This window comes from Schistocerca gregaria, chromosome 6 (genome assembly GCF_023897955.1).
Source record: "Schistocerca gregaria isolate iqSchGreg1 chromosome 6, iqSchGreg1.2, whole genome shotgun sequence".
In the NCBI taxonomy this organism is placed as follows: domain Eukaryota; kingdom Metazoa; phylum Arthropoda; class Insecta; order Orthoptera; family Acrididae; genus Schistocerca; species Schistocerca gregaria.
This window is the reverse complement of record NC_064925.1, coordinates 142,275,757-142,419,935: the sequence shown is the minus strand read 5'-3', so window position 1 is coordinate 142,419,935 and position 144,179 is coordinate 142,275,757. Positions and strand designations below refer to the sequence as shown.

Sequence of the window (144,179 nt, the reverse complement as noted above, 5' to 3'; positions counted from 1 at the left end):
TTACTAAATGAGTATGTTGGGTTGGGCTGACTTGAGGGAAGAGACCAAACTGCGAGGTCATCGGTCTCATCAGATAGGGGAGGATGGGGAAGGAAGTCGGCGGTGCCTTTTCGAAGGAATTGAATTGCAGGCATTTGCCTGAAGCGATCTAGGGAAATCATGGAAAACCTAAATCAGGACGGCCGGATGCGGAATTGAACCGTCGTCCTATCGAATGCGAGTCCAGTGTGATAAACACTGCGCCACCTTGCACGGTGATTATGTTGGGTCTGGGCGTTCATGAAGAGGAACTGCAGGCTGCAGAAGAAGGAAATATTGATGCTGAATTGCCAGCAGTTGAAGGTGACAGCGGAGTTGCCTCTCGAGTGGAAGACGTTGTTGAATTTTTTTCCATGTTCTGATGTTGAACATAGACTATCATTCGTCATTCACAAATGCCGAAAAGAAGTGTGGTATCGTCGCCTTAGCCTAATAATCAAAATGTTATCGGTCCCAGCTTAGAACCCCGCAACAGCTTGAATTTTGATGAAAAACATAAGCAGTGACGGCTGAAGATTTCGGGCATAATAAGTCAGCCACATTCTGCCAACGGCTTTGTCGCGGCGGGAGGAGAGGATAGAGGCTCAGGGCAATCTCTTACCTTTAAAGTGGGGAACTACCCCTAAAAGGTGGAAGAATCAGCAATGATCAACGGCGTGAAGAAGAGGAAGGCATTGCAAACCAGTGCAGTAACGACATAACGTGTATACACATGACATGTGGCCCGGTAATGGAGAAAGTGTCATGATGTTCTCTCCACTGGTAAGAGATTGCGGACTAGTCCGATGTTTGAAGGTACCAAGGGAGCTAGAAAATATAATGGGGATGAGTGAAGCGAACTGGAAAGAATACAAGGCTTTATGGCCATACGAGTATATCGGAAGTATCAACAACAGCATAAAACGCTACAACGGGAGTGAATTGGTTATGAACGGGAGGGTATGGTACAACGCGACTTTGTGAACACTTCATTGATAGGGTTCCTCTCATCACTGTGTCAGAGCAAATCAACAATAACGACAGTAGTAGGTTACACATGTAAACGTTATAAGCAGAAAATCAAGACATCGAGAAAGCATACGAGAACATTGGATGGGTAATTCAGTACGTAAAGAGACAATTATCTGAACGTCATAGGAGATGAGTCTGTGGTTGTAAGAGAAGGAGTCGAAGAAAGGCTTACGGGAGAATATGGGCTTGGTAGTACGAATGAGAGAGGAGGTAGACGAAATCGCTTATGCAATAATATACCAACTAGTAATAGCGAATATTGTGACATGAATCACAAGAGGAAAAGGTGTACTTGGCAAAGTCCGGGACATACGGGAAGATATCAGTTACATTACATCTTGATCAGGCAGAAATTTCGAAATCGTATATTGTATTGTAAGGGATACCCAGCAGCAGATATAGGCTCAGATCACAACTGGATAATGAGAGCTAGTCAGAAAGAAACAATATTAAAACCAGGCGCACACGGAATTACTAACGGAACATCTCTGAGACTGTAAATACTGTGATAATTTATAGTTCAGTAGATATATCAGTAGGTAGGTCAGTTGAAGAGGAATGAACATCTCTAAAAAGACCAATCACAGAAGTTGTAAGGAAAACATGGTCTCAAGGAAGGCAACTGCGAGGGAACGATCCCTAACAGAAGAAATACTTCAGTGACGACGATAGAATCAAGTACAAAAATGTCCAGGGAAATTCGGGAATACAGAAATACAAATCACTCGGGAATGAAATATACAAGTCGTGCAGGGACGCTAAGGGCAAATGGTTGCATTGGAAGTGTGAAGAAATCAGAAATGAAACGACTAGTAGAAGAACTGAATCAGCATATATAAAAGTCAAAATAGCCTTCCGTGAAATTAAAAGCAGGGGCGGTAAACATTAAGAGTAAGGTGGAAAGTCCACTGTTAAATGCAGAGGACAGAACGGATAGGTGGAGGGAGTACACTGAGGGCCACTGAGAGGGGAGAACTTACCCGATCACAGGACAAAAGAAGACAAAGGAGTCGATAGGGAAAAGACAGGGCGTCCACTACTAAAATCTGAATATAAAAGAGCTTTGGAAGACTTAAGATCAAATAAGGTAGAAGAGATAGATAACGTTTTATCATAATTTCTAAAATCATTGGGGAAAGTGGCAACAAAGTGACTATTCATGTTGTTGTGTAGAATGTATGAGACTGGCGATATACAATCTGACTTTTGGAAAAAAACACCGTTCACACAATCCCGAAGATTGCAAGAGCCAAGAAGGGCGATAATTACCGCACAGTCAGCTCATGAATCCAAGTTACTGACAAGATTAACATACAGAAGAAAAGAATATGGAGGATCTGTAAAGCGATGATCAATTTGGCGTTACAAAACGATAAAGGCGCCCGAGAGGCAGTTATGACGTTGCGATTGATAATAAAAGGAAGACTGAAGAAAAATGAAGACACGTTCATAGGATTTGGCCACCTGGAAAAAGATTTAGCCAGTGTAAAATTGTGCAAGATATCCGAAATTCTGAGGAAAACAGCTGTAACCTATAGCGAATGACTGGTAATATACAATATATACAAAACCAGGGAGAGCACTTTAAGGTTGGGGGGGGGGGGGGGGGGGCTGCATGATCCATGTGCACATGTGTACATATTAGGAAGAATGTAAGACAGGGATGTAGTTTTTTCACGCCTACTGTTCAATCTGTATACCGAAGAAGCAATGACGGATATTTCAGAATGATTCAAGAATGGGATTAAAATTCAAGGTGAAAGAGTATCAGAAATAAAATTCGCTCTTGACATTGCTATAGTCAGTGAATGAGAAGAATAATTACAGGATGTGTTGAATGTAAGGAACAGTCTAATGAGTACAGATTACTGATTCAGTGTAAATCGTAGAAAGGCGAAGGTACTGAAAAGTAGCAGAAAAGTGAATACCGGAAGCGTATTTTCAGAACGGAAAAAGGAGGATATCAAAAGCAGACTAGCACAGTGGGGCTACAGGAGAACGTTGAAAGTTGCTTGGACTTACATAGTAAGAGACGGGGATGTTCTCCGCAGAATCGGCGAGGAGAGACTGGCTAGAAGAAGCGACAGCGTAATAGGAAATGTATTGATACATCAGGGAATAACATCCACGTTACTAGAGGGACATGTAGAGAGAGAAACTGTAGAGAAAGCTACTGGAATACACTTAGGAAACAACTGAGGACACACGTTGCAAGTGCTACTCTGAGATTTTGGCACAGTTCTAGTTCATTGCAGGAGAGTATCGAGTCGTTGATGTGAAGTAATTGAAGCCCCTTGAGGTACACCATTGTCCGGCGATAACTGCGTGCATTTCGTAACGGTCGAGATGGCTGGATGACAGCCGTACAGTTGTTTGTGATAATGATTTGTGGGCCGGAAACCACTCATTTTTTAAATAAACCATCTTCTGCAGCTTTTCTGCAGACTTATTGTAGCAGCAAGCAGGATAGTAATCAAATATCACGATATGGGAAACCCATCTAATAATGAACTGTATCATCGTTTCTCGTTCCAAGTCATTCACATGTTGATATCGTGGTCTTGGATTTCAAGTCCTACTGTGATTTATTTTGATACCTTTTGTTAGTTTGAGTGATCTTCACTGTATGGGGTTATCATTTTTCCCCTCATTTTGGTCAAATACGAGAGGACACTGGGAATATTAGGAAGTCAACAATGGAGAGCTTACATGACAAATTTCTCATACTCTGTTCAGTCCAACCGCCATGAGAGGACTCGTTACGTTTCATTCTTACTGTGTTAGCCAATGCTCTAAAATATCAGTACGTGGATGGCACAAATGAAATCGACACGCATATGAAATGGTTTGAATGCGTTGAGTTGTCTGTGGGAATGGAAAGTCATCCTGAACGCATGTCGTTCGAGAGCGTCCCCGTGCAGGTCATTTCTTGAGCAACTTTCGTTCCCCTCACATGTTAATGACAGCTCGTCGGTTCTGTCTTTCTGTAAATATCGTTCCTCAAACGTTCCTCTGCTCATGACCAAATTAGAAAGTGCCAAATCTAAGAATGTCAACAGCACCATCGTGCAGATAGATTACCTTCTATCTTCTGAGTCCACACGAACCTAAACTAAATGCTGAAATGTCCTAAGTAATTCTAGTTAGTCTTGAATTACGTGAGGCGTTACTGCGTATTCTTCTTGATGGTATATCAGTGTCATAGCATAAAATTTGTTGATCACCTCAGCTATCAATAAATATTGTAGCCACGTGCACGAAGACTTCCCCTTCGCTCTATGCCCACGAACAGTTTTGGAACATATATCCGCAAATATAAACTTATCCAATATTCATTCTACCAGTGCTGCACTACTGCGATGTAATCTGCCACGTCTCTAGTAGCACTAACTCTAACACTCCAGAGGCCCAGTGACATGTAAGGGAAGATCAACGTCGCACAGCGGAAAAAAACATCTTAGTTTCGCACAGTTATACTCAAGAAGCAAAACAAGAATCTGCCATGTTAGCCCTATCATCGAAGTACGTCACTCGCCTTCAGTGGTAAGACTACCCCTACGATAACTAGTGGTCATAAACTTCTCTACTGGAAAAACAGTCTGTCCATATTACAGCTTAGAGACTTTTATTAGGATGTTGAAATTCCATCTACACAGCCCACGCTACATACCACTAAGACGATGTTGTGCTTACATAACTGATGGACTAATGGTGGCTACCGAAATATAATAATAATGATATTAATAACGCATGTATCAAAAGATCTAAAACGTTCCTTCGAATAATTACCACCAAAGACGATCTCAGCTTCAATGAAAGATGCTACGCATTATAAGTTGGACAGAAAATCAGATACTCGATCTCACCACTCAGAGACATAAATTAAGTCTTCCTGTGTGCAAGTCTACCACAGACAACGCACCTCGGTAAGCAACAGCGTCACAGAAATGTTCAACTCTTGTATTTAAAAAAAAAGCGAGCTGTCTTGCTGGATAACACCGTATAAATATCTATCCACTTCAAAACTACAAACAAACTGCGGAGAACCAGCCAACTGGAGTGTGCCTGTCTGCATTTTTAGATAATATTTATTTTACGTCCCACGTTCAGAGGTATAATTAACTGTCTTGCTCAACTGACGGTATTATTCACAGACCACTTCCGTACGTAGCAACCAAGCTACAATATCGTTTTAAAATTCTCACTCTCTCATCAATAAATAAATTATCTTTCTTTCGTGAATTAATCATCTTTCCCTTTAAACATAATCCCGGAGACAATCTCTCCTTTTCAACTTAAGAAATATGAAATAATTTCTCTCTTTGGAAATTAACATATCTCAACTAATATTCCTTCCTTTTTTTGGGAATAAATATCTTTGCTTTGAATAATGTTGCAGACTTTTTTTATCTAATCTTTGACTTTCCTTTACCACTTTGTGATATTTGCAGATTATTCATTTGTAATAAAATTTAACTTTATTTTTAAATTATCCTTGAATACGAGGGTTGGAACTTAAATAGCGGCAACTATTTATTCACAACCGCTACAAAAGAGTTACATGTTTGCACCTGTTACTGTCCTTGAACGTAGTTACGAGCGTTATGCAGAAATAGTTGCCAGCGATGTCGAAGGCGTAGTATACTGTTAACAGAGCCTGTGGTCCTTTGATGGTGCGAATGGGGCGGTCTACTATCTGTCGAATCTCTGGAACAGTTCTGAAGCAAAAGCCACGAAGTGGTTCCTTCATCTTTGGAATCAAATCAAACTAACAAGTACTTAAATCAGAGGGGAGGTTGATGGTGGATGATACAGTACTTCCCAGTCCCATCGACCGAACAGAGCAGCCAATACTTGCGCTGTATACGGCAGCGCGTTGTCGTGCTGAATGATGGGTGGGTTGCGTATAAAGTGTTGCCGCTTCTTTCGCAAAGCTGGTCGCTGGTGATGCTCCAAAATCGAACAGTAATACTGTTCAATGACGGTCTGCCATAGAGGAACGTAATGCGGTAAGATAAGACCATCACAGTCGTACACGAGAATCACTATAGCTTTCACCATACTGTGTGTCTGACGCACTTTCGACTTTCGCGGCGACCCATAATGACACCATTCGTTGGATTGGCGTTTCAGTTTTGGCTCGTACGATGTGGCCCACGTCTCATCTAGTGTTACGATACAGCATAAGAAAGCCAATCCTTCTCGCTCATAGAGCTCCAAGTGCGTCTGAGCAGCGTCGCAACGCCTCCATTTCTGCATTTCCGTCAAGTCATGCGGAACTCATCGTGATGCAGATTTTCGCATGCCAAAGCGTTCCTTCAGTGTGCGAAGCACAGTCGCATGCGCTAATCAGATTTCGTGGGCGAGCTCACGAATCGTATGGCGTCGATCACTGTCCACTAACGCGGCAACAGCATGCACTTCTTCAGAGACTCTAGGACGACCTGCCCGATGCATGTCTGCCACAGTTTGCCGACCTTCATTGAAGGCTTTCAGCCAACATGCCACTGTACGGCAATGCCAATTCCGCGCACGCCTCTTGAAGACCTTGATGATACTGTCGTGCTGTACGACCTCTGGCACATTCAATCTTGATCCAACTCCGTTGTTCCTGTTTGGAAAACATAGTGACACCGTTGCGTTAGACCTCGCGCTCACAAGTGACGGTGTTTCCCTCGATTGTGCGAACGCAATTGACGTGGGACGCGCGAGTCCATTTGCTCGGAAGTAAGATAGGCCCGTCGACAACGTGTGCTATCAGCGACAATAATACACTCCTGGAAATTGAAATAAGAACACTGTGAATTCATTGTCCCAGGAAGGGGAAACTTTATTGACACATTCCTGGGGTCAGATACATCACATGATCACACTGACAGAACCACAGGCACATAGACACAGGCAACAGAGCATGCACAATGTCGGCACTAGTACAGTGTATATCCACCTTTCGCAGCAATGCAGGCTGCTATTCTCCCATGGACACGATCGTAGAGATGCTGGATGTAGTCCTGTGGAACGGCTTGCATGCCATTTCCACCTGGTGCCTCAGTTGGACCAGCGTTCGTGCTGGACGTGCAGATCGCGTGAGACGACGCTTCATCCAGTCCCAAACATGCTCAATGGCGGACAGATCCGGAGTTCTTGCTGGCCGGGGTAGTTGACTTACACATTCTAGAGCACGTTGGGTGGCACGGGATACATGTGGACGTGCATTGTCCTGTTGGAACAGCAAGTTCCCTTGCCGCTCTAGGAATGGTAGAACGATGGGTTCGATGACGGTTTGGATGTACCGTGCACTATTCAGTGTCCCATCAACGATCACCAGAGGTGTACGGTCAGTGAGGAGATCGCTCCCCACACCATGATGCCGGGAGTTGGCCCTGTGTGCCTCGGTCGTATGCAGTCCTGATTGTGGCGTTCACCTGCACGGCGCCAACCACGCATACGACCATCATTGGCACCAAGGCAGAAGCTACTCTCATCGCTGAAGACGACACGTCTCCATTCGTCCCTCCATTCACGCCTGTCGCGACACCACTGGAGGCGGGCTGCACGATGTTGGGGCGTGAGCGGAAGACAGCCTAACGGTGTGCGGGACCGTAGCCCAGCTTCATGGGGACGGTTGCGAATGGTCCTCGCCGATACCCCAGAAGCAACAGTGTCCCTAATTTGCTGGGAAGTGGCGGTGCGGTCCCCTACGGCACTGCGTAGAATCCTACGGTCTTGGCGTGCATCCGTGCGTCGCTGCGGTCCGGTCCCAGGTCGAAGGGTACGTGCACCTTCCGCCGACCACTGGCGACAACATCGATGTACTGTGGAGACCTCACGCCCCACGTGTTAAGCAATTCGGCGGTACGTCCACCCGGCCTCCCGCATGCCCACTATATGCCTTCGCTCAAAGTCCGTCAACTGCACATACGGTTCACGTCCACGCTGTCACGGCATGCTACCAGTGTTAAAGACTGCGATGGAGCTCCGTATGCCACAGCAAACTGGCTAACACTGACGGCGGCGGTGCACAAATGCTGCGCAGCTAGCGCCATTCGACGGCCAACACCGCGGTTCCTGGTGTGTCCGCTGTGCCGTGCGTGTGATCATTGCTTGTACAGCCCTCTCGCAGTGTCCGGAGCAAGTATGGTGGGTCTGACACACCGGTGTCAATGTGTTCTATTTTCAATTTCCAGGAGTGTAGATTCCATTGCATGGTGTCTCCACAGCAGTGTTGCCACTATTTAAGTTCCAACCTACGTACTAAATATGCGGAATTGAAACTGGGGGGGGGGGGGGGGGGGTTCTAGGCACTGGAGTCTGGAACCGCGCGACTGCTACGGTCGCAGGTTCGAATCCTGCCTCAGGCATGGATGTGTGTGATGTCCTTAGGTTAGTTAGGTTTAAGTAGTTCTAGGGGACTGATGACCTCAGAAGTTAATTCCCATATTGCTCAGAGTCATTTTTTTGAAACTGGGGACACTATTTTTATTTTTTAAATACAGTTATGTATTTATTGCCTGTTTTCTTTCATATACAGGTACAAGTTAGCTTTGATTTTCCGAGTGCTGACCGACCAAACAAACCCCTCTAAGCGAAAAAGTAAAAAAAAAAAAAAAAAAATACAGAAAACCGCCACGCCAGTTTTAACTCTTTGAACCTTAAGGTAGACACAAAACTAAACCCACTTCAGGCGTTAACTTTCCGCGGACACCACTACTAATGAAATTATTTAAAACACAGCACTCGCACGATCAGAGTGACAATTTGCGTGTCCTTAATAACAACCGTTCTTGCCGCGAGTCATAGCTCTGCTGCCATCCGCGCATAGAAAACTCACAGACTTCGCTAGGAATCTGCTGCTCAGACATTTTCAGGCAACAACCTCTACGACATTTAGCAAAACTATACATAACAGCACTTTGATAATAAGACGAGGCGACACTTGCTGGTAATGCCGATTTAACGCAACAAATACACCACGACTGCTTTGGCGTGTTATATGTGATACATCAGTCTACCTGTTAATAAAGAAAATAAATTTGCTTTGTCAATCCACGATCACTGTACATATTTCACAAACAAAGCAATCTAGATCGGTAAGTAAATCTATAATGCACCGTTTCAAACAATTCCGTTATCAGATGTAAAAACACTTAGAACTTGCCAAACAAGTTCCAGTGCATTTTGTTTACTACTGAGACCTTCAAGTTCTAAACTGTTGATATCTGTTGATTTTAGTAGCGGCAATGGCATAGCAAAGGAGTTAATTGAGCAATCTAGAGGGGTTAATTCACAAAATATTCATCTATTTGACCACATCAGTATCTGGTACACCCTGTTAGAGTGATTGCGGCCAGACAAGTCACATGACCACCAATGCAATTCTACTTCTTGGCCTCTTCAAACCTGTGCCAGTCCCTGAAAGAAAAACTTGTGCAAGATTGTTACAATTAGCTGTCGTCAGGCTCTGGAACAAGCTACTTTGCGAACAATGGAACACCCTGTTGCATTTTAAAAAAGCTGAGACAAATATCAACATGTCTTGCTAGCTCGCTCTGTTAAACAGGAAACAAAACACCTTCATGTGCTTCCAGGTTCACCTCTTTCTGTTTTGGTTTCTCAGTTAGGCACGCCATCTTCCCTCCTAGCCTTAGCACACGTATTCTATCACGTTTTCTTTACTTCCTTCTCACACCGGTTCTATCACGTCAGTTGATAATAAAGTTCAATTCTTTTATCTTGGCGGTACGCGCATGCCCGCCCACAGGCGGGAGATTGCTGCGTTGCCAGTTGCACGCGCCAAGCAAACTTACGTTTAGGGGGGAGCGCGTAGTTTATGAAGTTTTCGCTGCTACAGAGGTGTGCTCCCCGCGTTCCGCGCTGTGTGCGATTTTGTCATCACTGCACTGCTCGCCTGTGCAGACACATGGTGTTCCGACTGCTTTGACACACTTATCATTCTATTTCACAAAGACTATTTGGCCCAAAAATTCGATTTTTACTCATCTTCTTGACTGATACCTTTCCCCGATAAATGACTTAATTTTGTTGCGATGTTCAACGCAGTTATTGTGCAGCATTAAATGTAGTAAACCACTGCAAGTAATGTTGAAGACTTTTCAGTTGCCACGAGAAATTTCAACATCGACTTACAGTTAAAATCTCCCTCTGCCGAAAAACTAAGGCGACTGTTCCACTCCAATGATATGAGTTTAACACCGCTGGAGCCAACTCATCACACGCCACACAGCCACACAATCATAGATATAATAGCAACAAAGCGACCAGATAAAATAATCCGCTCCAATCAGATATCCGCTCCGGGACTCTCTGCTCATGACGTGATATTCTTAAATTACTCAATGCATACTACCAAAGAAAAATCTCACCTGGTAACCTACAGAAACTTAAAAAATATTAACCATGACGCTCTTCAAAAGGATTGCTCAGACATCCCTTGGCATGATATAAGCAATGAACCGACTTTAGACAGAAAAATTCGGCAATTATGTCGCAAAATTATTGCACTGTATGATAAACATGCTCCTCAACGCACTGTCAAGGTAAAGAGAGCTCCCGCTCCGTGGCACACCACTGCATTACTCCAGTTAATGAATAAACGTGATGCTGCGCATAGGGCCTTCATGCGTAACCCAACTCCCGAGGCGTACGAAGCGTATAGGAAACTCCGAAACAGAACCAAGCAAAGCGTGAGGAATGCCAAAATCAGACATGCCCGCTCTGTCGTATGAGGCATATCAAAACCTGTTGCACTGTGGAAAAAGCTGCGCAGTTTCGGTATAGGAAAGCGAAGATCTGACGCTGTTTATCAAGCGTCTGCAGAAGAATTAAACGATTTCTTCTCAACAGCTGTAAACTGCCACGCAGCGACAAATTACCAGCCCGAAGATATCAATCTCTCGAGAGACAAGTTATTCCTAAAACATGTCGCTACAGGCACAGTACACAAGGCAATTATGAGAATCTCTTCCGAGGCAGTAGGAAATGATGAAGTGAGCATTGGCATGATTAAGAACGTCGTAGACACTATTATTCCAGTTATCACTGACATCTTCAACCTGTCTCTTGTCAGTAGTACATATCCTACTGAGTGGAAGCAAAGTTTAATTCAGCCTATACCCAAGACTGACAACCCTAAGTCTCCAGGTGACTACAGGCCGATCAGCATACTACCTGCAATTTCTAAAGCCCTAGAGTACAACGTCCATGAACAGCTGACAGATTACCTCAAAACTCATAACATCCATGACGAATATCAGTCAGGCTTTCGAAAGCACCATAGTACAGCAACCGCATTAATCAAAGTAACTGATGACATTAAATATGCTATGGACAGACGTGAAGCTACTATCCTAACACTGCTTGACGTTAGCAAGGCTTTTGACACAGTTGACTTCGATATATTACTAATTAAAACAAGTCATTTGTGGGTCGGAAAAGTCATCATGGAAAAGCGTGCGCTCTGGAGTTCCCCAAGGCTCCGTCCTTGGTCCACTACTCTTCTCACTGTACATTAATGATATTTCTTCAGTGATTCACTCCTGCAACTACCATCTTTATGCCGACGACATCCAACTGTACATAAGTGCAAGCCCCAAAAACATTGCTGGTGCAGTAGCGAGTATGAAGGCAGATCTTTGCTCTGTTTCCCGATGGGCACAGAACCTAGGTCTGAAACTAAACCCCAAGAAATCCCAGGTCATACTTATATCTCATCCAAAGTTAATCAGCCGGTACTTTCGCGAAACAGTCCCTAAAATACTCCTCAGTGGTACCCTACTACCATACCAAAAAACAGTAAAAGACCTTGGAATAATCTTGGATGAACACCTAAACTGGGAAGAACAAACAGTCACAGCTTGTCGGAAATCGCTCTCCTCCCTACATGCAATTCAAAAATTTAGAATAATATTTCCAACCCATGTAAAACAAAAATTAGTCCAAACACTAGTCTTGCCTAATCTTTACTACTGCGAAGTAGTTCAACACGGCACAAATAGTGAAAATTCTAGATGCCTCGAGCTAGTGATGAATGCTTGCGTCAGATACGTGTGCAATATTCGGTTGTATGATCATATCAGTCCTTCATACTCCCAGCTAGGTTGGATACTCCCACATAAGGCACGCGATCTCCACACGATGTGCTTACTTCATCGATTTCTTAGCCACTGGTGCCCCCAATACTTATCTTCTCACATTAAACACCTATCATCATTCCACAATCGCAACACCAGATCGGATACGTCTATCATCTTGGCTGTACCTTTACATAACACAAAATCTTTCTCCGTGTCATTCTCCATCTCAGCCATACGACTATGGAACGCGCTCCCCTGTGATCTTCGTCTTATCCAGAACTACTCAACATTCAAGAGGGAACTCAAGACTTACATATTAGGGACGGTATAGCCACCATTTTTGTGCCCCTCCATCTCTTTCTTTCTCCTCTCCATCTCAGCTTCGAATTTCACCGTTCTATTTCTCTTCCTCTAACCTATCTACCTCTTATATATCTCTTTCACCCCATTCTATCGTCTTATGTCTCTGCTCGATGAGAATAACTCACAAGCTGCAAGAACATAACGAGAAAATTCCCAACTAACAATGGGACTGACATTCAGAAAAGAAAAGTATGTTTACTTTCATATATATAGTTATTATTATTATTATTATTATTATTATTATTATTATTATTATTATTGTACTACTGTTATAATATCTATTTTTTCTTCTTTAACATCAATACTGCATAATAGGCTATATTTCCTTAATGTTATGTAGAAACTGTAACTCGTTCAATCTGAGTATGCCTGGTTAGGTCTAAGAGAGGGCCTGAAGGCCCTAATCTTGCCAGGTAAAATAAATGCATAAATAAATAAAATAAAATAAAATAAAATAAATTTCAAAAAATTGCATTTAAACGAGTAAAGTTTTTGAAGTAAGACACTTTGATATTGTTTTTAAATAAAGAAAATATTTAGCATAGAAACTGCTTTGAACTCGTAATCTTTCGCTTTGCAGCCAAACACTATAATCATTTTCTATTTTATTTTATTTTCTATTTTTTTTGTTTGTAATCTCATTTTGTTCGTTTTCGTTCATTGTACCTGCTCAGGGCGGACGTCGCAAGACACTCTTGTCAGTTCGTCATTGATCCATTAACTTTTGTTGTGATCTTCAGTCCTGAGACTGGTTTGATGCAGCTCTCCATGCTACTCTTCCCTGCGCAAGCTTCTTCATCTCCCTGTACCTACTGCGACCTACATCCTTCTGAATCTGCTTGGTGTATTCATCTCTTGGTCTCCCTTTATGATTTTTACCCTGTACGCTGCCCTTCAATACCTAATACCCATTAACTAAGTTTTCTTTTATTACAGAGGGCAGCTAACCCTCTGACCAAACACACTGAAAATATTAAGCACTATCATTGGGCTAACGCAGCTCGTCATTCAATATGGTTCCTAGATGACATATGGTTCCTAGATGACTTTAAATTAGGACGCAAAATACCGACAAACACTGTTGGTATGACTATGAATTACTCACATTTCGTGGAAGTTGAATAGGAAATAAACAATTACAGCTGTTTTTATTGCAAAAAAGCGGTTAGTGAGAATGATAAAAACAGCCTTTCTTGCTATCGCCTGAATTAGGAGGCTTATTGCTCGTTTAGTTTAATTAATTAATAGAATATGAAGCAATTCGTAAAAAGAATGCTTTTTCCAAACTTTCTGTAAAAGAAATTCTACTATCAAGACATCGCTTTCGTTCAGTTAATTTATTTATGACTGAACATTTCTAAAACTGAAGACACTCGCCCGTGCGATGTGCTGCAGTCGAGCTCTGGCAACATCGTTCTCTGTTCATTGGCTGACCGTGTTTTGTGACGTCAGATGCGCAGAACGAACCTAAACTAGGCCGCCGTCATAAATGACGCGCACTTTAGTCCCCACACGTTAAATACGTATGTCCGTAATTTATCTTTGTACTTGTTCATGGAAAGCAGAATAAAGCACAGAGTTATTTTCGTCATTTTTTTCTGTTTCTTGTCGTTCCCTAGTTGCTTCAAAATTCGTATAGGTATGTTCCATCTGTACAGCTAACCGAAGCCAGTTTGTTTATTTCCATACGCGTATTGGTTCTCTTACTTGTGAAGCATCTTCAGCGGCGATTTTCAGCACTGTTAGCCCACTGATGTGGTTCTGGAGATATGTTCATTAGTGTCCATGCTCCAGTTGGCCGATTTTCGGCATTCTTTCACCACCATTTGATTCAACACACCACATATACCACTTTTCTTTTTTCTTTTTTTGTCGAATCCATTCCTTCTGTAGCATATTAGAAACATTGTCTCCAATTTTCGGCTACAAATATTGTGTAAGTGATTAAGTTTCAACCAATGCACAGTGCCACATTCCCGTTTCTAAATGACTCTGTTCTTGTTTGCGATATTTCATTTCATTATTTCGTGCCATAAGAGAACACATCTGTAGAATATGGAAAACTGTGATCCCATTTACGATGGGATTAATTACAATTTATAAAGGAATGCACACATGGTGGAACACAAAACCCAAATGAAAGCTTCAATAATCTCATTTAGAAGAGACTCCCAGAGTCAACATTTTCCTCGTCTACTGTTTTTAAAATTTTCTCATATGATTCTTGTCTCGTGTTGAATTATGGTAACAATGGAAGAATCGGAACCCTTATGAAGCTAGAATTTGATGCAGGTTGCTTCGCCTGAAACTTTTTTAAGATGACTGATGATATGCGTATTGCTAGTTCTGAAATGTCAGTGAAGGTTATTGCCAAAAGGGCATGTCAGAAGGATCAGACTGGAAGAAAAGGACTACGTGAAAACCAAAGAGACCATATACATGCCTATGGCCAGTAGCAAGGTACATATTTGTGGCAATGATGGTTATAAAATCTTGTTTCTGTATTTCCCGCGACTTTCATATGAAAGTATACAGGAATATTTTCTGCTGAACCAGATAAGAAGATGAAATCGGCTGTGGACTTTGTAGATACAATAACACAATTTCCTGTGATACAACGTTTTTCAAAGTACATTACTGTCAAATGTTTTCAAATTTTTTTTTAATAAAAAAAGAGCTTCGTATCAAACATAAATTTGCACAATTGTTGCGAGAGTTCTAAGACTGATATTAAAAAAAACTGTTAGACGGATTTGTTTATCTAATTACTGAGAACAACCTACCATATTTTGAAAGTGACAAATGAATTAAGATTTGAGTGAATGTTCCTCACGTGATAGTAAGTGTTCTAAAACTACTCATAAGCACGCTGATCAAATTATTATAAAGAAATTGAAAAAAAGTCAGATTATGTCCAATAACATAATGACAGTAGGTGCAAAATTTGGTTTAATTACCTGTTAATTTCTCACCTACTTTGAATTTAATACAAGAGTCATATGCCTCGTAACTCAAATTGTACCAGACTGCGCATAAGTCGAGTTAGCATTCAATAGGGCAAAACTTTTCGCCAGTTTTCTGTTGCATCTACTAACGTTTTGTCATTTTTTCAAAACTGTCCATCTGTAACAACATATGTCCTGCAATAGAGCCTGTGAATGGAGTGCCTCCAAACGTTAGAGATAACTTTCTTTTTTCTTCTGGCGAAATCTGTTATCCATATGCGGTTTCACTGCGACATTGCCTGTGGCCAGTACTGTCAAATGCCGCTCGCTTACGTAACGGAGAGACTCAGTTACCGCGAACAGAGGTTTTATTGGCGCAAACTGATAGTCTTTGTTGTTATACGCTCGGTTTATGTGTCACAACAGCCGTTTGACGTAAACGTGCACACACACAGCAGTAAAGTTCTGCCTTTCGTTAACTGTATTTTTCCTCTTTTTTCTCATTTGATTAGTTTCCGATATGGGGGGTGGGGGGGGGGGGGTAGCACAGGGTTATTGAACTCTCAGCCCTTTTATTCGAACTGCAGCGATCTGGTAATTGCGAAACGGAAACTCGATTGGGAAAGTTTGAGCACCAATTTCCAGTTCCACATGTTGCCTTAACGACCAAGTGACATTTCCGAGAATCTCCATTGGCACTGCGTGCTTCGACATTATTTTTTTTTTTATTGTATGGATAAACTCATCTCACTCTATAGAGTGGATGTATAATGTGTGTTCAGTCCGAAACCGCGATACTGCTACGGTCGCAGGTTCGAATCCTGCCTCGGGCATGGATGTGTGTGACGTCCTTAGGTTAGTTAGGTTTAAGCAGTTCTAAGTTCTAGGGGACTTATGATCACAGATGTTAAGTCCCATAGTGCTCAGAGCCATTTTTTTTTTAATAATGTGTGTTCATATGCGTTTAATGACATTAAAACTCCAGGCTAGATACACTCAGTCGCAAAAGTATTCGGACAGTGGAAAGTTTCACAAAGAGAGCTCCAGCAACACTGACTATGGAACCCAAACATATTTATTAGCAATATATATGCGTAACAACATTAATTATAATAGAATTATTGTATTATTCCGTTTCCAAAACATAAATAACAGAAAAATTAGCAACAGAACTGAAACATCCTGCACACTCTGCTGCTACAAAAGTATTCGACACTGACCAATAAATGTTCATAAGTTGTTGTTGTTGTTGTTGTTGTTGTTGTCTTCAGTCCTGAGACTGGTTTGATGCAGCTCTCCATGCTACTCTATCCTGTGCAAGCTGCTTCATCTCCCAGTACCTACTGCAACCTACATCCTTCTGAATCTGCTTAGTGTACTCATCTCTCGGTCTCCCTCTACGATTTTTACCCTCCACGCTGCCCTCCAACGCTAAATTTGTGATCCCTTGATGCCTCAAAACATGTCCTACCAACCGATCCCTTCTTCTAGTCAAGTTGTGCCACAAACTTCTCTTCTCCCCAATCCTATTCAATACCTCCACATTAGTTACGTGATCTATCCACCTTATCTTCAGTATTCTTCTGTAGCACCACATTTCGGAACCTTCTATTCTCTTCTTGTCCAAACTATTTATCGTCCATGTTTCACTTCCATACATGGCTACACTCCAAACAAATACTTTCATAAACGACTTCCTGATACATAAATCTATATTCGATGTTAACAAATTTCTCTTCTTGAGAAACACTTTCCTTGCCATTGTCAGTCTACATTTTATATCCTCTCTACTTCGACCATCATCAGTTATTTTACTTCCTAAATAGCAAAACTCCTTTACTACTTTAAGTGTCTCATTTCCTAATCTAATTCCCTCAGCATCACCCGATTTAATTTGACTACATTCCATTATCGTCGTTTTGCTTTTGTTAATGTTCATCTTATATCCTCCTTTCAGGACACTGTCCATTCCGTTCAACTGCTCTTCTAAGTCCTATGCCGTCTCTGACAGAATTACAATGTCATCGGCGAACCTCAAAGTTTTTACTTCGTCTCCATGAATTTTAATACCTACTGCAAATTTTTCTTTTGTTTCCTTTACTGCTTGCTCAATACACAGATTGAATAACATCGGGGAGAGGCTACAACCCTGTCTCACTCCTTTCCCAACCACTGCTTCCCTTTCATGCCCCTTGACTCTTATTACTGCCATCTGGTTTCTGTACAAATTATAAATAGCCTTTCGCTCCCTGTATTTTACCCCTGCCACCTTTAGAGTTTGAAAAAGAGTATTCCAGTCAACATTGTCAAAAGCTTTCTCTAAGTCTACAAATGCTAGAAACGTAGGTTTGCCTTTTCTTAATCTTTCTTCTAAGATAAGTCGTAAGGTCAGTATTGCCTCACGTGTTCCAACATTTCGACGGAATCCAAACTCATCCTCCCCGAGGTCTGCATCTACCAGTTTTTCCATTCGTCTGTAAAGAATTCGCGTTAGTATTTTGCAGCCGTGGCTTATTAAACTGATAGTTCGGTAATTTTCACATCTGTCAGCACCTGCTTTCTTTGGGATTGGAATTATTATATTCTTCTTGAAGTCTGAGGGTATTTCGCCTGTCTCATACATCTTGCTCACCAGCTGGTAGAGTTTTGTCATGACTGGCTCTCCCAAGGCCGTCAGTAGTTCTAATGGAATGTTGTCTACTCCGGGGGCCTTGTTTCGACTCAGGTCTTTCAGTGCTCTGTCAAACTCTTCACGCAGTATCGTATCTCCCATTTCGTCTTCATCTACATCCTCTTCTATTTCCATAATATTGTCCTCAAGTACATCGCCCTTGTATAAACCTATATACTGCTTCCACCTTTCTGCCTTCCCTTCTTTGCTTAGAACTGGGCTGCCATCTGAGCTCTTGATATTCATACACGTGGTTCTCTTCTCTCCAAAGGTCTCTAATTTTCCTGTAGGCAGTATCTATCTTACCCCTAGTGAGATAAGCTTCTACATCCTTACATTTGTCCTCTAGCCATCCCTGTTTAGCCATTTTGCACTTCCTGTCGATCTCATTTTTGAGACGTTTGTATTCCTTTTTGCCTGCTTCATTTACTGCATTTTTATATTTTCTCCTTTCATCAATTAAATTCAATATTTAATCTGTTACCGAAGGATTTCTAGCAGCCCTCGTCTTTGTACCTACTTTATCCTCTGCTGCCTTCACTACTACATCCCTCAGAGCTACCCATTCTTCTTCTACTGTATTTCTTTCCCCTATTCCTGTCAATTGTTCCCTTATGCTCTTCCTGAAACTCTGTACAACCTCTGATTCTTTCAGTTTATCCAGGTCCCATTTCCTTAATTTCCCACATTTTTGCAGTTTCTTCAGTTTTAATCTACAGGTCATAACCAATAGATTGTGGTCAGAGTCCACATCTGCCCCTGGAAATGTCTTACAACTTAAAACCTGGTTCCTAAATCTCTGTCTTACCATTATATAATCTATCTGATACCTTTTAGTATCTCCAGGGTTCTTCCACGTATACAACCTTCTTTCATGATTCTTAAACCAAGTGTTAGCTATGATTAAGTTGTGCTCTGTGCAAAAAACTACTAGGCGGCTTCCTCTTTCATTTCTTAGCCCCAATCCATATTCACCTACTATGTTTCCTTCTCTCCCTTTTCCTACACTCGAATTCCAGTCACCCATTACTATTAAATTTTCGTCTCCCTTCACTATCTGAATAATTTCTTTTATTTCATCGTACATTTCTTCAATTTCTTCATCATCTGCAGAGCTAGTTGGCATATAAACTTGTACTACTGTAGTAGGTGTGGGCTTCGTATCTATCTTGGCCACAATAATGCGTTCACTATGCTGTTTGTAGTAGCTTACCCGCATTCCTATTTTCCTATTCATTATTAAACCTACTCCTGCATTACCCCTATTTGATTTTGTGTTTATAACCCTGTAGTCACCTGACCAGAAGTCTTGTTCCTCCTGCCACCGAACTTCACTAATTCCCACTATATCTAACTTTAACCTATCCATTTCCCTTTTTAAATTTTCTAACCTACCTGCCCGATTAAGGGATCTGACATTCCACGCTCCGATCCGTAGAACGCCAGTTTTCTTTCTCGTGATAACGACATCCTCCTGAGTAGTCCCCGCCCGGAGATCCGAATGGGGGACTATGTTACCTCCGGAATATTTTACCCAAGAGGATGCCATCATCATTTAATCATACAGTAAAGCTGCATGTCCTCGGGAAAAATTACGGCTGTAGTTTCTCGTTGCTTTCAGCCGTTCGCAGTACCAGCACAGCAAGGCCGTTTTGGTTAATGTTGCAAGGCCAGATCAGTCAATCATCCAAATAAATGTTCGTGAGTTGTACTACGAAAATGTCATTACCTTGTGGGTCCTCCTTTCATTTTCGATACCTCCTACAATCTATGAGGCATACTTTCCACGAGTTTTGTCGTGAAATCTGGGCCTATATTTGCCCATTCTTGGCGCAGTTTCTCTTTCGAGGGCTCCTTCGTAAAGATGTTGTCCACGCGTAGGGTCCGTTTCAATTTATCCCACAAATGTTCGATTGGGTTAAGGTCTGGTAATTGGGGAGGGGGGTGCAATACTTTAGGGAAATTGAAGAGCAACCACGTCTGTACAATATGCGCGCTATGCTTGGGATCATTATCCTGATAAAAATGAAAGTTGTCCGCAATACCTAGATGTCGTGCACTCTGCTTCAAATGTCCTCGCAATATATTCAAATACGCTTCCTTGTTCATCGTATCATCAATGAACACTAAATTACCCACACCATTGCCGGACATGCATCCCCACACCATTATGATCCCACCTCCAAACTTTGAGGTTCCTGGGATTCAGCTCTACATTGGTCTTCCGCCACACGTTTGCCTTTCCGTCGCTTTGCCATAATGTAAATTTACATTCGTCGCAAAATATCACCCGATTCCACCAAGCCTGATCGTATTCGGCGTATTCCCTTGCAAACTGCATAAATGTTCCTTCTGGTTCATTGCATTTATGAATGGTTTTCGCCGTGCCAGTCCACCATGGTACTGCGATCGTCGTAGTACTCTCCGCACGGTTTCGGGATGACCTTTTATACCAAGGTCTCCCTCCATCTCACTTGCAATTCGTGTGGCAGATATTTTCGGATTCTGTTCTACCTTCCGCACAATCAGACGTTCATCTCTCTGTGAAAATATACGTGACTGTCCTGTACTGCAACGGAATTCCAATCGGTCTTCTTTCTCGAACCGTTTAATAATATCGTGAACTGTGCTTTTCTTCATGTTCACTATTGCGGCAATTTCCGTGCAGGTTTTCCCCTTCTCGCGATGATAAACGACAAGTTGCCTTTGCTCTAACGTAGAACACTTCCCTCTGCTTTCCATCGTCGACCTGCACAGGCTCGCTATACGTGTTCACTAATCTTCGCTATCGTCTCGAGTAATTGCCGGACACACTGCAGTCGCTTCACCCTCTGTGCGTGTCGGAATGAACTATTCTCTCACGTTTTCCGCCTTTGTCCGTTTATTTTTGTTGCACCTTCCCATGCCGTTTTCAGGAAATATTACGTAACAGACACATGTCCAACAACAATTCTTCGTATTTGACGCGTGTTTCACGTTGCAACATCGTACCCAGAGTCCCAAATACATTACAAAGTGCAATTTCTGTATTTGTTCATGCGGCAAACTGCAAAATTATGCGCCGTAATGTGCTGTCCGAATACTTTTGCGACTGAGTGTACATGTTGCTGGTAGAAGTTTTATATTCTGTGTATCAATACGATCCGATAACAGCTAGTGCGGGACGGTAAACTGGTCATTATTCAAGAGAAAACTCTCTTCCCGGAAACAGCTCTTTGGAGCGGTGCAATTTAAAAACAGTAGCTTCAAAGTGTTTTTGGATGGTATCTGTAGCCGTAATTAGTTTATAATGCATATTATCAATCAGCGTAGTAGTTTCTCGCGCTGCACCTAATCGCATATAAACTTCTTGCCATATCTGCTTGTTCTCTTCACAGTGGGGTAAATGTGTTTACCACCAGAGGAAGTATGCTTTTACCATTATTACGACACGCTGTAGTACTTATCTCACATAACATTACCAATAAGCAGCTTCCAGACAGTAAAGCTAATGCAAAGGCAACTGTATGATGAAAATGTTTCCCAGCAGAAATAGTTTACATTACCAGACATTTTTAACGACTGATGGAGGACTACGAAAATCGGAAAGTGCCACATAGGTAGCGATTTCTTTAGCAGCAGTATTTCCAAAATTCTTGTGTGCACAGGGGATAACCTAAAGTTTCGACATATCTTAATTCGTGAAATGTTCAGAATATCGAAAGATTTGATCCGGCCAATGATAGTAGCCCGGAGGACCATAATTTTGCTGTGTGTGTAACGTTGCTAGCACTTGTTTCAATCGAAATATTTCAGCAGGTTATTTTCCTTTAAATTATTTATTTACTATTATTTATCGTATTGTAATACATACACATAAGAAAAAAATAGACAAATCACTAATATAGCAAACGTTAATAATTGCAAACAAACATTACTAATATAACAAAGTTTAAGGACTACAAACAAACATCAAGTCTATTAATATAATATATCGACTCTGGATTTGAGAGGAAGAAGTCGTTGGGGTAAGCACATCTGCCATGGCGAGTTCTAATCCTATTTAGAGTACACCGCGTTTTGCGTAGTAGGTCAATACCAGGCGGTTTTTGTGTGATGCAAGTCGTGTTGTGATTTTGCCATGTGTTCCATTTTTCAGACCATGCGTTTTTGATACTGAAACCTTCTTGTACACAGTTCCTTGCTGTTCTTGTTGCCGGGTTCCTAGGTTGAAGCCTATTAGTATTTGCGGCCTCAATGTCTTGGTGCATTGGCAGGCTTCGATTTCCCATAATGTTTTTGTATTCACGTGCAAGGGCGTCAGTACGTCGCAAGTGTGACGGCGGGATGTGGCTTAATATTGGGAGCCATTGCGTTGGAGTGGGTTTAATTACTCCAGAAATAATCCTTAGAGTGAAACTTCCTGGCAGATTAAAACTGTGTGCCCGACCGAGACTCGAACTCGGGACCTTTGCCTTTCGCGGGCAAGTGCTCTACCATCTGAGCTACCGAAGCACGACTCACGCCCGGTACTCACAGCTTTACTTCTGCCAGTATCTCGTCTCCTACCTTCCAAACTTTACAGAAGCTCTTCTGCGAAACTTGCAGAACTAGCACTCCTGAAAGAATAGCGGAGACATGGCTTAGCCACAGCCTGGGGGATGTTTCCAGAATGAGATTTTCACTCTGCAGCGGAGTGTGCGCTGATATGAAACTTCCTGGCAGATTAAAACTGTGTGCCCGACCGAGACTCGAACTCGGGATCTTTGCCTTTCGCGGGCAAGTGCTCTACCATCTGAGCTACCGAAGCACGACTCACGCCCGGTACTCACAGCTTTACTTCTGCCAGTATCTCGTCTCCTACCTTCCAAACTTTACAGAAGCTCTTCTGCGAAACTTGCAGAACTAGCACTCCTGAAAGAAAGGATATAGCGGAGTCATGGCTTAGCCACAGCCTGGGGGATGTTTCCAGAATGAGATTTTCACTCTGCAGCGGAGTGTGCGCTGATATGAAACTTCCTGGCAGATTAAAACTGTGTGCCCGACCGAGACTCGAACTCGGGACCTTTGCCTTTCGCGGGCAAGTGCTCTACCATCTTTTTTTTTTTTTAATTGTATTTTAACATCCATGCCCGAGGCAGGATTCGAACCTGCGACCGTAACAGTCGCACGGTTCCGGACTGCGCGCCCTTTTTTTTCATCTACGGTCATCAGTCCCCCTTTTTTTCTATAAAGTAATTTCCCTTAAAAGCCCCTTAGGAAAATGGAACTAAAAGAACCCCTAAGTGCCACCGCCACTTTTCATCCTATAACAAAAAATCTGATCCACTTCAGGCGTTGGCTCCTGAGTAAACCCACCCCAGAGAGCTGCCTATATATCAGGGGAAATATGGGAAATCAAGGTTAGGTTTATCCTTTGCTACTTTTTTTTGTTACATGTGAATTCTAGTAACTAAGTGTTACAAGTAAGTGTTACAACAACAAAGGTGGCATAAAAGAGTAATCCAGAAATAAAAACATAAATCACTGATGTAATTCCAACTAAAAGGTTCTTCAATAATGTAACTGGTTCCACTTGGAGCCTCGTCATCGTTATCTGATATCTCCAATTGCGCCTTTGAAGGGCATCTGCAACGGAGGCATTCAGCTTCGCTAGTGCCTCAAGGAAAACAGCATCCTTGCAGCAGCTTGTCTCTTCCTTCGCTCATGGCTGACAAGGCAGAACGTTCAGCCGTTTGTGTGATGCGGCACAGAACATTAACCGCAGCTCGGCACTCCCCAGCTCAGTGGGGGGTTAACGAAAACGCTGCGTAAATAATTTGCGAAGAGCGTACGGTATTTCGGTGTGCGTTCGAGGGCATTGTGAGCATTTTGCAGGAACCACCAGTAATCAAGCTGCTCTTTCTCTCCGTCGCTAAAGATGTAGGCGACGGTAAGTCCTTTGAACCATGTAAGCGGATGATATTTTGCAGCCGGAAAGTAAGTTCCATCGGGACAGAGTAGGGTCTGAGGGTCAATCATATCAGGTGTGACCCGGAGGTAACAAGCCAATATCTTCTGTGTTAGTCGCCAAACTCCGGACGATGATGCGCAAGTAAAACGATGTTCATCAGTATCCAAAAGGTGACAATCTGGGCAATAAGGGGAGTCTGCCAGTCCAATAGTGTGAAGTCGCTGTAGTGTGGCATATTTTTTGTTGGCGATCTGATACCACTTCGGACGCACCGTGGAGGACAGAAAGTTGTGGTGTATCGTTTTCCACACTCTTGGCCAGTGAACCGTAGGGTACTTGTTTTCCACCACGTTATGGGGAACAGCACGCAGAAGGTTGGTGTAAAAATCTTTCGCCTTTGGTGGACGCGTGGCGGAGAGGTTCGAGCTGACATAGCTGTAATCAAGAATGAAGGTCGACACATGGGAGAGCTGTGGTGCGACGTGCGCAACCGACACCGGCGGTACGTTAGAGACTGGCATCAGAACCTGTAGTAAACGACCCGTGAGAGAGGTATATTGACTTTTCCATCGTTTCCTCATGTTGCTCATGTAAAGGCTAGCTGCTCTCGCCCTGACGTTGACCAATCCCAGCCCTCCTTTGTGCACTGGGAGGGTAAGAGTGTCGTATCGTACTTTAAAGATATGACCTGCGGAAACGTAGTAACTGAAGGCCGCTTGAAGCCGGTGACCTATCTGCAGCGGTAGTGGGAGGACTTGTGCCACGTGATTGAGTTTTGATGCCACGTAGAGGTTCAGGTATTCAACACGTTGTAGCTGGTTCAAGTCCCGGAGCAGGTTCTGTCGCACCATTGCGCGTATGATCTGTAATAAGCGTCGGTAGTTTGCTGCAGCTGTTTTACGTACATCTTTCTTGAACGTGATTCCCAAATATCGCAGATCAGAAACTGGTGGGAGGGGAGCGAGGGCTTCCGGTCCGAGACCTCGCCCAATATCCAACGCCGCCGACTTGTTGATGTTCAGAAGACTGCCGGCGGCCTGTCCGTATCGCTCAATCCAGGTTAGTACGCTTTGAACTTCGTCATTGGAACGAACCAGCAGTAGCAGGTCGTCAGCGTATGTCCTATAGCGAAAGGTGACGTCCCGCAGCGTGATGCCAGATAGGCGGTGGTTAAGGCCCCCTAGGAGTGGCTCGAGTGCGATGGCATAAAGGTAGGTAGAAAGGGGACAACCCTGTTGTAGAGACCTCTTAATGGGTACTGGTCCTACCGTCCTTCCATTGATCTGGACGTGTGAGCTGGCTGCGGTCCAAAGACGCCTTAGGGTGTCGATGAGGCCCTGGGGGAATCCCATACAGTCCATCACTCGTAGGAGGAAGTTGTGGTGCACTCTATCAAAGGCGCGGTTGAAATCTACGGAGACGATCGCCGCTCTCAGACGGCACGCAGAAGCGATTGCTATTAAATCCCTGCAGTCACCGGTGGCCATGTGTATGTTGGCTTCTCCCCCCTGCGACGTCTGTTCAGGAGCCAGGATCATCGGCAAAGTCGTCTTAATACGGCTCGCCATAATCCTGGTGAAAATCTTGTAATCGGCGTTCAGCATTGTAAGCGGCCGATAGTCGTTAATCGATAGCCCTCCACCTGGCTTGTGTACCGGTATGAGAAGTCCTTCTACAAACGCTGGCGGCACAACACAGTCTGGAGACGTAAGTTCGCGGAACATTATAACCCAGCGAGGCATCATGATGTCACGGAAAGTCCGGTAGAATTCGATGGGCAATCCATCAGGTCCAGGAGACTTATTGGCCGCACCTTTGTCCACGGCGTCTTCGACTTCTTCGAGTGAGATTTCCTCTGTTAGTGCATTCACGGTAGCCTCGTCGATAGTACGTGTTACCTGCTGTAACACTTCAGTAGTGGCCTCGTCATCGACGATTCTTTCCTTGTAAAGATGACGAAAATGATCCTCCACCGCCTTTACTATGGTTGCTTGGGTCGTACATAAGCGACCGTCGTGTGTCCTGAGTTGTGTGATTAAGTGTTGGCGTTGTCTGCGCTTATCCGCCACAACGTGGTGCATAGTGGGTTCCTCCGCAAACGTTCGGTCGTGCCGTCGCGAGCGGACGACTGCACCTTCTAGTCGGCGCTTCGTCAATGATAGTATGTGAGCCTTGATTCTGCTTTGATGATGTTGTCTCTCCGGGGAAGGGGGTAAGGCGTCGAGGTCCCTGAGAGTGGCGTAGTAAAAATCGAGGGTCTGTCGATGCCACGCAGTCACGTCCTTGCCATATTGCATAAGTGTCCTACGGATTGCTGGTTTGGCACAGAGGAGCCACCACTCCAGGGTCGAGGCGTATCGAGGGTGGCGGCGTTCACAGTCGGTCCACGTTGCTGCAACTTGCCGACGGCAATCCAGGTCCTGGAGATAAGTTATGTTGAGCTTCCAAAAGCCATTGCTGCGCCAGACTTGTTGGGGGCGTAGGTGTATAGTGCAGATATAGGCACTGTGATCAGAATAGGCTTGAGGCCATAGTTCGGCGTCCACCACACCTTGTGTGAGATCTTGTGACACATATATACGGTCGAGTCGGCTGGCCGAATGACTGGTAAGATGAGTGTGGCCAGAGCGCTTACGGTGGACTTTTTCCCACGTGTCGCACAAGTGAAGTTCCTGGATCATCGCACCCAGTTCCGGACAAGGCGTGTAATGTGGGATTTTGTCCTTGGGGTGAAGTACGCAGTTAAAATCGCCAGCGAAGACGCTGTGGTCGTATCATCCTAGAAAAAGGGGAGCGACATCTGTGGAGTAGAATCTGGCGCGGTCGTGACGTCTTGTGGTACCCGACGGCGCGTAAACATTAATGAATCGGGTGTTGAGTGCCGTAAATGCTATTCCTCGAGCGGAGGGAAGAAACGTGACGTCGGTAACTTCAATACCTTCACGCACTAATATTGCCACTCCGGTATCTGCAGGGCTACCGGGCGTCACATGTGTGGTGTACCCGTAAAAGTGCGGGAGTGCCGTCGTTTTCGCTTCTTGTAGGAAAGCAAAGTCAACCCCCATGGCTCGTATGGTTTCTTTCAAAAGTTGGATCTTGACAGGAGAACTGATCATGTTGATATTCATTGTCGCCAGGCGGTAAGCCTGGCAATGAGTTGTTTGGGCGAGGTTATCCATGGTGAAGGTGGAGAGGAGCGAACATCGGAAGTGATGTCACCCCCCGCCGAACGCGGTCCTCCTTGTGCTGCTTATGCTGCATGATCCGGCGGCGCCTCAGCTGGCCGCGGGTCGTGATCTTGTGTCTCAACGTCCTCGGCCCATGAAGCGGGCGCGGAGGTCTGTTCCTGGTCCATAGCCTCAGAATGTTTGATAGTAAGGGACCGGGCGACTTCGCTACCTGCACTGGTACCTTCCCGCTGCTCACTGTTTCTGTCAATGGGCCGATGGTCGAAATCTGCACGTTTTTCTGTCTGTTCTGCAAGGTTGGAGTCAGTTCAGCTTCAGCATCGCGGCTGGCTTCTTGAGTGGTCAGTCGTTCTTCCCCGGCCGAATGCGAACCGGTGTGTTCCGACACGGTCCGACGACGCCGCTTTCGGCGTTTCGGTGATCGCTGTTTCCGTACGTGGCCTTCATTGTCAGAAGACGGCACTGACTCATGCTCCGCCGGAACAAACGCTTCGGTCGGTACAATAAGGGAATCAATTGCCATCTTACTGGCGTCAATGTCTGTCGCGTTCGGTAGCTCCAAAGTCGTAGTACTATTTTCCACCACTGGCCAGGTCGGCGGATCATCCAGGTCTTTTTCCGTGGAAAGTGATTCTTGTACCGCTGAAGCGGTCGGCCGTGTCTGTTGTGTGGAGAACGTCGTGAGCGCCGCCGCGTAAGTAACGGGTAGAATAGTCTTCGCCGCTGGTGGTGCAACGTCCTTCGGTGGGAGTTGTGTGATCCGACGCTGGAGGCACTCGGAACGAAGGTGACCTTCCTTACCGCATCCGGAGCACGTCTTCGGTTGGCCGTAATAAATAACTATGGCCCGGCATCCACCTATCTGTAGATAGGATGGCACGTGTCGTTGGAGATCTATGCGCACTTGGCGTACTCCATTGAGTACTGGATACGTCTTAAACTGGGTCCATTTTTCAGCCACGTGTTCGTGTACCGTGCCGTAGGGGCGGAGCGCCGCTACAACTTCTGCCGCCGGGAGTTCAAATGGAAGTTCGAAGATGCGTATTGTCCGCAGTCCCATTGCGGCATGGCCGACCTCGACGTTGCCAACATTTCCATCTGCGTGGCAGAAGCGGAGTTCTTGTTTCATCTCTCGAAGCACCTTGTCGCAAGTAGTTTCGTTTATGAGCTTTACATAGACCGTGCTACTGACGATCGAAAAGTGAATGCCGACAATGTCGGCAGCCGGGATCTTGGCTTCCTCTTTTAAAAAACGTTCGACTTCGAGCGCCTTTGGTCGGGTAAAGTCGTTTCGAAATGTGAATTTCAAGGTTGATCTTCTGTACTGGTTTGCCATGGTCTTGGAGCGCTACGGCGTCACGTTAGTGTCGGCCGAAGAAAGTAAACAAGGCGCGCGGGCCCTCTCTGCCAGCGGAGAGCACACACCGCACGTCCGCTTCGCTTTGCTGAGAGAGCCGCACTGACCATCTGAGCTACCGAAGCACGACTCACGCCCGGTACTCACAGCTTTACTTCTGCCAGTATCTCGTCTCCTACCTTCCAAACTTTACAGAAGCTCTTCTGCGAAACTTGCAGAACTAGCACTCCTGAAAGAAAGGATATAGCGGAGACATGGCTTAGCCACAGCCTGGGGTGCTAGTTCTGTGCTAGTTCTGCAAGTTTCGCAGAAGAGCTTCTGTAAAGTTTGGAAGGTAGGAGACGAGATACTGGCAGAATTAAAGCTGTGAGTACTGGCCGTGAGTCGTGCTTCGGTAGCTCAGATGGTAGAGCACTTGCCCGCGAAAGGCAAAGGTCCCGAGTTCGAGTCTCGGTCGGGCACACAGTTTTAATCTGCCAGGAAGTTTCATATCAGCGCACACTCCGCTGCAGAGTGAAAATCTCTTTCTGAATCCTTAGAGTGTTATGCAACTGGACATCCACCTTTCCTACATGCGGGCTGTTTAGCCAAATCGGAGCACAGTATTCGGCAGCCGAGAATACAATTGCTAAAGCAGAGGTGCGGAGAGTGGAGGCCGTTGCTCCCCAGGTAGTATCACAGAGATTTTGAATATTGCTCTTTCTTGTGGGGTGTAAAGCTAGTTCGTGTCCGTAGTATAACACTACACATGCACCCTGGGTAACGCTAAATGAACTAGCACGTACTGGCAGTCAGATAATCTGAGGATCTCCTGACTATAAGACACTTTCAGTAAGAGTTCCTTTAAAATAATGGAACACTATACTTTTAATGGCATTCCAAAAGACTGAGATATAATCTCATTAATACTGTACTTCAAAATTTCCACAAAAATTATCCGGCAAATGTGTTACACATAAATGATTTTTTCGCTCTACACCAGAGCGTGCCTTGATAGGAAACATCGTAGCAGATTAAAACTGTGCGCCGGACCGAGACTCGAACTAGGGACCTTCGTTTTTCGTGGGGAAGGGTTCTACCGCCTTTATTTTTAAGGAAGCGCCAGTGGGGATTGGCGAGGCAGAAAGGACGGGGATCGAACTCGAGACGTGGCCGTAGTGTCTCCCTCATCACCATCCAGCCTCGAGGAAAGTAGGAGGGACAGGAAGCTTTATCATTTCACAAACCCTAGAATCTCCCAATAACCTTGTAACTGTCCTGGAAGGACATGGTGGGGTCGCCTCCACCACCTTTTAACAATTCAAAAGCGTAACTAAAATATAAAATTAAGAAGACCTTCTACTGCTAGCCGCACATCTTTTCTGTGTCCCCGGGTCATTTACTCGAGCTGTTTTCCTTACCTGATCCACAAACGATACGACCGGTGCTCAGCTTTGCGTACCCGATACGGCCCAGTTATCTAGCGGATGCGCAAAAACCGTTCCTAAAGCCGTCGGCATTCGGAGCGTGCATCCGAACGTTGAGCGTTGAGTGTGCCGAGTTTCTGACGTCATAGCGTGAAATAGCACGTTCGGGAATCTTTCCGAGCGTGCAAAGCGATATCTGGCATGTCAGATATTCTGAGCGTGCGTCTGAGCGTTGACCAATGAGATGGCACAACGCCACCTACGTCACACGCACGCCGTCTCCCTTCAGTACAGAGTTATGAGGCGCCATATTGGCATTCATTTCAAGCCTATATGTACATATGCCGTTTCTGAGCACCAGCAAATTGAGGAACACTGGGAAACCCGTTGTTAGTTGTGTGATTCTTTCCAATAAAATAATGAGAAACATCATATTAGTGGCAAAAGAATTATTGTAACTTGCGTATTATGAGAGTGGGCTATTTGAAGGCAGCGACACACCGAAGATCCACTCAAAACGCATTGTTCTTGGTACAATTTTTTATAATTAAATTTCAAGTAGTAACATAATTACCTATGATTAAGGTTTTCAGTAAGGGATAACATAATATGATTAAGCAAAATGAGCAAGTTGTTGGTTTAGTTAGCTGGCACGGTAGCTCAGCGTGTTCGGTTACAGGGTTAGCTGCCCTCTGTAATAAAAAAAAACTGAGGTGATCGATGAACAACGAACTTAAACGGATGTCTTACAACGTCCGCCCCGAGCAGATGCAAAGAACAAAAGTGAGCAAAATGAGAATTAAAAAAAATGGTTATGAGTATCGTCTCTGTCCGATACTTAGCTTTTGTTGACGCGGTGGTTCCTGTCTTAACACTTCCAAATTTGTTTCCCTACCATTCGCGTCTTTATTACGTTCTGATACTTTATTATTAGTTTAATATAAGTATATGCTATAATATCTGATGCTATGTAAATATAAGTTCACTTTTTTTGACGGGTGACTTTGTTCGATTGGCTTAATCTACAGGACAGCCTGCGCTGCTTGTATAAAAGTATTCTGCTCCTTTTTCTTTTACGCTTCGTAATTCACATGTTGCAAAGATTCTGCTTCTGGGTGGGAATAGTGATCAAGTAAGACTGACCTTGGGGTTTTACTAACATGTAGCAATGATGAAATAATGTTTATCTTATGCGGAGAAGTAGTCCAAATTTGTACCGCACTATTGTAATGGAACTTTTATAAGCTTGTGTCCATATTGATTGGACACGGTACTTTCCTTTTCGTGGACGATGGAGGAAATGTGCGTTTTACTAGAGCTAACGTGTTAATTTTACGCTCGCCCGTTGGGTAAACACTGTGATTCACGAACTAGAAACATCCCTGAAACTGCCGCTGGAGTGCGTTGCGATCGCGTATACCACGTTGGGGCCCACGTACCGTATGCACAAGTAGCGTCGTTCCTGAGCGTTCAGCAGCACGTTGAACTTGGCACGCTCAACGTTAACGTTCGACAGCACGGTTCGTGTGCCGACTGCTTAAGAAATCTGCGAACCAGTCCTTGTACTTGCGTAGCCATAACAGTTTTGTATGCCTGTCCTGCAAGTATTACCAATAATCCAGTACGTTTGTGCTGTATCTTTATAGCGCTATATGAAATGGACCCTCATACCCGTGACCAAAGCCACCGCGTTCGTCTTATGACGCGGGAAGTACAGTTCCTGCGAAAAGCAGGTTTTTGTATATACGAGGGTCAGTCAAAAAGTAATGCCTCCTATTTTTTTCTACGTTTAATTGTCAGGAAATTTAAATGCAATTACATAGGTTGAAAACCACAACATTGAGGATCATTTTGTCATTTTTCAATGTAATCTCCGCCCATCTCTACAGTTTTGGTCCATCTTTGAACAAGGGCATGTATCCCAGCACGGTAAAAATCACAGCTCTGCTTCCTAAGCCATTGACGCACGGATGTTTTGACGGCCTCCTCATCTTCAAAATGAATCCCACGATGAGCTTCTTTTAGTGGCCCGAACAGATGGACGTCTGATGGTGCCAGGTCAGGGCTGTATGGGGGATGAGGCAAAACTTCCCATTCAATTTTGACAATCTCGTCAGAGGTGTGACGACTGGTGTGTGGTCTTGCATTGTCATGCAAAAGAAGAACATCTGCCATTGATTTTGTTGGGCGAACTCGCTGAAGACGTGCTTTAAGTTTTTGGAGGGTTGTGACGTAGTGAACAGAATTTATTGTGCATCCCTGCTCCAAAAAATCAACCAGAATCACACCCTCTGTATCCCAGAAAACTATTGCCATAACTTTCCCTGCCGATCGCACAGTTTTGAATTTTTTCTTCCTCGGCGAGCTTGTGTGACACCACTCCATCGACTGCCTCTTAGATTCGGGTTCAAAAAAATGCACCCATGTTTCGTCCCCGGTCACAATTTTTTTCAGAAACTCATCTCCCTCCAAACGGAAGCGCTGCAAGTGTGGGGAGGCTACTGTTTTCCTTGCCTCTTTATTCTGATCGGTTAACATTCTTGGAACCCACCGTGCACAAACTTTTGAGTACCCCAATTGTTTAGTAATCGTGATCACACTGCCTTTACTAAGAGAATAATGCGACACACTTCATCTGCAGTCACCAGACGGTCACCACGAACGATGTCATCAACTTGCTGAATGTTGTGTGGAGTCACTGCACTCACCGGCCTGCCGCTCCGCTTTTCGTCAGTCAACGGTGTTTGCCCTTCAGCTTCCTTACAACGACGAACCCATCGTCTAACAGTGCTGACATCCACTGTCACAACACCATACACCTTCTTCAGTCTTTCATGAATGCGTATGGGCGTTTCACCTTCTGCATTCAAGAATTCAATCACACAACGCTGTCTCAAACGAACATCGATGTCGGCCATCTTACAAACTTCTGCTGTGCTGCCACCTGTTGACACAGAAAGTTACTACTGCAGTGGATTGCAGAAGAAGGTTTGAGGAATGGCGCCAAATTCAAATTTTTCACTTAACTTAATTTTTTTAAGTAGAAAAAAAATGGGAGGCATTACTTTTTGACCGACCCTCGTATATAGTGCGCCCCATGAGTGCTATGATATTCCTTATCCGAGACCTGACCTCCAACGCCGCGTCGAAGATCAACCGCTGATCGTCCGTATCAAGCATGCCGCATTGTTGACTCGTTGGGAAATTCACCAAATGAATAACAAACGTCTTGTCATTCAATGGTATTTCCGGTCATAACAATTTACCACGTCGACCCGACTGTACCGGTAGGAGGGGGTAGTGAACTGGTGTCACACCACTCTACAATGAACGGCAAGTTGCTTCCATTCAACCTTGTTCCGGGCGATCTTCCTAAGAATCGGGTTGTGTACGTTCTTCGAAGTCGGCGTTCGGGACGTTACAATGCGGAAAGAAGCTTATAAATTACTATGACATTAGAGTTTAACTTAGTAATACATATCTGTACAAGAACGCTACTTTTAACACGAAGGTTATACAGTCCTGACTACTCTGCTACGTGAAAAAGGTGTTTGTTGTTTCGTTAAAGAATAGTTTTGTCCAGCAAGTTTCAAAAGTGGTTCAAATGGCTCTGAGCGCTATGGAACTTAACATCCGAGGTCACCAGTCGCCTAGAACTTAGAACTACTTAAACCTAACTAACCTAAGGACATCACACACATCCATGCCCGAGGCAGGATTCCAACCTGCGACCGGAGCAGTCGCGTAGTTCCGGACTGAAGCGCCCAGAACCGCTCGGCCACCTCGGCCGTCTGTCGATCAAAGTCAAGCATTCAAAAGAAATGAACTACTTTCAATATTTTCTGCCAGTTTCAGTTGATTTGTGGTGTATTGCGTGGCTGCATGATGTCGGACAAAAAGTAGATGTTGCTAGCACTAATGAACATTTTAAGATAATCGTGGCGGGTGATAAAAGGCCAATTCTCCGTGCGTGAAATAATGCGGTATTTCAAATGAGGTGAAACACAAATTTAGGAAACTTTATGAAATAAGGATAAAATACGGTATGAATGGATGAAAGGAAACGTGCCAATGAAACGAAAGGCGAAGAAGAGAAACAGGGAAACTGACGTGATAATGTGGGAAGGGTTAGTAAGTGCAGCGGCAAGACACTTACCTTTGTCTGGATCCATGTCGCAATGTGAGAATCTGAAAGTCGCTAAAGAGCTTAAGAATAAGGAGTTTAAAACGTACACGCGATGGCTGGACAGTTCCACAGTTAGAAACATCGTTTGGAATGAAGTGTGTGGGGAAGTTAAGGATGTGCAGGAAAGTTCAGTAATGAAATGGGAGGACAGACAACCTGCTTGCGAATTGAAGGGCTTATTTCAATAGCAGTACAAGTCCATTTTTGATCATTCTGGGATATAGAGTCCTAAAGTTAAAAGGGCGCTGAAAAATCTGCAGTTGAGATACCAGAAATATTCAAGTATACATACTTGAATATTTGTGGTATCTCAATTTCAGACTTGTACCGCTATTGAAATAAGCCCTTCAATTATTACCCGTAAGACGTGTTCAATGCCAATGAAACGGCACTGTCTTATCACGGACTCCCTTCAAAATTTCAAGCAATTTGAGGTGAAAAGTGCATCGGTGGAAAATGTCCAAGTAGAGACTCATTATATTGCTGCGTGGAAACGTTTTAAGTGAAATGGAGCAGCCACTGGTGATTTGAAAGGCGGCAAAACACGCTGTTTCAAAACTAGATACGTCAATATGCTTCCAGTGGGTGAGGGGGTCTTAAGGAAATGTGGATGGGCTCTTTTAATGCCAAGAGACGAGAAGAAAATCGCCAAGTTCTCTAGATAATCCAGCCTACGTCACTCAAGTCGAGTGATATTAGGTTGGCTTCCGCCAGGTTCAACCAGCCTCGCACAGCCCACAGTCCCATTGTAGGTGATTATTGATGCGTTCTCGGTCTCTTAGTGTTGAGGAACCCGAAAGAGCATTTTCTCTTGCACGGCTAGTTTCTGTGCTGGACGCAGTAAGTTGGACTGGTTTGGCAGTAAGGTAAATAAGGCCAAAATCTATCACAAAGTGCTTCAACAAAGCGAGGTTGGAGAGTGATGAAGAAGACGCTTCGGTATTCATCGAAAGTAAAGAATACGCAGCAGCAGCTGTAGAATTAATTCAAATGCAAAGCATTTCATGTAGTCTAGATGACTACATTCGAACTGATAACTTCCCGTCAACTCACTCAACTTTTACTTCGGCAACAGATCAACAGAAATCCGCAACGTCGATTAGATGGTGAGGAAACAAAGGAAGAAGAAGAGGAGCAAAATGATGTCGAAAGAAAAATTAATTTCGCCGAAGAAGCATTGCATGCATTAACGTTGCTATGTAATTTCCAGCACACAGAAATTCTTCCAAGCTGTTCGAACAACTGTACAGCGCAAATAATTACGTAGGATGAACAATGTTGAAGAGCGAATTCAAACTAGTTTCCTTCCTTGATATGCTGTGAAAAAAGTGACATATACAGCAAATAAACTCCGGAATAATATGTATATACAACGGCACGCGAATTTAAAGTTGCAGTAAAACAGCAGACATGCTTATTATGTGTCTGTTGGTGTAATAGGCAAACATTGTACAATATCCAGTTAATGAACCTCTACTGTATAGGAGTAAAGTTACGTAATTACGTGCATAATTACAAATTAATACTTTCGGACACGGTACTTGACAAACTGTATGTAGCCTAGTGTGTTTAGCATAAGCCGGGAACTTGTCCGGCGTAGAAAAATATTTTAGTCCCTTGCGATCCCGTTTTGAATACGTTTTACTGTATAACGTTAACTTCGGTTGATAAGGATTGTATGGAAAAGATTCTGTGGTATCTTCAGCTGAGATCGACGGGGAAAAGAAACGTTCGGGCTCTCGCTCGGTGTTGATGGTAGTGGCGTTCACGATTCGTTGCAGAAAGCCATAGTCAGTTCACAGGACTGTTCGAAACATTTGCCTACTTTCGACCTTTTTGCTCAACTTTAACCGGTAAACAGACACAGGGCAGCCGCTCTCATCAGGAAATTACACTGAAACGCGGCAACTGTTTTTCATGCCACATTAATCAAGAACTGGAAAATATTTATCATTCTGAACCTGACACCAGAAAAATTGGCATGATATTGATATTATCAACCACGGTGAATGTCAGTAGGACATATCTTTATTAACTCAGTGACGGTTTTTATCGATTACGGTTTCCAAGCAGGTCCGTGACCGGTAGACGGGACAACGACCTGGGTGGCTTAAGATTCTGAGAATTCAGGTCTGCCCTGGAGCCACAGACGGCGGCAATCTTTTTCCAGTGAAAATTTTTCTGACTCTTTTTGTAGATAAGCATCTGCTGCCTGAAGGAAGTGAGTGTCACAGCAAACAAAATCTTGCCTCACAGCGATCTTCTCTGAATTTCCTGACCCCTCTTTCGAGGGTATGTACATTGATGGGAGAACGTGCGGGTGACGTCAAGATGTTTAACGTCAGACCGTAGCGCTGAATTGAATGCTTTTTGATAGTAGAGCAGAGTGTATATAGTCATTGGAGGCTGAAAAAGTCGTGCTATTTTTGGCAGGATTATCCGTTGGGAGAGGAACTCGTGACTGGACCACAGTCGTTTTTCATTTTGCGATTAGCCACTGGCACCTTTTAGCGACAAGGAATACGTAGCTTGAAAGTGCGTGATGAAGTTAACCCATGGTGTAGGGAAATCGTCTTTTATTAGTAATCAAAACGTACTAGGACCCGGATTCGAATTCCGTCAACACTCAAATTTTGAATAATCAGCATTGGCGGCCGAAGACTTCCGCCTCAAGAAGTCACTCACCTTCATTAGGCCAACGGGTTTGTCAGGTGCGGAGGAACGGACAAAGGGTCAGGGCACTCTTGCCCTTGGGATGTGAAACTGCCCTTAAAGGTGGAAGAATCGGCCATGGTCAACGACATTAGGAGGCAGGAGGCAATGGAAACCACTGTATTAAAGACACGTAATGTCTGTCCACTGGACATGTGGCCTGTAATTCAAAAACTGTCCAGATGACTTTTTCATTGGCAGAAGATTCCGGAGTAATCCCCCATTCGGATCCCAGGGAGGGGACTACCGAGGGGGAGGCGATCATGAGAAAAAGGCTAAATAACCAACGAAAGGGTATCATTCTACTAGGCAGGCCATAGGATGTCAGAAGCTTGAACGTGATAGGGAAACTAGAAAATTTGGAAAGGGGAATGCTAAGGCTTACTCCAGATGCAGCAGGAGTGAAATGGAAAGAAGACAAGGATTTCTGGTCGGATGAGTATAGCGTAATATAAACAGTAGTAAAAAACGGTATAACGGGAGTAGAATTTATTATGAATAGGAATATGGGACAGTTACTGTCAACTGTTCACTGATACGGCTGTTCTCACAAGAATCGAACACCGACAATGATAGTGCAGGTACTATGGTGACGTCGCAAACTGAAGATGAAGTGATCGAGAAAGTATATGAAGACAGTGACTAGGTAATTCAGTACGTAAACGGAGACAAAAATCTAATAGTCATGGCGGACTGGAATGAGGTTGTAGGGGAAGAGCAAAAGGTGGCTTCCGGGCGAATATGGGCTTGGTACTAGGAATGAGAGAGGAAAGAGACTAATTGAGATCTGCAATGATTTTCAGCTAGCAGTAGCGAATACTCTGTCCAAGGGGGTGTGCTTGGAAAGGATGGGAAGATAATGGAAGATTTCAGTTAGGTTACATCATAGTCAGGTAGGGATTCAGAAATCAGATACCGTACCGGAGTGTATGGCTTTCCCTGGAGCATATATAGATTCACATCAAAATTTAGTAGTGATGAAGAGTATGGTGACGTGTAAGAAACTAGCCAAGAAGAGTCAATGTGCAAGGAAGTGGTATACGGAAGGAGTAAGGAATGAAGAGGTACGCTGAGGCTATAGATAATGTAGGCGATTTAGTGGAAGAGGACTGGACATCTCTAAAAAGGGCAATAACAGAAATTTGAAAGAAAAGAAAACAAAGAAACTGACGGCGAAGAAACCACGGGTAGCAAAAGAAATACTTCTATTGATCGCTGAAAAAAAGAAGTATAAAATTTTCAGCGAAATTCAGGCATGCATAAATACAAGCAGCTGAGGAATGAAATAAATAGGAATTGCAGGGAAGCTAAAGCGAAATGGCTACATGATAAACGTGAAGAAATCGAAAAGGAAAAGATTGCAGGAAGGTTTGACTCAGCACATAAAAACGTCAAAATCACCTTCAGTGAAATTTAAAGCAGGCTCTCAAACATCAAGAATGCAGTGGGTACCCCACTGTTAAATGCAGAGGAGTGAGCGGGTAGGCGGACAAAGTTAATTGAAATCCTCTATGACGGGAATGACTTTTCCGACGATGAGATAGAAGAATAAACAGGAAACGATATAGAGAATTCAGTATTAGGATCAGAAATTAAAAGAGCTTTGGAATCCCTAGGAAGAAATAAACCAGAAGAGATGGATAACATTACACAGGAATTTCTAAAAAAACACTGTGGGAAGCGGCAAGAATACGAACATTAAAGTTTGTGTGAGTCTGCGATATACCATATGAGATTAGTTTAAACATCAGCCATAAAACTCCGAACATTAGAAGAGCTGGCAACTGCAAGAAACATCGCACAATCAGCTTCGCGTTTCGTTCATCCATTCATAATGTACCGAAGAAAATAAAACTGAGGTTCTGTTAGGTTACAATCACTTTGGTTTTAGGAATGGTAAAGTCATCAGAGAGGCTGTTCTGGCGTTTCGGTTTATGATGGAAACAAGACTGAAGGAAAATCAAGACACGTTAATGGGATATGTCGACTTGGAAAAAGCGTTGGACAATGTAAAATAGTGCACAGGTTCAAAATTCTGAGATAAAAAGAGGTAAGCTATAAGGAATGACGACTGATATACAAAACGTACAAGAAACAAGTGGTCACAATAAGAATGGGAGACCAAGATCGGTGGGCTCTGATTAGAAAGAGTGTAGGACACTGATGTAGTTTTTCGATCCAATTTTTCCATCTATGCTTTGAAGCAGCGATGTCGGAGATAAAGGAAGGGTTCCAGAGCGGAATCAAAATGAAAGGAGGAAGTATATGAATTATAGGATTCGCTGATGACATTGCCGTACTCAGTGAAAATCGAGAAGTATTATAGGATGTGATAAATGGAATGAAGAGTCTAATGAAGTGAAGAAGATGGATTGAGAGCAAATTGAAGAAAGACGAAAGTAATGAGAAGTAGCAGAAATGACTAAAGCAGGGAACTTAATATTAGGGCAGATGATACGAAGTAGATGAAATAAAGGAATTCTGCTACATAGTCAGCAAAATAATCCGTGATGGATGGAGTAAGGAGGACATCAAAATCATACTAATACTGGCAAGCAGGGCATTTCTCATCAAGAGAAGACTGCTAGTATCGAACAAAAGCCACAGTTTGAGGAATAAATTTGTGAGAATGTACATTTGGAGCACAGTATTGTATGGTAGTAAAACAATGACTGTCGGAACAACAGAACAGAAGGGAAACGAAGTATTTCAGATGCGGTGGTACAGAATATCGTTGAAAATTAGGTGGGTTCATGGGGAGGTTCTCTGCACTATAGACGAGGAAAGGAGTGTATGGAAAACACAAACTAGAAGAAGAGACAGGATAACAGAGCATCTGTTGTGACATCAGGGTGTAATATGCAATATTTGTGGTTTACTTATTCTAGGATTGAAGACAAATGTGTAAGTTGAAATGACGTATTTAATGTCGAAATATTTGCACAAAAATACACGCTTCTACACAGTTTTCCATGTGACGGCAAAAAACAGTTGTCAGTATAACGCATCTCGTTAACATCGAAAAAGTGAAATACTCCTAAACACAACAATATTAAATATCAACTCTCAGAAGGTTAAATTATCCTAAACACGATAATATTAAAGATTAACTAGAAGTTTCTTTACAAAATTGTTCCTATACTTACATTATGATGTTGGTCAGGACTACGAAAATCGTCCGATTCCGGTTCAAAGTTCGGTACTATTTTTAGGATGACAATCAAGTCTACGGTGGATGGTTAGTTATGTTGCATATTAAGCAAAAGATTACGAAATGTCGCTCGAGTTTACAGTGGACGCAAGCTGGTAAACCAACAAGTTCACGCCTCTGCACTAGGTATTTACCTTAAGCTGCGATGAGCTGGCGTCTGCTAGGCCTCTCTCTTCCGCTGAAATTCCTATAAAACTAATTACACCTTTGCTGAATTTTCTAGCAGAAACTTTCCCAATGTTTCTCTTGTCGCAAGAGAACATGTACCCTTCCCTAGTCTTAGAATGTGGCGATATACACGCGCGTAGTTGGAGCAGCATGCATATAATAATGTCCTCTCAGTTCTCGCAAGAACAATTAACTAATTGCCTGGTTCGTTTCTCCGCAGTTCGAGCTAAACGATGCTGTAGCTAATTTCTAACAGGATATCGGCCGCTGTGAAAGCAGTTTTCACACAAATTACTCCTCTGCGTCATACAGGGCGTTATGTGGTCCGTCACGCACTCCGTAGAGAGTCCTCCAAATTTCCGTATTGTCTACTCATAGCTGAACTGTCTCCCCACCACGGTTCTTTCATTTTTCATGTCATGGCTTTTTTCGACCAATAGGACGGTTCCTGTTATTTTCTGGAAAGTTTCTCTTCCAATCTCAAGGTCCCTCCCTCCTAGTACGTTTCCACCAATCGGACGTTTTGTGCCCGTTCCAGAAGCCTAAATGCGTACATTGACTCTCTCACGTGCGTACCACTCGCTGGACACATGATCGAAAATGCGTCACTGGGTTTGTTTCGTATCCATTTGGAATTCCAAAGCACAGCTTTCTAAAAGCTTTCTTTCTTGTCCTCCCTCCGATGGTCTGTTACACTCGCTGTCCTCATCTCAGTCACCTGGTTGGTCCTTGAGTTTCTGCCTGGGACACCCCTGTAAGTAGTTGCCACGGTACCCCTTATAGCGCGGCCTTGCCTGTACCCTCGTCCCTCCGAATTCCAAACTAAAACGCCTGTCGCTGCTTCTTTCACCTTCTGCTCAAACATGCATTATAGGAGCGGTGTGTTAATTACCATCAATTGAGTGTCATCCCGTTTTGCATTTCATACCGAAAGGAAAATTTGCCCATTGCTGCAAAATTAAGTAGGTGTCATATTCACCTTCCCGTTGCGATGTATAAAGCTCTCATGTAAGGTGTCAATCTGACCATTTATTCTGCCGTCTTGCGAGGGTATAGCTTCAATGGCATTAGACGGAGCTGTAGATGGTAAATTCAGAGAAAGACAAAGATTGGGTTGTATTAGTGAAATAATTGCGGACATAAGCTGCAAATTTCCGAGGTGATAAGGTTGGCACAGGAAAGGAATTCATGGCTGGCCACATCGAACCAGTCAGAAGAAATGAGTTCTGCGAGGGAAGCACATCGGGGTAGGGTGCGAAAATGTCGGTATCGATTTCGGATTAGGCTCGCCGAAACGTGCTGATCGACTTGGCGTAGGAGCGGGGTAGAGGTTGCCACATCTTGGAGTCCCGCAAACACATTGATGACCCAGTCTTCGTGATGGGGCTAGCATATCTGCAGGGCACAGTTCTGCGTGGTGCAGTTCTACATGCGGTAAGCATAAACTGCAGCACCGTAAGGGAAGTTCTGTTTGATTTCACACTTGTGGAATCCAGGACTATCGCCGGTCTCATCCCGTTTTGCACTGCTAAAGAATTTGTGGACATATGGGTTCCAGTGACCAACTTCCAGTCATTGTTTCGATAGAGAATTACACGAGTGCATACTAGTCAGTTATCGTTTAACTTCGGGAGAAAGAAAATTCTTAAGAGTGCAAGAAGTAATTGAAGCGTTAGGGGAATGACATTGTTTTAATTTTTTCTTTATGCAGACTTGGAGACATCTAATTGTCACAGGACTTTTCATATGCAGTTTATATGTTTGTCCCGTAAATGAGTTTATGAATATACGTAAGTATTGAGTTTAATCTGCGCTTGTGTTCTACTTCAATTGCTTTAAGTTGCAGTCTTTTAACCTGCGTCCAAGAAGATGTTAGAAACCAGAAAGAACATTATAACCAAGACGCTACTCCAGTTAGATACCGTTAGATTTACATTTTGTCGAAATTCCGCACTGTGAGAGCTATGCTTAGGGCCGTAATTTTTGAGTTTTCCAGTTAACTTTGGGAACAAGGATTTGACGGTTACTTCTTAAAGAGGTGAGCTGCCCGCAGTCTGTTTTGGTGGGTTAAGAGAAACTTTACACAGCGGGTTTTTGAAAAAAAAAGTTGCTACTTAGATATCCAGTGAGATGGTAAAGAATCAGTGTTTAACGAAGTGTTATTCTAGTATGTACCTAATATTCTTCAACTTATGTTGTAGTTAATTTCCCAGTTTTGACAGCACGGAGGAAGGAACAAAACAATGAGACGATATTCTAATCTTGTATGCGTTAGAAATGCTGACATTATGTAAACATGTTACTAACACGTGTAACTCTTTGGATCCCCTGACCATTATTTTATAAGCTGCAGCCTATGTCGACGAGGTCAAAGATACGCACTGAGGATAGTATTATGCCATTTGGTCTCACGGCATTTTAAATCTCAAATGGAGTTAAATGTGGGGATATCTAGAGAACACACAACGGTCTTACGACACTGAATCAAAAAAAAAAAAAAAAAAAAAAAAAAATTCAAATGTATGTCAAATCGTACGGGACTTAACTGCAAAGGTCATCTGTCCCTAAGCTGAGACACTACTTAACCTAAATTATCCTAAGGACAAACACACACACCCATGCCCGAGAGAGGACTCGAACCTCCACCGGGACCAACCGCACAGTCCATGAGTGCAGCGCCTTAAACCGCTCGGCTAATCCCGAGCGGCACACTGAATCACTTCCGATGGACACCACCTCAGTTTTCTTTGGTGAATATCAATATATGATTCTCTGTTAAAACATTTCTATATAAACTGATGGGAAACTGAAGATCTTTTTAACACGCATAATGCATGTTCTTCCAACATATAATTTGTTTAATCTCCTGTGGTCCGTGTTGCAGAGGTTAACAATGTGAATGGCACGGGAGATGTAGCGACTGTAAATACCGAACAGCACGATACCAACAGTTTACCGTACGTAATAGACACAGCTGCGTCCTAAAAGTTCAGCGGATAAATTGCTTTCCACATTCTCCGCCTGATGAACACTGGTATCCTCAAAAAGTGATAATCCTTACTAGCTGCTGGTTAACCGGACCATTAATCTATCCTAACTAGTGACTATGCCTTTGATAAGTAATATAGCCTACAGAACTGCGTCTGTGAACTATACGGACGCCAACAGTGACTGAAGGCTTGATATCCATAGATTGTGAATAAAAAGACGTGAGATTAAGTTTTCACGTTCCTTTGACGATGAGGTTACAAGAACGGAGTACAACTTTGGATTTGGCAAGGGATAGGAAGGAAATCAACCATGTTCCTGTCAAAGATAAACTCGACATTTACCTGAAACGATGTACCCAAACAGGGACGACTGGACGGAGAATTCAACCTCTGTCCACCAGAATACTGTTACAGTGTTGTGATCACTGCGCTCGATAACGGTGAATCAAGGTGAATCAGATAGTGTGTTTGTTTTCTTCATAATACGATGGGAAAAAGCGAATTCTGTCACTGGCTGGTAAATACAAAATAAGGTAAATGTTGAGAAGCTACTTTCTTCTGTAAATTTTCCATTTCGGCCATAGAAAAAACCAGTGTTCCATATCTGTGGATTCCATCTCTGGTGCGAACTACTGGGTCAGCGTTTCAGTGAACTCATATCGTACTTTTGATGTCCTGTAACGTGCGAAGTTGCTCGAACGGTTTTCTTTATTCTTTTTCTCTCTCTGTCCTGTCTACAGACCTCATACACTCAGCCAAGTGTATAACTGATCTCGTGGATCGCCGCCAACGGGAATCTGGCGTCCATGACGGTGAATTATTTATGAGCGCAGTGAAAGTCAATGCGATCAGCCTTGCCGGCCGGTCATGACGTCACAAGCAGCCTTGCTTCCGGTTTAATTCCACCTCTAGACTTTCAGGCAACGATAAACAATAAATAAATAAATATATGGATTCGAAACATTCATTGGCGTCACGTATATGGATTCAATGTCCTGATTTCGAAGGGTTATGCACTTTTGCAATTGTGAACCATTTTCGATACCCATCGTTCTTGAGGTCTTCTTGTTCTACACTGCATGAATTAAGCATTAAGCGTGCTCCGTTTTCATAAATTGTCTCCCAACTCTTCTTTGGTCTAACAATATCACTTCTTCCAAGCAGTTTATAAGCTAAGCCTAGTTTGAGAAGTCTTTCACCGTCTATCATGTACTCATGTTTGTATCAGGTTGCCGTTATTTGGTTATTATGCTATGAGTTTGATATACTTTTAGTTCTTATCAAACTGTTTCGTGTTTATATGTGATCTGTTCCTGAGTAACCTTTTGTTCTTCTTGGAAATTTCGTTACTGCACATTGTATTGGTATGTTAGCTAATATTCTTTTTGTAGGTACCTAGCATTTACTCCCATGAAGGAGTACTGGAACAGCAACAGATTTATCAATTTTTTCCATAGTTCTGCAGGTGGTCTTACATTTAAATGCATTATGAGCGGTGGCATGTATGTTTCCAAATCTAGCCAGTTTTTCATTTACATTTACACCATTTTGATACAGCAGATAAGTGAAGGACGACACTTGTTCTAAAATAAGATTATCCATGATGACATTAGATCGGTCCAGATCTAACTCCCAGAAAGCCATCACTTTCGTCTTTGCTTTAGAAATCTCACCATCGTATGTTAAAAAAGATGATTCGGAAGGTACGGGGCACATTGTATATTGTCATATTTTTCTTGCAATATCCAGACATCGTCTGAATAAAGGAAAACATTTAACCTTGTGTCTTGTGATATTTTAATTCTTTCTCCTACGTGGTGTCTCCAGTTTAGGATAATAGTTTAATATGGATACTTAAAACAGTTGGTGATATTGAGCATACTTGCACTTCCGCATACGCCTGTTGATTAAATGAAACGGTGTGTTTCTTTCGCCAGAAGTTTGATACTTTCCACTTCCGATTTCAGAATACATTCACTTTCTTCCAGTTCCATATTCTTTCTTTCCATTAACACGTTTTTCTTCTCCATGCCTATTTCTGCTTTTCTTCGCCCAATATTCATTATTTTCTTTTTATACGCAGGAAGAAACTTACATGTCTTATTAACGGAACACTCTTTTATGGAAAAGGTAGATTTAATATATTGTATTACTATTACTGTGCTGAGACAATCTTCGTAATCAATTTAACCGTGTAACAACTTCAAAACCTGTTGGGAACAGGCCGTATGAAGTAAATAGAGAAAGGGCTGAAGGAATAAAAAATAAATTAATAAATTCAATCCCTTCTAGCAATTCAGATGTAGCCTTTCAGCGGCTTCCCTGAACTTGTGTATCTTTGTACTCATACGTCTCCCGCGGAAAGAATGCGGCCTATTTTCTTCTCCATTTATTCATAAGTGAGCGTTAGTGGTTTTTCCCTGAAAATAGCGCTGTTGTCTCAAATCTTACTTCCCATTCCACTTCGTTCCGTTACTCACCTACAAAGGTACCCATAAAGTTTTAATCATCATGTCGAATACATAACGTTAAGGATTAAAATTTACGTTTAGTTGCAGATCCAGGTTAGACGCCTGACCACATTGAAAACACCGCTACAAACTATCGTTTTACGCCGTTAGAGGAGCCAAAACCAATTTCCGCACTATGCTACTGAACTGGAGATTCGTGTGGCGAGTCGTTTTATCCATCTGGGGTGATAAAAACTTGCAACAATCCATCTCTAATTGGTGGAAGGATATGGCGACAATTCACCATTGTATGGGACGAGTGGTTAAGGGGCAGTGTCTTTGACCATTAATTAACGATCTGGGTCACGACTTTGAACACAGAGGCTGCTTAACTTAGGAATAAATATCGTTAACAGTGGAAAGCGAAGACTTCCAGCACAAGAACTCCCCCTTGTTCAGCCAACGGCACTGTCAAACAGGGCGCAGAGGGAGACACAGGTTTAGAGAACTGTCTTGTAAGTGGGACTGGAAACTTCTCTAACAAGCGGAAGAATCAGCAGTCATTAACGACATGAGGATTCAGAAGTCAATGGGAACCACGGCACTAAAATCACGTAATTTGCTTCTATAGGACATACGGCCTGTAATTGAAATAGCATCAGGATCTCTCCATTGTTAACAGATTTCGCAGTAGCCCACCATTGGGTCACCGGAAGGGCTACCAACGGGGAAGTGACCGTGAGAGAAAGATGGAATGTTCAACGAAAGGGCAACATTTTACAAGTCTAAGCATATAATGCCAGAAGTTCAAACGTGGTTGGAAAGATAGAAAATCTGTAAAAGGAAATAAAAAAGAAACAGAAAGACTCAATCCACGTATAGCTGGGGCCAGTGAAGTGAAATGGGGAGAAGTTAAGGATATCTGATCAAAAGCATATGGAGTAATATCAAGAGCAGCGGAAAAGGCTATGACATTATGAATAGAAAGGGAGGCCAGGGAGTGAGTTACTGAGAAAAGTTCGGTGACAAAGTTGTTCTGATCAGATTGGAGAGAAGGCCAACGCTGACAACCGTAGCTCAGGAATACATGCCGACATCAAATGGTTCAAATGCTCTGAGCAATATTGGACTTAACTTCTGTGGTCATCAGTCCCCTACAATTAGAACTACTTAAAACTAACTAACATAAGGACATCACACACATCCATGCCCGAGGCAGGATTCGAACCAGCGACCGTAGCAGTCGCGCGGTTCCAGACTGAAGCGCCTAGAACCGCTGGGCCACTCCGGCCGGCATGCCGATGTCACAAGTGTATGCTGAAGAAGTAGAGAAAATATATGAGGGTACTGAACAGATAATACAATATGTAAAAGGAGACGACAATTTAATAGTGAATGGGACTGGAATGTGGTTGTAGGGGAATGAGAGGAAGAAAGGGTCATAGGAAAATACGGTCTGGAAGTTGGAATGAGAAGGAAGAAAGACTATTTGAGTTCTGCAATAAATTTAAGCTATTAATGGCACATACTGCATTCAGATATCACGGTAGGAGAAGGTATTCTGAGAAAAGGCACAAACACGCTGGAAGATTCCAGCTGAATTACGCTATGGCCAGAGAAAAATTCCGAAACCAGAGACTGGATTGTAAGTTGACTCACGTCACAATTTAATAACGATGGAGGGGAAATTGAAGCTCAAGAGGATCGTTCAGAAGTGTGGAGAAAACTGGGATACTGAAGTACTGAGGAATGATGAGATGCACTTGAATTTCGCTAAAGACGACGGAAAAACGTAGTTGTTATTTCAGTATAAGGGATGTAGACACTCTTCAGAGAGCAGTCACACATTCTTCACAGGTAATATAGTATGTTATGCGCAAAGAGTACCTGCGAGAAAACACCGATTAACAGGAGTTTACTTCAACTGATAGACGAGATACGAGAGTGCAAAAAAAATTTAGGAAAAGACAGAAAATAAATCACGTAGGAGTAAAATAAATAGAAAGCGCAGGGAAGCCCATGCGACTTGACTTCAGGAAAAGCGAGAAAAAATTGAAAAGGAAGTGTTCGTCGGAAAGATTGATTCAGCATACAGCAAAGTCAAAATGACAGCGAAAAGCAAAGCATATGTGGCAACATTAAGAATACAATGGAAATTCCACTCTTCAACGCAGAGGAGAGAGCTGAAAAGTGGAAAGAGTACATCAAAGGCCTAAATGAGGAAGAGAAATGTATGCTGATGAGATAAAAGAAGAAATTGGTGTAGCTTTGGAAGAGATAGGGGATCCAGAATTAGAGTCAGAATTTAACAGAGCTACGGAAATAAAATACCCACGAGCTGTTAGAGTATGGCACGGTGGAAAAAGTGTGTGAAATTCGTTCGATGAACCCTCTGCCAGGCATTTAAGTGTGACTTGCAGAGTACTGACATTGATCGGGATTTCTGAAAGCTGTGGGGTAAGTGGTAACCCAGCAACAATTCCAGATGGTTTGAAGAAACAGGTCGATATTTATTTGATACTTGATTTCAGAAAATATCATTCTTGTGAAACTCAACTAGTTCTTCATGCACACAAAGTAGTGACTGTTAACGACAGGGAATATGTAATTGATTCTATATTTCTTGACTGCCAGAGATTTTGACACTGGTCGTCACACGTGACGTCTAATCAGTCTGCATGCCTATTGACTGTTGCCTCAATTGTGCGACTGGATTCGTGATTTCCTATCAGAAAGGTCACAGAACGTAATAATATACGGGAAATCGAGGAAACCCGAGGTATAGCTGGCGTTCCTCACGGAAGTGCCGTAGACCTACTGCTATAATTAATTTACATAAATAACTTAGGAGACAATATGAGGAGTCCTTTTAGAATGTTCTCAGATGATTCTGATATCTCCCATCTAGTGAAGTTATCAGAAGATCAAAAACAATAGCAAAATGATTTAGAGATGGTGTGTGTATTGTTCGAAAAGTGACAACTGAGTCTTTATAATGAAAAATTTATGATCGTCCGCATAAGTACTAAAAGAAATAAATAGAATTATGGTTATACAATAAAGAACGGAAATCTAAAGGCTATGGTTTCAGCTAAATACCTAGGGATAACACCTCTGAACAGCTTACATTGGATTGCGTTTCTCGTTGGGGTGAGATCTTTTCTCGAAGTTTTATTCACCAAACGTTTCTCCTGAATGCAAAAATATTTTGTTGATGCGCACTTATACAGGGAGAAATGATCATTTAAGAAAAGAGAAATGAGAGGTCGTACGAAAAAAATTAATTATTCTTTTTAATTACTTCCATGAGCAGCTTAGCTATGCTACTAACAATATAGTTTAACAACAGAATAGGAACGAAAATTAAAAGTGAGCAACTGTGTACTCTATACCTTGTAGTAAAAGTCGTCACATCATTCATTGTCCTACCAAAAGCTATTTTGTGGGAGGATAAGCATTCATCACATAAAAGTCAATCTCTTTTTAATTCATTGATTTATACTATTTTTCAGAAACTATAATCTAACTCACATTACACATAAAAAATTTTAACTGACAGCCTCAAAGTCAGTTATATAATTAATGTGCACGTCGTGTGACAATCATTATAAATAAATTATTAGGTGCACATAAAATTAATGTAATGGCTATAAAGCCAAAACACACTAATTTTATGTGTAACTTAATATTAGTGCCTTGTAATTAAAAGTAGTCGTTTGTCAATTGCTCATTGACACATTGCTGAAACAAATAAGAGCTGACAATATGTACTTCCAGCTAAGTAACTATGTTGATAATCATTAAAGTCATTCCAAACTCACAATTGTTTTGGGCTGCACATGTAGCAAGCTATCAACAACTTGCAGAATAGATGATCTGACCTGTTTCGACGTGTTCTATGCTCTGACGAATTCAGTTCGATAAGTATTCTTAAAATATACGGTCAAGTTTCTGTCTACACCGGAAGACTCTAGATACATGAGCTTACGCCCGAATTATCTTTTGCTGTTTCCGGCTCATTTAATGATGCGCAGCGGGAAACATTGGTCTTACACAGACTCCACCTCTGTTGATCACCGCAAAATCAATGACATATTTATCCCATCGCCATGAGGGTGTATATTTCCATTTCCTGTGAGTACAGTCGGTAAAGGCGATAGCATTTTCGCTGAAGACCAAGAAAACGTTTCTATTCCATTGTGTCGATGATTGTCTTGTCCTACGGTATCGCCGACAGTGTATTGGTCCGGTTATTCGAAATTCTGATCAGTGGACGTCAAAATACACCGCTGGACTAACACCTGTCTAACTGCGTGTTGGGTCCTCCTTTGGAACGCAGTGCGACGTCTAACCTGTGTGGCAAGTATTTTACAAAACTTTCAAGGTTTGCAGGTATATGGCAACAGGTATGTACACACAGATAACGCAATCCCCTTACCTGTAATCTCCGGGCTTGCGGTTTTGGGCGTGTAGCTGGCATCCGATAGCGTCCCAAATGGGTTCCAGCGGTTCTGTCAGTTGAATCTGCAGACGAGGCATCAACCTGATTTCACTGTAATGCCCCTGAAACCACTGAAGCATGATTGTGCCCTTGTGGAATGGACACTTATCGTACTGTTAGATTCTACCACTTCCAGTGAACACAGCAAACACGAAGGGATGAAATCGTTCGCAATATTGTTCAAACTGGTGTTCAATAGCGAAAGCGAGCACATGTAATATCCTGTAACTTGGCATTAGTTATAAAGACTATTACTATATGCAGTAAGGTTTGTGGTTTAATTCTGACGCTTGGAAGTTATGTGTTCGCTTCCAGATCGGCTATATCGCAGTTCTATAACTGTAATTGTACAACATATCAACACCAACAGCACTTTAAATTGCCTGTAAGTTCGAAATTTGCTAATCGTGCAAGGCATAGATAGATACTAGTGAAAAAACAACCGAGGTGGAAAACTTAGAAGTGCCCTTTGATGTTCGAAACAGCCGAAGCGGAAAACTTCAAAAAGTCCTTTAATGTTCAAGGAATCAACAGCTGTCAAGTGCCTTCGATAAATATTACTATAGAGAACCCCGAAACCTAAGTGAATGTCTGCCATAGCATAATACTACAACCGCCTGCGTGTGTCCACGGCACGATAGATGCCTCGAGCATTCGTTCGCCATGATGACGGCGTATCTGAACACGAATATTGTCCTGGTGTAACAAGAAACGTGATTCGTCCGAGGACGCGACCCATTTACATTAAACCATGGTCTAATCTTCACGATTTCTTGTCCACTGTCACCACTACTGAAATTGTCGTCGGGTCAAGATGTTAATGTACGCTCAACGATCCGCCTTATACTAGCGCTGTCCTAGATCTGCCACACGTAGCCACCTCATCGTCTACTCCTGGTACAGCTTCTGAACCATGATTCATTTTCAAAGAACATTCTTAAGAATTTATTTTATTTACTAGCGATTCATTAAGAACATTAACACATTTAATCACACTATGTAAGCATTGAAGTAGTTGCCACGGAGTAACTGATGAAATCATAACCAAATTACTTTTAACAAATAGGAATTTTATTCACTTTAATAGTGCCTAATAGCATTTTTTAAAAAAAGAAACATGTTTAAAATTATAATCAGAAAGCACCCTCTAAATATTAAAGTAACAATTTATTCGGAGGCAGAATGAAACAAGTTTTGACTATGAGCTTTCGGGCAGAGAACCTTGGCCCTCCCTTTTGACACAGCCGTAGTTACGACCGCTCACAACAGACTCTGAAAGACTACACTGGTGCAAATCTGCAACAAACCAGATAACTTTAAACTAAGAGTTTTAACAATTTACACAAGCAGACAAACTATGCACCCCCTGTAGGAGGGATGGAAATGGTACAAAATACTAACAATTAAAATATTAACCTTGCCACCAAAGGTGCATCTTGATTTTAACTTCTAAGAAAAGTCTTACGGTGAAAGGGTGGCACATTTATATACTAAAATGAATATTTAAATGAAAGCCCATAAAATGCAATATTATATAAAATTCAACAAGGTTGGCCAAACAATAGTTACGATGCTCTACAGTACACAGATAACGTCTCTCAAGATCATAGGCAATAATATCAAAGTTTCCAAAGATGAAAACATATTTCAGGTATAAGGCCGTTACACTCCAAGCAATCAGTTTCATTAACACACCAAATCCGACAAACATGACAGAGGCAGCTACAATCGTACAGTACATCGATAGGGAGATTACCGAACAACCCGAACCGCAGGTTGCTCTAACCCGCCCTTACTCCACAAGGGAAAAACAGACCACCCAATTTATAAACAACCACCTTCCTGCGGGTGGGCAAACGGAGAAGAATGGAGGAACGACCCCAAAGAAAAAGGGCTGGTGACCTCACCAAGAAAACAAGTAGAATTTAACAAGAGTAAATCAAACATATCACCAATCACTTAACATCTAATAAACTGCGATTTCTCGAGAATACCTGGCCCAGCACCCCCAAATCGCTTTCCCGAACCGTCCGCTGCCAGCCGCTTCAATGGACGCTGGAAGTCGCGCCGATCTCCCGTCTCACGGCGTCGCAGCTCGCACCTGCCAGACCGATGTCGTGGGTTGACTTCTGTTGCTCTCGTGTCGACCGCTAACTCACTACCACTCGCTACACGCCGCGGCCCACTGGACTCACGTGCGCCGACGCTCAAGACGGACAAGTCATCTTGTGTCTCAGTGCGCGACCGATTAACCGATAGATCCATCCGCCAATGACCATTGCCTGAGCAAACTCGAGCAGACTGGCGGCCTAACGCGCAGACTCAGATGCAGGAACTAAGCCCCGATCGGTCAACCACTCGCTGAGTTCTCTTACTGGCGGCGTGGAAAGACTCTCATTTTGCCGGCTTAAAGATTGATCCGAACGACAGACAGAGACTAACTGCCTAACAAATGCGGACGAGAGACAGACTAGCAAGCTGGGGACGAGAGACTGACCGACTGGCGAGCCCATAGCGCCCCTTAAATGCACGTGAGCAGGCAACCTTCCCCCTTTTCCACCAGAGGGAGACACCAAAGCTGCGATTGCCACAGCGGCGCCGCCACCAGAAACGGAGGGCGACTGCTTCACACTACGCGCTGCGGCGCGCTCTTCAAAAGATGAGGAGGAGGAGGTGGAAATTAGTGTTTAACGTCCCGTCGACAACGAGGCCATTAGAGACGGAGCGCAAGCTCGGGTGAGGGAAGGTTGGGGAAGGAAATCGGCCGTGCCCTTTCAAAGGAACCATCCCGGCACTTGCCTGAAGCGATTTAGGGAAATCACAGAAAACCTAAATCAGGATGGCCGGAGACAGGATTGAACCGTCGTCTTCCCGAATGCGAGTCCAGTGCGCTAACCACTGTTCCACCTCGCTCGGTATGCTCTTCAAAACAGCAATTTTTACCACGGCTCAGCTTCCTTGAACTAGTTTCGTTAAATGTTCACGACAACAGCACGCGAACAGCCAATCAGCATCACTGTTTTCGAGATGTTGTTTCCCATGCTCCAATCCATAACAATCTGCCCTTCGTCAATGTCACGTATGTCAGAGGATTTCCTCAATTGCAGACTAAATCAACGCTGGAACAATACACCATTCGTCTCTGCTCCGCTTATATAACTTTCCTTGCCGCATCATGTGGCCGAAACGCCAATAGGTGGCATTCAGTGGCGACATAAGTAGTGACCGTAATGTCTTCTTTCACCATTGTATGTAGCTCACAAGTAGAGATTGGCAATAGAACTGTGTTCGTCAATCTTCCTGAATCGTCTCGAACGCAGCACATACACGATGTGATCACAAGTATCCAGACACCTGTCTGAAAATGACTTACAAGTTCGTGGTTCCCTAATGGTAATAATGGAATTCTGTATGGTGTTGGCTCACCAATATCCTTGATGACAGCTTCCACTCTACATCTACATCTACATCTACATTTATACTCCACAAGCCACCCAACGGTGTGTGGCGGAGGGCACTTCACGTGCCACTGTCATTACCTCTCTTTCCTGTTCCAGTCTCGTATGGTTCGCGGGAAGAACGACTGTCTGAAAGCCTCCGTGCGCGCTCTAATCTCTCTAATTTTACATTCGTGATCTCCTCGGGAGGTATAAGTAGGGGGATGCAATATATTCGATACCTCATCCAGAAACGCACCCTCTCGAAACCTGGCGAGCAAGCTACACCGTGATGCAGAGTGCCTCTCTTGCAGAGTTTGCCACTTGAGTTTGTTAAACATATCCGTAACGATATCACGGTTACCAAATAACCCTGTGACGAAACGCGCCGCTCTTCTTTGGATCTTCTCTATCTCTCGCAGGTATACGTCCAGTCAGGTGCTGGAATGTTTCTGGGGGAATGGCAGCCCATTCTTCACGGAGTGCTGCACTGAGAAGAGATACCGATGTCGGTAGGTGAGGTCTGACACGAAGTCGGCGTTCCAAAACATCCCACGGGTTTTTATAGGACTCAGGTCAGGACTCAGTGGAGGTCAGTCCATTACAGGGATGTTAGTGTCGTGTAACCACTCCGCCACAGGCCGTGCATTATGAGCAAGTGCTCGATCGTGTTGTAAGATGTTCCCCGAATAGTTCTTGAACAGTTGGAAACAAGAAGGTGCTTTAAACATCAGTGTATGCCTTTGTTGTGATAGTAGCACGCAAACCAACAAGGGGTCCAAGGCCCCTCCATGAAAAACATGAACGCACTTAACACCACCGCATCCGAATTTTACTTTTGGCACTACACACGCTGGCAGTTGACGTTCACCGGCCATTCGCTGTACCCACACCCTGCCATCGGATCACCACATTCTGTACCGTCATAAGTCACTCCACACATAATTTTTCCACTGTTCAGTCGCCCAATGTTTACGCTCCTTACACCAAGCGAGGAGTCGTTTGGCATTTACCAGCGTGATTTGTGGCTAATGAGTAGCCGCCCGACCATGGAATCCAAGTTTTCTCACCTCCCGCCTGTCATAGTACTTGCAGTGTATCCTGATGCAGTTTCGAATTCCTGGGTGATGGTCTGGATAGATGTCTGCCTATTACACGTTACGACCCTCTTCAAATGTCGGCGGTCTCTGTCAGTCAACAGACGACGCTGGCCTGTACGCTTTTGTGCTGTACGTGACCCTTCACGTTTCCGCTTCACTATCAAATCGGAATCAGTTGACCTATGGATGTTTAGGAGTGTGGAAATCTCCCGTACAGACGCAAGAAACAAGCAATCACCGGAGCACGTTCGATGTCCGTGAGTCACGCAGAGTGCCACATTCTGCTCTCTCACGATGTCTAATGACTACTGACGTCGCTGATATGGAGTACCTGGCAGTAGGTGGCAGCAAAATGCACCTAATGTCAAAACCGTATGTTTCTGGGGGTTTCCGGATACTTTTGATCACATAGTGTATGTGCGATAATACGTCAGACAGTTGTGTTTGAATTTACTAGTCTGACTTAAAATCAGATAAGCTATACTTACGTTGACTGACAGCGAAAGAAGTCTAATAAAGACGCAGTGAGGAAACCAATGGCTCCTGAAATGTAATGTAACAAATGAGAGAGCCAATAGTATTTTTTTCGATTTAGAATGTTGGAAGACTTTCTGTAGGGTGAAAGGAGAACGCCTCCAGTGACCGTAGGTGATATACGCGACCTAGAGAGAGACCAGTTCTAAGAGCGAATAGAGTCGCCGAGGAAGGTCGCCCGCTGTGGCAGTGACCACCGCCCAGAGAAAGAGCGGATATAAAAGACGGGTCCCTTCAGACTGCTGCTACAGTCAGCTGCGACAGTAGCAATTTTCTCCACAGCAACATGAAGTTCTTGGTAAGTAGCTGCCGTCCTCAGTAGGAAACTATTACCAATAGATTTAAATCACTTAGCGTCATGAGTTGCCGGCCGTTGTGGCCGAGCTGTTCTAGGCACTTAAGACCGGAACGGCGATGTTGCTACGGTCTTAGGTTCGAATCCTGCCTCGGGAATGGATGTCCTTACGTTAGTTAGGTTTAAGTAGTTCTGAGTTCTAGGGGACTGATGACCTCCTATGTTAAGTCCCATAGAGCTCAGAGCCATTCGGACTTGAGTTACCCTACAACGAGGGGTGCGGAAACCAATGGTGATGAAAGATTCCTTTTAAGGGATGAATGTGTTGTTTAGCTAAGGGCGATATTACACTCCCAGTCTCCTCCATCTACATTTGTACTCCGTAACCGAGCATAAGGCACATAATTCACCGTAGTCTGATTTAAATCAGTTGCCATCTGACGTTTAAGATCCGAACTTGCGACTCTGTCATGATTGGAGACGACCACCACAGCCCTACGTTTTTCGTGTCGATAGAAAATTTGTGTTGATTCTATTTTTCCCAGCCAAAAATATCAAAAAAGTCGAAATTTAGCTATGATATGGATTTATACATTGCCCCTAAACCCGTCATTATTTGTTAATAATTTTAAATACACCTAGAGTTTTGTTGATTGTATTGGAACGGCTGGATTTTTGATGTACGGCAAAAGCCTTATGCTTATCTAGCCATAAAGAGATTAACACATTACCAAAAAATATCGTACTGCAACGGATCTTTCAAAAGTTGGGTATCGCACTGTCGTTTCCTTTCCGCAAATTTGTCGTTATGCAACAAGTAGCGAATACGAAGTTTAAATTCTCTATCCTCTAAAAGTCACATAAAAGTAGGAAATTCTCATAGGGTGTAGAACTGTATGCACGCCCCTGTAGTCGAGGTCGTTAATGGACGCTTATGGAGTGCTGCTCGAATCCTAGTAGTGAAAAATTTTCGCTGCTACTATTTGACCACCAAGGGGAAGGGAGCTGATGGAGTATTTGCGTCAATGTCCTGGATGAAATTACAATCTCACTGCAGTTCCTCATGAAGCGAGGGCATCTGACATCGTGGATGGTTATCAGTCCCTCTAATGGTGCGTGAAGCTAGGCAGCCCCCTAGGAACACTAGAGAGGAGTAGGATAGCCGGCCGCTGTGACCGAGCAGTCTAGGCGCTTCAGTCCGGAACCGCGCAGCTGCGACGATAGCAGATTCGAATCCTACCTCGAGCATGGATGTTAGTTAGGTTCAAGTAGTTCTAAGTCTAGGGTACTGATGACCGAAGATGTGAAGTCCCATAGTGCTTAGAGTCATTTGAACTGTACAAGTTGTCAGCGCAGCGCACATAGGACCCAGATAACCACGTGACATTTTATTACAGGTCGGAGCAAGGAAATAGCAAATCACTTCCGCTAGGAGCTTGCCTAGCACGCCGATATAGGCTTCTTGCGTCTGCTCCTCTACGCTCATTCTCCACCCTCATTCCCGAGGGTACCCTGAATTCATGATAGGGATAGTATTGTCTCTAAGAATGTCAAAATATCTTCTTAACTTCATCTAGGAATGCAGTCAACTTGATTGTAAAAATAGTCTGGGTTTATCGTCTGGCAAAGTTTATTACTTACGTATTGGCAGATACAATGCTTCGCTCAGCTGACAATGCCAGATTCTCATTGGTGTAGTGGTAGTTGGAACAGTACAGAGGTAGAACTGAAATGTTTGCTACATCAGACTGGACTATAGAATTATTTACATTAAAATCGAGGATGGCGCGTGGCAAGAAACATGGTCAGTATCAACTTTTTGTAAGCCAAACTTTTAATTACTATTCTTCCAATATGTATGCTGGAGGAATTAACATGTTTCCTAATTGGAGCTTGAGTGAGTACTCTGAATTTCTTCGTTACATCTAGCATTTCTTCTAACTGATTCCATAGCATCTCTTGATCATTTAAGTTACATTACCGCACTGCTCATTTTTCTGTATTTTTTCCGTTAATCGAGACTTGTACATGACGAACAATTATTCCTTTTAAGTCTCTTGTGGAAACATTGTTATATTTTTTTAGGAAACAGATGAGGTTTCACAATAAAGGAAATTGAAGAAACCAAAATAAAAAGACTGAGCGAGAATTAAAGCCCTAGCCTCGATTCATTCTATTGTTACCATGCCTAACAATACATCCCACATTTCGATAACATGCACGAAACACAGAATGAAATCAGGAGGTAACGACTTTGATATTTGGATTAATTTTCGCTTGAGATAACCAATCCCTAGTAGGCAAGAAAGGCATCATAGTCTTATTTATTTATTTTTAGGAACTGTGGAGATGGATCATTAATCTGAATTGGGTAAGCATGGATTAGAAATTAAACTGTTGTCGGATACACAGAAACATTCTCATCATGTACGTGAAGCTAAGCCAAGAGAATCAGACAGAGGCAAAGTATGAAAGTTCAAGCCCATTAACATCTGTGGTACTTTACTCGATGAAAGTGGTGTGATTTCCAGGTAGAAACGTCACTAAATCATTGTGCTCGCCTTCCTAGATAATTACGCAGTTTAGTTTAGCGTGAGGTTTACAGTAAGTACGCCGTGATTAGTTGTGTAAGAAAGTGGGATCCGATCCCGGAACGCAGCATCGGGCGAGCACACTGAAAACGATTTATACTACATATGTGGAGGCCGAATGCTCTGCTTTCTTAGTTGCCTGTGTTTCCTGGCTTGTTTTAACTAACTGCTGCCACATTTTTTATTATTGATGACCGTCAGTCTTACGATTGGTATTTCAGAGTTTATACGGGAGTCTAGTTTTTAGATTTCGTAGTGACCTACGGAGAAACTGAATGTCTCGGAACAGATTCTTAAACGAAACTGCTACGTGATAATGCAGTTACCTTTGTTCCTGATGAATGACCTATTCACGGTCTTTCATCTTTAAGTGTACAACAACCGCATGGTACGGAGAAATTGCCTCATAGCAGCTAATTACAGCGAGAAACGAAATAAGATATCGACTACTGTTCTGGTATTATTGTAGCTCCTAGTGCAGGGTAGCATAAACATACAGAAGATAATGAAGTACAAAAACGATTTTAAAAATTTTGACGTCTAAAAAGTTTCTAACAGCATTAGCCTATAAGTTAAAAATAGAAACTTTGAGTTTCACTACAGATGCATTCAGTGGAGGTAATGCTAACAGTCATTGCCACTCTGCAGAGTATTTTAATTAAAAGTGCCTTACCGCGAAGCTACATTTCATGTGTTATATTTCATATTTCACATGATATACTAAACTGTCTCGATGTACTTCATTCAGTAGCTGGTGACCAAATTAAGCAGACTAATGGGATTGCTGCGTACTAAAAGCGGAGGGAAACGACTGCTGTTGTGCTCGTAGGATCACTGTGAAATACTCGTCAGTGCACATGAGTGTTTGAGGCTCTGGCTCGTTTGGGAGTGTAATCGGTTTCGGATTAAATCACTTCATCGCGGGCTATCCAGTGCATAATCTTTAGTTGAATGTGTCCGTAGGATGTTTATGTAAACACCTATAAAATAGTGTTTTTAGTGAAATTGTTAGTGAAATCAGGGAGAGCCGGTGGTCTTAGAGTAATTTATTAAATCAAAACTTTTTTAATTTTAAAAAAGAAACGTTAACCCTTGGACAGCACTTTTCTTTCGTTACACAAATAAAGCACGATAACTAGTTCCGGTTGTTTCCTGCAACCATCTTCACTTGGTCCAAATCATAAAAAGCGGTGAATATGCAGTATAAGTATCGTCATTGGCTGTAGTCTTGGAGTTACATGTATTCGTATTGTGCGCCAACAACGCTATGACGTATGTAGTTACAAACTTCATCGAGAACGAGCCAGGTCGTAATCCATAACGGAGAAATGACCAGCTGCATTAGTAAAAATTTCATCAAATTCCTACTTTTTGCAATTGTACAGCAGATATTGTAGTGAGAATAGTACATGCAAAGGTTACACTTGTCTGCTATTCCATGGCCTGGCTTACGAAGGAGTGACCCAACTCAATGTATGGACGTGGGTGCCCTTCTGGCATTTGACTTTTATTCTCGAACTTGTGAAAATTTTACGGTTCAAATGGTTTAAATGGCTCTGAGCGCTATGGGACTTTACATCTGTGGTCATCAGTCCCCTAGAACTTAGAACAACTTAAACCTAACTAACCTAAGGACATCAGACACATCCATGCCCGAGGCAGGATTCGAACCTGAGAGCGTAGCGGTCGCGCGGTTCCACGTTGAAGCGCCTAGAACCGGATGGCCACACCGGCCGTCGAAAATTTTATGAAAATGACTATTTCATACCTCACTATAACATCTGCTGTACAATTGCAAATAATGGGTTCCTGATGCAACTTTTACTAACGCAACTGTATTTTCTCATTCGTCATTGCTGTCATCTTGCAAGATTATGGTTTGCGAACTGGCTATGTCACTATAAGTTTGTAACTACATAATGTCATAGTTTCGTTGGTCCATAATACGAATGTGTGTAATTGCACGATTACAGCTAACGATGATAGTTTTTACTGCATATTCACCGCATTTCTGCCGTTTGGGCGATTTGAAGATGGTTGTGCAAATCAGCCGAAACTAGTTATCGTGTTCAGTTGTATAAAGAAAGGAAAAATGTGTGGTTCAGGCATTAAAACTGTTTTCTCAAATAAAAAAAAATGTATTTCAGCTGTTTCACCTCTCCTTTCACGATACATGGATGCAAAGTATTTGCTTGCTGAAACGCTGAACAATACCCTTAATAAGACTGCACTGGAAACGTATTTGCTCATACCACTATCAAAAACATGGTTATGTTACAGACTGGCGATCAGTTAACAGAACAGATGTAAACATACTCGTAGTATGCGTGATATAAATAAGAAATAGCTGAATTCTGCAGAAAATTATAGATTCACGAGGACATTAGCAAGCACATAGTAAGAATCTATTGAGTTCATTGTTATCAATATAGTAACAGTTGTACGGTGAAGAATGACACAGCGATAAAAGTATATGTTTTCTCTCTAATGCGGGAAAAAAATTAATTTTACCCATACAAATCAAACAGGAAAGTTTATTTTTCGTATAAATTTCAACACTAAAGCGCTCATTTTTCTTTGAGATATATTTAAAGTAACGCCTTCGAAAATTTCGGTGCAGCACTCATCTCAAATTATAAACGGAATACACGAGAGTAGAGAATGTCTACTTCAAATGCATTGTACACCAAATGCACAGAAAAATTTGCAGTAGAGTGATGGACTGTGTTGCTTGCTGTCCGTTGAAATATATTGTGTTCCGTTGTAATTAAAATTAAAGCTGTGGTGGTGTTCACATTGGAACAATAAGTCTGGCAAACATAGCATAGGGAGTATACACGATAGACAGCTGGGCCGTTTCAATCGTCTTCATTGAAAAAGAGGTTAAGTTCCTAGTGACTCAAATATCGTCGCAGTGACGAAATTTTATTTACACAGTTTCCGTTGCCTAGTCTCTTTCACTCATACCGTGAAGCCTGTGGTAATTCTAAGCACATTGAGATAAAACTCTATCTCTATAAGTTTTTGTATCAGGGTGTCTTCCAGCATCGGATGATTGATTGATTGGTTTGTGAGATTGAAGGGACCCGCAAAGAATAAAAACGAACAATGGTTATGACAAGAGACGACACATGACAAGAAAGACTCAGACAGAGACCAGACAAAAGGAATTAAAAATCACACAGAGTGTGACAGTTGTTGGCCGATGACAGAGATAAAAAAGGAAAAGCCAACCACCTAGAAACATACCAAAAAACCCAGTCTAAAATCGTAGGCCAAAGGCCAGACTCAACACAAAAAAAGAAACTTAGATCAAGTGATAAAAGCCCTAAGCCTTCCATGGTAGTGTCATGTGTTAAAAGGGCAGGAAGCCCAGCAGGCAAGGCAAACATCTGTCTGAGCACAGTTAAAAAGGGACAGGCCAACAAAATGTGGAGCACCGTCAAAGACCACCAGCAGCGACATAGAGGCGGGTCCTCACGGCGCAGTAAATAGCTGTGCGTCATCTGGATGTGGCCAATGCGGAACCGGCAAAGGACAACTGATTCCCTTCGAGTGGCTCCCATGGATGACCGCCACACATTCGTCGTCTCCTTGATAGCGCGGAGTTTGTTTGGTGTGGTCAGGTTGGGCCATTCAGTGTCCCAAATCGCGAAAACTTTGCGGCTGAAGACTGTTCGCAAATCGGTCTTCGGGAGGCCAATATCCAGAGATGGTTTACTGGTGGCCTGTTTGGCCATGCGGCCAACATGTTCATTGCCCGGTATCCCAACATGGCCTGGGGCCCAAATGAAGGTCACTGAGAGTCCACTCCTGTAGAGGGCATAAAGAGACTGCTGCATTAACAATATCAAATGATGCCTAGGCAAGCACTGGTCCAGCATCTGATAAGAGGATAGCTTGCAAGATAATCGAATGAACACAAAGCTGGGGCTATAGATAGCCAGCATCGTTTAATACTCCTTATACCTCCACACAGAAAAGACCGAGATTTGTACCAGAAATTGTTGGTTTTTCGCCAGTAGCTAACGGAAGCCAACATTTCATGTACGGGCTGCAATAAAGCAAGAGCAACAAGTGAATGAGCTTGGTGGTTGAAAACGGTTATACTGCTGCCGTGCTATTTTGCTGTAGTTTGCTGTTTCCAATAGTTCTTAGCCACATTTGTGGTTACATAAAATAAAATAAAAACGAATTAGGTTTCTGTAGTTATCACACATATCGACAGTGAAGTATCAGGACGCTTCTTTTTTTTTTTTTTTTTTTTTTTAAAAAAAAAGGGGATTCCGATTTAATTCTATTGGTCAATTTTAGCATTTCAGTACCCTCCATATTGCTGCTTGTAATGTGGAACGACATTTCACTCGATAAGATGTTAAAACGAAACAAACCCTTCCTCTATTGTTCTGGTTCAGTAGACAAGTTCAGAGTGGCCGAACGGTTCTATCCGCTACAGTATGGAACCGAGCGACCTCTACGGTCGCAGGTTCGAATTCTGCCTCGGGCATGGTTGTCTGTGATGTCCTTAGGTTTAAGTAGCTCTACGTTCTAGGGGACTGATGACCTCAGAAGTTAAGTCCCATAGCGCCCAGAGCAGTTTGAACCAATATTTAGACCAGTTCAAGATTTCGTTATGCCCCTATTCTCCTGGCATGACATTTAGGCTCCAGAGACCACTGGGACGACCCAAAGGGTTTGTTAACCCAATTAATGTTTTGCATTATTCGCCACATTTATCATCCGTCAGTGAGCATCTTTGCTGAGGCCACTAGAGAAGCTGCGATGTTGTGGTGTCAGCGAGTGATAGCCGCGTCGTGTCGCCTTTTGCAGGTGGTCGTGCTGGTGGCGTGTGTGGCGATGGTGTCCTGCCAGCAGGAGCTGCAGCGCGAGAAGCGTGGGTACCTCGGCCTGGGGGCCGGACTGCTAGCCGCCCCCGCCGTCGCCGCCCCCGCTGTGGTCGCCGCCCCCGCAGTCGCCGCCGTCGCTGCCCCTGCAGTTGTCGCCGGACCCGCCATCGGTTACGGATATGGCTACCTGGGCGGTGTCCACGGAAGGCTGGTGCACGGCTGATGTGCCTTCCTCTCTAACCACCTTGTATTGTATTTCTTCGTTGCTGTGGCCTCATTAAAGCTCCTTTTTGTAATATAACATACTGAGTTTCTTTGTCATTTTCCCCCTTAAAACACCATTGTAGCGTGCTATAATATCGTGCTTTCGTATGACCAAGAGCTACAATAATGAAGGAGTGCTGTTCTCGAGTAAACCAGAAGTTAACCTGTTCATGTCAAGTCCTCCTATGCTGTTAACAGCCGATAAAACGCCGCAGTTTAAAGTGTAGTCTAACTGCAGCTATAGCTCATAAGATGAATCTATACTGGAGATCTTTGTTTAAACTGAAGGTAAATAGTCCTTTTTGGAGAGAGTCTGATTGCGACTGTTAACAGAAAAGTCAGAACACTTCCTTGTCAAACTGTGTTTCCCTTCTTGGCTGTTCTTATATCGACAGTAGAGGGTCTTAGACTTTGAACTTACTGGGACTGCAACAATACGTGCAAAATGGGGTATAAAATAGGGCCGCAAACTAGAATATGTCTTTAGATGAGGTACCTGAGGGTGACAGCAGTCGTTCTGAATCAGAAAATGTGTACTTTGCTGATTTAACGATTTTTATGTAGTATGAACTTTAACATTAAGAGCCCCTCTGTCCAAAAGTACGTAACGTATTTTAGAATCAGAAACTGTATTTCGTACAACAAGGAGCCATGGTTCCCGCCTATAACATGGTCAATAACCTATTATATATACTGTGGTTCGCAATTCAAGAACATACAGTTTGTGTGAAATAGTCCAGCCGTGAATCATAAAATCACATGTAATCACATCTTCGCAATCACGCCAGAACAAAAATGGGAAGAGCAAAAGTATTAAAGAAAACAGCACGATAAATTCTACCAAATTATAAGTCTCGTTGAACTCATGTGCAACTACCAGTCAATCACAAACTCAAAGTAAATCACATAATCACACAGAAATACGATTAGCAATTAACATTATCCAGGAACAACTATACCTTGAATAAAGAAACGAAAATAGATAAGTTCGCAGTACCCAAGTGTTCAGCGACCAGCCGTAATTACTGCATTGATCGAGTACAAATCTAACATAACTCTGTGATGGATACAAATCTGCTAGTCGTATCGTCCTATAAAAGACTCTCACTTAATGAGAACTTGGGTCCACTGTGGTTAAAGAAAAAGTGTTAGGTCACATGGATTGAGCATCCAGAAAAAGTTAGTTATTGACCAAAGCACGCAACTGAGTCGTCAGTTGAAGTCATTACCATCGATAAAGCCTCTAGTAAATTGTACAAATAAATTGTTTTCTCTACGATTAAATCTTGATCTGCAGTTGGGTGGGTGCTGATCTGAAATTTTTTAGCCAATTAAAACTCTGTCCCAGACCCAGACATGAACTTGGAAGCTTCGAGTTAGCTGCCCAAGCAGGACCCACGATCCCCGCACAGACCCACTGCTGCCAGTACATTCTTGTCTGGTCAAACACGAATACAGGTTCACAGTTTTAAATCTGTGGACGAGCGGTGTGCCAAATACACACTGGTAGGCCACACATTAGGACCACCTGTCTATCAGTTCGCCGGTCCACGTTCACAACGCAATACAGCGGCGCTCATGCGTTGAACTGATACGGTAAATCGTTCGCAGGTTCGCGGAGGCCACGTAACACCAGCCGTCTACGCACAGCTCACGTAATTCACGTACACTACGGACCACTGATTCGTGAGCACCAGCTCCACACGCTCTTCTGTTTTGTCCGATTCAGACTAGGTGAATTTGGTGATGAAGATAAGAACTTGTCCTTACCATCATGGCCCTAACGCCTGTTTAGCAAGGTTCTGCCTTGTGAGACAAAGTTATCCCGGTGCAAGACGCCATCGAGGTATGGAATGCAGGTGGTTGTGATGTCTTGGTTACAACCACAGACACCGTCGTAGCCCATTTGAATGTCCCTCATAGCAAGGTAAAGGCACCAGAGAGGCATTCCTGGCGTTGCAGTTGATAATAGGAGCAAGACTAAAGAAAAATCAAACACTTTCATAGGGTTTGTCGACCTGGGAAGAGTATTCGTCTATGTAAAATAGTACAAGATGCTCTATGTTCTGAGGAAAATAGCGGTAACCTATACGGAGAGACACATAATACAAGAGGTAATAATAAAGTGTAAAATCTAGAACGATATGCTCGGATTAAAAAAGAGTGTAAGACAGGCATGAAGCCATTCGCCCTAGTGTTCAATCTGTACACCGAAGACGTAATGATGGAAATAAAGCAGGCGGAGGGGGCCGTGCGGTTCTAGGCGCTATAGTCTGGAACCGTACGACCGCTTCAATCCCGTCTCCAGCCATCCTGATTTAGGTTTTCCGTGATTTCCCTAAATCGTTTCAGGCAAATCCCGGGATGGTTCCTTTGAAAGGGCACGGCCGATATCCTTCTCAATCCTTCCCTAAACCGAGCTTGCGCTCCGTCTCTAATGACCTCGTTGTCGACGGGACGTTAAACACTAACCACCACCACCGTACGACCGCTACGGTCGCCGGATCGAATCCTGCCTCGGGCATGGTTGTGTGTGACGTCCTTAGGTTACTTAGGTTTACTTAGTTCTTAGTTATAGGGGATAAATGACCACAGAAGTTAAGCCTCATAGTGCTCAGAGCCATTTGAACAATTTTTAATGGAAATAAAACAAAATTTCAAGAGTGGAATTAAAACTCAAGGTGAAATGATATCAATGATAAAATTTGCTGATAACATTGCTATCCGCAGTGAAAGTGAAGAAGAATTACAAAATCTACTACATGGAATGAACAGTTTACTCAATACAGAATATGGATTGAGAGTAAATCGGAGAAAGACGAATGGAATAAGAAGTAGCAGAAATGAGAAAATCGAGAAACTTAACACTAGGCTTAATTGTCACGAAGTTTATGAAGTTAAGAATTCCCCTACCTAGGCAGTCAAATAACCCATGACGGACGGAGCACAGAGGACATCAAAAGCAGACTAGTACTGCATTCCTGGCCAAGAGAAGTCTACTAGTATCAAACATAGGCCTTAATTTGAGGAAGAAATTTCTGAGAAGGTACGTTTGGTGGACATCATTCTGTATGGTAATGAAACATGGACTGTAGGAAAACTTGAACAGAAGAGATATGAAGTGTTTGAGATGTGGTTGTACAGACGACCGTTGAAAATTAAGTGGAATGATAGGAAAGAAATGACGAGGTTCTGCGCTGATCCGGAGAAAAAAGAAATATTTGGAGAATGGCAGGATATCTGTTAAGACATCGAGGTACAAAGTCCACGGAGAGAGGGAGCTGTAGACAGTAAACACTGTAGAGGAAGACAGAGAGTGGAATACATCCGGCATACAACTGAGGACGTCTGAGGCAGATGCAGCTCTGTGGCAGCAGCGGTAGTCCGTAATTTTGGGCAAGGCTGTTCGAGATATTCGGAGTGGTTGCTAATACGCTAAGTGTTGCAGTTAGTTTATGCTGATTTTTAAAATCGCGATGGCTATTATTCGTTAATCCCGCGTTGTGAACTTGTGGTGATTTGCACTGATGAGAGTTTGGATACATGCGTGATATTACGAGAGTTCAGAGCATTTGTTTTTTTCGTCAACTCCAAGCTAGTTACGACAGCATGTCTTGCTCACAGAATCCGAAGCATTATGCATTGAGTTCCAGAATCAACTCCTACGATTTAGGTCTTTGCATGTGTTGCTAGTGGATTGTGTAGTTACTGATTTTGTCAACTTACGTTCCACATTTGGCTCTTAACGTAAATGGCTCATTTTCGGTGACTATTTGTTGCAAAGACGATATAGACTGTTAAAATATATTTATTGTTACACATTCCTACTTCTTTCAGTCATTTATTGAATACTGATATACAGAGGGGTCCAAAAAATGTATCCACTGTTTAATAGTCCATAACTGGCAAACTAAGTGAAAGAGTTGTCTCATCTTTGGTAGTGCAATAGTTTGTATTTCCGGCAATCGCCACACAAGCATTGTATTTCGTTGTCTTGTTTTGTCAGATGACAGTCACCAGATAGACAGAGCTATGTTCTTAGTTGCACCTAGTTACTTGAGTAAACGTGGCTTTCGCAAGGCTTACATTTGATAAAAGGAAGTCAGTTTTGATGTGGTATTTTAAGTACGAAAACATTAATAAGGTTCAAAGGCAATGGCGAAATGAGTGCCAAACAGAGCCATCAACACGTTTAACGATTCGTCGCATTCGAGACAAATTTGAAGCCGAAGGCTGTGTTAAAGATGCACACAAACAACGATCTGGACGGCCTGTAACAGTAACAAGCTCAGCTGACTCCCGTCGTGTGTTAGAACACAAATCACTCGCTCACCACAGTTGTCTGTGAGACAGTACGCCCATAAAACAGGAGTGAGTCGCTCAAGTGTTCGGCAAATTTTGAAGACAGCAGAGTGGAAGTGCTACATCGCACGATTGCTACGTACAATGGACGAGGACGACCCAGATAGTAGAACTGAGTACAGCGAGTGGTTTACTAACGTGGTGCGCAATGTTGAAAAATTTTCAGAGATGATTGTGTGGTCTGATGAGGCACCGTTCAAACTCAATGGTACAATAAATCGCCACAATTGCATCTACTGGGGCGCCGAAAATCCGAACGTTCATGTAGACAAAGCCGTGAATTTGTCAGGAGTAAATGTGTGGTGTGGGTTGTCTTACCGGGGCTTGATTGGGCCATTCTTCTTTGACGGCACAGTTACCGGTGAGGTGAACCTTCAGAAGCTTCAGACATCCATTTTACCTGCCATCCGAGACTTGTATGGGGACGGAAGAGTTTACTTTCAACAAGACGGTGCCCCAGCCCACTACCAAAATCGTGTTAGGGCGTATCTCGACGAACATCTACCAGGAAGATAAATAGGCCGTAGAGGTGCTGTGGAGTATCCACCACGTTCCCCAGACCTAACTCCTCTGGACTTTAACCTGTGGGGAACACTAAAGGACGTCGATTATCGACAAAAGCCACGCACACTGGATGAACTTCGAGAATCCACCGTACATTCATGTGCAAATATCCAACTGAACACTTTGCAGTCAGTAGTTCGTGCTGCAGTTCGGCGACATCGTTTGTGTGTGGATGTTAATGGTGACCATTTCGAAACCCTACAGCGATATCTTTAAGTTGCACTTTAAGCTACACTTTCACCAAAAATAAGACAACTCCGTCAATTAGTTTGCGAGTTATGGACTTTTAAACAGTGGATACATTTTTTTGGACCCCTCTGTATAATGCGTAGATTAAGTGGTACCGAAATTATGTTAGCATCTCACTTCAGCAGAAATGGAGAAACGAGGAGTTGTGACATTCACCAGACACCATCATAAATTTCGTATTGGACTGTATGTGGAAGCTTGTGCAACAGAAATATAATTTCACAATTTTGTTCACAACAGTACGTGTGTACCAAACAACTGCATGCAAATTTAATGTGTTCATAATCACCTTTGTCCTCTATTGGCCGAATAAACAGTGAAATAGATGAGTATAGTTTAATGACGATTTTAATGTAGATTTTCTAAAAACTCCCCAAATAAGAATTTATTAAAATCGCTAATACTATCATTTAAGTTCAAACCGAATGAAAACTTTTCAACTAGGTTAGAAAATTGCTCAAAAAACAGCCATTGATAATATCTATATTTAAAAGTCTAATGGACTAAATTATATTACATAGCCAATAGTCTCTGCCCTCGCAGTTCCTTTTGTTGAATGTTAATATGAGTATTAAACAGGATGCAAAATCCACTAAATCTGAGTTCAATAGGAGAGCCAGTAAGCCTAAAATTGATTGTATGTTATCAAACTCCTCAAAAATACAGTTTTCATGGCGTGAAAAGACTACTTTGATCAATAATGCTCTTAAATTATTTGAAAACTATTTTCGCCAAAACTAACCTGGATTAAATCAGAGTCTACAACGAAGCCGTGGATTACTAAAGAAGTAAATGTATAACGTAAGACAGAAAGGCAACCCCTTCTGCCCGTTATAACAGCACAGTTATTTGTTGGTATAACTCATTATAAGACATTCTACAAAGTATTAAAGGTAGTAATAAGAACATCAAAGAAAAAGCATTATGAGCGAAATATAATCTCACTAGATAACTAAATGAAGACAGTCTGGCGCACAATGAAAGAGAAGCCTGGCAGAACCAGATGTGATCAGGAGCATATAATATTAAGAGTAATTGATACCTTATTAAGAGATGTGTACAATGTTGCTAAGGTATTCCATAGCTGTTACTAAACGTATGGGATTCTCAGGTTAATTACTTTGATTTAGAAAGCAACACACATTTCCAATAACTTGTGAGACATACGAAGGTTAAACACTAATAAAGTTCAATAGAATAAAACTCCAAGGAATTTATTGGAGTCCATCTCCATCTACTCAGTTAATGATTTCCTCATCAGCCCCACACGATGCTTACATGTTATTAATAATATGAACTACGGCGAGTGTTACACGCACTCTGACATCTGTAAAACTTCTGGTCATTAATGCAGTCACTGTTAATCTGTATTGTAAAATGATTTTTCTGTTTTAGAATACATGGTTGTATTTGCCTAGGAACTATTGTATGCAACTCAGTAGTGATGAGTAAATAAATGCAGATGATTATACAATTCGGATTTCTCGGCGTTTTCCCACGTTAAGAGTAAAAAGTATCCTGTTCTTTGCAGGCACAATCACAGGTGTAATGGTGCATAAATAGACTTTACCTACCAGCTACTGCTGGATCAATACATCTGCTAGATACCATTTACTGCTCTACAGATATAACAAGTCTAGAAGATTTGGCATTTCTTATTTCTGTTCTACAAGCTATTCGTGAAAACAGGAAGAAACTGAAGATCAGGCTAATATGGATTTATTTCACAATGTTTCCGATACCCTGTTCTTAAAGAACACCTGCTGTTGATTTCATGAAAACCATAATAATCTGGTTACAATCTTTATTTCACCGTTGTTAGGGCACCATTGTCACTGCAGTGGCCAAAACTGTTCTTTAAAATTGTACTTTTAACAGTCCATTGACATTTCTCCTTACAGTTTTCAGAAGAAAATTTTGGATTATGTAGTGACACACATATTTCAAACATCTATAGGATTTGAGACATGAATATTCGAAAATTCCTGTAATACTATTCAACTAGGCTCATCATACAGGTCAACAGACATCCCTACTATTCGCTAATACATTCAGTAACTATTCCTGTGATATATACAGCACAAAAAGATACTTGATATAGACATATCTTACCGTATACCTAATTATTTTGTAAGGATTTGTAAACGTAACTGACAATTACTGATAACCGCCATATATAACTTATATCAGGAAATAACTTCAGTATCGATTACTGATGACTAAAAGTAAGAATTTGGCACATATCTAGTAAGAGTCCGTGATTATTTAGGATAAAAGGCTGTACTTGCCATACAGTTCCCTCTAACAACACTTACATGCAAACAGTAATTTCTGTTGTTGTCATTATTGATACTCAAATTGCCGACTAAAATTATATTTTGAGTATTCCCACCCAAACACTACCGATTTCTGTGGTAACAAACATATAAGGGATCACCATTCAGTGGAACAGACTTATCAGACAAGTTGTACAGCCAAAACATTCAGCATTCGCACCTGGAGAGACATAGATACAATTTTAAACGATTGACGCTGTTGCATTTACAGTCTCGCTTCAGTGAACTTTACTACGGTGTCTTTGTGAGAAAAATAAGTATAAAGATGTCAAAAAATTGAAGCAAAAAAAGAACTGTTACTTGAAGATAGATATTGGCACTTAAGTTTACTGAACGTTGTTAAGATTGATTAACATGAGGACTGCAAGGTCTGACTGAAACATACAGTAATTACTTTTTCTTACTTTAGAAAATTTTAAACATTTACCTAATACAGAATTTATTCAGTACTCAAGCAGAGGCAATGCAGCTGCCATACCATATTGCAGAAATTAGTATGGGTAGGACAATGGGCGAGTTTCAGTTGCTGTTGAAATGTTTTAAAACTGTATTTTTGTGGGCGTCCACAGCCTCAACGTGTTTTGAGAATGGAAACACACTCCAAGAAGACTGCATTCTTTTATCACCCACGCGACTGGCCAGTTCCCACAGTTGGACACTTTGAAGCAAACATCCTTAGCTTCCAGCTTCATTTCACATTGTAATCCGTCACTGTTGAAATAGCGTATGTATGAGAAACCAGATTCACGTTTCAAGTTTCCTACCTTAGTTGATGCTCCAGTGGCTGAAATATCCCAGATGACAGAGGTGATAAATTATAAAACGCAAAACAGTGGTGGGCCAAAGTCTTAATATGCAAAATAGTGGTTGTGCTACATTTACAAATAGAAGGTGAGGATGATAGGAACTTAAGGAAATGAAAGATGGCGTTAGAGGGAGATTTAAAAATCCGAGATGGCGGGACAAACTCACTTGTGCTGTCTAACTCTACCCCTTTCACGTTCCTCTTTCCCCGTTCCTTGTACCTTTTCCCTTTCAATCCAGTGTCAACATAGTATTACATGAGACAGTCACTCACACGAATTGCATAAAATCTGAATCATATTCAATGATATACAGTATTTCCAAGAAAATTACGTAACCTTCATTGAACTGGTGTCATATTCAGAGATATTACCTTCTGTATCGCGTAAAATGGTGTTATGCATTGCGTAAAATGGTGTTATGATCAAAGGTATTAGCGTATGAACTGAATAAAGCGTCGCCAACACACATACGTCCTCCAACACGTCCACCCACCCTCCACACACACACGTACACATACTTCTAAATATTCTTCTACCTAAACACTATTTTGTCTTGTTATTAGATTTCGCACCACGTGTGTGCACGTAATATTTCCACATCTGGCTCATCATCAACTCTATGATCTATGCACCACAGTAAATTTCTTCTCTCACACACAACATCGAAGGAATTATGTACAGCGCTTCCACATTTGTCTCTTTCATCTGATTTATACATACAGATAGTCGAGACTGTTGACGAGGTTATACGTTCATTCGTTGGTCTCTTATCAACAACACTGTATCTTGATGGAGTCGCTGTACCTGGAATTCTTTGTGTAATGCCTGGGTCTCTATATACTTCTTACTAGGTATCCCAATTTCCAATAGAGTATCAGCTTCAGTTCTGCAACCACATTGTGGACACCTATTAGTTGACGACTTCCAATTGGTCCAACGCACACATCGACTGTTGCCAAGTGGAAACACAAAGGAACAACCACAGTTAATAATCCCCCAGGTAGCTGTCATAAACTGACGAGCAAGGACAGACAGTCGAGAATTGCAGAGGGTGGTTGTGAAAAGTCGTATGAAATTATTACAAGGAATAACTTGTGAGTTCGAACATGTTTGCGACATTCCAGCTACTACAATGACTGTGTGCGGGGAGTTGACAACTGTGGGGCACAATGATCGAGCAGCTGCTCATACGCCACATATTTCTGTAGACAGCGCTAAGCTACTCGTACATTTGAGATGGTGCAGCGCCACGCCAATGGATAGTTGCTGACTGGATACGAGTGGTTGGGAGTGACAAATGACGGTCTAGCCGATGACAATCCAATGGAAGATTCTGAGTTTGGTGAATTCCTGGAGAACGTTACCTGCCATCATATTTGGTGCTAAAAGAGACTTACAAAAGAGTTGGTGTTACGACATGGTGGTGTTTTTCGTACCCAAGGTATGGTCCCCGAATTCGGCTGAAGAAAACACAAAATGTTGAAGAACAAGAACACATTATGTAGCATTGTGTGCTGCTGCTGTGCTAGGGTCAGTCCTAGTAAAGGGAAAGGAAAATTTTATCAAAATTCAATGAAGGCGCGGTTGGGCGATGAAATCTGGGGCCTCTGGCAAAGTGTGGCAACAGTCAACATCCAGAGGGCCAGGCAAAGTAAACATGGCACTCGTGGGCGCAAAGCTGCCATGGCAGTATTGCACGAACAATTTGTTTTGAGTGGAGCGAAAATGAAGCAGGAAACTGCAACATTGCTTCAAGTTATTGCGATGTATGAGGCAGGGCAGTAGGCCAGTGCGAAGAGTGAAGATTTGTAAGTGGCTGACGTGTAGGAATTTATCCCTGCCATAATTAGACGGACAATTTTTGCTTGGGACAGAGTGTGCCAGATCAGTCGAGCATCGGGATGGGCGTGTGCTGGTCTACGCTTATAGGGGCCAGTCTGGCAGCAATGCTACAAGTGTTCTGCATAAACTTGTGTTCTGTTTTCTATTCCACCTTGGGGACACAACACCGGGACGGGACGGGATGGCAGCATGGAGCCCGGAGGTCGCACAGTCTGCCTGAAAGAGGGAAGTGACAGCAGTCTGCAGTGGGTCCAGGAGGGGCTCGATTCCACTCGAATCTAAGGGCCACGTTCCCTTCCCACCTGGCGTACCAGGGTCCAGGCGAGACGTACGCTGTAGGACGCGCAGCAGCGCTGCAACCGTCAACAGCCGGCGTTTGTTGCCATCTGGCAAGCACCGCTAGCGGCAATTTGTGGCAAAGCATCCAGAAGGGCGCGAGTTTGAGGTCGGTCCTGTCCTGGTAGCAGCAGCAGCCTGACGGTGAAACGTCCCCTTAGAAAAATTTATACAAGACTGTGCTTAAACTGACACACAATATTTTTTAGCGCAACGCAATCTGACTTTCAGTAATCCCTACAACAGAATGGCCCTGACTAACACTAATCTATATGTTTCACAAATCACTTACCTCACAAAAATCTTCGTTACTCGAACTACTGCAATACAGCAAGCGCCACTACTGCCAGCTAACTAAAAGATTCAAACTACGGAAGTCACTAACTACTAATAGGCATAGTTAGCAAATGAAAGATTTTAATAGAGAACAAACAATGTATTTACCTCACTAGTCATAATATATATAGCAGTTCATGACACCAATTCTTACAAATTTCAAAACTCCGCCATCTCTCTCCCCACGTCCACCACTGCTGGCGGCTCACCTCCAACTGCGCAACACTACGCGCTGTTAGCATCCAGCTGCCGCTGCCCAACACTACAATGGCAGACAACAATGCAGACTAAACACAGACTGCACACGGCACAGCCAGTGATTTTTTCATACCGAGCGCTATGTGGCGTTACCAATAAGAAAACCTAAACAGCCTACTTTAAATCATTTTCATTTAGCTTCTCAATGCTTCTCTTCCAATTCATCATAGTTGGTTTCTTATATATTCTACCCCCTCTTAAGCTAACTTAAAATCTACTGAGCTCAGATGCTAAACTAAGGGACGACGCAATGCAGCAGCACAAAACGATTAACACAAACAGCAATGAATAAAAAAATGCAAGTAAGCATAGCAAGCAGCAGTAAATGTAATAACTTATACGTAAACATGACAAACCCACAAGCAGAAAAAATAGTACACTAAAGACAACAATGCAGATAAGGGAAAGTTATAATCACATCTTAATGACTATGTAATTAAAGTGGTGCACCACAACTTATTCTATTAAATAAATTACCAAATACTTGAAAAGAAAATTATGTATGCAGTTCCTGTTACTAGTCCCTTCTTATTGTTCTTTCCTTTCCAAGTGCTCCTTTTTTTTAAGAATGTGGATCATAAAATTATTATTTAACAGATCTGTTGACAGAAACTTTTCACATTAGCAAATGCATTTACTTTTATTTTATAAAACCAATGCTGGAAAACAGATATCAAATGAAACAAGCAACTATGAAAGGCAAAGCATAAAAATATCATTCAATAGTCATGTGACATTTAATAAGTTAGTACAAATTCTCTCAACTCTCGTAGAAAGACGTTTGTTATAATCAGGTGTCAGACGTAAGTATCTTTCTCAGTAATGAGCGTATCGTATTTGCGGTGCTTTCTACAAAGGAATGTCAATAGCGAGGATAATGGCCTCCCTTTTTTTTTGTACCTGTGTCTCTGAAAGGCACAAACTAATGGCTTTCTTTTGTCAGGTGGTTGTCGTGCAGCTGGATGCCCACGACGCATTACGTGCAGGTGGTCACTTAATTGTCTTACCGAAATATTTACGACACCAGTTTCCGCTACAGTGGCAGTCTCATATTAAAAAAATTCACAGGTCAAGAATTTGGGATACAAATCTGTAGAAATAAAATCATTTAAAAATAATAGTGTTCAAAAATTTTCGACAGCATAGTGATACATTCATGCATATACATAGTTTTCATAACTCTTAAAGTACGATTCCTGGTTTCCAACAACCTTTTTCACAAACCAGAGTCCCTAACCACTACTCATTATTACTTGCTTTATTACACATATACATATTTGTCGTCACTTCTTCAATATTTAATCATAAGAAATACATAGCATAATCAAATTCCTCACATAGCATCAGCTTAAACATACCTCAGCAGCATAATTCACATCGTCGTCGTAATAATAACATCATAACACCTCAGTCAAATCTCAAAAACGTCATAGCTTTCAGCAATAATTTCAAAACCTAAAAAACTCTCTGCTCATGTCAAAAGTGTCATCTACCTCAAACGTACTTTAAAAATCATGATCCCATACCAAATATGTCATTCAAAGCTCTCATAGTATCACAATGGTTCCGAAAAAATGTGAACAGTTCACGAAGTACAGACAAAATACAATTTCGTAAGTGTGAAGTTATCCAACAGTGTAATTACGTAAACATGTGTCACTGATGTAGTAAAATGAATGTTTGTCTCTCCCAGTTAAATGATCAGATAGCTCTGTAATTAATGTGTTAGAGAAATACGGTACCGATGAGTAAAGTTGTATAAGCAAATACCATATTAGCTAGGGCTCCTTGTGCTTGCCTAACACATGGTACACAAAGTAAGCATGTACCCCCCTGAGGATTAATGTAATTATATCCTCAGGTGTTACAGATTACAGCAATGGAATGGAATGTATCATGGAAAACTTTCTTTGTAATTCAAATATGTTGAAAAATAAATAGTTTAATGCGTGTCCTGTAGCGCTAAATGTGCGTCTTGCTGTAAGACAATCTCTGTGGAAGTGTCGTAGTTATTGTCCTCCGAAAGCTAAGTTTTGCAGAAGTCAATGTACTTACCTCATGATAAACGAAATTGAAATGCTTTGCGTATAGATATCTTAGTTATTACGCTTATTGCCGTGATGAAGTAAGTACTGTACTGTACGTATTGTTGTGCTACAGAAAAGGCTGTCTCATTGTAACTATACCACAAAAGTTACTACTAAAACATGTTTTACTTTCCAGAAACATTCAGAAAAACTGTGCAGATATAAAACAGATAAACTGCAAAAGCAACATTGTAAATTGTCACTCATTAGTAGCGTCGTGATAAAATCGTGTAGCTGTCACATAAACTAACCACTGTATCATCTGGTATCTCACAGAAAGTACTTTAAATCCAGAATGTATTTTCAAGTAAACCAAAATGTTGCATTAAAATCTCATTAGCAATACTGGTAAATGTTCTAAGCATGTGAGCCTTATAGTCGTTACGTAATCGTGCAACTAACAAGCAAGAATGTACACACGAAATAACACAGTGATGTCTGTTCACTATAACAATGCACTCGTAAATACTGTCTAAATATGTTCCGTAGGTTCTAGACTGGATAGTGAACTTCAAAACATTGTTGCATGTTAACAGTTTCTAAGTCTGACAAAGCATACTAGTAACGTGAAGTGAAAAATTTTATGGCAAAGACAAAGTTAAAAAGCTGATTATATTTCAATAAACGGTTTTACATGTGAAATGTGGTGTAAACCTTTACTCTTCCTAGTACGCAGACTGTCAACTGAAAAGCAATTATCATGTGATTACGTCGGAAAGGAACACTGGAATTTTGCTCAAGGTTAGCTTATGTTATTTTTCTCTGAGCCAGCCGGCGCACGCGGCTGCCTGCGGTGCGAGTCATTGTCTGTTTCTTTGTTGGCGCGCGTCGTTATTGGGATTAGGAGACCTAACTTCTACAAATTCACCTTGTCGAGAGGGTCCTGCTCTGTTTGAATCCCGCCAGTTCTGATGCAATTCAGGTCTATCGTTACGATCATATCGTCTGTCGTCATGTCGGTAGATTCCATAGTTTCTTTCTTGTCGGTCACGTGGTGGAGAATTTCTCCCTGAATGGTAACTGCGCGCTGGACCGTTGCGTCTTAAGTTATTCCGTCTCCCTTGATAATAATTATTTTGGTTTCCATATTGTCTGTTTCTCTGATAGTCGCTGTGATAGTCATTACCACGGAGAGGTCATCTTTCCCTGTAATAATTACTACTCTGCCAAGGGTTGTCATACGGGTGGTGTCCGTTTTGGTCACGATTTACGTTGTACGAATAGCCTTGTCGTGTATTATTTCTGCCATCGCGGAATTGTGACAGGTGTGACCTGTAATTGTTGTGTTCCTGTTTTCGCATTCCGCGATTGTCAGTGTCAATTTCCAGTTCTTGTAACAGTCCCTGAAAAGCTTCAATGTCGTCTTTGCATCGTCCTGCTAAAATAATCTGTCGTAAATGTTCAGGTAATTTGATTAAGCAAATGCGGATGAGTTCTGAGGGGCTGTATGGGTTTGAAAGATACTGGTTCTTATGTAGCATGTCTTCAAAATATTTGACAAGACTGGAAAATTCAGATTGTTCGAAATGTTTCATCATTATGATGCTATGTTTTACTCGGTCTTGTGTGGCTTGGGACCAATATGCTGAGAGGAAGGCATGGTAAAATTCTCCTTCACTGTGGCAATCGTGAATGACCGATCGCATTCTTACAGCTGGTTCATTCTCTAAGTAGCCACACATAAATTCTAATCTGTGTTCTAATGATCAGTTGGGAGGAAAACAATGAGAGAATTGATGGAGCCACGCTTGTGGATGAATGTCGTTGCCAGAATTCTTAAATGTTTTGAATTTACGTGCAGTAATGAACAGCTTATAGTCAAAATCATCGTGTCGGCGGGTAGCATATCGGTCATTGTTACGTCGTTTCGGCGGTTCCATCTCAAAATTCGGTGCACCTTGCCAATTACTTTCATGATTTCCGAAATGCCCTGTGTTATTATTTTGTGGTTGTTCTGTATTGCTATGTCCCTCTTCCCATACTGGGGCGCGAGTGTCCTCTGAAATATCTAATTCTTGTATTACTTGAGCCAACTGATCTTGTACTTCCCGCATTTCTCTTTTGTACTGTGTGTTGATTTGATTTTGATTCTGTTTGAATTTCCTAATTTGTTCATACACTTCAGTGTCAGTGAAGGCTACAGGTTTTGTGTCATTCAGATCATCATCTACCTTCGTAGATAAGTTAGTGAACTGATCTGAAAGTTCGGCTACTTTATCCGACAGTGAAATTATTTCCTCTGTGTGTCTTTCTGAACCAATTTTCAGAGTATCTACTGTGTCCTTTAAGTTCGCTTGAGATTTTGCAAGTTGCGTAACTGAATCGGTAGATGCAACTGAGTCAATTTTAGCTTGCAAGGTCTCATGATTTTCATGAACAATAGTTTGCAGTTCTTTTATGGCTGCTTCGTGATTCTGTAATGCATTTTCATGCCGCGAAAAAATAGGTTGGAAATGCTCACAAATTTGTGTTTTTACATCATTACAGACTTTTTGACATTTCGATTCGATGTTATGTAACTCATTAGTTAAATCTTCACGTGTTCGTTCAAGTGTGGTGTCTAACTTTTGAAGCTTTTGTTCCATTGTGTCTAACGTTTGAAGCTTTTGTTCCATTGTGTCTAACGTTCGAGGCTTTTGTTCCATTGTGTCTAACGTTTGAAGCTTTTGCTGTGTTTGTCTCTGATTTTGTTCCATTGTGTCTAACTTTTGAAGATTATGTTCCATTGTGTCCAACTGTTGCTGTGTTTGTCTCTGATTTTGTTCCATTGTGTCTAACTTTTGAAGCTTTTGTCCCATTTGTTGCATTAATTGTAATAACAGTGCACTGGTGTCTGAAACATGTTCCTTAGTGCTATTCGGCAATGCATTTGAACCGCCAATATTCGCAGTTTGAAAAACAGAAAATGTGTCCTGATTTATTTGAGAAAACGGTGAGGACGCAAAATCTGAATCTACAGTATTTGCAAGATTGTGTCCTGTCATTTCGGAATCGTGAGCCGAGCTGTTGCCGACCGATCGATCGATAATGCTTCCCTGTTCACTAATTGTTTCACTGCCTACACCATTATTTGCATCCCGCTCCATTTCCCTATGCGCTATTGCCAAATTACTACTTTGAACGTTAGTGAATTGATTACATGGTGACGCTAACACCCTTCTTTCGTCTTCTCTCTCATTTCTCAGTTTACTTTGGAGCCTAGTGTTACGTTTTTCACACGCCATTATTGTCACAATATTTCACACGATAACACATAAAAGCACAATTTGAAGAGCAAAAATAAGAGAACACATTAACATAGCACTGAAAATAATATTTAGTTAATTGCAAGCGCAGCTGCGAAATACTTGGTGCAAATCTACATGCATGCCACAACTGTTTTACTGTACAACAATGAAAGACTGCAACTACAAAGGAGATTCTCTCTACAATTATTCTCTAGCAATAAACAAAATCTACATTAATTACACAAACTACAAGAAAAAATCAGAAGATTCCAGTGACGTATCCTGGCAGGGTCGCCATATGAAACGTCCCCTTAGAAAAATTTATACAAGACTGTGCTTAAACTGGCACACAATATTTTTTAGCGCAACGCAATCTGACTTTCAGTAATCCCTACAACAGAATGGCCCTGACTAACATTAATCTATATGTTTCACAAATCACTTACCTCACAAAAATCTTCGTTACTCGAACTACTGCAATACAGCAAGCGCCACTACTGCCAGCTAACTAAAAGATTCAAACTACGGAAGTCACTAACTACTGATAGGCACAGTTAGCAAATAAAAGATTTTAATAGAGAACAAACAATGTATTTATCTTAATAGTCATAATATATATATAGCAGTTCATGACACCAATTCTTACAAATTTCAAAACTCCGCCATCTCTCTCCCCACGTCCACCACTGCTGGCGGCTCACCTCCAACTGCGCAACACTATGCGCTGTTAGCATCCAGGTGCCGCTGCCCAACACTACAATGGCAGACAACAATGCAGACTAAACACAGACTGCACACGGCACAGCCAGTGATTTTTTCATACCGAGCGCTATGTGGCGTTACCAATAAGAAAACCTAAACAGCCTACTTACAAAGGCCACGGGTGACCCGTACACCCACCTTGGTCCCATTGTCGGACAGAGCGGGCCAAACGGGCACACGGCGGCGACGACCAGGGACTGTAGCAGTCGCCGGAATCACGGGCAACACCGAGGCGCCTGTCACAACGCATCGGCTGCCGGTGACCGGAAGACTGCGGCTGACTTCCAGCAGGGCGGCCTTGATGACGTCAGCAGTGGCGTCGGTTTTTTTGTTGGCAGAAGAGCCAACACCGTGTTACGAGTGGAGGCCGAAATGCAGGCGTTTTAGCTCACGCAGGCTGGCGTGAGGAGGGAAGAACTATGCTGACGTGAGGTCTGGAACATGACAAGGAATGAGAATTCAGAAAGCGGACGTAATTAGTTTGATACTTAACTTTAATCCATTAATGATGAACTCCGCTCTTGACGGTACACGATTCACATTAGTATCTGTTCAGAATACATTCTTGAAGATAGTAATTACAGTAACTGAATATGGCGTCCTGCTAGGTCGCAGCAAATGACGTAGCTGAAGGCTATGCTAAACTGTCGTCTCTGTATGTAGACAGTGAACCATCGCTAGCAAAATCGGCCGTACAACTGGGGCGAGTGGTAGGGAGCCTCTCTAGACTAGACCTGCCGTGTGGCGACGCTCGGTCTGTTATCACTGACAGTGGCGATACGCGGGTCCGACGTTTACTAACGGACCTCGGCCGATTTAAAGGCTACCACATAGCAAGTGTGTTGTCTGGCGGTGACACCACATTCGGAATACCAGGAGTCTGCTGACCCAGCTGGACTCGCGGGACAGCACGGGGATGCCACGCCGATACTACGCTTCACACATCGAGTACTGTAACTTATCGGAATAAACAAATGTTACCGAATACCGCTGTATCTCTCTGCACTGCCCGGCTTCAGCTATGCCACGTGGAGTCCCGGGTTCGACACACCGACCCCGCAACACTGGATACAGTAGAAAAGAAGGTTGGAGGGGATGATTGTTGCACTATGACAGTGCATACTGCCATAAAGTAGCATCAGTGAAGCAACGGTCTGAGGAAAAGGACATTCCTGAAGTGAAAAGGCTTGCCCATTGTACAGTGGAGCACCTATGGTGTTATACAGAACTGACTTCTCTCTCGACGCCAGTGTAGAACTCGTCGCTTCCTCACGTTTCCTCACACACAGAGCTCAAGCCGTCACAAAACCGAAGGATGGACACCAGTAGGTGTTCGAATACCTTCGACTAGGTAATGTATACTTCGTGGCATAAAACCTTATTTGTTTGAAAACCGTGTCGTAGTGTCCGAGTTTGACTGTAAGGCACTTTTAATGGCATGCATCGTTTGTCACTTGTTGTGATACCTTCAGTTTTTTCAGTTATGCTTCACTGTCTTTCTTATAATCCATTGATCTACAAGCTATAAAAATCACCAAATTTCTTAAACTGATCTACTTATCACCTTTTTTTTAATTTTCTGTTTCTTGTGTCTTACCTGAGGTACTTTTACTGGTAGCTATGTTTATCTATTAGTTCTTTATCAAGATTTTTAATTGTTCTAGCACGTTCCTTATAAAAATTGCGTGTCACTGCTTGTTAAGGTACGGAATGATGTGCAAAGCTCAACTGATTTAAGGACGAGCATCTAAGAAAGAAACTTCCTAAAGCTAAAAATACTGCCCTGCGGTCTCAAAAATATAATTTTTATACGAATATTTCCGCACTCTGAAATACGTTTAGTGACGTAAAAGCATCACGCGGAAATTTTGATAATTCTTAGTGTTGCACCACGGAAATTTTTGAGCGGTGATGGTGCAGCAACCATCTACTGCATTACAAAATATTCGTTATAATTTTACTGGAAACACATTTGCTTACCCGATAACAATTACTTCTCTGTATTAATTTGTTTAGAAAATTATGCAGCGTCCTTCCGGCAAGACCACATGAAATTTAATCGTTCAGATAAAAAAATTCATTCCTTTTGGAACTATCCCGAGGCTCCCAAATGCACCAATGATTGGTCAATTAATTATTTCTCGAAGTCCAACCTCCATCATTCTTCATGATTTTAAGTAACATGTTCGGCAGTATCAGCGATTTTACATCTGATGATTACTTATAAAGAAATAAATAATCCATGATCCTTTGTTTTTATACTATGTTTAATGCATTTTACCATGTTTGCATGTGAGGTTCGAAAGTGGATCTCCATGATATTTACTCTAAATACTGTCAGGTAGATTTACTGCAAAATTGACGTGAACAGCAAGTTAAATAAACAGATGAACCACCTCGTTTCTTAACCTATCGTAGATTAGATAATGCAGATTGTCATATCACTATGATGACCTTTGACGATCGTTTCATTTACGCTCACGTCAGCTGATGTTTAAGATATAGTGTAACGAATGTTGTACCTGTGTTTTGGACGTCCAATTTACACCACAGATTTACTACATTTTCCAGATATGCAAATTTACACCCATGTTCTGTATTGCAGGTATGTTCTCACTCTTATCAACGAAGCAATTGGCTAACATAACATGATATTATTTCTTCAAGACGACGACTAGCGTTAGATTCTTCGAAGTGTAAGCAATGTAACTCATACGGTAACTTTTATTTGGTGTAATATTTTTCCTCAGCTTTCTTATTGCACTTTTTACTGTTTAATCATCCCAGGAAGATAACTAAAACTGGTCTAATGCCGAAATCTAGATTGTAATTTAAATAAATCCTACCCTGAATGAGATTTTCACTCTGCAGCGGAGTGTGCGCTGATATGAAACTTCCTCGCAGATTAAAACTGTGTTCCCGACCAAGACTCGAACTCAGGACCTTTGCCTTTCGCGGGCACGTGCTCTACCAACTGAGCTACCAAAGCATGACTCACGCCCGGTACTCACAGCTTTACTTCTGCCAGTATCCGTCTCCTACCTTCCAAACTTTACAGAAGCTCTTCTGCGAACCTTGCAGAACTAGCACTCCTGAAAGAAACGATACTGTGGAGACATGGCTTAGCCACAGCCTGGGGGATGTTTCCAGAATGAGATTTTCACTCTGCAGCGGAGTGTGCGCTGATATGAAACTTTCTAGAAGATTAAAACTGTGTGCCCGACCGAGACTCGAACTCAGCTGCAGAGTGAAAATCTCATTCTGGAAACATCCCCCAGGCTGTGGCTAAGCCATGTCTCCACAGTATCCTTTCTTTCAGGAGTGCTAGTTCTGCAAGGTTCGCAGAAGAGCTTCTGTAAAGTTTGGAAGGTAGGAGACGGATACTGGCAGAAGTAAAGCTGTGAGTACCGGGCGTGAGTCGTGCTTCGGTAGCTCAGCTTCGGTAGCACTTGCCCGCGAAAGGCAAAGATCCCGAGTTCGAGTCTCGGTCGGGCACACAGTTTTAATCTGCCAGGAAGTTTCAAATCCTACCCTATCCAGTCAAATAGCACTTATGTATTATGCAGAAAATTCTAAGTGACTGTGGAGGCCCCGCCAAAAATAAATAAATAAATAAATAAATAAATAAAAGAGACAGGGAAAGTTCACTTGGTACTCTAGTCACGTCAGTTAGTATGTGTGGTACGTAGTTACGGAAAAGAGCGATGTCAGTCGCTACGTAGCCTGTCTCAGGCTCTAGAGGAACCAGAATGAAAAAGCAGTGTTATAAATAAAACTGCACGTAGGTTTGTAAAGAGGACAATTGGAAACACAGAAATTTAATAGTTAGAAACCTTGATTTGTGATTTTACACGACAGTGTTGATGTACTGATGGACTGATAGGATAACTACTGAGGTCCTGCTACGAGTCAACAACCAAAAGTGCCTAATAATGAACATAGCAAACAGTTGCAAATCTGGGTTCGGAATACTACGTGTGCCGTATAAGGAAGCTGTAGAAGAAGGAATGTTGAAATAAAAGAGTCGCAACAGAAAAATACTACAATTTAACAACTGACGATATTGATGTCAGCAACCTTGCAATGAAAAACGGCACTTCATTTGTAAAACAACTTAAGGCCAGGTTCTCATTAAAAATGGTCGAGAAATCGATTTTATTACATTTTTTGAAAGGTATATGTGTCTAGAATGTTTAGAGGAAAGGAGTGTTTAACCTCTGTGCCCATTGTTCGAAGCATTGTCACGGCTGCGGTGGGACGCTCTCAACCGGCAACGCCCGGCAGACGTATAAGACTTGTCGTGAGGTGACACATGTTCACCCAATGGTTTATATCGCAGTATGCAAGCATCATTTTCGACGAAAAAGTTGAGAACTATGTGCGCTGGCTGCCGAACGTGGCAGAACATCTAGCTCAGCCAAGAAGAAAGAGGGAATTGCTCTCCAGGGACAATTCGATTTACAGGAAGTGTTAATATGCGGTCCTAGAATTGCAGACTAAATGGAAGTAACGAAAACACTTTTTTGGTTAAATTTTGGTCTTATGTAGTCAAAACATAATTTTTGGTCATTCATATTAGGTTAGCCATTTTCAATTTTGAAAAAAGTAGGTTTAAATTTATATCCAGCAACATCAAAAATACATAATAGCGTGTAGTTGTTATGGAAATTGTGAGTCGCCCTGCTACACGCACAGGACAGGACAAGTAGTTTAAGTTGTGGAAAGGGGCCAAAGTAAGCGGCTGTCAGTTACACTCGTACACAGAACCTTTCATTTGATCAAACATTACAAGAGCCAAGAAAAAAAACACAGCTTTAGTTTTGGAACTTAATTAGTGGCTGAATGCGCCTCACAATCTCATGCCTTAAGGGCAAGACCACTTTAATTCAAAAACGGCTGAAAGCCAATAATTTACAGCTCAATCAAAATCGGAAATTTTTAAAAAGTAAGGCCTTATCTTAAAACAGTTCCTTAATTAGGCTGAAGGCCCAAAGAAACTGACACTTTAACAGCAAACGACTTAAGATCGGCTGAATGCCCAACACGTAAGACTCATTAACATTAATTTTAAAAATGCCAGTGGCTTTACGTAAAATAGTTCTTAAATTAGGCTGAAGGCCCAAACCATCTTACACCTTAAGTGCATCACAACCTTAATCTAAAAATCGGCTACAAGCCATACAAGTACAAAAAACAAAAACAAACAAGAAGAGGCAGCACACTCAAGGGCGCTCAGAAGTTCCGAGGGTTGGCCTGGGATTCAAACACTAACGCTCGCTTAGGTGAGACAGGCAGACGGCCCAACCATTGCCGATCCGACGACAACCCAACCGACAGTCAGTCAACGGACCCACCGACAAGATAACCTCCGCTTCACCCTACCAGCACACAACAGGGAGTTCAATGCAACAACACAGAAGGTATTGGCCCCCCCAACCAACTATACACTGATCTGTCAAACTACACACTGTGCTGCACAGCGACAACACTATGAGGAAAATACACTGCCTGAATTTACGTTCAACGGTCAGCGCAGGTAACCGGAACGTTAACGACCACAACGCAGAAGATTCCGCTGGTGCACTTCAGTTCAAGTAACCAAGTACAGTTAAACTCTAACGGAGGGTGGCTAAAATTTGTCAACTTGAAAACTCACGCTGTTGATCACAGGAATATCCCAACAGCTGACAAAGAACTCCAAATGACACAGTGTGAACACTCGTGACTTGCTGGTAGATTAAGTCAAAACTCAACTTACACATCGAGGATCGGTGAGCCACGAACCTCATAGCAATGGGAACAGCACCACACACTCCTACACTGCATAGAGGCCGCCAGCAGGCCCGGACCAACTACGCGCCTTGCAGATTTCCTCGCTGCTCCTCACCAAGCGACCAACTTCCCAGGCCCAGAAACGGTGAAAGGACCAAGTATACGTCGGCCGATGAGACGACCAACCGAACGACCAACCAACCGTCGTCCCGCTCCAATATCACTCCGTCGGACAGTTCACGTGTGTCGCCAGTGGTCGGCGAGCACTGGTTGTTGGCGCCTCACTGGTGCTCCATCCCCGACTTCACTGATGCTGCTTTCCGACTACACTGCTGGTCCATCCCGAACTGAGTGCCAGGCACACGACGACCCGGCGATACTATCAGTCTCTCCAGAGATGGTACGGCAGTGCGCTTATCGATAAGCGCTGATAATGCTGAACATGGGCAAGTAAGGCAGGAAGTTAGTGACGCCAGTAAACGGAATAAGAAAACGAGGAGGCAGTACCGTAATAGAAGAGGACAAACAATAAATGAGATAAACACGAGCCGTGCACAGCTCAACATGTTTAACCTAAACATTAAACAGGTTTTTCTCGAGAAACGATTTTTGAAAACTGCTTGCACCAAAAATTGAAAACGGGTCAACCTATTAACTGCTACCTTTAACCCCAGTAACGTAAACATTTTTCTTGCAAGCCTATACCTAGAATATATGAAATTTTTTGTAAAGCTATAAATAGCGGAAGAAAACGAAAATTGAACTCAAAGTTCGAGTTGGCACCATATCATTAAATTTAGGTTTATTTCGTTGTGATTAGGTATAATCTCCCATACATTTAACGTAGTATCGATTGATGTTATCCATTTTTGATTTCAGATAACTGCGATGGGGCTACGCTACACGCAGTTTGTGTACTTATGACTCGTAGACCCTTGATGAAACCATAATTATGAGCAACATTTTGTTATTTTAAAAAAATCTGAAATAAGGTTGAAAGTATGAACAGTTACAGTCTCCAAACAGACACTTTGTATGTCTTGTCATTGTCTGAAAGAAAATTTCCAGGCTTTCGCTATTTTATGGTCATTTGAATGAGAATCTGGCCTTAATGTTGTAACGCTGGAGGGTAAGCACTCAATATACGTGCCAAACGCAATTTCCTTTATTTATTAATAATATTTTTCTCAGTTTTAATTCTAAATAATGAGAATCATAAAAAATCACAATCGACAACTTGAATAATAGACGGAAACTATCTCAAGAAGGCCTTCGTATAAAGTTTCAAGAAGCATCATTAAATGATGATTCTAGGAATCTTATCGTTCGCATAAAAATTGTCAGGGAAAGGTTAGATTAATTACAGAAGACATAGAGGCATTTAAACAATCAGGGGCCCAATAAGTGAATGGAACTGGAAGAAATCGTAATAACTGGTACAATAGGACTTATTCCCAGTCATGCACTTCACAGTGGTTGCAGGATATTGACTTAGATATAGATTCAGATGTTTGCTTTAGTTATCCTTTAATCTAACGGTACCGATTAACAACAGGTAGTAATATTATTTCTTTCTTTAAAAAAAATCTCGAGTGTTGGAATACTGCCCTCTCCAGGGTGAAAGGAGAATGCTTCCAGCAACTGCAAGTTATATATGAGGCCTGTAGACAAACCGGTTCTACGCAACTGTTTACATCCTCTGGCGTCGCTGGCTTGCTGGTACAATAGGAGTGAGGCCCTTTCGTATTGCAAAGCTGCCGCGTGGCAACAGCCTGTGACATTGGCAAACATTCTGTGCTTCGAGCCAATACAGTGAGGTAACAGTTGGACATCAGTAATCAGTTTTAGCATTCAACCATATTTTTGGCGTACCATCTTCTCAACAAAGCATTTTCACAGACAATGCTTTCGTCTTCAAGTTGGAAAAGATAGCACATGTAACACTAAAGAAACCTACCAACGACAGTGTATGCGGTATTCATAACATAAAATGGACCCTCGATTTTCATTTAAATCGTCGAAATCTGTATTAGGCCATTCAACCTCTCAAAGCACACTCAACCAGGTCGTGCCATACTGCCCTGCTTGTGTGTCGTATGCGGTGTGTGATGCGACGGCCATTGAGAGGTGTCGACGACTTAAATATAGGACTAGGAACCCCAGTTCAATGTTATTTTATTCTATTTTATCTTATTAATGCCGAAATTATTATTTTTGATAGTCTTTTATGTAACACCCGACCGGTTGCTTGTTCGATTTTTGCTTGTTTTCGCCCCTCACAAACAACTTACAGAGAAATTTGGAGTGGAACTGTGCGCAAAAATGGATAAAGCTAGATTTAAATGTGGCCCTGTCACCCCTAATTAATCCGCGGTGGTAGTGTTGACGATAAATCACACCTGTTTTCACTTCCAAACATGAAACATCACGAACAGTTAGGGTGTTCAATGACATCAAACACATACACAACAATAAAATAAAGCAAAAGGGTGAATTCAGGATCAACTACTGAAAGTAAAGGCTCTACTGAATCACAATAGTTTTATTATAACCTTCAGATCAATGCTGATCAATGAACAATTTACAAATTATCCTCCTAACTGGCATTGGCAGTAACTGTGTTAAAATTGGTCCAAAACGCGATTTCTTATAACATATATTCGAAGAACCACTACACTCCAAAGTACCGTGAAAACTCTGTAGAAACAGCAATTGCAATTGATCGAACTACACTCCTGGAAGTTGAAATAAGAACACCGTGAATTCATTGTCCCAGGAAGGGGAAACTTTATTGACACATTCCTGGGGTCAGATACATCACATGATCACACTCACAGAACCACAGGCACATAGACACAGGCAACAGAGCATGCACAATGTCGGCACTAGTACAGTGCATATCCACCTTTCGCAGCAATGTAGGCTGCTATTCTCCCATGGAGACGATCGTAGAGATGCTGGATGTAGTCCTGTGGAACGTCTTGCCATGCCATTTCCACCTGGCGCCTCAGTTGGACCAGCGTTCGTGCTGGACGTGCAGACCGCGTGAGACGACGCCTCATCCAGTCCCAAACATGCTAAATGGGGGACAGATCCGGAGATCTTGCTGGCCAGGGTAGTTGACTTACACCTTCTAGAGCACGTTGGGTGGCACGGGATACATGCAGACGTGCATTGTCCTGTTGGAACAGCAAGTTCCCTTGCCGGTCTAGGAATGGTAGAACGATGGGTTCGATGACGCTTTGGATGTACCGTGCACTATTCAGTGTCCCCTCGACGATCACCAGAGGTGTACGGCCAGTGTAGGAGATCGCTCCCCACACCATGATGCCGGGTGTTGGCCCTGTGCGCCTCGGTCGTATGCAGTCCTGATTGTGGCGCTCACCTGCATGGCGCCAAACACGCATACGACCATCATTGGCACCAAGGCAGAAGCGACTCTTATCGCTGAAGACGACACGTCTCCATTCGTCCCTCCATTCACGCCTGTCGCGACACCACTGGAGGCGGGCTGCACGATGTTGGGGCGTGAGCGGAAGACGGCCTAACGGTGTGCGGGACCGTAGCCCAGCTTCATGGAGACGGTTGCGAACGGTCCTCGCCGATACCCCAGGAGCAACAGTGTCCCTAATTTGCTGGGAAATGGCGGTACGGTCCCCTACGGCACTGCGTAGGATCCTACGGTCTTGGCGTGCATCCGTGCGTCGCTGCGGTCCGGTCCCAGGTCGACGGGCACGTGCACCTTCCGCCGACCACTGGCGACAACATCGATGTACTGTGGAGACCTCACGCCCCACGTGTTGAGCAATTCGGCGGTACGTCCACCCGGCCTCCCGCATGCCCACTATACGCCCTCGCTCAAAGTCCGTCAACTGCACATACGGTTCACGTCCACGCTGTCGCGGCATGCTACCAGTGTTAAAGACTGCGATGGAGCTCCGTATGCCACGGCAAACTGGCTGACACTGAGGGCGGCGGTGCACAAATGCTGCGCAGCTAGCGCCATTCGACGGCCAACACCGCGGTTCCTGGTGTGTCCGCTGTGCCGTGCGTGTGATCATTGCTTGTACAGCCCTCTCGCAGTGTCCGGAGCAAGTATGGTGGGTCTGACACACCGGTGTCAATGTGTTCTTTTTTCCATTTCCAGGAGTGTATTTAACGTTACTCCTAACACAGGCCGAAGCGGGAGCGATCTCACCGTAATATTCCTGTTGTAGCGGCTGTCTCCGACGGCGACGGCTCGGCCGTGCGGTCGGCGTGTGGCGTTTCGGAAAGTACAATCAATTGGTTCAAATAGCTCTGAGCACTATGATGTAGTATTACGTCTGCCTCACATCGCCTCTGGGCAATATGGGACTTAACATCTGAGATCATCAGTCCCCTAGAACTTAGAACTACTTAAACTTGACTAACCTTAGGACAACACACAGCACCCAGCCATCACGAGGCAAAGAAAATCCCTGACCCCGCCGAGAATCGAAACCGGGAACGCGGGCGCGGGAAGCGAGAACGCTACCGCGCGATCACCAGATGCGGGCAAGGAAAGTACAATCCTACAGTATTCAAACACCAGACTGCTGTCCGTAAACTTCTCTAATTGCGACAATGCTTCCGTCAGCAATGAGCTGGCGCGGCTAGCGTCCTCTCAGAACGAAAGACCATGAGGGGAGACTACTCGGCTAACGTCCTCTCAGTACGAGAGCCCAGAACGTAAAGACCTCTACCGAGAGTCCAACAAGATCGCTCTTCACCTTTGTTTTCTCACCTGAACTTTTACCGAGCGAATCACATCACTAGAAGCTCTCAAAATACACAGTTTGCCAGTGCCGATCAATGTACGGCCTGGGAATAGAATTCTTTTCCACAATTATTTTATTTCTACAAAATTTCACAAGTAAACTCCGCCCTCGCCAACGGATAAGAACCACAGCTGTGGGCAATACCACGTTTACTGGAAGTTTTCTCCCAAGAGACCACTCGAGATTCCCCATCGTATCGAACACAGATTCTTGCATTGAAAGTTTGTTATTCGGAACTCCTGGACTGCCCCACTTGAGTTACTCGAAGGCGTGAAATTAGTGGGACATAGGCCAGGACACACACAGGAAAGGCCGTCCAGCTATCCACTGCTCTGTTTTGGTAAACACTAGAACACCTGCATCCGCTCATTCCTCAGAGGCTGGCGGCTGCTGTGGCCTCTCTAAACGGATCACAGAAATCCTCCAGTTCACCATTCATACCGTCAGGCTGTGGCCTTCGGCGGCTAGGCGGGGACATAGCCGAGCTCTGTCTCGCGTACTGCCTTTCGGCAAAATCTTATAATAACACAATCGCGGAATACTCACGTGCCGATGCGCTTCCACACAGATTTCCTACACTGTAACTTAGAGTAGTACTCCAACAAAACCTAAAGTGTCACGTTAAATGAACTCATGTAAGGTGCAAGGCCGTTGCCACCTTACAATGGAATAAAACACAATGGACTGTGGATCCTCGATTTTCATTAAATATGTCAACATCTGTGTTAGGCCATTCAGTCTCGCAAAGCACACTCAACCAGGCCGTGCCATACTGTCCTGCTTGGGTGTAGTATTCGGTGTGTGATCTTACGGCCATTGACACGTGTTGACGACTTAAATATAGGAGTAAGACCCCCAGTTCAATGTGATTTTATTCTATTTTATCTTATAAATGCCGTAATTATTACGTTTTGTAGCCTTTTCTCAGTGTATTAAGTTAATGAGCTGTTTTAAAGCCTGATGATGAGATAACTGTTTCTTTAAACGAGTTGTTGAGCTGTGCGTAGGACAGTAATGCGGTTGAATAATCCCAATTACTACCGTACAAACTTGGCGATCATTACCTCACCACCGTAATGCATAATATTAAACAGAGCGTTGGTCATTGTACCCTGTTCGTGATATATCCATGTGACACACAACAGTGGCATCTTGCACACAGTCAGTCCTAGACAGCGATTTTAACCCCCCCCCCCCCCCCCCCCCCACCAGGCTGCCTCTTCTTCTGCGCGCCAGAAGCCACATCTGCCTTCTGTAGAGAATTTCTACCAATCCACCCGACAACCTCCGTTTTATTGGGTGCCAGAAGGCTCTGGGAAGTTGCCGGCACATTTCTCCTTACAGATAGCACTCGACAACACTCTTCATAACCAGACAGTATTGTCGTTGACGTTGTCAAAAGATGTTCCACTGCTACCTTTAATTTATACTACCCACTTCTAAGGTCCATACTTGTATGATAATGACACTGTCCTAAATTATCTAACATCTCTGTTATACGAGGTATAGTGTAACGATTTTAGGGCTGCTGGTACTGGGATCGGGAGGTGTGCGTAATGGATTGATAATAAGTTAACATTCCTGCTTTTACTTAAAACAATGTCAAATGCAAGCCTTTTACGAGCAGGAGCGACCTCCAGATTAACCTTGTAATTATTTAGTAATTGAGAAGTCAACAAGTCAAAATATAAAAATGGTACCCAATAATTCTCTTAAGAGTTTTCGAAACGAGGTATAGATGTTTAAAGAACTCTGGAATAATAAACAAAATAATTTTATAACAATAAATCGTATTAAAAATAGATAATCCTTAGCCAGGACGGTGCCTGCAGAATATTAATTGGACGCAGCTAAACAAGGAATGAACTCAGGATACAATGAGCCATATCAAGGGACCATATTCCAAACCACCAGGGGGTACTTTAAAAACCAAATAAATCTTTCTTAAATCAAGCACTAGATATCAGCCACAAGCACCGGCCTCACCAGTTGGATTACAAAATACGCTAACTTCACTTTCTCATAAATCAGGCCGGCCGCAGTGGCGGAGCTGTTGTAGGCGCTACAGTCGGAACCGCGAGACCGCTACGATCGCAGGTTCGACTCCTGCCTCGGGCATGGATGTGTGTGATGTCCTTAGGTTAGTTAGGTTTAAGTAGTTCTAAGTTCTAGGGGACTGATGGCCTCAGATCTTAAATCCCATAGTGCTCAGAGGCATCATAAATCAGAAAACGTGGAAAGCAATACTGTGAGCACAATGCTCGTAAGTTAGAACGTTACAGTGAAACTGCTTCGAAGCCATATAAGAGGAACTTTCTCTCGATGGCGTAGTGACTCCTCAGTAACAAGTGCCTTGTGCACCCAGTACACGGTCTCACTTGCCATCGCAACCTGACCGATTGCATGGTGTGTCCGCGTCATCGTCTTCTTTTGAGCGATGCGGCGAAATTGGTCTATCCACAGGATTTTTTTTCCGCCACTAGCGCAGTGCTGCGCGTCCAAGTTGGGAAGCGACCTCCCAGCATTTAAGACCGCCATTTGCATTACTCCAGCGGCGCGTGCGCCGGACTCTCTGAGCGGGAATTTAAATCAGCGGGTACTGGGGACGAAAATGAACCGTCACATCCTCCCTTCCCTTAGAACTAAACTTACGGGAGGGAGGGAAGGAACAGTGAAACACTCACAAGGTATATTAGTCTCTGGGTTACAGCACTCTATCATCCTATGGAGGTTATCACAACCCACCTCTAAATGCAATCCTTTTTACTCACTCCTGTACTTAGAACAGCATCCGATTCTGATTAGATGGCTAGTGACAACATTCAAAGCATTTATGAGACTAGCTCGCTAATCTATACGCACACCACTTCGTAAGTAAACACTTACTCAAAAGATTTAAACAATTCATTTTCACTGACAGTACCCTGCACCTGAATGGCATACTTCATGAAATGTGTACCTGAAATATTCTCATGGGCTTCGGATTCCTATGGGCAGGGTGACCAGCGTCAGAAGATGCAAGACATGAAACAGGCCCACAAATCCGAACAAGAGTTTCAAATGGTTCAAATGGCTCTGACCACTACAGGACTTAACAGCTGAGGTCGTCAGTCCCCTTGAACTTAGAACAACTTAATCCTAACTTATCTAAGGACATCACATACATCCGTGCCGGAGGCAGGATTCGAACCTGCGACCATATCGGTCGCGCGGTTCCAGACTGAAGCGTCTAGAACCGCTCGGCCACTCTGGCCAGCGAACCAAAGTTTCCCCTTTACCTTATCCTGCCCCTGGCTTACTGCTGTAAGCACTGTCAACTGACTCTAAAAATATCAGCTTCCTCCCAGCATTGTAGTGTCGCTCGATTTCTCATGAGCGAGTTTAACATTGCTCCGCACGCAGTTCTAGCTATCCCGAGTTTGCATGGTGGCATGGCATCAACTTTCTTGAAAAGCAAATCATTCAACGTCCATAAATTGGACACCAGAGAATTAGTTGTCTGTGGGTCTGTGGGTCTCATGCTTGGCGGTGTCAAAAGCATATCCCAACCAGGGCAGGGAATTGGCCCAATGCGTTTGATCCTCACTATGAGAGGCAATGAACGCCACACTATGGTTGTTGTTAACTCTTTCAGCAAAAAGATAGATTAGGATAAACCATCATAGTCGTGATGTTGCTAATGCCGAAAGCGAAATAGAGGTTCCAGAAGTACGCCGAGGTGGTGTTCACGGCATTACCCACAACCAAGACCCTACAGGCCAAATGTGATAAATACTGACTGGAGACATTTCATGATAACATTGAAGTAGTGACTCGCAAAGGAGTTAACCAATCAAAACGCTTAAATACGTCCACACAGACAAGCATGTACCAGTTCCGTCTCATGAATGTGGACAAGGACCCACATTATTAACATACACTCTTTCCAAAGGCTGACTATTTCAGATGACGAGAAGCCCTGCCGATTATCAATCGCCGTCATCTCGTGGTCGTGAGGTAGCATTCTCGATTCCCGTCGGGGTCAGGGATTTTCTCTGCCTCGTGATGGCTGGGTGTTGTGTGTTGTCCTTAGGTTAGTTAGGTTTCAGTTCTAGGGGACTGATGACCATAGATGTTAAGTCCCATAGTGTTCAGAGCCATTTTGATTATCAATCACTGGTTTGCTTATTGCACACTTCTAGCAGGTAAGAACTAATTACGTAATGTGTTTATCCATTCTCTTCCATATATAATATTCTCTGATGTTCATTCTGGTCTTAAAGACACCAAGAAAGGGAGATGTTCCAAGCGGATCTTGACGTTTCAGTGATAAATAACACAGCCAAGGCCTTTAGTTCACATATGGAATATTTTGCTACAACAGCCTAGAGGGCTCACGATGCATAAGGAACAGGACACGTTAACCACTTTCCTTCTGTAGAGACATGCCTGTCATCCTTACAATCAATGCGTCTGTTTAAACTAAGAACTCTTTATTGAAGTTGGACATTGCTAGTAATGGGGTAATGAACAATGCAGTTTTCAGAATTCGAATTTCCTCCCCTTTTTTCCTGATGTCATACAGTGGTGCCACCAGCTGGGAAAATTACAAGCTTTTCTGGAAAACCTGATCACGCCGAACAAAACATGCTACTGATTTCGTAATTCGTGGGAGGTGGAAGTGACTGAATACCTTCAGTATGGCTGTAATCTAACCTGACACCATTAGCGCAAATTAAGTGCTCCAAGAATGAAATTTCAGATTGCGTGAACTTCACTTCGATGGCTTGACACCGAACCCAGCCTTACGTAGACGCTCTAGTACTTTATTAATATGTTCCAAATGTTCACCGAAACTTTCTCTGAAAATTACCAGGTCGTCAAAGTAGCCATAAACACTACGAAACTTAAGATCAGGGACAGCACCTCAGCCCCTATCGGCAGCCCAGATGGAACTCTGTTGTATTCCTAGAGGTTCCACTCATTGGTAAAGCTGTCACAGATTTCTATTCTTCAGATACAATAATATGATAATACGCCAGATTCAGGTCGACAGTAGCACAAATATTTTTTTTCTGAAACCATTCAAAACAAATGTGCAGTTTGGATAGTAGTATCGACTGAAGAACTATCATTCTACTTAATGCACAGTAGTCTGTCGCAGGATGTGTACCGCCTTGTGCCTTGGGGATAGCCTAATACTCCTTCCTTAAGCAGTTTGTCTGTTGTGGTTGGCAGGAGAGCCAACACCGTTTTATTAAAGGAGGCCGAAATGCACGCGTTTAGCTCACGCAGGCTGGCGTGAGGTCTGGAACATGACAAGGGAATTAGAATTGAGAAAAACGGACGTAGCTGGTGGAATACTTAACTTTAATCCATTAATGAAGAACGTCGCTCGTGACAGTACATGATTCACAATAATCTATAATAACTGATAATAGCGCCTTGTTAGGTCGTAGCAAAAAACGTAGCTGAAGGCTAAGCTAACTATCGTCTCGGCAAATGAGAGCGTAGAAGTCGTTGTGGTGATAGTAGACAACATCGCCTGGAGCAAAAGCAGGTGTCTGCTGCTGCACAGGAACCTGATGCGGCGGATGCAGCAAAGACATCAAGGTTCGATGAGGGCGACCGTGGAGCAACTCAGCCGGCGAGCGACCATCTCGGGGCTGAGAGCGATACGAGGACAAAAAGAGCAATAACGCGTCCTCCCGAGAGTGCGACACTTTCAACTTCAATATCTGTGACTTGAAAGCCCTGACCAATAGTTCAGCGGGACCGTTTGATTGTGGCGAAAACGGCGCGGACGTCAGATGTTGAATACCACTGGCCTGGCAGAATGACTGAAATTCTGCGCACATGAATTGTGGGGCATTGTCGGAAACAATAGTCTGTGGAAGACCTTCAATGCAAAAGATAGCGGATAACGCTTGGATGGTGACAGATGACGTCGTGGAAAACATCCGGACAACAAAAGGAAAATTACTGAATTAATCTACCACAACCAACCAACGAGCATTCCAGAATGGACCAGCAAAATCGATGTGCAAGCGTTGCCAAGGCCAAGTGGCTTTTCGCCATGCAAAGAATTTCCGCGGTGGCGCTGATTGTTGTTCGGCACACACCATGTAAGAAGAGCACATATTCGTAATCGCGGCATCGATTCCGAACCAAGTACAGTGCTGACGAGCCTTCGTTCTCACTATACCCCAATGTCCTTGGTGGAGAAGCCGTAAGACAGAGGACTGTAACAAACGTGGTACCACGACCCTGGACTGATCATTTTCAGAACGCAACAGCAAAACACCACGTCGTACAAAAAGTCTCTCCTTGTGAGCAAAAAATCGGCGAACCAACGGGTCCCCGATCCGTGACTTTGATAAGGGCGATTGCGTAGCAACAAAACGCAGAACGGGAACAAGGACAGGGTCGGCAGCTGTGGCTGTAGCTACACGACGAAAATCAATCGGAAACGATTCGACCACGTCATCGGTTTCCTCATCAATGAACATGCAAGCAAGTTCGGAGGAATCGAATGCCCTATCCTCAGCAACAGGCAAGCGGGACAACGCATCGGCGTTTCCGTGCTTGGCAGTGGACCGATACAAGATATAGTAGCGGTACTGCGAGAGGAACATAGACCATCGAATGAATTTCTGCGCTGTACGTGGAGGTACAGGCTTGGTCGGATGAAAAAGCGACGTCAAAGGTTTGTGGTTTCTGATTATGGTAAAGTGACGACCATACAAGAAATCATGAAACTTTGTAACACCAAATACGAGAGCCAATGCTTCTTTCTCGAGCTGTGAATAATTTCTCTGAGCAGACTAGAGCAATTTGGACGCAAAGGCAATAGGGCGATCGTACGATGCATCTTTGTGCGCAAACACAGCACCGATCCCGAAATCCGATGCATCCACCATCAACAAGAGGGGCTTCTAGGGATCGAATGGCGTAAAGGCAGTATTGGAAAGCAACGCCGATTTCAACTGCCGAAAGGCGCGTTCGCATTCCGTCGTCCAGACGAACGGAACTGCTTTACGGCGTAAGCGATGAAGCGGAGCTGAAATGGAAGAGGCATGCGGCACATAGCTATGGTAATAATTTATTTTTCCCAGCACACTCTGTAGCTGCTTCAAATTCTGCGGCGACGGCAAGTCTTGTATGGCACGGAGGTGCGTTGGACTGGGATGTATGCCTTGGGCATTGATTACATGTCCCAAGTAGGGCAAGTCCCGAGCAAAAAACACACATTTGTCCTTCCGCAAGCGAAGACCATTTTGTCACAAGACCTGAAATAATGTTCTGAGATTGGTGAAATGTTCTTCTTCCGTCTTTCCAGAGATCACAATTTCGTCCAGATAATTTGCTGCAGTAGGGACCGACGCACAAACAGTTTGTAGATATTGCTGAAACAATGCAGGGGCGGATGCACACCCGAATGGCAGTCGTTTGAATTGATACAACCCAAGATGCGTGTTAACCACCAAAACGCGCTGGGATTCTCCGTCCACCGGTATTTGCAAGTACGCATCTGCTAGGTCCAACTTCGAAAAATATTTACCAGGGCACAGTTTGTCAAAAAGATCTTCCGGGAGGGGTAAAGGAAAAGTTGAAATCACTAGTTGTGGATTCACTGTTGCCTTGAAGTCCACACCAAGTCTCAATTTTCCGGAAAGTTTTGGCAAAATTACTAAGGGTGATGCCCAGAGAGAAGCCTGCACACGGTCAATTACACCTTGAGATACCAAATCGTGTAATGTTTATGCGACCTCATCACGCAATGCGTGGGGAACATTGCGCGCTCTGAAAAATTTCGGTTGCGTGTTTACTTTCAGTTCCAAATGTGCTTTATAGTTCTTAGCGCAACCGAGGCCTGGTGCAAAAATGTCTGCAAATTCTTCACATGGACGAGAAACACTGTCGGAAGGCACAGTCTGGTTCACTGACAGGACCTGATTTACTATAGACAAGTTAAACAACTGAAATAAATCGAAACCAAACTAGTTGACTGCAGAAGAAAAACGAAGGACGTAACCTGACACAATTTTTTTTGTCCTTTGTATGTTGCAAGAAGGCTGCACTGTCCTAACACAGGGATATATTATCCTGAATAACTACTTAATTTAACATTTGCGGCACGCAACGGAGGTGTGCCCAGCAGTTTATAAATTTCTCGATTGATCAGTGAAACTACAGCACCGGTATCGAGATGGAATGGTATCACTTTGCCGTTAATGTCTAAGTCCACAAAAATTTAATTGTCCTGCTGGCGACAAGAGCGACTGTCTCGTGCAACGTGAACGGACACTGGTACATTATCACTTGCGACTTGACGGGAGTTCCGGCGATTTCGACGCACACTATTTTTCGGACGAACCCAGTCACTGTTAGAGAGAGTGACACTGGGAGGAGTGGAATGAACGACATGAATTTCCATGGGCGAAGCTTCGCGAGCCTGAGTATCCATGGTTCGATTCCGATTCCGGCGCGAAGCAAAGGGCCTGGAATGGTTTGGAGCTTCCGATCTGAGCATTTTCTGGCAAACACTTTGAACATGTCCTTTTTTATTACAATAAAAGCAAATAGCTTGGCGTGACCTAGCAAGTGTGGTGTCTGGCGGTGACACCACATTGTCTATGGCAACATTCATCTGCTTTATGTGAGGTGGGTAGAATCGATATGTTGGCTGTCTTACTGGCATATTGTCAGTGAGTTCTGTCTTATATTCTTCCCCTTTCACTTCACACAAGTGATTGGACAAGACATCAGGAAACTGACTACATACTTGGCACAGTTGGCCAGCTTGTTCAAGAGATGAGTGATGAAATTCATGATCTTGCATGCTACCCTCACTCGTCATAAGCACTCTTATTAAATACAAAAGAAAATTTCCCTTTCGTCTAATTTAGAACCAGTTCCACCTTATGGATAAAATCGGCCACTAGAATGGTAGGAACCAATAAACAGCGAGCCACCTTCATCTTATTTACCAAAGTGAAGTTTCGAATATGTATCTGGGTTATTGGACATACTGTACATTAACCGTCTTTGCCTGAAGCTTACACTTAGCAAATATGAAGTTTGAATTCTACATCTCGTACAAAACAGGAAAATATTCTGAAATTAATGTATGTTTTAGATCTCATACGATCTCTAAGAATGTTAAAATCTCTTTTTACTTTTGTATTGGATTCGGAGTTCAGTTTCTTCCTTAAACGGACAGGTCATGGGATGTGAGTATAACATTTGAAGGGAGACCTGATATATACACAGGAAACACAGTTAAGCCAACAAAGTCAGGCTCTCATTGGTTCACTGGTTGTGGGAAAAGAGCATCTCGCCAGCAATCAGAGGCTATAGTGATCGGAGGACCAGCTGTGAACGGCCAGCATTGGGCTCCGGTGTTTCGTACACGCACGTAGTGGATGACAGCGCGAGGAGAAACGGGCAACCGATGTCAACGAAGTTTATGCGGAATACCGGGGTTGTCTTGTTGGCACAGGTGTAAGAGGTCCATAGTTAAAGAATTTGTTGCTAGCGCACTCGAGCTGATGTAGTTTCGATGTATTGCTCACGCGCTGCCTGCGATATGTAAGCTAGAAGAGAATCTGAGACCAAAGAGCAGTATTGTCTACAGTAAGAACTGCGTAGCAGTAGGAGTAAGTTGTTGCTAGCGAGCAGTCGTGTCTGGTGTATCGTGTTGGCTGGGCCGGTCGTGTGCAGCGATGGCAGAGCCTGAGTGTTATAGGATAAGGTAAAAGCAGCCTCGCGCATATGTAGTATTGTTACATCAAGTCCCATGTAAATGTTTTTTAAAAAATCTGTTAATAATAATCTTTCTCATAAAAGTAACTTTTGACATTTATCTCAATTTAAAGAATACACTAATTTGTCCAATCCTTGGCAATCCCGATTATTGAAAAGAAAAGTCAGGCCTTTCCTTTTTTATAAGACAAATCTATCGGCCAGCATTGCACTTAGCTGCGCCAGGAAAATTTCTTATAGGAGCAGATATATACGCGTTATCCGGCGACTTAATTAAGGTAAGATTTTGCAGCTTATTCAGAATGATGTATCAGGGCCATGACGCAGCATTGCTGACGTCCAAAATTTACCAGGTTAACTTGACTGTCAATTATTGAAAGGTTATAGGTTTGTCGCATTGTATTATATTTTCACTGTTGGGTAGTTACGCTAAATGAGAATATTATTCATATTATTTTATTTTGTGGGGAGGTTACACTTGGCGACAACCGGCCAGGATCGTATTTTTGTGAATTTCTGAGAAGTGGTCATCTATATATCTGCTCTTATTTACTTAATATTTAAAGTAGTTTGCATCTGGAGCAACGCATTTACTAATTTGTCACTTTTTCTTTCACAGATCATCGGCAATTTATTGCTCTTTGTTGTAACTGTATTTGTTCCATGTTTGTTTCGTCTTTGTTTGATTTTGTGCTTAGCTTTGAGTTGTGAAAATGCCGCGAAAAACTGTTAACAGTACATCGCGAGTCGTAATGAGTGAAAAAGCCGACTTTAATAATTTGACTGATAATACTAGCGACACTCAGTGTCTTGATGATAATCCTCCAGTTACAGACAATCAGTGGGCACCGATCACTAGTAGTGATTTTAATGCTAATGATGAGCAAAGAAATTCAATTGTGTCCTCTGTTAATTTAACAATTGATGAGGCGGCACGTTCCGTTACAATGAACGCTGCCCAGTTTAACACACCTGATTTGCAAAATGTACACAGTGAACAGATAAATTTTTCTCACGAAGATGAACAATGTAGTCAAAATACGTCAGATTTATTTGATTCCGAGGTAGTGACCCACAGTGCACGTCCAACTAGCAAACCTTTTCGTGAATCAGACAATGACCAAATGGTTTCACAAAACGTGACAAATGCAGACACACCATCACACAGTACAGAGAATAGAGTCGGTAATTTTGGCTTGGATCAAGTTATAGCATTACTGCTACAATTCAATGAAAAACAAGACAACAATTACAATCAACTTAATGAAAAACTAGACAACAATTCCAAACAGTCGAAGAAAGAACAAGAAGACAATTTCAAACGACTTAATGAATCGAACAAACAACTTAATGAAAGTTTGAAACAGTCGAATGAAAAAACGACAGCCGTTGCCGTGCAATATCATGATACTAAAGAACTATTACTTGAGGAAATTAAGGCTTGTGCTAGGAATAGTACTGAAGAAATTAGATCCGTTGCACAAGAAGTAAGTAATACACATGCAGCCACAACTAAATTACTTAGAGATGAAATTAGTGGAGTCGCTAAACAATGTTCTGCAAATGTAACACAGCTACGCGACGAGTTTAAATTAATGTCAGCAGAACTTTCATGCACACTAGATGCGAAAGTAGACAAGAAATTCTAACAACAGAACAGCCTAATTGACGAACGTTTTAATCGCCACCTACAAAACAGTGAAACGCGTTACCGTAAATTCATACAGGAACAGAACAAAGTAAAGAAACAAGTCACGGAAACAATTACTGCACAGAGACAGGAAGATAAGCGTAAATTATTTACGAAAGCAAAAACATACGTAGACAATAACATTGCTACAGTATCAGACGAAATCAATACTATTAAACAGTTGAACACCGAATTGCATGATGAAATTTCCGATCTTAAAACAAAAACAGACACACACACACACAGTAGACTTTCAGACAGTGACCAACAGAATTGAACACTTAGAATTAATACAGGATCCCGATGCCATTAAAGCAGACGTTAAGAAATTGAACAAAAGTACCCGTAAAATCCAAAAACAAATTAATGCTTGTGACACTAAAAATGATGATCAGATTAAAGCATTGACTGAAAAATTTGATGAATTAGCCAGTCGTATTGACGTTATCAAAAATAACAATAACACGAAAACAGACGATACGTCACCAGTTTCGTTTAATCAAACACCCTAATTCCAAAATTTACAGCAGACGATTAGTGAGATAGGTTCGTCCAATAATACATTACGTAGAAAATTGTCATCTTTACAACACGAATTGACAGAGATGAAAAATATTTCAGCCTTTAACACATCACAGCATGCGATACTTTCCGAACATTTCTCACACTCACACAGCCAGTATAAATTAGGTAGTTTACAGAGAGTACGTGACTTGGATTCCGGGCAGACACAGACAAACGGATTATCATACAATCCTGAACCAGTTCACATATTCAGAGACGATAACGTTGATTATAAGCAATTTTATCCGTGAAAAAATCTAAGGTGTTTAATAATGATAGAACACAGATTCACGCTTTGTACTGGATACGACAATTTGCTTTTGTATTTTCACCAGCTTTGCCTGTAATGAAGAAACTAGAATTGGCCTGGATACAACAATTTGCATCTGAATTTTCACCGGCATTGCCTGTAACGCAGAAACTAAAATTTATTTGCAGCGCATAAATGACCTCAGGGGATTCATTACACTTCTATGAATATGTGCCGTAGCGTGCACAGGGCCCCGAGCCGTAGTAGTGCTATTTCCTCTTTAGTTTTCTGCACTGCTGCCTTCTGTTTTACTATCCTTTACATCTATCAAAACAACTCTTCAGCTATCGATATATCTAGAATTATGAATGAGTAAAGAAAACCAGATGTGACAAGTTTTACCGAAAGTGACAGTTTTCATTAGACACTCGCGAAATAAAAAGAAATACCAGCATAATTTTAATAAGAAACAAAATTTTAATCATCAGTATGTACAAAATTTTCAGCAATCGCAAACATATTTATGCAACAAAAGAGGGTTTTCACCACAACAGCAGCAAAACCAGCCGGTTAGCATACCTAACCAACAATGTAATGTGGAAGGTCAACTAAGCCTTAATGTTTCGCCGCCTACACGTATAGCGTCGGCTCCGGCAAATAGTAACGCACCGCAACAAGGAAATCAGTACGTACAGAAAACACATCATTTCAATTCCTATCGCAACGCGATATCATGACAGACGTAAAAGTAATGAGCACAGTTTTCAGCGTAACAATCGGTCTTACCAGCAGCAGAAGCATCCGCAACAACAGATTATCATGAATGAACCAGACGGTCGGTATCATCCCGAACCAAATACGTCAGGACGTAGTAACAGAACAGTACAAATAGTCGAGATGCCACAGCATCCTCCCGCACGTCAGAAAGAATAGATACAGTACAGGTTGCATCTTCCAACAACGTAAGCACTACCGTTTGCACGCAGAATGTTATTCACGAGAATGTTATTACTTTTGACGACATCCGAGACACTCTTTTGCATGAAAAACCAGTTATTCAAAAAAACCATTTACCACCCTGTCATTGAAGTAAAGATTGGATCATTCACATTTTCAGCAGTAATCGACTCTGGATCACCTATGTCAGTTATAAATGAAGAAACTTTCAACGCTTGTAACAAAGAGAATACTTATCCTACATTACCATTAGGCAAAACTAAAGTAAAAGGAGCAGTATTTGGTAAAGGAGTAAATGTAAAATTACAGACACACTTATCATTTTGTATTTGCAGGTCATACGTTCCACTCAAATTTTTGGATTGTTCCCTTATTGACAACAGACGTTATTTTAGGTACGAATTTGTTGGTAAAACACGACGCAATTATTGACTTTCAAAATTCCTATTTAATATTAAAGGATGGCATTAGATTTTCAGCACTCTTTATCTGCAGAAGAACAAACAATTAATCGGACAGAGGTCATTCTGCATCACGTAACATAGACTGTAATTCCACATTGTTCTCAGATACGTTCGTACACAACTATAATATACCAGACGAAGCCGACTATGACTTTATGCAAGTGATTTCTAATAAAGTTAAACAGAGCAGCGCAAATACAGACGACGAACGTACGCAACTACGCAAGATTCTTTTACAGCAAGCTTCAGTTTTTGACAACATCCCTGGTACTATGTCCGGTTTCATGTATGAATTTCAAGTGAAACAGCATGGCACTTTTAAAGCCAAACATTATCCCATTCCGGATATTCACAGAGAACAGGTTAAGAAAGAATTGCAAGCTATGGTTCACCAAGGTATTATTGAACCAGCAGTTAGTCCGTACATAAACCCGCTCCATATTGTTAAGAAAAAGGATGGCTCACTTCGCCTCGTACTTGATTCGTGTCACATCAATGACATTATTATTAATGACACAGATCGCCCACAAACACTAGAAGAACTTCTACAGAAATTTCATGGTACTGCTGTTTATTCCACATTAGATTTGAGATCGGGATTTTGGCAAATTCAGCTCCATCCGAACTGCAGAAAGTACACAGCATTTCTTTTTGGTGACTGTTATCAATTTTGCAAATTACCGTTCGGTTTAACAATTTCTTCAGCAACATTTATTCGCGGTTTGAATAGTATACTTCCGACAGAATTAAAAGACAGAATCACAACGTATGTAGATGACATTCTTATTGCAGAAGCTAACTGGTCTGAACACAATTTGATTCTGGAACAACTGTTGCAAACTTTTCGTGCACGAGGACTGACAGCAAATCACACTTTGGCAAAACTTCTATAAAATTTCTTGGACATGTAATTTCAGCAGAAGGCATAGCGCCTGACCCGGAAAAACTTCAAGCTTTACGTGACATTACTGTTCCAACGACGAAGAAACAACTACGCAGCTTTCTGGGGTTAATTAACTTTTTCCGTAGATTTATTCATTACTCTGCTTTAGACACCCCTAGATTATGCCAACTGCTGGGTAAAAGCACTATTTGGTCCTGGGATAGCCAAGCGCAGTCTGAATTTGTCAATCTGAAACAAGCTTTGTTGAACGCACCACTTTTATCACACCCAGATCTCACTAGAAATTTTTCCATTGCCACCGACAGTTCTAACACAGCTTTAGGCGTACACATGTTTCAGGAAATTGAGGAAGACGGTGATACAGTATTTAAAAACATCGCTTTTGCAAGTCGCGTTCTGTCACCTGCTGAACGCAATTATTCTGTTACAGAACTTGAAACATTATGTGTTGTATGGCCATTTACCCGATTTAGGCATTTTCTTTATGGAAGACATACTACCGTTTACACAGACCATAGAGCTATCCAGTTTTTACTTTCCGCTAAATTTACACATGACAGATTAAGCAGATGGAAACTTTATTTACAGGAATTTAATTTAACAATTGTTCACATTCCCGGTACACAAAATATTGTAGCAGACGCACTGTCCCGTTCTCTCAGCAACAATCAGCAAGACATCGCAACCAACTTCTGCCAAGAAAATTCTAGCGTCATGTATATTCAACATGTCGCATTTGAAAATTTCATTTCATCGTCATTACGAGACATAGCACAAGAGCAGAGTAAAGACAACGTATGGAAAGAAATTAAACACCTTTGGCAAGATAAGAAAAACGTTAGCATTAGAAACCATTACACGGTACGCAATAACATTCTGTTCCGCCGCTCTCACCCTGACGGCAACAACTGGTTATTATGCATTCCTGACGAACTTGTTAACAAATTAATTTGGTATACTCATTTAAGTTACGCACATTATGGAGCCAGAAAATGTTTTCTTATACTGAGACAGAACTGTTATTTTGCCAACATGGAGAAACGTATTCGACGAGTTTTAGCGTCATGTAAAATCTGCCAGAAAGCTAAATCAGACACGACTTCACATATTCCTCCGTTACATCCCATTGCACCTGTTAAATTGAGACACATGGCCGCTGTAGACCTTTTTGGGCCGATTCCCAGAACTAATAGAGGTTTTTGTTACATCTTTGTCGCTGTTGAACTCACTTCGAAATTTGTTACCTTCACTCCATTGCGCAAAGCTACTGCTAAATCTATTTCGAAAGAATTTGTAAAACATTTTTTATTTCATGTAGTGCATGTATTGAAAGTAATTTCCGACAATGGACCACAATTTCGATCTGCGATATGGACACGTATGTTACGAGCTAGATACATTTCTGCGATCTATGTATCCAAGTATCACGCTTCTTCGAACCCTTGTGAACGACTGATGAAAGAAATTGGTAAACTGTGTAGAATGTACTGCCATAAAAGACATATTGATTGGGATACACACATACTCTAATTCCAGGATGTAATTAACTCCATACCAAATGAATCTACTATGCTATCTCCGACTGTTATATTGAAAAATGTTGAACCACCTAACAAAATTAAAGAGTTAGTATCCTTTCCTACATCTCGTCGACTACGCCACCATGAAATAATTGAGATTGCGCTCAACAACAGCAAACGTGCCGCAGAGCGCCGGAGAAAACAGCAAAAACAGGTTTGTACACGCCGTGACTTCCACATAGGACAGAAGATATTAGTACGTACATACTATTTATCCAACAGATGAAAGAGTAGATGTAGTAAATTTGAACTTCTATACGCAGGTCCATACAGAATTCGCAGCATTCCTCATCCCAATGTGCTACATGTTGAAACTTTGAGAACCAGAAAAAGCAAGGGCAATCACCATATTTCCAATATTAAACCCTTTATTGAATGAACATACTTTACGATTTATCACACTGTACCGCCTTTTCCTGATATTTATATGACCACTCACGCAATTATATTTATGTGATTATTTACTGATGATTATCATATTTTTTCCTGGCAAGTGCCCGGCAAGGTAAGGTTAGCAGGTCGCTTTTCTTGTCGCTATATATCAGACCGTGCACATTTTCGATTTTGTGTATGTATGATTGTTTTCCTATCGAAAGTAGAATTTTTGTCTGTATGCACTATCAAATATTGAAGATGTAACAAACACCAGTTGAGTTTGACATTTTTCCTTATGATATCTCAATATCTGGACTATTCTAAATTTTTTGCTACTACATTATGATACTGTGTGTACATTTTATGCACTTGCCAACTGACTATGTTTTTGACCTAATACGTTTTCTGTCATGCTATGCTGTATGCTTAATTATATTACTAGAAACAAGTTTTTATTTAATGGGTATATGAATTAAATGCAAGATATAAATCTATATTCATCATTTTTCAGAAAGCAATACCATGTAAAAGAAATGAATTAAACAACCACAGTGGTTTACTATGAAATGGAAATTTTATCATCAGAATGAACGAAAGAAAATGCAATACTATGTCATGAAGAGTAAATGGATCAGAATTAACAAGCATTAACCAGAATATACTATACACATCGTATGATAGCAGTCTTGACTAATTATTTTTCTTTCAGAATACAAGGCGATTGATGCAGACTGTCAGACAGAACTACAGATGTTAATTTTAGTGATGAAATATGCTAGAAGTAAGAAACTCTATACTATGATAATGAATAATTGTATGAAGTAAATAGTAATATGAATATGTATAATGAAGTGTCTATTTTTTGCAGATGATAATAAATGATGATGAATAGTTATATGAAGAATATGCTAATATGGATAATGAAGTTTCTCTTTGCAGATGATGATAATGGTGAAGTTTATATATTTACTGTAAGAAATGCTATGTAGTCAATTAAGTATTTGTTGCAGTTCCTTTTGACAGTATGTCTTATGTGGCATAGTATAATGACTGAATGTTTTGGAAAAGACAGCTAGAGTACACGTTTCATTACCTGTTAATTCGAAGTTCACTACTTATCAGCATAACATGCATATCTTCTTTCAGCTCAATAATCCACTTTGTATTTTTTCCAGGAGAAGCTTTTCATGATACTTACTAAACCTGTTACTTATTAACCTGTTCTAGTACTTGCATTGTTTTACCCAGTTGTGTCTATCATTTATGAATGTGATCACATATACTGTACTTGTTTCATAACCTTGCTACAGCTGGCTCATGACGAATGACGTTAATAATACTTATTTCCAGCAATAAGTCAAAAGCAAATATTTTCATGCCCCAGCAATTAATTATCGATCACAGTGGAATGCATTGCTAGAAAAAAAATTATTACAAGTCCCAACTATTACCAGTATACTGTCCAGGTAAAGAGAGCTCCCGCTCCGTGGCTCACCACTGCATTACGCCAGTTAATGAATAAACGTGATACTGCACATAGGGCCTTCAAGCGTAACCCAACTCCCGAGGCATAAGAAGCTTATAGGAAACTCCGAAACAGAACCAAGCAAAGCGTGAGGAATACCAAAATCAGACATGCCCGCTCTGTCGTATGCTGCATATTAAAACCTGCTGCACTGTGGAAAAAGCTGCGCAGTTTCGGTATAGGGAAGCGGGGAAGCGAAGATCTGACGCTGTTTATCAAGCATCTGCAGAAGAATTAAACGATTTCTTCTCAACAGCTGTAAACTGCCACGCAGCGAGAAATTACCAGCCCCAAGATATCAATCTCTCGAGAGACAAGTTTTTCCTAAAACATGTCACTACCGGCACAGTACACAAGGCAATTATGAGAATGTCTTCCGAGGCGGTAGGAAATGATGGAGTGAGCATTGGCATGATTAAGAACGTCGTAGACACTATTATTCCAGTTGTCACAGACATCTTCAACCTGTCTTTGTCAGTAGTACATATCCAACTGAGTGGAAGAAAAGTTTAATTCAACCTATACCCAACACTGACAGCCCTAAGTCGCCAGGTGACTACAGGCCGATCAGCATACTACCTGCAATATCTAAAGCCATAGAATACATTGTCCATGAACAGCTGATGGATTACCTCAAAATTCATAACATCTATGACGAATGTCAGTCAGGCTTTCGAAAGCACATAGTACAGCAACTGCATTAATCAAAGTAACTGATGACATTAAACATGCTATGGACAGACGTGAAGCTACTATCCTAACACTGCTTGACTTTAGCAAGGCTTTTGAAACAGTTGACTTCGATATATTACTAATTAAAATGAAACAGCTGAATTTCTCAAACAGCGCAATACACTGGTTTGACAGCTACCTCAAAAACAGAAGCCAACAAGTCATTTGTGGGTCGGAAAAGTCATCATGGAAAAGTGTGCGCTCTGGAGTTCCCCAAGGCTCCGTCCTTGGTCCACTACTCTTCTCGCTGTACATTAATGATATTTCTTCAGTGATTCACTCCTGCACCTACCATCTATATGCCGACGACATCCAACTGTACATAAGTGCAAGCCCCAAAAACATTGCTGGCGCAGTAGCGGGTATGAACGCAGATCTTTGCTCTGTTTCTCGATGGGCACAGAACCTAGGTCTGAAACGAAACCCCAAGAAATCCCAGGTCATACTTATGTCTCATCCAAAGTTAATCAGCCGGTACTTTCGCGAAACAGTCCCTACAACACTCCTCAATGGTACCCAACTACCATACCAAAAACAGTAAAAGACCTTGGAATAATCTTGGATAAACACCTAAACTGGGAAGAACAAACAATCACAGCTTGCCGGAAATCGCTCTCCTCCCTACATGCAATTCAAAAATTTAGAAAAATATTTCCAACCCATGTTAAACAAAAATTAGTCCAAACACTAGTCTTGCCTAATCTTTACTACTGCAATGTAGTTCAACACGGCACAAATAGTGAAAATTCTAGATGCCTCGAGCTAGTGATGAATGCTTGCGTTAGATACGTGTGCAATATTTGGTTGTATGATCATATCAGTCCTTCATACTCCCAGATAGGTTGGATACGCCCACATAAGGCACGCGATCTCCACATGATGTGCTTACTTCATCGATTTCTTAGCCACTGGTGCCCCCAATACTTATCTTCTCACGTTAAACACCTATCATCATTCCACAATCGCAATACCAGATCGGATACGTCTAGCATCTTGGCTGTACCTTTACATAACACGAAATCTTTCTCCGTGTCATTCTCCATCTCAGCCATACGACTATTGAACGCACTCCACTGTGAACAGCGTCTTATCCAGAACTACTCAACATTCAAGAGGGAACTCAAAACTTACATATTAGGGACGGTATAGCCACCATTGTTGTGCCCCTCCCATCTCTTTCTTTCTCCTCTCCATCACAGCTGCGAATTTTACCATTCTATTTCTCTTCCTCTAACCTATCTACCTCTTATATATCTGTTTCACCCCATTCTATCGTCTTATGTCTCTGCTCGATGAGAATAACTCACAAGCTGCAAGAATAATACGAGAAAATTCCCAACTAACAATGGAACTGACATTCACAAAAGAAAAGTATGTTTACTTTCATATACATAGTCACTATTATTATTATTATTATCATTATTATTCTTGATTGTTATAATTATTTTTTATTGTTATAATTATCATTGTACTACTCTTATAATCTCTATTTTTTCTTTAACGTCAATACTGCATAATACGTTATATGTCCTTAATGTTATGTAAAAACTGTAACTCTTTCAATCTGAGTATGCCTGGTTAGGTGTAAGATATCGAACAACAGTAACTTGATGCTACACTCAGTAACTCCTGTTTTAAATGATGACTTGTGAATAACACTGAATAATGTTTTATAACACTATATGAATACTTTGTAAGTGGCCAATGAGTGCCAATACACTATATGAATACTTTGTAACTAGCCAATGAATGTCACTAATCCAATAGCTCCTGCTTTAAATGATGACTTGTGAATAACACTGAATAATGTTTTGTAACACTATATGAATACTCTGTAACTAGCTAATGAGTGCCAATAATTGTTCATATCGGTTGATACATTAGTGTAATTCTATGATGACTAGCATAAGACTTAATGTGTCCTTCACCTTCTGACCTAATTACGGCAATATCCGTTTATCCTGTTCATCCTCATGATCATGGTGCACTATATTGGTTTTTGCACTAATTCTACGTTGCTGTAAGAGTATGGATTCTACAAGAATATGGTGTTGACATATCAAGCTGTCCACAACCTTGAACGATGGAGATGTTATTATGGTCCCACTGTTTGGTGTACCTAATGTACTATCAAAATGATAACATTGAATATTAATACAACATCTTACTGTCTTGGATACGCTGATAAATACTTCAGGAAAGAGAACTTCAGATTATCTCACTTGGTGTTGTGCTTCTGTAGAAAGATATGGACTTTCAGTGCAGCTATGTGCAACATACTGTGCTACAGCCATGCTGCAATCCTTCCCATTCCTTTCCTAGTTCCTGTAAAATAGTCAAGGCTTATACAATGCATTTAAATTCTTGTAAAATGATAAAAAATTTTATCGTGCGTGTGCACGCTATTTTGTTAATATATTTTGTACTAATTGTGTATATACTTTGTCATTTCTGAATATGTTTTGTACTCAGTGCGTGTGCACTCTATTTTGTTAATATATTTTGTTCTCATTGCGTATATACTTTGTCATTTCGGAATATGTTTTGTACTCAGTGCATGTGCACTCTATTTAATTTCTTAATATGTTCTGCACTTATCAATGATGTATATACTCTGCGACTGTAAACACAGTAACCAAATAGATTATAGAAAAATTTGTTGCTCATGGCAAGTCCAATTGACTCACTATCGCTGCCGAATTTTTGCCCCCCAGTGAAGGGTTATGTAAGAGGTCCATAATTAAAGAATTTTTTGCTAGCGCACTCGTGCTGATGTAATTTCGATGTATTGCTTACGCGCTGCCTGCGATATGTAAGCTAGAAGAGAATATGAGACCAAAGAGCAGTATTGACTGCAGTAGTAACTGTGTAGCAGTAGGAGTAAGTTGTTGCTAGCGAGCAGTCGTGTCTGGTGTATCGTGTTGGCTGGGCCGGTCGTGTGCAGCGATGGCAGAGCCTGAGCGTTATAGGATAAGGTAAAAGCAGCCTCGCGCATATGTAGTATTGTTACATCAAGTCCCATGTAAATGTTTTTAAAAAAATCTGTTAATAATAATCTTTCTCATAAAAAGTAACTTTTGACATTTATCTCAATTTAAAGAATTCACTAATTTGTCCAATCCTTGTCAATCCCGATTATTGAAAAGAAAAGTCAGTCCTTTTCTTTTTTATAAGACAAATCTATCGGCCAGCATTGCACTTAGCTGCGCCAGGAAAATTTCTTATAGGAGCAGATATATACGCGTTATTCGGCGACCTAATTAAGGTAAGATTTTTCAGCTTATTCAGAATGATGTATCACGGCCATGACGCAGCATTGCTGACGTCCAAAATTTACCAGGTTAACTTGACTGTTATAACATCCCAGCTTCCTCAACCAAATTATAACATCCCAGGACTTTCTGCACCAAATTAAAACATTTCAGCTCCTCAACACCAAATTAAAACGTTGCATTAGGAGGTGTCTGCTTCGTGCAAAAGTTCTTGAGTTCATGTTGACGACAACAAGTAATTCTTCATTACAGACGTTTATTTACAAACAGAACTGACAGACTTCACAGACTCAACAACTGACTCTCCGAGCTAACCGCACTGCATATCCGAACTGGCAACTGACAACTCCTAGGTGTATTAATATCTTTCCAAACAATGAGAGTTTTTGACAATGTTTTGTTTACAATACGATAGCAATTCACGACTTAAAACTAAATTAGACATTACAGAATTTTAGTACAGATTAAAGTAAGTAAAAGGATCAGTACATATAAATTCTTACAAGCATAATTTCCAAATAGATTTTATAACATTTTTCTACCAGCTTCTGGATAACCTTCACCAGATTTGTACCGATGTTTCCAGAAATATCTTGACATTTGATTCTGGATATTTCTTGAGTGATTTAGAACAACTATTTATATGTAAAATGATTTAAATCGTGTTTCAAAACGTAAATAAATCTTTTTAGCAATATTTCTTGATACAAATCGTCTTTCAAAATTAGGTTATGAAACAGTTTTCACAAGTTTTCGTATTTTTGCGATCATAATATAGAATTTCTCCATAGAAAGCTCCAGAAGTGTGCATTAAACGTTCATTTAGAGACTTTCTCTTTTACTGGAGAGTTTTTAAAAGTATCTTGTCCATATTATACGAAATAATTTAGCTCAAAACTGATAATTTATACAATTAATCAGAGCTACAGCAAACAGTGAGTCTTTCTTTTACAAAATGAAATATAATTACAAAATTGAATGAAAATAGGTTACTAACACTAATATATATTTACATTAATTCTATTTTTGTTCTCTCTGTGAAAAATGTCCTAATATTGACACAGTACAATATTTAAACATCACCAAAGTTTCCCTTTACATTTTGCATATCTGTATCGACATCCCCTAAAAGTCTACAGTATCGAATACTTCAATATGTCCCAATATGTCCTGTAATGTTACACTGTCAATTATTGAAAGGTTATAGGTTTGTCACATTGTATTATATTTTCACTGTTGGGTAGTTACGCTAAATGAGAGTATTATTCATATTATTTTATTTTGTGGGGAGGTTACACAGGGGTGAGGGATGCAGCACCGGTGCAGCTGCGAGCTGTGATGAAGGCTGTGATCTGGCTTGGAGTACGATTTACCTGTGGAACTGGTGCTGTCTGTGATTTACCCACCTCCTGAAATTACATTATACAGTGTGGCGCGCCAATGGCAAAGGCAACTTGAAATGATGACGTGAAACGGCGCCTTTCAGTGTGTGTTAGTTGATTGACAGTTGTCCAAGGAGCACGCATGCCCGTAATAATCGTTACGAGACAAATTAAAAGTGCTGCTACATTTTGTAACACGAAGGTTACTCGATTGAAGTAGGCCTGAAGTTGACGTAGTGTATTGTCAAAATGGTAGCCTAAAAATAAAACCTAAATAACGGCGACTGGTATTGTTTTATTGGACTAAAAGTTTGGTGTGCCACGTATTAGTATCGCTTGGTTAGCGCTATGTTATGTTTCTTCTAAGTATTGGATATAATTGTTTGTTGTACTGGTAAGGTATGGCTGTCTGTGTCTCAGAAATATTTGCGTATTCATAGACTCAAGAACGGAATGAGGAACATAACCTCCTTAAAATAGCCACTGAGGATGAAGTTCAGAACCATCTCCGGCAGCTACCCATGCCACAATAAGTTTCAACAATCTTCTTAGTTAAACACAGAATGAAAGACATACGTAACTCGGAGTTTGCAAATTACGAGCTGGCAAGCTGTTCAGCGTGAGACGTCGAACCCACCACAATGTTTCCCGTCAAGGTGCCCAATGATAGGCACCTTACATCCGACGTAAATAACCTGTTACTGTTGTGAAATAAAAATATTTGATTCTAGTATTGTTATCTCTTTGAGTGTAACATTCCTCCACAGAGGCAGAACGAGAGAAGTAACGAAGATGAATTTTACAGTCACTGGTGGTTATTAATGATGGATGGGGATTACAACACTAGAATTGGAAACCCACTCTGAATTTTCATTTACATTAAATTAATGTGTAAAGTCACAGAGAAATAATATTGAATATACTGGGACTACGAAAGTAGTTATGAAAGATACTGCCCCATAATGTGCAAGCGTTCAATGTATGCCACAGTGAGCTACCTGAAATTGATATGATGATTCCGATTACTAACGCAAAAAATTTCAATAACAACGTGTCATTGTCATGCACAAAAATTGATTATTGCTTGCTGGTGATCTGTTGCGTCTGAAACTATTCGTATAAATATAATGACTTATCTTAGCAGCCATTGCTGATCAGTGCAACTATTGTAGCTAATTTAAAATCCTACAGGAACCATCAAATTCGGAAGTCTGACGTTTCTGGTTTCTGTGATACAATCTGTTCCTGCCAACACAAAAAATGAGAATCAGCCACACATTGATTTATTTCATATTGGTAAATAAGGAATTCGTTAAATGTTACTGGACAACATCCTGTTTCACTGAATGCCAGTAGTTAACTTCATAATAACCTGATTCAAATCTATATTTAACCATTTTAAGTCATTGTTGTCCCTGAACTGTGGCGGAGGAACTTTGTCAAAATTTCACCCTTAATGAGTCAATCAGATTTATCCGCTTTTCTTGTTAGGCAGTGATTCACATGTCATGTGAAACGACGATAACATTCGAGACATTAAAAGCTGAAAATTACTGTAATATTAATCAGTTTATAGAACACGTCAACATACGAGGGACGTTTGATAAATAATGCAATGCATTTTTTTCTGAATGTTAATCGGTTTCATTCTGGATTCCAGTATACCATATTATCCCGTACTCTTTCGGGTATAGAACCCTATTTTTCAACATGATATCCTTTCAATGTGACGACCTTATGTCATCTTACCGGAAGGCTTTGTATACCTGCATGTTACCACTCTTCTGGTCGACGTCAGAGCCAACTTCTTGCAGCAGCATCAATAACCTCCGCATCATCCACGTACTGCTTACCGCGGAGTGCATACTTCATGAGGCCCAACAGACGGAAAACGGAAGTTGAAAGATCCGGGCTGTAGGGTGGATGAGGAAGAACAATCAAATGAAGTTTTGCGGGCTCTTCTCGGAGGGCTCACTTGTATGAGGCCTTGATTTTTCATGTAGAAGAAGCAGGTCCAAATTTTCTGGCGACGAATACTCCGAAGTCATTTTTTTTTCCTTTTGGTTTCCTTAGGCTGCGTACGGCCGGCGGGCATGTGGGAGATCGGTATGCTTAGCGCGATCTCTTTGTTGTGATGACAGACGCCTCCTGCAACGACTCATCGTGCTTTTGTTCTCTGCCAGGTCTGCGTAGACACTCTGCAAGCGCCTATTACAGGCTGGAAACGTACCTCGGTTAAAGACGCCATTCTGGGGCTACTCATAGTGCCGCCACCTGTGTGAACTCCATACAAGTATAAGGGCTCAAGTAGGAATATTCCACGTTGGATGAAACCAAATACTACATTTCCTCAACCGAAAATGGCCGAGAGAAAAAAACAGGTTGCCCGCCTTTACCTGCTACTTCCCAACAGAGTCAGCGACAGTTACAATGACACAGAAAGCGCAAAACAATACTACATGCAGGGATACCTTACTGCATACATAATGTCGTTTCACAGATTTGTACGACAACTGACAGTTTCTGATAACTGACAAATTAACTTATATAAAAACTTTAACAGCGATAATTGACATCCGAAAATCACCAATTGGCACATGTCTGAGGAAACAACATCTGTTTTTACGACGAAAAACTATGCTGGCCTCACATTTCCTCTAACAAATGGTTCAGCTGGCTCTGAGCGCTGTCTAACTTAACATCTGAGGCTATCACTCCCTTAGAACTTAGAACTACTTAAAGCTAACCAACCTAAGGATATCACACTCCTCCATGCCCGAGACAGGATTCGAACCTGCGACCGTAGCGGTCGCGCGGATCCGCACTGAAGCGCCTAGAATCGCTCGACCACCGCGGCTTGCGCTTCCACGAACAACACCAACGGTTTCCAGTTTCAGTGGTAATGAAGATAATAAATAGGCTTATCCCACAGTGATGTATAGGCGCGTCAGCGAAAACGTACAACATAAGTCTTCAGAGTTCTTATCTGGGGAGAAACGAAATATTTCTACACGCGTAAGAGTCTTACGAGCATTCCTGAAGTGAGCTTTACTGTGCCGTTTTCATGAAAAAATGTGTATAAGAATAAGAAAAATATGGGTTCTTTGTTTGTAATGCAAATAAAATGACATCCTCTTTTAAGGTAATATACAGAGTGTAAAAAAATGTGTCGACAATTCTGAGAAGTAGTACTATTGATCAAAGAAAGAAAACACGTCCGCTAAACATAAGTTCGAGAACATTCCCTTTCTGATATATAGGCATTTACTCACAGGAGGTGTTGACATTTTGTTGCGGAAATTAGCATAGTCGTTGCGTTGGCGCTCTGTCGACAGGGTTGGAAATATGTTTTAATGTATTCCAATATCTCAGTACCCTGTGTACACATTAGTCTGAGCATTATGAAATCTGCAGTAAGCTGCGTGGTTCGAGTTCGTCACACTGTAATTTTCCAACAACCTTAAGAGGCGTTCTAGAGGTACTCACTGAGAGGAGTCCCATTATTGCCTTTTGTGGAACCAGGAAACCTGTGCTCCTAGGACCCTGAACAAATCCGCAGCAAAGCTTATTACATGGTTTTCTGCGAAGTGGACATTTTTCAATGTAGAGGTCCGGGATTGTACCTCATTTCTATTTGCCGAATCAAAGTAGAAATCATTTTCGAAAAATCAATTGTTGAGTAGAATGCCGCCATTAGTACAAAAGTATTATAAAACAGAAAAGAAAACATAGTGGACAATACGTGCTTAATATAGCACAGTAAGAATAAACACAAGAGCGAAGTCACTGGAATAAATACTAGTGCACTGTAATACATAGCTACAGGTGCGATTAGTTTATCAGGCAGCAGTAATCACTGGTACTACATAATATCTCGAACCACACATCTGAAAGGAAACGAACTAGAATGCTGCTATACAGGAAAATACAAAAGCAGACACCCTTTTCCGTGACACGTTCACTGGATATGTTTTCCTCGTTTCAGTGCGAATGAGAAACTCTCGAAACATTAGACACTTCTTTTGAACACTGTGTATAAGATGTTTTTAGTAAATTAATTACACCAAGATGATAAAAGCTTTTGAATGTTGTGAAGAGAATATTATTTATACAAGCTCATGTCAGCATTAAAGGTCAGAAATTCATAGCAAGAGCTCGTTTCCAGACTCAAGAGCCTAGAACCGCTCGGCCACAGCGGCCGGCCATTTTACAAGAAAATATTTCTTAAGTACATCTCAATTTAACAAGACAGTCTATATGTTTTGGGAAAGTTTTATTGGCTCGATATTTTGACGTGCAATTATAGGCATTTGAATTTTGTAAAAACTTATTAAAATGTGCATATTCCGTTACAGGTTATATTTATCTCACTGTATGATCTTTCTTTTAAAACGGTTATTACTAATTATGTAGTATATTGCTCTTGTCGAAAAGTTATTTTATCTATGATAGATATAGTCAGACGTGATTTGTCTTGACAGCACCTGTTCCCTTTCTTAGTGAGAAAAAATCGCATCTTTTGCAAGGTGCATCAAACCTGCCTTCGGTGACAAGGTTACGACGGCTACAAACTCGAGTACAGGAACAAACCTTTCTCCTGAGTGAAAGAACCACGCCTCCGACTGCCACTGGCTGACACAGGCGACCTAGAAGTAGACCAGTTCTAGGAGTGGACAGTACCGCAGCGGAAGGCCGCCCACTGTGGCACTGACCGCCGCCCACGTTCCACTACGATATAAAAGACAGGTGCCCGCGGTCTGCAGGTACAGTCTGCTCCCACAGCAACAACCTTATCCACACAGCAACATGAAGTTCTTGGTAAGTTGCTGTGTTCTTCTAGAGAGTCAAACATAATCAGTACATTGACTTAACTGCGTAATGTCAGTAGATCGAAATCACTTGAGAACTTGAGTACTGTATTACAAGGCGTACCAACACCAACTATGTCGAGTGAATTGTTACTAGGACCTTCCCGCTGCGAATGGATCGTATATGAAGGTCCATGCCTTTTTCATCCACATCTGTAGTCCGCAACCAGGTGTGCGATATTTGTCTTATTGTTACAATTCGTTAGCGGATATTTAGCACTAGCTGCTGAACAAACCTGAATCACTCTAATTACACTTTTTTGATCACTATCCGATACGTGTGCAGCACCAGCTAATATCTCCTTCAACTGATCCTATAATTTGGTCCATCAGAATAGTGGTAGCAAATGTTACTGTGGTGCAGTACCAATTTTCAAACCTTCCATCTTTAGAAGCTAATCATTTATACGAGACTTCAACGCTATGTAAACAATCCCCAGATGAGGGGCGCATCAATTCTTTGTGTATTCCCTTTATTCTGTTTAAAGATGGCCCACCAACAGAAAAGGTAGCGTTTTTCGAGGGCACATACAACTTTCTAGTTCTCCATTGTAACAAAATAACGTGACTTTGTTATATGAGATAACCTATGTAGTGATTGGCTATGAGAGAACTGTATCATGGCCGAGATAGTGTCTATTTACCGTTGTTAGGCGATGTAGCTCAGGTAGTATTTCATTGCTATCTGTGCATAATGTGAAGAAAGTGCACAGAATCCTGATCACACATGTTTACATGCCCCAGTAATTTTTTGTTATAGATTAATAATGACGTTCGCGATATATCAAAGCCATTGCTAAACGTGTAAGATATACTATCTGGTATTGTTAGTGTTCAGACTAGGCTGAATAATGTATTTCAAACTAATGGGAAGTTATTTTATTGCAAAAAAATGGTTCAAATAGCTCTGAGCACTATGGGACTCAACTGCTGAGGTCATGAGTCCCCTAGAACATAGAACTACTTAAATCTAACTAACCTAAGGACAACACACACATCCATGCCCGAGGCAGGATTCGAACCTGCGACCGTAGCGGTCGCGCGGTTCCATACTGTATCGCCAGAACCGCTCGGCCACCAGCGGTAGGCCTTTTATTGTAGAAATAAGTGTCATTTGTTATTTTCTGTATTTCATCTATGTACCAACAATACTTCGCTGAGTTTAAGGCAACAGCATGGCAAATAGTCAATAGGAGGTAATGTTGGCTATAATTACGTTGCTGCATAAATCGGACCTGATTTGGTTCCCACACACTCTCCTCTCCAGAACAATGGGTTTCAGCAGATTTCCTACGAGAATTACTTTTTGCCTCTCTGTTCAAGACAAGTTCGTTAGAAGCATTGTGCAGCTTCTGTATGTGTGACGCAACATGAACTTAGAGTGTACGATCGATTCCGTGTTGCATCACTTGAAAAATCCTGTTCTGATTTATAGTCTGTTGGTGAACGTGTCCGCGGCTTGCTTACCTGAATACGAGCTGTACTGTTGTGAAATCTGATGGTCACAGTCCCAACAAAAAGTAATTGAAAAATGATCAGAATTTCGCCTCACTATATAAGGCTGCACAAAATATGGATGTTGAATTACTCCAGAACATTCTTATGAAACTGCCAACAATGGAATATGCTTCCCCCGGTTTCGTGAAACCGTACATTACCGAGATTTTTGGCCATACAGTGGCGCCTGATTTACCTTGTGCAACAGAAAATTGCATAAAAAATTACGAATGCGTAGCAACCGCGTAGTTGAAATCACTACAGTCAATTTTGATCCTGCACGGTGATAGCGAAGAACTTACGAGTGATCACTGAAATACTGAACTAAATCAAGAATGAATGGTTGTGTTCCCTGTAAATTACAGAATATCATTGTTAGTGTCCCTGTACAGGAATCCATGTGAAAGCTCTGTTGTACAACTCATCTCATACTCTGACTAGAATCCACAAATGTATCAGTGCAATTAAAAATATACAAATCTACTTTTGAACAGCAGGATGTACCTAGTGGAAATGCACTATAGAATATGGGGGCACTTCAGAAACTGTTATATGGGAATAGACTGTGTACCCATATCTGTTACGTATTTAAAACTTAGCCGGCCGAGGTGGCCGAGTTGTTCTAGGCACTGCAGTCCAGAACCGCGCCACTGCTCCATGCCCCGGTCATGGATGTGTGTGATTTCCTTAGGTTAGTTAGGTTTAAGTAGTTCTACGTTCTAGGGGTCTGATGTCCTCAGACGTTAAGTCCCATAGTGCTCAGAGCCATTTGAACCATTTAAGACTTAGTTGAGTGCAACATAATGTCTATGCGTCACTTTAGGATTCCCTTCTCACAATGACCTGTAAAAATGTTGCCAATTGATGCCCTTCACTTAGACAGACTAGAGCAATAGACTAGATTGAACGAGGTGCAGTTCCACAATGTACCTGTGGCTATAATAACCGGGACGATCACACAGTACTTTGTTTCGCTATTTTCCGTTGCCTCGGTTAGTTTCTTCCTTAATCGATGTTATATCGTCCTTGTAACTGAGTGATGATCGGAACATTATCAACACTCGACACCTTACATCTCTGGAAGCCTCCTAGAACGTAATGAAACATTAGAGTATCCAAGATATTTTAGATCATCTTACATATAAGACCTAAATGGAACATTTGGAGCAGGAAACTGATTAAAAAAAAAAGTCAACTTATTTCCATCGAAGTGTGGTCGATCCAATTTCACAGCTTTCACAGCTCGCACGTTACTTCACTACATCACTATTACATACTCTAGCAGCCAGATGCCATCTCAGATCTGTTTACAGGAAGGACTAGTACTGAAAATCTAGCTATATCTGTCAGTAGCTAGCGACAGTAACCAATCGTTTGCAGAAGGACTAATGAAATATCTTGATTGTAGGTGTCTCTACGAGAAGCCGACTTGGCACTTATTTAATATTTTCCTGCTCACTTTTAACCATGTGCACTGTCAGGAGCAGAGGATTTCAAGATAGTCTTCAGCTATATTTAGGTTTCTATGTTTGCATAAATTGCCTCAACTGAGCACGAGAGGACTTCTGGCAGCACATGTAACTATTAATGTAACTGAATGTCACACAAGTCCGACAGAACAGATAGCACTCATTTACATTAATATAATGGAGCTCGATTTCTTTGTGACATATGCTTCGGTGCCGTTGCACAAATATCGTTCTAATCCCCTACGGGAATGAAGAATTTCCAAGTAGGAGGTATAATGGACGAGTAGACACTTGCAAACAGCGAGCGATAAGACGAGAATTTGGGTCGGATGGTGTGCGTGTCCAGGCAGCTGAGACGGCTAAAGAAACCTTCATAGAAGAGCAGAACTTCCGGGTTCGAGCCCCGATCAGGCAAAATTTTTCAACTTCTGTCATTGTAATACTGAAATTTTCTTTGTAGTTCGTAGTCGTGATTTGCCACTTACCCAGTTTCTCTTTTTCCCCTTCCTCTAATTCTGAAAATCAAATATCTTTTACTTAATGCTGCACTACACTGTAAAGTGACTGAGACAAATGACAATATATTTCATTATTGCCACCAAATCTGTAAACAACGGTGACGATAGGAACGTTTTACCAGTCCTTCAGTTTCTTGACAATAGAACTCTGCTTAATGATCAAGCAGCCATTCCATGACCGCTTTGTGGAAGTTATCTTCGTTGGAAAATTTGCGACTTCTGCCAAACAGTTCTTCTATTGGCTGTGGAGTGTGGTCTGTGCTTGACTTCGATGGCCTGTTTTCACGATGAGCATCAACTGCGTCGTGAGTTCTTGGTCAAATTGTTGGCACCATTTCACTATGACTTGGCTCGATATTACTTCTGGTCAATATATAACTAGAATTTCATTGTGAATCTGTGTAGAATTTGTATGAACTGTCAAGAGGAATAGTACTGTACTGTCCCACATACTTCGACATTGAGGTATTACCACTCCATCTGACTTGCACACTGTGATGCTCTCGTTAATCGTACCACAGCACAACTCGGTCGGCTGGAGACCGAGAACAAGTGCTCTCTTCTGACTGTGAACTCCTCTTTTTCCTCAGTACTTTTAGGTTCGAACTACATCTGTAACTTACTGTCGTGCTGCGCATTCGGTAACTTTATGCTCTCTATGTTAACGACGAATGGGTGGAAGATGGCCAAGGGATCTGTTGCCGTAAGAATCTGGACAGGCAAAGAAAAGATTACTAGACACAAATTGAGTTTAAATAAAGTTATTGTACTCAACTTACTCTGAGAAGCTGCTACATGACTGTCACTTGTTACAGCCGTAGCTAGCTACAAGCAGAGACCTGAATATTTGCTAGTAGGGCTATGACAATTTGGAATAGTGTTTGGCACCAACCAGCAACACGAATTCTCACTGGAAGCACGGAACTACAAGTAGAAGCAGAGAACTGGTCTTAAGGTGACGGCAGCTTATAACATCGTCCTGTCTGTTCTGGAGCTTCTTTAACGGCAGCGATGTTCAAAGCGCCGCTCTTGGCACGATCAAGAATCTTCGAAGGGCCGGATCTGGCAGTATCGTTAAGCTACGACACTACACATGATTTTTCAAGTCCCCTCGTAGATACATGACGTATTTTAACGCTTTATTGCCTATTTATGCCCCGGTCCTTTCTTTCAAATGCTGATAATCTAGTCTCGCCAGGGTATTGCTAATACTCTATGTGCAGCAACGTCAAGTAAACCCTAGCGTATGTTATTCGTTCATGATCTTGGAGTCGCTGTCCAAACTGTGTCATGAGGCTCCTTGCACTTATGAGTGCTCTTTAGCATCGGACATTAACAGATGGAACCCTCTCTCACCCATTCGAATATTGCGTGATGCTACCTGGGAAATTTTAGATCTTTTCGTGGAGCTGCTGAGGGCGCAAAGGTTGAGTATGTTGTTGGTGGTGTCAGCGAGTGACAGCCGCGTCGCGTCGCCTTTTGCAGGTGGTCGTGCTGGTGGCGTGTGTGGCGATAGTGTCCTGCCAGCAGGAGCTGCAGCGCGAGAAGCGTGGATACCTGGGCCTGGGGGCCGGACTGCTGGCCGCCCCCGCCGTCGCCGCCCCCGCTGTGGTCGCCGCCCCCGCAGTCGCCGCCGTCGCTGCACCCGCAGTTGTCGCCGGACCCGCCATCGGCTACGGATATGGCTACCTCGGCGGTGTCCACGGAAGGCTGGTGCACGGTTGAAGCGCCTCCCTCTCTAAGCTCCGTGTGCTGGGTTTCTTTGTTGCTGTGGCCTCATTAAAGCTCCTTTTTGTAATTTAACATACTGTGTTTCTTTCTTCAATTTCTCTCTTAACGTACCAAAGTACCTACATCTTAGTATCATGATTTTACATCACCCATGGAGTTAACAGAGAAAGGTGGGGCCATCCACATGATACAATTAATGGTTACAATGTGTGTCCCAGTTCCTTGAATACTATGGCTATGAAAAATAAAACAAATTGATGTTCACAAAATCACTGAAATAATCCAAAGAAGAGTCTTTCCCCAAATCAAAACATAGCTGAAATCGTTTTAAACGTATTTTATAAAAGTCACTGTAGTCCTTTATTGGAGTTGCATTTAGTACTGCAGTATAATTTTCTTGGGTTCCTTAATCGCCTCGTTTCATTGCCATATTCAGTTTCGGGAATAACCAGACGTTGGTTGGAGCCAGATCCGGACATATAGTTGTGATCCATTTGCCAGCCAAAATCTGGTGCTCATACTTAGCTTTGTGTGGTGGGGTGTCCTCGCGGAAGTGCAACCAGGAACTTGCCTCTCGGTATTAGGGTCGAATTCGACGAATTCTCGCGCAGAGACGCTGGAGGACTCAAACAACTCGATGTTACCTCAGTGTTCCACTGCCATTTTCTGAAGAGTGTCAGAGACGTAGTGTCGAATTCCCAGGTAGGATGCCAGCTGCAGAAATTCTTTGACTTTCTACACAGCTTTTCTTGAAGCTTCAAGGATAGTAACGTCGCTGCTCGATGACACTTCAGTTTGTAATTTCACATAACAAGAAGTCCTAACGGAACTGGGGCGCAGATGCTGTGTATATAAGATTCTGTGCCAATATGCAACATGTTTTGTAGAGAAATGCACGTGAAGTGGATTAAATTAAAGAAACAAGCAGCTATTAGTCATCTGTTAAATTGCAACGTGACAACTAATCGCGCAGACGTGTTGTGAACTGCTCTTTTAGGTGTGGGTGGTACGACTGCACCTGTTACGAGGATAGTCGTTGCTTTTCTGTAGTACGGCTCCTGTAAGCTACCGTCTGTAGTAAATGGATTCTCAAGTTCGTGTGGTCCACGAAATTACTGGCCCCTTAAATTTACTGCCGGGTATTAATAATTTCTAGTGGAATAATTGACCAACCAGTAAAAATTAGCATGCAACGGATAACGCAATACTAATTTTTTGAGCGGCTACAGAACGTACGTATACAGGGCTTATGAGACGACATATAATAGGTTTCATTTTCTTAATTTCGTGACTGAGGTACTGATTTTGAGCTATTGTCTATGATGAGGGAGCAAATAATTAGCAAAAGATATGGCGTAAAAGATATTTATTCAACATCAATGGCGTTTAAACTACTGGACTTATTTCTGTTGCAATGAACATGATCACAATTGCTCTCCCTAGTTAACATCGTTCAGCCGCGCCACGTGATTATGGAAAGGAGACTGGAGCGTAGATCTGGCTTCAACGTAATTTTCTACAAACACACAATTACACCGATATCCCTTGCTTATTGTATTAAATTGCTATTGGGCACGCAAAACAATTTGAGCAAAGACGCTCCAAGAACTAGGTCAGGGTGGAAGAGTATTTCAGAATTCTTTGTCAAGTCAAAGGGCATTAAAATCAGATCCTGTGCTAAATCCATGAGCTTAAGCCGTGTATATTCCGCAATGCACAACAGCGCCAACAAATCAAATAGTTATAGTGGAGCACACTAAACATTATTACTTCTCACGTGGCCAAGATTCAGTGGGCAACAAAAATCCAGATAAATACGGAAAAACAAGATTAATCTTTCCCTATTTACACTCGCGTAGTATCGTATAGCTATCCATCGTTTACAATACATTTTTAATGCGAAACTACGCAGAGTCAGCGTGTCGGTTGCTCCGACCTACCACGTGGCGCGAAAACAAGTCCGTAAAGTAACATATAGAAAATAAATAAAAGTCCCCCAAAATAACACTGAAAATGTAAGAGCAGATTAAAACACATTTAATAAGCGGATTTCCGTTAAGCGGAGAGCAATAATAATGACCGTGAGCTTAAGGCCCATGGTGCTGGCGTGACCAAAGTCCAAACGTAAAGTTCAACTGAAATGTGAATAAACTATGAAAATAAACTCCGTTATGGGGGTTTAATGATTATCTTGCAACTGATGTGAACTACTGGACTTCATTACTGAACAGATTTCACACAATCTAATACCTTTGTTACTTTACCAAATCGAGAGCTGTGTCTCCACGTCTGTTCAGTGCCGGGTCACAGGAGCAAGAGACGACCGGACACCTCGCCTAACCGAACTTTGTTCAAGAGGTGGTGGGGGCACGATTCGCCAACCTAACAGAGCCGAACCGCGAGACTTCGCGAGCTCTTTGACCTGCCTTGCCCACCATCTCTGCTAAACTTGCTCAATTTTAGGGGGTTGGTACTATCCTACCACAGAACCATTCGACGCATGCACAGCTACGACCTTTGACTACGCTTTCTGCTACATCAGTAAGTATTTCAATCACACAAACCAGATCGCATAAAGGAATGGCAACTGGGAAATGTGGCACGCATAAAATGAATGAATGACTGATTAAAAAAATAAATAAACACTTAGTCAATTCTTTTCTGTAAGTTACCCTAGTAATTACTTCTGCTGAATAAAAAGCACTCGCAATAGTTCTCATGACCCAGGATTTATTCAAGAAAATATGGAACGGGCATTTCGAGGTAGAATGGGATAGGAATGATGACGGAAATAAGATCACATTTGAGGAAGTGGAGAAAATGGTCAATAGATTGCAGTGCAATAAAGCAGCTGGGGTGGATGAAATTAAGTCGGAACTCATCAAATACAGTGGAATGTCAGGTCTTAAATGGCTACACAGGATAATTGAAATGGCCTGGGAGTCAGGACAGGTCCCATCAGACTGGACAAAAGCAGTAATCACACCAATCTTTAAACATGGAAACTGAAAAGATTGTAACAACTACAGAGGTATCTCGTTAATCAGCGTTGTGGGTAAAATCTTCTCAGGTATTGTTGAAAGGAAAGTGCGAGTGTTAGTTGAGGACCAATTGGATGAAAATCAGTGTGGGTTTAGGCCTCTTAGAGGTTGTCAGGTCCAGATATTTAGCTTAAGGCAAATAATGGAGAAGTGTTATGAGTGGAACAGGGAATTGTATCTATGCTTTATAGATCTAGAAAAGGCATATGACGGGGTTCCTAGAAGGAAGTTATTGTCTGTTCTACGAGATTATGGAATAGGAGGCAAACTTTTGCAAGCAATTAAAGGTCTTTACATGGATAGTCAGGCAGCAGTTAGAGTTGACGGTAAATTGAGTTCATGGTTCAGAGTAGTTTCAGGGGTAAGACAAGGCTGCAACCTGTCTTCACTGTTGTTCATATTATTTATGGATCATATGTTGAAAACAATAGACTGGCTGGGTGAGATTAAAATATGTGAACACAAAATAAGCAGTCTTGCATATGCAGATGACTTAGTTGTGATGGCAGATTCGATTGAAAGTTTGCAAAGTAATATTTCAGAGCTAGATCAGAAATGTAAGGACTATGGTATGAAGATTAGCATCTCCAAAACGAAAATATTGTCAGTGGGAAATAAATATAAACGGATTGAGTGCCAAATAGGAGGAACAAAGTTAGAACAGGTGGACGGTTTCAAGTACTTAGGATGCATATTCTCACAGGATGGCAACATAGTGAAAGAACTGGAAGCGAGGTGTAGCAAAGCTAATGCAGTGAGCGCTCAGCTACGATCTACTACTCTCTTCTGCAAGAAGGAAGTCAGTACCAAGACTAAGTTATCTGTGCACCGTTCAATCTTTCGACCAATTTTGTTGTATGGGAGCGAAAGCTGTATGGATTCAGGTTACCTTATCAACAAGATTGAGGTTACGGATAAGAAAGTAGCTAGGATCATTGCAGGTACTAGTAGATGGGAACAATGGCAGGAGGGTGTCCACAATGAGGAAATCAAAAAAAAAAAAAAAAAAAAAAAACTGGGAATGAACTCTATAGATGTAGCAGTCAGGGCGAACAGGTTTAGATGGTGGGGTCATGTTACACGCATGGGAGAAGCAAGGTTACCCAACAGACTCATGGGTTCAGCAGTAGAGGGTAGGAGGAGCCTGGGCAGACCAAGGATAAGGTACCTGGATTCGGTTAAGAAAGATTTTGAAGTAATAGGTTTAACATCAGAAGAGGCACCAATGTTAGCACTGAATAGGGAACCATGGAGGAATTTTATAAGGGGGCTGTGCTCTAGACTGAACGCTGAAAGGCATAATCAGTCTTAAATGATGATGAATATGGAACGGGACAACAAGTTCACGTTCAAAATGTATACTGGAAATCTCAGTTGAAACTTTAACGATACCGTGAAGATATCCTGTACTGGAGCTCTCAATTGAAATTAATGTAAAAGCGATGGAAAAATCCTATTCAGAGCACCTATGGTAGAGTATTCAGGAGGCATTCGATGACAGTAGAACGGTTTCTGATCACATAACTGATTTCTTAAGGAACTTGTTGTACTTGACAATTAGAACTTTCCTTTACACGAAGTTAATAGTGTGTACAGGGAGCAGTTTGCACGACAGATTAATTTTAATTTATGAGTGCCAGTTTACTGTATAGGTCTGAAACCGAAATATAGCCCAGTTTTTGGAAATGAGTTACACATTACACCATGAGACATACATTATACGAAATACAGCCAGCCTGTGGGATACCATTAATTAAAAATTACTGAAAAATAGTTAGGTGCCATTGTAATAAAATGTAACACACAAAAATTCTACACTTTTGGCCATTAAATTGTAGTACCATGAAGAAAAAAAAGCATCAAATACCAACATGGCGTTAAGTATACCATATACTAGGTTATGCAAATGATTAGCATTTCAAAACAACTACACGAAACACTTAGGTTTTACAGCATTTAGATTCTCTGTATGAGGAACGAATTTCTGTACGAATGCAGCTTGCTCAGAAACATTTACTACGACAGTTCAGAACTCAACAGCAACAGGATTGTGTTTTATCGATGCTCATTGTGGTTACCACTCATTCTTACACATACATCATCATTTTTCAAAGACACTCGTGCGAACACATATGGCTTCCCTTCGTCCCATTCATCGACTACACGCTCCTGTATCGCGTGCACGTTTCAACTGATATGCAAAATCCTAACGCCCCTAAATGTCCCCATTGCCAGTAATTTGAGGCATTATATTCAGGTAAGCGTGGAGTTCACGCTACTGGGCTTCTTGAATCATTATCCGTTCGTATTAAGTTCGCGTTAGTGTCGTATGAAGGATGGAAAGCGGAAAGGCATCCCATCGTGCATAAGCAACATCGGTTGTCAAAAAACGCGGCCAGATTTCCGCGCAGCACACGTTAATTTTTCCTGCAATATTTCCCGTCATTCACAATTCCTGCCCGGAGAATGATACTAAAGCGAAACTGCTGCCGCGCTTCGACAATCACCGAGGATTTGTTGCATCAGAATATGCGAGTTTAGGACATTCAGTACCCCCATTTTAGATCACATCGGCAGAAGGGTAACCTCGCATACTGATTTTGTTACCTGATAGCTTGCATATGTTAAAAATGATGTAGGTAACGTAAGGTGATTCGTGCATCGATAGCCAAAGCGGTTAAGACGATCGCTCCAGTAAAGCGTTAAACCCGGTTTCGAGTCCCAGTGCTACACAAATTTTCATTGTCGTGATTCCATTACACAGTCGAATGTGCAGCTGCGAATATAGATCCAGCATGTCAGATGATGTTGAGGAAAGATTAGGACATCACATAATATGAAATTATTTTACTGCATCTTTATTCATACATGTCCCATATCGGAAAAAAACCCTGAAAAGATGTAGGATTTTGCTGATAGTTTTCGTCACAGTGCAAGATGTGAACATAGCGCTCCATGAAGATTCTGACCGTTGGAGGTTTTATATCTCACAACAAGAATTAGAAACATAAAACATTTGCAAACAATGGCTATACCATAAACGAAAAGAAAGGAAACGATGACGTACACAATACATAATTATTTGACTACGCGAGTAGAACTGAGGATGCAGGTAAACAGCAAACAGTGTGTCTGCGTAAAATGGGATGACTCGTCACGCTGTGTCAATACTTGACCCGCTCTTTTCAAAGCTTCAGACCTTCCGTGAGTTTCACAAATCTTCAAGTAAAACTTTGACATCCCTTTAGTACTTTTCTATTTCCCTTACCTATTCTTTGTGTAACCGTCAGACAGTGGTCTTCCGCATTTTCTAACATTGGAACATGAGATTGTGGTAACCCTTGTTGGGTCCTAGAGGATCATGAACAACCTACGGGAAATTTACAGTACGTCGAGCTGTAAAAAAGCCGCTAGTCTGAGCAAGACGGAAGTGATAAATGTCTCCAACCGAAGATAGCATTTTCAGGACACGTTCCTTCACAACATATTTTCCGGCTACAAGCCTCATATGACTGTAAATGCACTAGGAACACATCATACAAGAAGATACTGCACTAAACAGGGTGGAGCTTGTGGCCATCGCTGGTCACACGGAGTCAGGCGTATTCGGCATACTGGCAGACATCTTGTTACGTGTCTTCTTTCCATATCATTATGAGCTTCGATAATAAATGACTGCTCTCCATAAGTAAAAATCAGTGCATTGTACTGTCGATGAAATGCAGTTGATAAGAGTGAAGTATTCCTGTAGCTTTAGCCCACCTGTTCAATATATACTGGAGATTTTAGTTTAAAATGAAATGGATTCATCTAGCTCGGAGACAGTCTAATTGCGACTGAAAGTCTCTTTAATGGGAAGAAAGGGAACTTACTTGCCAACTGATCTCGTGCTTCTACATCGCTCAAATACACTCCTGGAAATGGAAAAAAGAACACATTGACACCGGTGTGTCAGACCCACCATACTTGCTCCGGACACTGCGAGAGGGCTGTACAAGCAATGATCACACGCACGGCACAGCGGACACACCAGGAACCGAGGTGTTGGCCGTCGAATGGCGCTAGCTGCGCAGCATTTGTGCACCGCCGCCGTCAGTGTCAGCCAGTTTGCCGTGGCATACGGAGCTCCATCGCAGTCTTTAACACTGGTAGCATGCCGCGACAGCGTGGACGTGAACCGTATGTGCAGTTGACGGACTTTGAGCGAGGGCGTATAGTGGGCATGCGGGAGGCCGGGTGGACGTACCGTCGAATTGCTCAACACGTGGGGCGTGAGGTCTCCACAGTACATCGATGTTGTCGCCAGTGGTCGGCGGAAGTGCACGTGCCCGTCGACCTGGGACCGGACCGCAGTGACGCACGGATGCACGCCAAGACCGTAGGATCCTACGCAGTGCCGTAGGGGACCGCACCGCCACTTCCCAGCAAATTAGGGACACTGTTGCTCCTGGGGTATCGGCGAGGACCATTCGCAACCGTCTCCATGAAGCTGGGCTACGGTAACGCACACCGTTAGGCCGTCTTCCGCTCACGCCCCAACATCGTGCAGCCCGCCTCCAGTGGTGTCGCGACAGGCGTGAATGGAGGGACGAATGGAGACGTATCGTCTTCAGCGATGAGAGTCGCTTCTGCTTTGGTGTCAATGATGGTCGTATGCGTGTTTGGCGCCGTGCAGGTGAGCGCCACAATCAGGACTGCATACGACCGAGGCACACAGGGCCAACACCCGGCATCATGGTGTGGAGAGCGATCTCCTACACTGGCGGTACACCTCTGGTGATCGTCGAGGGGACACTGAATAGTGCACGGTACATCCAAACCGTCATCGAACCCATCGTTCTACCATTCCTAGACCGGCAAGGGAACTTGCTGTTCCAACAGGACAATGCACGTCCGCATGTATCCCGTGCCACCCAACGTGCTCTAGAAGGTGTAAGTCAACTACCCTGGCCAGCAAGATCTCCGGATCTGTCCCCCATTGAGCATGTTTGGGACTGGATGAGGCGTCGTCTCACGCGGTCTGCACGTCCAGCACGAACGCTGGTCCAGCTGAGGCGCCAGGTGGAAATGGCATTTCAAGCCGTTCCATAGGACTACATCCAGCATCTCTACGATCGTCTCCATGGGAGAATAGCAGCCTGCATTGCTGCGAAAGGTGGATGTAGACTGTACTAGTGCCGACATTGTGCATGCTCTGTTGCCTGTGTCTATGTGCCTGTGGTTCTGTCAGTGTGATCATGTGATGTATCTGACCCCAGGAATGTGTCAATAAAGTTTCCCCTTCCTGGGACAATGAATTCACGGTGTTATTATTTCAATTTCCAGGAGTGTATTTGCAGTGACGGTGCTACTCTGAGAGATATTTCACCGGACCCACAGACACTCTAGGAAAAATGTGGAAAAATGAGGCTAAAACTGTTGGATAAATGATAGCCTGAGGGAAGGTGATGTTCGCCCTTCTGCACCTTAACTGTGGCACTCTGAAATAATGATTTTTGTCTCATGCGAACACTGTAAATTAAGAACGAAAGAACATTATCTATTTCACTATGAGAGAGACTGGCAACAAATTCCCTAATAGTAACAATAAGTACTGGAAGGATGACAGTAGCCAGGTGCGTAAAGCACGACCCTTCAGTTTGTATGTTAAGTCCAGGCAATATTTCCCACTTTTGTTGTCTCCTGGATGAGTTTTTACTCTGCGGCGGAATGTGCGCTGACATGAAACTTCTTGGCGGTTTAAAACTGTGTACAGTAACGGAACTTGACCTGGGACCTCTCAGTAACGCGGGCAAATGGCCCACCTACTGTGCTGTCCAAAGACTACACATGCCTCACTCCCCCCGCCTCTCCCCCCCCCCCCCCCCCAAACCCTCAACATTTCCCTTCCGGCTGTTCACAATTTTTACTGTCAGGATGAATGGTGTACTGTATGCCCTCTGATGGAACTCATTATTACGCTCATCTTTTTAATAGTGCGTTGGTTCATTCTGCATGAACCCCAGTAAAATTGAGGACGCTTATGCTCTTCTGAGGCGGACAGTTTTTCAATTGCAAGATGCCTTCTCAGGCCACCTCTGTCGGGGAAGACATCAAGCATGAAGGGATGCAGATGGTCAGCAATTATGTCCACAAAGTCTGCATCTGTCATAGTGCCTTCTGTTTGTGATGGGTTCTGTGGAAGCCCGAGTGAATGCTTCCCATATGAAAATACTGCCCCCACCAGCCAGCATCGGCGGCACGGTGCATGTTTCGTGAAGCCGTTCTCCTGGATCCCTTCTCTACTGCAATCGTAATCGACGACGTTTTTGGGACAACACGCCATCTTTTAAGAGTTGTATGCTACTGAGCCTTTTCTATCCCGCCTGGGAGGCGGCTCGTGGGTAGGAACGGGAAAAGGTGGTATAAGTGGTTACTGCAAGGACGAGGTTTACTGGTGCAAAAGCAAGGTGATAAACGATTACATAACTTTGTACGTAGGTGCGATGCTGAAGCGAAGTGTTCTGGCTGGCTGCTCCTGGTCAAATGGGCTGAAGCAGTCGCAGAGCTCGTACCCCTCGACAGCACCGGCTAGAGGGCGCTGTCGTCTGTGTCTCTCGTAGTGCCAACATGAGAAACTAATCCGTGGCATCGTTGCTATCGATACCACAGAACCGAATGTTCTGAAATGTGAGCCGAACACTTTTCTACGAAACACTTGTGTCTGCACCAACAATGTACTCGGTCGTCAGATCTACCAGAGGGCAATATTTCCATCCCAGCGTTCTGTGATGAGGTGTGGACGTCCAAAACCTTATCGCCTACTTCGTGTTTCACCATTCTTCGAACACTTTCCGTACATGCTCACGACAGTAAGACACTGGAGATTTCCAGCGTTACCGTTAACGGAATGCTCTTTCGTGAGGGCTGGACCATAATATTCTCACGGCGGTAAAAGTCCTTACATCAGTGGCTTTCTGCATTTCCGTCACCTAACTTCGCTAGAATCCTTCCCCATTCGACTCTGCTCCAGTTATGTATTTTGCATTAGGCTCTTTAAAAATTACACAGCTTTCAAAATAATGGACAAACGTTGCAGAGAAATAGCGGCAGTTTGTATATGACAGAGGGACGAAATTTCGTTAGAACGCTGTTTAATAAGCAATAGATTTCCGGTAATGAATAATAATAGAAGCAGTGCCAACAGTAGTTTAAATTTTTTGCATTTATGCCACACAGAATTTGTGTGTGGGGGATTTGAGGTAACAAACCCATGTTCTGTTGTGATGTGAGAGAGAAGTGGTAGGTAGGGCATGCGGAGAAGGAAGAATGAAACAATCACTACTATTTCAATCCTGGGGATGGAATAGGAATGAACATCGCAAGATTAATTTCAGGTAATTGAAAACAACCCAGATAGTAATTTGAACACAAAGTGTTGTATGTATTAATAATATGGGTTTGCAAGAGTGTCTCATTTAGAGCATATTATCTGGCTGCGGATACACCGTAGAGCATTAGTACCATTAACCTGTTATTGTTGTAGAAAACAAATTCACGCTTCTAGTACTGTTGTCTTTATGAGTGTGACATTTCTCCATAGAAATATAAGGAGTAAAGGAACGAAAATGAATTTTAATGTAACTACGGGGACTTGGTTATTAAAGGTGAATAGAAATTGCAACACTAGAATGTGCAGCCCAGTCTTAATCCACACTTACATGTACTGAACATGTAAAGCAACAAAGAAAAAGATTGAATATAATGGGACTGGGAGAGTACTTATAAAAGATACTGCCCCATAACTTGTAAATATTCAATGAGAGGATGAGTGAACCACCAGCAGTTGCTATCATGAACCCCATTACTAACGCAAAAAATCTCATCGTCATGCACAAAAGTTGATTATTGTTGCTGATAATCTGTAACGATTGAAACTAGTGGCATAAATAAAGTGATTTATCTTAGCAGCCATTGCAGATCAGTGCAACAACTGCAGCGAATTTATAGTCGTACAGTAACAATCAAATCCCTAAGTTTGTCATTTCTGATTTCGGTTATACAAGCTGTTCCTGCCAACATGGAAAAATGATTATAAATAATCCGCCTCGATTGCAAATAGAAACCGGATAATAATTATTTAGATCTCACCTTGACTATAGTGGACAGTCACATTGCTTTTAATATACATCGAAAAAATACATATTCTGATAACATTATTCCTGCTTACTCTGCACATCCGCAACCCCAAAAAATGGCCTTCTTTCATTCAAGTCTACAGCGTGCCATAGCTATCCCCCTTTCCCCCGAGGCGCTAGAAACGTGGAAACTATCGCTAAAAATAACGGTTACAATTCACACTTGGTAAGGCGAATGTACAGTAAGAAAATAAATAAAGATAATAATACGGCTTCCACATTAGGTGATGCAGTAGATGACGAACCAATGGCAATTATATCAGTTCCTTTCATAGGTAAAATAAGTTGCAAATTAGGACGTTTACTTAAAACCTATTGTTTTAGAGTAGCCTTCTCCACTAATAATAATTTGAAACAGAACCTAATCCACTCTTTACAATTCGGTGGTGATAAACTTTCTCAGTCTAGGGTTTTCAAAACCACCTGCGGTGACTGTTCGAAATATTATATCAGTCAAACAGGTCGGTCTGTAGCCACTAGATATAAGGAACATATTCCCACCAGAAGTGGCGACGCTGCGCGAGATTCCACCTTCGCTGAACATCTTGTACAAATGGCTCACGCGCCTAGTCCCCAAGCCAGTACCAAACTTCTTCATTCCGAAGTTAAGGGTATGAAATTTATTTATTTATTTATTGTTCCGTGTGACCAAATTAAGGAGAAGTCTCCATGGTCATAGAACGAGTCAATACATGAAATTATAACACGATATTAGAAACAGATAAAATGAAATATAAAAAAAAAACATATTCAGGTGACAAGTCATAAGTTTAAATAAAGAAAATCAACAATGTAACACTGGAATTTGATTAATTTTTGTAGCTCTTCCAGGAACTCCTCGACAGAATAGAAGGAGTGAGCCATGAGGAAACTCTTCAGTTTAGACTTAAAAGAGTTTGGGCTAATGCTAAGATTTTTGAGTTATTGTGGTAGCTTATTGAAAATGGATGCAGCAGAATACTGCACGCCTTTCTGCACAAGAGTCATGGAAGTGCATTCCACATGCAGATTGGATTTCTGCCTAGTATTAACTGAGTGAAAGCTGCTAACTCTTGGGGATAGGCTAATATTGCTAACAACAAACGACATTAAAGAAAATATACACTGTGATGGCAATGTCAGAATTCCCCGACTATTGAATAGGGGTCGACAAGAGATTCTAGAATTTACACCACATATAGCTCGAACATCCCGTTTTTGAGCCAAAAATACCCTTTTTGAATCAGAAGAATTACCCCAAAAAATAACACCATACGACATAAGCGTATGAAAATGTGCGAAGTAGACTACTTTTCGTGTTGAAGTGTCACTTATTTTAGATACAGTTCTAATGGTAAATAGAGCAGAATTTAGTTTCTGAACAAGATCCTGGACATGAGCTTTCGACAACAGCTTACTATCTATCCGAACGCCTAGGAACTTGAACTGTTCCGTCTCGCTTATAATATGCCCATTCTGTCTGATCAAAACATCGGTTCTTGTTGAATTGTGGGTTAGAAACTGTAAAAACTGAGTCTTACTGTGATTTAGCATCAAACTATTTTCCACAAGCCACGAACTTATTTCATGAACTACATTATTTGATAGTGTTTCAATATTACACACAAGACCCTTCTCTATCAAGCTGGTGTCATCAGCAAACAGAAATATTTTTGAATCACCTGTAATACTAGAAGGCATATCATTTATATAAATAAGAAACAGCAGTGGCCCCAGCACCGACTCTTGGGGAACGGCTAAGTCTCAGGATAAAATTAAAACCATATGGTCAGCCCCCCCCCCCATGAACCATGGACCTTGCCGTTGGTGGGGAGGCTTGCGTGCCTCAGCGATACAGATGGCCTTACCGTAGGTGCAACCACAATGGAGGGGTATCTGTTGAGAGGCCAGACAAACATGTGGTTCCTGAAGAGGGGCAGCAGCCTTTTCAGTAGTTGCACGGGCAACAATCTGGATGATTGACTGATCTGGCCTTGCAACATTAACCAAAACGGCCTAGCTGCGCTGGTACTGCGAACGGCTGAAAGCAAGGGGAAACTACAGCCGTAATTTATCCCGAGGACATCCAGCTTTCCTGTATGATTAAATGATGATGACGTCCTCTTGGGTAAAATATTCCGGAGGTAAAATAGTCCCCCATTCGGATCTCCGGGCGGGGACTACTCAGGAGGACGTCGCTATCAGGAGAAAGAAAACTGGCATTCTACGGATCGGAGCGTGGAATGTCAGATCCCTTAATCGGGCAGGTAGGTTAGAAAATTTAAAAAGGGAAATGAACAGGTTAAAGTTAGATATAGTGGGAATTAGTGAAGTCCGGTGGCAGGAGGAACAAGACTTTTGGTCAGGTGAATACAGGGTTATAAATACAAAATCAAATAGGGGTAATGCAGGAGTAAGTTTAATAATGAATAGGAAAATAGGAATGCAGGTAAGCTACTACAAACAGCATAGTGAACGCATTATTGTGGCCAAGATAGACACAAAGCCCATGCCTACGACAGTAGTACAAGTTTATATGCCAGCTAGCTCTGCAGATGATGAAGAAATTGATGAAATGTATGATGAGATAAAAGAAATTATTCAGATAGTGAAGGGAGACGAAAATTTAATAGTCATGGGTGACTGGAATTCGTCAGTAGGACAAGGGAGAGAAGGAAACATAGTAGGTGATTATGGATTGGGGCTAAGAAATGAAAGAGGAAGCCGTCTGGTAGAATTTTGCACAGAGCATAACTTAATCATAGCTAACACTTGGTTGAAGAATCATAAAAGAAAGTTGTATACATGGAAGAATCCTGGAGATACTAAAAGGTATCAGATAGATTATATAATGGTAAGACAGAGATTTAGGAATCAGGTTTTAAATTGTAGGACATTCCCAGGGGCAGAAGTGGACTCTGACCACAATCTATTGGTTATGACCTGTAGGTTAAAACTGAAGAAACTGCAAAAAGGTGGGAATTTAAGGACATGGGATCTGAATAAGCTGAAAGAACCAGAGGTTGTACAGAGTTTCAAGGAGAGCATAAGGGAACAATTGGCAGCAATGGGGGAAAGAAACACAGTTGAAGAAGAATGGGTAGCTCTGAGGGATGAAGTAGTGAAGGCAGCAGAGGATAAAGTAGGTAAAAAGACGAGGGTTGCTAGAAATCCTTGGGTAACAGAAGAAATATTGAATTTAATTGATGAAAGGAGAAAATATAAAAATGCAGTAAATGAAGCAGACAAAAAGGAATACAAACTACTCAAAAATGAGATCGACAGGAAGTGCAAAATGGCTAAGCAGGGATGGCTAGAGGACAAATGCAAGGAAGTAGAAGCTTATCTCACTAGGGGTAAGATAGATACTGCCTACAGGAAAATTAAAGAGACCTTTGGAGAGAAGAGAACCACGTGTATGAATATCAAGAGCTCAGATGGCAATCCAGTTCTAAGCAAAGAAGGGAAGGCAGAAAGGTGGAAGGAGTATATAGAAGGTTTATACAAGGGCGATGTACTTGAGGACAATATTATGGAAATGGAAGAAGATGTAGATGAAGACGAAATGGGAGGTAAAATACTGCGTGAAGAGTTTGACAGAGCACTGAAAGACCTGAGTCGAAAGAAGGCCCCCGGAGTAGACAACATTCCATTAGAACGGCCTCGGGAGAGCCAGTCATGACAAAACTCTACCAGCTGGTGAGCAAGATGTATGAGACAGGTGAAATACCATCAGACTTCAAGAAGAATATAATAATTCCAATCCCAAAGAAAGCAGGTGCTGACAGATGTGAAAATTACTGAACTATCCGTTTAATAAGTCACAGCTGCAAAATACTAAAGCGAATTCTTTACAGACGAATGGAAAAACTGGTAGATGCGGACCTCGGGGAGGATCAGTTTGGATTCCGTCGAAATGTTGGAACACGTGAGGCAATACTGACCTTACGACTTATCTTAGAAGAAAGATTAAGAAAAGGCAAACCTACGTTTCTTGCATTGTAGACTTAGAGAAAGCTTTTGACAATGTTGACTGGAATATTCTATTTCAAATTATGAAGGTGGCAGGGGTAAAATACAGGGAGCGAAAGGCTATTTACAATTTGTACAGAAACCAGATGGCAGTCATAAGAGTCGAGGGGCATGAAAGGGAAGCAGTGGTTGGGAAAGGAGTGAGACAGGGTTGTAGCCTCTCCCCGATGTTATTCAATCTGTATATTGAGCAAGCAGTAAAGGAAACAAAAGAAAAATTTGGAGTAGGTATTAAAATTCATGGAGAAGAAATAAAAACTTTGAGGTTCGCCGATGACATTGTAATTCTGTCAGAGACGGCAAAGGACTTGGAAGAGCAGTTGAACGCAATGGACAGTGTCTTGAAAGGAGGATATAAGATGAACATCAACAAAAGCAAAACGAGGATAATGGAATGTAGTCAGATTAAATCAGGTGATGCTGAGGGAATTAGATTAGGAAATGAGACACTTAAAGTAGTAAAGGAGTTTTGCTATTTAGGAAGTAAAATAACTGATGATGGTCGAAGTAGAGAGGATATAAAATGTAGACTGGCAATGGCAAGGAAAGCGTTTCTCAAGAAGAGAAATTTGTTAACATCGAATATAGATTTATGTATCAGGAAGTCGTTTATGAAAGTATTTGTTTGGAGTGTAGCCATGTATGGAAGTGAAACATGGACGATAACTAGTTTGGACAAGAAGAGAATAGAAGCTTTCGAAATGTGGTGCTACAGAAGAATGCTGAAGATTAGATGGGTAGATCACGTAACTAATGAGGAGGTATTGAATAGGATTGGGGAGAAGAGAAGTTTGTGGTACAACTTGACTAGAAGAAGGGATCGGTTGGTAGGACATGTTTTGAGGCATCAAGGGATCACAAATTTAGCATTGGAGGGCAGCGTGGAGGGTAAAAATCGTAGAGGGAGACCAAGAGATGAATACACTAAGCAGATTCAGAAGGATGTAGGTTGCAGTAGGTACTGGGAGATGAAGCAGCTTGCACAGGATAGAGTAGCACGGAGAGCTGCATCAAACCAGTCTCAGGACTGAAGACAACAACAACAACAATGGTCAGTCGTAAAGGAAGTGGCTGGTCTGCAGAGACAGGGCGAGGATGTGCGTAGTGGGAATGTCCTTGTTACTGATAAGTCGCAAATATGTACAGTATTTAATAATCACTTTCTGAATATAGCAGGTGAACTAAATAGAAACCTAGTCCAAACAGGGAATCATATAGCGCTATTAGAAAAAAGTTTTCCGAGACTGTTACCTGAAATGCTCCTCCATGATACTGACAAGAGGGAGATTGAGTTAATAATTAAATCACTGAAGACCAAGAACTCTCATGGATATGACGGGGTATCTAGCAGAATACTGAAGTATTGTTCCATGTACGTTAGCCCAAGTACTTAGCCATATCTGTAACTTTTCCTTTAGGAGTGGTCGGTTTTCTGACCGATTAAAGTACTCGGTAATGAAGCCACTTTGTAAAAAGGGAGACACTGATAATGTTGACAATTTTAGACCTATTTCTATGCCATCGGTGTTTGCTAAAGTTATCGAGAGGGTTGTATATACAAGGTTACTGGAGCAACTAAATTCATATTACTTGCTGTCAAATATACAGTTTGGTTTTAGAAATTGCGTAACAACGGAAAATGCTATATTCTCTTTTCTCTGGGAGGTTTTGGACGGATTAAATAAAAGGTTGCGAACGCTAGGTGTTTTCTTTGGTTTAACGAAGGCTTTTGACTGTGTTGACCACAAAATATTACTGCAGAAGTTGGACCATTATGGAGTAAGGGGAGTAGCTTACAATTGGTTCGCCTCTTACTTTAAGGACAGAAAGTAGAAGGTAATTCTCCGAAATATTGAGAGTGGTAGTGATGTTCAGTCGCAATGGGGCACTGTTAAGTTAGACATATTAGAAGGAATGGAGATATTTAAACATCTTTGGTATGACAAATACGGCATCCTTAACGACCAACTCCAGTTAAAAAACAAAATTTTTTTCGAAGGTTTCCTCCCACTGTTCAGTGCTTCACATTCTACCATACGACATGAACACAGCAGATGCATTCATGCGGTCGCTTGGTGTCACGGATCGTCAATTCGTTCAGTCACGCTCTGGGTTCCCTTAATTTTAGTTATGAGAGCTGCCCTTACAGACTTGAGTACACTAATACAATACATATGCTTTTTTCTTTCATTTATCGCGTTACAATGAGTGATTCTTCTACATGTTCACAGTATTCTCACTTATTACAAGCTCCAATATTTCTAATACGGCCAAATAGCTATTGCCACTCAGCTACAATTATCCAAGTTGAATATGGTGATGCAAGGATGTTTTTAGTCATATTTATTCCAAGTCCGAGCTCTGGTTTAAAATTAGGAAATAAACACTTCACCTTTTTTAAAAATACGATGAAGTGACGTCGTACGTCTCTTCACGCATACACACATAACTTTGTACACCATTCTGGTAACATCTGATAGCACTAATCACCTGACGTCTGTCGGTCAATAGATAATAAGGGCGATGAAAGTGACGTTGTACGTCCTCTCTCGCTTGTATATTAAGTCCGTTACATTATTTGACCTTTCACCTCAACAGCTATTAGAACATAAAGGTAGTTTGTTCCACGCTTATTGCGTTCACAGACCTCACTTGATTAAGCTCCATGGTTCAGTGCCTCAAGTACCTAATTTTAGGAAACTAGTTTATCTTTAGGTTCTGTTTACACTATTCTGGTCCATACCTGATAGCACTATTCAAAATGACCTCTGTCGGTCATTAGAGATAGAGCGACGAAGGCGACGTTGTACGTCCTTTCACGCAATTACACTAAAACCTGTCATACTAATTAGACCCTTTTCTGGTCAATAGCGCTCACAATTTAATAAAGTAACTTTACATGCTTACACGAGCGTAGTCATCAAATACCATCACAGACCCCAAGTATTTGAAAAATGGGTTATTCATCCCCTATATTTTTAGCCTGCTTCCAGCTGACGGCATTTTGTCTCCCCTTTGGGCATGCGTTTTGACCATCCGTGGAATTTTCTATCCCACATATATAGTTTCAGCCAAACCACGTTCTATTGTTCTATAAAATCGTCCTCGAGCTAGGTCAGTATATACAACACACGCATTAACTTCCTGCCCCTTCGACCGGGTCATCGGGTCACTTTCGTAACACATTTTACGCCAATCACATGGAAGAAGATGATTTCTCAATTTGCACACGCTGGTCCCTCTCTGACATTCTCAAAGCCTAGCTGCCGGCGCCGCCTCAGTTTACCTGAGAGCCCACAGCCCACCGACCGTTGGCTGGGGTGAGGAAGCATGCTTCTGACGTTTGAGCTACGTACAGCTATTGACATGGTACACACGTACCGTTTATTTTACATTTCATGCCAGTCTTTTGCCCTTTTGGGCGTTCTGTATTAATCTTGGACCGTGCCTCTTTAGCCAGTTTGTAGCTTCAGTGTGTTCCGAAGAAGGCAGCGTGGTTATCCGCGCCGAAACCTAGGTCAACATCCGGTTTCTATTTGCAATCGAGGCGGATTCTTTATAATCGTTAAATTATTCACGATTGCTGACGCGCTGCAATGTTAGAAGTTTTCAACATGAAAAAACTGAGAATCAGCCCTACAATGATTTATTTCATGTTGATAAATAAGGACTACGCTAAATATCACTGGACAACATCCTGTTGTTACTGAATATCACTCGTTAACTTCATAATAACGTGATTACAACCTATATTTTAACTTCAGTGCATCCTTCATTGGGCCAAACAGACCGAAGTCTGAAGGAGTTAGATCTGGGCTGTACAGTGGACGAGGAAGAACAGTCGAATGAAGTTTTCTGAGCTCCTCTCGGGGAGGATTTCCGTTTTCACTTGGAAGGAGAGGTTAGTTTGCTTTTTTGGCGACGAAAGCTAAGATGTCGTTTTTTTTTCTTTTTTCAGTTTTGTGAGGCAGTGTGCGGCCGGCTGGCACTCAGGAGATCTGAAAGGTTTGCGCGACCTCGTTACGATAGTGACAAAAGCATCACCCAACCACTCTCCGTGATTTTGTTCACTGACAGGTTCTATGTAGACATCCTGCAAGCGATTACTTATATTTTCGAAGGTCTGATTCTCCGCCGAAAGAAACTCAGTCACAGGTCTCTACTTGGAACGCACTTCCATACAGACGTCATTTTGAAGGCCTCTTACAGCGCCGCTATCTATGGGAACTTCGTTGCATTGCATTTTCAACCGAAAATGGCCGAGACAAAAAAGTGTAGCATTACTTACTGAACGCCCCTCGTATATCCTATTTATTCCCTAATAGTCAGTATATTAATTAGAATGGCATACAAAGCAAAAAAGAATGCTACATGCAGACAAACCTTACCGTAAATATAATG

At 42.2% G+C, this 144,179-nt stretch overlaps 1 protein-coding gene across 3 annotated transcripts; it reads left to right on the top strand.

Moving 5' to 3' along the window:
- The first annotated feature begins 55,533 nt into the window (after nucleotides 1-55,533).
- Nucleotides 55,534-124,621, top strand: LOC126278665 (cuticle protein 64-like). 3 transcript variants are annotated; one of them, XM_049978901.1, is made up of 2 exons: nucleotides 55,534-55,592; nucleotides 63,011-63,328. In XM_049978901.1, the coding sequence occupies exons 1-2, from the start codon at nucleotides 55,581-55,583 to the stop codon at nucleotides 63,248-63,250; spliced, it is 252 nt and encodes an 83-aa protein (XP_049834858.1). In that variant the 5' UTR covers nucleotides 55,534-55,580; the 3' UTR covers nucleotides 63,251-63,328. The 3 variants fall into 3 exon arrangements, with proteins under 3 accessions (XP_049834858.1, XP_049834860.1, XP_049834857.1); XM_049978903.1 differs by lacking the exon at nucleotides 63,011-63,328 and adding an exon at nucleotides 124,304-124,621 and having other exon boundaries at nucleotides 55,548-55,592; XM_049978900.1 differs by lacking the exons at nucleotides 55,534-55,592; nucleotides 63,011-63,328 and adding exons at nucleotides 119,236-119,284; nucleotides 124,304-124,621.
- The last annotated feature ends 19,558 nt before the right edge of the window (nucleotides 124,622-144,179 follow it).